Source organism: Elaeis guineensis, chromosome 7 (genome assembly GCF_000442705.2).
Source record: "Elaeis guineensis isolate ETL-2024a chromosome 7, EG11, whole genome shotgun sequence".
NCBI classification, from domain to species: Eukaryota; Viridiplantae; Streptophyta; class Magnoliopsida; order Arecales; family Arecaceae; genus Elaeis; species Elaeis guineensis.
The window spans coordinates 59,190,804-59,334,982 of record NC_025999.2 but is presented as its reverse complement, the minus strand read 5'-3'; the positions used below and the strand labels follow the sequence as shown (position 1 = coordinate 59,334,982).

The 144,179-nt window shown below is 38.2% G+C and overlaps 2 protein-coding genes and 1 non-coding gene across 8 annotated transcripts in view; 1 reads left to right on the top strand and 2 right to left on the bottom strand.

The window, feature by feature from the left end:
* Positions 1–46,304: 46,304 nt before the first annotated feature.
* On the bottom strand, positions 46,305–96,773 carry LOC105034895 (transcription factor ICE1). The gene is made up of 4 exons (XM_010910213.3): positions 95,472–96,773; positions 48,780–48,983; positions 46,715–46,885; positions 46,305–46,579 (listed from the first exon to the last, which is right to left on the bottom strand). Exons 1-4 carry the CDS (start codon positions 96,600–96,602, stop codon positions 46,496–46,498), a joined length of 1,590 nt encoding a protein of 529 aa, XP_010908515.3. The 5' UTR covers positions 96,603–96,773; the 3' UTR covers positions 46,305–46,495.
* A 20,417-nt stretch (positions 96,774–117,190) lies between these two features.
* Positions 117,191–117,297, top strand: LOC140859568 (small nucleolar RNA R71). The gene has a single exon (XR_012143105.1). It is a non-coding gene; the product is annotated as a small nucleolar RNA R71 (small nucleolar RNA).
* A 10,926-nt stretch (positions 117,298–128,223) lies between these two features.
* Positions 128,224–144,179, bottom strand: part of LOC105034894 (histone-lysine N-methyltransferase, H3 lysine-9 specific SUVH4) — a 59,044-nt gene continuing 43,088 nt past the window's right edge. For all 6 annotated transcript variants that reach the window (XM_073260904.1, XM_073260903.1, XM_073260902.1 and 3 more), the window contains 5 exons: positions 142,932–143,091; positions 136,811–136,916; positions 136,517–136,699; positions 133,857–134,075; positions 128,224–128,799 (listed from right to left, as the gene is read on the bottom strand). In XM_073260904.1, coding sequence (XP_073117005.1) covers positions 128,686–128,799; positions 133,857–134,075; positions 136,517–136,699; positions 136,811–136,916; positions 142,932–143,091 — 782 coding nt within the window. In that variant the 3' untranslated portion in view covers positions 128,224–128,685. The remainder of the gene's footprint in view (positions 128,800–133,856; positions 134,076–136,516; positions 136,700–136,810; positions 136,917–142,931; positions 143,092–144,179) is intronic.

Below are 144,179 nucleotides of genomic sequence, written 5' to 3'. Positions count from 1 at the left end.
TCCCTATCCACTTGGGCATGAGAAGAGAAGGGGCATGAGTTGATTTGTGCATGGAGAGTTTACACGAGAAACACTTTCTCGTGTAAAATATGGGGTGCACAAGATAAGAGCATGGCGCATGGATTAGTTGGTTGCTCATTCAAATTCAAACTTTCTTTTGAATTTGAATGGCCAACCAACTTATTTTTATCCAGATAATTGGCCACAAGGGTGGGATGGGATGCTTCTGCATGGAGAAAATTCATGAGAAGTTTTCTCGTGAATTCAAATATGCGCAGAAGAAGTGAGGTGGCGCAGGGAGAAAGGTCAAGGTGGTTTGAACCTAATTGAGCCAACCTAATCAAAATAGGTTAAGCACAATTAGACTAAATTAAATCCAACTTAATTAGGCTTAATTAGGCTCAATAAAATCTAATCAAATCAGAATTGATAAGCCCAACCCCTGATCAAATCAGGGACCAAACCATCTCGACGATTAGGTCAACTCTTAACCTAATCGGGTCAAACCCAACTGAATCCAATTCAATTGGACTTGATCCAAAAATAATTACTCAATCAAATTGAGTTAATTAGTGATCAAATCACTAATTAAACTCTCATAAATATTGAGTCCAAATCGATGGGCAATCGGGTATCAAAGTCCATCGATATGAAACCTTGATCGAAGAGTCCCAAACCAGTGGGACTCTTGACCCCGGTACCCAAAATGTGTGGACTCATGATCAGAGAATCCTGATTCTCGATCATAGAGTCCAGACATGTAGGACTCATAGTCCACAATATTAGACTCTTCATCAGCCATCAGATCAGATAGGAACCTCTAATGTGTGTGACCCCGCAGGTTCGAACCTAAGCCGGTAGCACAGGAACCAATTCCTGTACTAATCGAAGTGACCATCTAGCAATGGTACCCGACATCGGATAGGTCGAATAGTCACAATCGCAACACTCAGAACCTACGTGAATATGGTTACTGTATAATTCATCCTTTTGACCCCTGTGTATAGGACGACTCAGGGTTAAACTGTCAACCCTGATCAGATCATCCGAGTCGTGCTCAACTCAATCAGTCTTGTGACTCCTCACTAGGACTACCCTGGCCAAGATTTTGCTAAATTAAAATACTACTGTACATAGCTCTGAACTGGAGTGGTCAATCCCATCTTGACACATGCACCGACAAGTCAAGTACTTGACTACACCCAGCAGCCTTCCATCACTGAATTAGAAATTCAGGTAGTCCAGTGTCTAAGTGCAGTGAGTTGCTTGCAAGTCACCGTGACGGTCTCAGATCAGAGGGATAGTTATACCCATATCCCATCGGAGCAAATCTTGACAGAAGAAAAAGCTCCAGAGTCAGTCACATTCAGTGCAGATGTACCCTTACATCTCACCTGTATGCCATACCAGTGTCTTCACACTCCTTGGTTAAGAGGACAACCAACCTATATGGCACACAATGACCTATGCTCGATAAACATTGTGTCCTTGTAACAACGTATCATTTGGTCACGATCAGATTTAAGGACTAAACGATAAATCCTCCTTTGTCGAGTCTAAATAGTCCTAAAGACTTCACCACAACACAGGAGTTCATTAGAAGATGATAATTTGTGATGAAAAATATTAAAATAATTTTTATTTATTTATAATTTATGTACTAATACAATAAAAAGTACAACCATCAACAGACTGACGATTGGCTTTGGGACACTATTCCCACAATCTCCCACTTGACCTAAAGCCAATCGGTGCAATATCTAATACCCATCTTCGACTTGAAGTTGTCGAACTCCTTCACCGCAACGGCTTTAGTGAATGGGTCGGCCAGGTTCTCCTTTTCGTCGATCTTCTGAAGGTCGATCTCTCCTCGATCTACGATTTTTTGGATGAGATGGTAGCAGCACAAAATATGCTTCGTCCGCAGGTGTGCCTTTGGTTCCTTCGCTTGAGCAATGGCTCCCGAGCTGTCACAGTAGAGCAGAACTGGACCAACAATAGAGGGTGCTACTCCGAGCTCGATGATGAATTTTCTCAAGCACACCGCTTCTTTGGCAGCATCTGATACAACGACATACTCCGCCTTGCAAACTGAATCAGCCACTATGTGCTGCTTGAAATTTTTGCAGCAGACAGCCCCACCATTAAAGGTAAAAATAAATCCCGACACGCTCTTACTGTCATCATGATCAGACTGAAAACTAGAGTCTATAAACCCTATAAGTCTCAAGTCCAATTCACCATAAACAAGCCACTGATCTTTAGTATTTCTTAAATACTTCAAGATAGTTTTAACAACCTTCCAGTGATTTTTCCCTGGATCAGATTGGTATCTACTCACTACCCCTAGTGAGTATGCAACATCTGATCGTGTACATGTCATGGCGTACATGATAGATCCACTACCAAAGCATATGGAATTCTATCCATACGCTCTCTCTCTCTTGAGGTGTTGTTGGACAATCCCTCTTCGAGAGAGAAATTTTATGACCTATCGGTAGATAGTCTTTCTTGAAATTCTCCATGCTGAACCTTTTCAGCATAGTATCAATGTACGTGGACTGGGATAAGTCAAGCAGTCTTTTAGATCTATCCCTATAGATCCTCATCCATAGGATGTAGGAAGCTTCTCTCAGATCCTTCATGGAGAACTGTGATAACAGCCAAATCTTTATTCCCTGTAATGCAGGGACATCATTCTCGATTAAGAGAATGTCATCCACATACAATACAAGAAATACCACTACTGGACCATTAGCCCACTTATAAATGCAGGGCTCTTCTCCATTCTTAATGAAACCATACGTCTTGATCGTCCTATCAAAACGTATGCTCCAACTCCGGGATGCCTGTTAAGTCCATAAATGGACCTCTATAGCCTGCACATCTTAGACTCATCTGTGGATATGAATCTTTCAGGTTGTATCATATACACCTCTTCATCCAGCTCTCCATTTAGGAAAGCTGTTTCACATCCATTGTCAGATTTCATAGTCCAGATGGGCAGCTATCGCAAGCATAATCTGAATGAATTTGAGCATTGCCACAGGAGAAAATATCTCGTCATAATCAATACCATAATGTTGACGATATCCCTTGGCAACCAGATGGGCTTTATAGGTTTTCACCTTTTCGTCTGCGCCCCTCTTCCTCTTGAAGACCCATTTACACCCTATGGGTTTTACTCCTTCGGGTGGGTCAACCAATGTCCACACATCGTTGACCTTCATGGACTCCATTTTGAATTTCATGGCCGCTAGCCATTTCTCAGAGTCAGGTCTCTGCATTGCATCCATGTAGGTGATCGGATCCTCATCATTTTCATCAAGTTTGATAGGATCTCCATCCCGGACCAAGAAATCATAGTATCTGTCTGGTTGACGTGGTACTCTACCAGATCGCCTTAAGGATGTAGGAACAATGGGCTCCGAATCTGATCTAACCAAATTCGGTTCAGGTTCAACTACTTGTGTGGGTTTTTTCACCTGTCGAACTTCCTCAAGTTATACCTTAGAGGCAACAGTCCCTTCACCAAGGAACTCTTTTTCTAAAAAGATTACCTTAAGGCTGACAAACACCTTTTGCTCATTAGCTAGGTAGAAATAATACCCTTTGGTCTCTTTTGGGTACCCTATGAAATTACACTTGTCAGACCTAGGTCCAAGCTTGTCCGTAATTAAATGTTTAACATAAGTCGGACACCCCCAAACCCTAAGGTGCGAGAGTACTGGCTTATGTCCTATCCATAACTCATATGGCGTTTTGGTTACAGACTTACTCGGAACCCTATTTAGAAGGTAACAAGCCGATTCGAGTGCATATCCCCAGAGGGAGACCGACAGACCAACAAATCCCATCATGGATCGGATCATGTCTAACAAGGTCCGATTCCTCCTTTCAGACACACCACTATGCTGTGGTGTTTCAGGAGAGTCCACTGAGAGAGAATCTCATTCTCTCATAAATATGTCAAAAACTCATTGGAAAGGTATTCACCTCCTCGATCAGATCGAAGAGTTTTAATATACTTCCCAGTTTATGTTTCTACCTCATTTTGAATAGTTTGAATATTTCAAACGACTCTGACTTATGCTTCATTAAATAGACATACCCATACCTCGATAGGTCGTCTGTGAAGGTTATGAAGTAGAAATATCCACCTCTTGCACTTGAGCTCATGGGTCCACAAACATCAGAATGTACCAGACCCAAGAGTTCACTGGCTCGCTCACCTTTTCCAGTAAAAGGTGACTTGGTCATCTTTCCATGAAGACAGGACTCACAGGTTAGAAGTGATTCACAATCATCAACTTCAAGAATTCCTTCTTGAGCCAACCTATTTATCATGTTCTTATTGATATGACCTAGCCTACAGTGCCAAAGGTAGACTTCTGACATATTATCTATTCTAGGGTATTTACTGGAGGTTTGAACCACATTAACAGGCTATGACAGTAAGTAAATTTTATTATCTAGTTATCCAACATACATTGTAACATCATTCAAAATGATATTGCAAATATTTTTTTTTATTAAAATTGATAACCGTACATGGCCAAAAGGCCTACAGAAATAATATTTAATAAAAAGCTTGGATAATAGTGACATTCACTTAGAATTACATTACGAGAATTGATTACAAGGTTCATGATTCCTAAAGCTAGAACTGGAACTTTGCTTCCATCTCCAACGTTCAGGAACCTCTCACCGTCATCAAATCTCCTACTGACCTGCAGATCCTGCATCGAATTGCAAATATGATAAGGACTTCCGGTATCCAATACCCAGGCAGTAGTATCACAAATGGAAAAATTGCAAGGTGTTATCATATAATTACCTTGCTTCTTCTTCGATCTGTTTGGGTCCAGGGAGGCAATGTATAGAGGACAGTTCCTCTTCCAGTGCCCCTACTTCTTGCAAAAGAAGCACTCCACCTGGCTCTAGTCGGGCTTGCACTTTTTGGTCTAATCCTGTACAGACGTCCCAGCATGCGATTATACCTTCTTATTCTTCTTCTTCTTGTTCTTCTTCCCTTTCTTAAAGGTCAACGACAAGAAGAAGACCCTCCCACAACATTCACTGACTCCTTATGGAGCTGGTGGTCCATCTCAAAGTTCTGCAGCAACCCCAATAAGCCGTGGTAGTTTACTATAGGCTTTGTCATTCAAAAATGAGTAAGGAAGGGGAGGAAGGACTTGGGCAATGAATTAAGGATCGCATACTTACCGAGCTGCTCATGCAGGAAAAAGCCCAGTTTACTTAGGCGCTCAATCATTTCGATCATGTACAGTACATGATCAGTGACTGAGGCCCCATCCCTCATCCGAGCATTGAAAATGGCATAACTAGTTTTGTGCCTTTCAACATTGTCAGGCATGCCAAAGGAGTCATTCAACATTTGAAGCATCTCCTGCGGCTGGGCATTCTCAAACCTGTGGCTGAACTCATCATTCATTGCCGCCAGCATTATGCATCGAATGGTGGTCTGATCATTGAGCCACTTCTGGTAAGTATCTCGGACTGTCTCTCTAGCATTTGGGGCTGGCTCCCCGGGTGCCGGATCCGTTACCACATAAAGGATCCGCTCATGCTCAAGGATGATTTTTAATTTTCGATACTAACTATCGAAATTAGGTCCCATGAGCTTGTCATTATCTAATAATGACCGGAGCGACAGGATAGTGGCCATAGCTGCATAAAGAAAAACCAGACCTCTATTAGTACGTAAATTATTAATACTAAAGATTTGGACTTTAGTCTAAAGTTTCTCCCAATATTTTTACGAACTGGTAGCCTCAACCTCCAATTCGAGGAATTACTTTAATTCCTTAGTGGGTACTAGAATCCACACAGACTACACACGAGCCCAACTTTGGTTGGTCAACCCATGTGCATCTATGGGTAGGTTCATAACCAGTTGTTTCTCTAAACAACTTCTAGTAATTTATTTTGTCCCAGAACCTAATCAGTAGGCTTTGACCTCCACTGAAAAGATCTGGTTAGGTCCAACCATTAACATGACTTGATTTGGAGAATCGGACCAATAAATGATCAAGCCCGACTTTGGCCAGCCAACCTGACCACTATCGAAAGACTCAAACCAAATTATCATACTATGAATGATAATTCTATTAGTCAATAAGCACCAGGCCTTTGGACCTCCAATGATTATTAAACTAATGGACTCATTATCACTCACTTAATGGGAGGCTATGACTTAGTTATCACTATAACTTAATCATTTTTAGGATCTAATAATTTTTGAGGATTTTATTAGAGGATAGAAGAGAATAAATTTTCAGCCAATTTCAATCCTCCCACTACTTCACTAAATCAGATTAAAAAAGGATTTAATTAAAGCTGGCATTAGGAGCACCTAAATCAGTCAAACTGATTTACCTAATGACATGGGTGAGCCCTAATCACCAAGTAATCTAATCAAAACCTAACTCACCAGGTTGGCTAGGTAAGTGAGATCAGTGGTGGGGATATGCTATTAACTCATCAGAGATCGAATCAATGTGAGTAGCTCCCACTTAAGAACCACTGATCAAACTGCCAAACTTACCTTAGACACCAACCGGTTCATTAGTTTTAATTTGATCAACTTAGTAAATAGGGTTCCACCGCGTAGCCATGAATTAAGTCTATCTTGGTCTAGTTAAAGACATGGACCCATTCAACCACAACTATTGGAGTTGAGTCTAGAGTGTCCTTGACCTAATCTAATTCAACTTTTGATTAGATTTGATCAATTACTCTAATTTAGTCTATTTCTTTAAGCTAACCTTAGGTCTAACCCAATTATGGACCTAATCCATTTAACCCATTGACCCACAAGTTTATGCAATTATCTTAGGTCTTAATTCATAATTCTAAACCAACTTGACAATACTTAATTCTTTTAATTAAGTCATTTTGGGCTGATGGGTCAAGGTTTGGTTTTTCAAAAATAATTTTTAAATTTGAAAGATTTTATTTTTCTGTTCATCAAATATGTTGACTCATTTCACAAATAGATCAGCATATTTCATAAATAGCAATCCTATTGCTAATTACATAACAGAAAATAACTCAATCAAAATAAATCATGAATATTCTTTTAGATCTAATCTAATACATTCATGATAAATTTTACAATTGAACCTTTACAATTAAGTCCTTTCGCTGCTTCATCTGTATGGGATATAATTGCAGCGGCACCCCTACCACCATAGGAGACCCCATCGAATGGGAGGAGAGGGCCTTTAAACCCTACTTTTCTCCTATGATCGGACGGCCATGGCAACCAACCCAATTCGATTACTTGCTACTTGGATTAAGTATATCTAAATATATCAATTTTAAAATTTAAATTTCAAATTTTAAATTTTAAATTTTGAATTTCAAATTTCAAACAAATTTCAAATTTCAAATTTTAAATTTTTGAATTTCAAATTTTGAATTTCAAATTTGAAATTTCAACCAAATTTCAAATTTTAAATTTCAAATTTTGAATTTCAAATTTTTAAATTTTAAATTTTGAATTTCAAATTTCAAATTTTGAATTTCAAATTTTTGAATTTTGAATTTCGAACAACTTTCAAAATTCAAATTTCAAATTTTTAATTTTAAATTTTAAATTTAAACTTTTAGATTACAACTTAATCTACGCATACAAATTCATATATCATATCTTAGAACCTGCTCTGATACTATTTGAAGCAAAATTTGAGTGCAGGGGTAAAATGATAATTTTAAAATATTTTCAAAATTACTATTTTATAGTGAAAATAATTAATTAATCTAATTAATTAACATATATTTATCCTACACTAGGATCTAAATATGATATACAGCATGCATGGATTTAAATTTGAAATTCAAATTAGAACAGTAAATAATTTATTGTTTTGTGTTCAGAACATAATACCATTGTGTGGGTAGTCGATCACCACAATTTGATCACCGTCGAGAGAGTTTGATCATCGCGATGCAGCCACACAGCATGTCTGGCCTCTGCAGATCATCCACATGAGGCTTTCGATCTGATCGGCTCTTCACGAGTGCTAGCTCGTTGTAGAGCCCTTTCAATGGCCGATGCTGATCGAACTCCTTCGATCGATGTTTGTCGATTCTTTGGATGCTCTGAATCATCAACAGATGTGCTTGAGAGGATGTTGAAGATCTCTCTAAAATTTGGTGGGCTCACGACACTCGTAGCTCACCTTCTCACTTCCCAAACCCCTGGCTAAAACCCTAGGGAACTCACTGGAAACCCTGCGCCAAGTTGTTTTTTCTTTTCTTTCTTTTTCTCTCAGAAGGATATGGACTTCCTACTTATGCACAAGGCTTCCTCACGCCCCACTCTTTTTCTCCAAAAAATTCTATGCACACCCCACCTTTCTCCTCCTTTTAAAACAACATCGAACGTGTCTTATCCGTGTAAGAGGATAAAGATAAGTGGGTGCACATTTGAATTCAAATCAAATTTGAATTCAAATGCAAAACCAACTCATCCCTATCCACTTGGGCATGAGAAGAGAAGGGGTGTGAGTTGATTTTTGCATGGAGAGTTTACATGAGAAACATTTTCTCGTGTAAAACATGGGGCGCACAAGATAAGAGCATGGCGCATGGATTAGTTGGTTGCTCATTCAAATTCAAACTTTCTTTTGAATTTGAATGGCCAACCAACTTATTTTTATCTAGATAATTGGCACACAAGGGTGGGCATGGGATGCCTTCTGCGTGGAGAAAATTCATGAGAAGTTGCTTCTCGTGAATTCAAATATGCATAGAAGAAGTGAGGTGGCGCAGGGAGAAAGGTCAAGGTGGTTTGAACCTAATTGAGCCAACCTAATCTAAATAGGTTAAGCACAATTAGACTAAATTAAATTCAATTTAATTAAGCTTAATTAGGCTAAATAAAATCTTAATCAAAACAAAAATTGATTAAGCCCAACCCCTGATCAAATCAGGGATCAAACCATCTCGACGATTAGGTCAACTCTTAACCTAATCGGGTCAAACCCAACTGAATCTAATTCAATTGGACTTGATCCAAAAATAATTACTCAATCAAATTGAGTTAATTAGTGATCAAATCACTAATTAAACTTCTCATAAATATTGAGTCCAAATCTGATAGGCAATCGGGTATCAAAGTCCATCAATATGAAACCTTGATCGTAGAGTCCCAAACCAGTGGGACTCTTGACCCCGATACCCAAAATGTATGGGACTTGTGATCAGAGAATCCTGATTCTCGATCATAAAGTTCCAGATATATAGGACTCATAGTCCACAAACATTAAGACTCTTCATCAGCCATCAGATCAGATAGAAACCTCTAATGTGTGTGACCCCGCAGGTTCGAACCTAAGTCGGTAGCACAGGAACCAATTTCTGTACTAATCGAAGTGACCATCTAGCAATGGTACCCGACATCCGGATAGGTCGAATAGTCACAATCGCAACACTCAGAACCTACATGAATATGGTTACTGTATAATTCATTCCTTTTGACCCCTGTGTATAGGATGACTCAGGGTTAAACTGTCAACCCTGATCAGATCATCCGAGTCATGCTCAACTCAATCAGTCCTGTGACTCCTCACTAGGACTATCCTAGCTAAGGTTTTGCTAAATTAAAATATGACTGTACACAGCTCCTGAACTAGAGTGATCAATCCCATCTTGACACACGCATCGACAAGTCAAGTACTTGACTACACCCAGCAGCCTTCCGTCACTGAATTAGAAATTTAGGTAGTCCAGTGCCTAAGTACAGTGAGTTGCTTGCAAGTCACCGTGGCGGTCTCAGGTCGGAGGGATAGTTATACCCATATCCCATCGGAGCAAATCTTGACAGTAGAAAAAGCTCCGGAGTCGGTCACGTTCAGTGCAGATGTACCCTTACATCTCATCTGTATGCCATACCAGTGTCTCCACACTCTTTGGTTAAGAGAACAACCAACCTATATGGCATACAATGACCTATGCTCGATAAACATTATTGTCCTTGGTAACAATGTATCATTTGGTCACAAACAGATTTAAGGACTAAACGACAAATCTTCCTTTGTCGAGTCTAAATAGTCCTAAGGACTTCACTACACAGGAGTTCATTAGAAGATGATAATTTGTGATGAAAAATATCAAAATAATTTTTATTTATTTATAATTTATGTACTAATACAACAAAGAGCACAATCGTCAACAGGCTGATGATTGGCTTTGGGACACTATTCCCAACAGTCGCTACATCAGATGCTGCCAAAGAAGCAGTGTGGCTGAGGAAATTCCTCACCGATCTCTGAGTAGCACCCTCTCTTGTTGGTCCAGTTCTGCTTTACTATGACAGCTCTAGAGCCATTGCTCAGGCGATGGAACCAAAGGCACACCAGCGGACGAAACATATTCTGTGCCGCTACCATCTTATCCGAAAAATCATGGATAGAGGTGATGTCGTCCTTCAAAAGATCGACGGGAAGGAGAACCTGGCCGACCCATTCACTAAAGCCATTGCAGTGAAGGAGTTCGACGACTTCAAGTCGAAGATGGATATTAGATACTGCACCGATTAACTTTAGGCCAAGTGAAAGATTGTTGGGAATAGTGTCCCAAAGCCAATCATCAGTCTGTCGATGGTTATGCTCTTTTTTGTATTAGCATATGAATTATAAATTAATAAAAGTTATTTTGATATTTTTCATCATAAATTGTTTCATCTTCTAATGAACTCCTGTGTTGTGGTGAAGTCCTTAGGACTATTTAGACTCGACAAAGGAAGATTTGTCGTTTAGTCCTTAAACCTGTTCGTGACCAAATGATACGTTGCTACCAAGGACAACAATGTTTATCAAGCATAGGTCGTTGTGTGCCATATGGGTTGGTTGTCCTCTTAACCAAAGAGTATGGAGACACTGGTATGGCATACAGGTGAGATATAAGGGTATATCTGTACTGAACGTGACCGACTCCGGAGCTTTTTCTGCTGTCAAAATTTGCTCCGATGGGATATGCGTATAACTGTCTCTCTGACCTGAGACTGCCACAGTGACTTGCAAGCAACTCACTGCACTTAGGCACTGGACTACCTGAATTTCTAATTCAGTGATGGAAGGCTGCTGGGTGTAGTCAAGTACTTGACTTGTCGGTGCGTGTGTCAAGATGGGATTGACCACTCCAGTTTAAGGAGCTGTGTACAGTCGTATTTTAATTTAGCAAAACCTTGGCTAGGGTAGTCCTAGTGAAGAGTCACAAAACTATTTGAGTTAAGCACGATTCGGATGATCTGATCAGGATTGACAGTTTAACCCTGTGTCGTCCTATACACAGGGGTCAAAAGGGATGAATTATATAGTAACCATATTCGCATAGGTTCTGAATGTTGCGATTGCGACTATTCGACCTATCCGGATATCGGGTATCGTTGCTAGATGGTCACTTCGATTAGTATAGAAATTGATATCTATGCTACCGACTTAGGTTCGAACCTGCGGGGTCACACACATTAGAGGTTCCTATCTGATCTGATGGCTGGTGAAGAGTCCCACTGGACTGGGACTCTTCGACCAAGAGTCCTAATGCTCGGAGACTCTGAGTCCTACATGTCTGGGACTCTGTGATTGAGAATCAGGATTCTCTGATCATGATTTCCACACATTTTGGGTACCGGGGTCAAGAGTCCCACTGGTTTGGGACTCTTCGATCAGGGTTTCATATCGATGGACTTTGATGCCCGATTACCCATCGGATTTGGACTCGATATTTATGAAAATTTTAATTAGTAATTTGATCGCTAATTAACTCAATTTGATTGAGTAATTATTTTTGGATCAAGTCCAATTGAATTGGATTCAGTTGGGTTTGACCCGATTAGGTTAAGAGTTGACCTAATCGTCGAGGTGGTTTGGTCCCTGATCTGATGAAGGATTGGGCTTAGTCAATTCCTGATTTGATTAAAATTTTATTGAGCCTAATTAAGCCTAATTGTGTTAGGTTTAACTTAGTCTAATTGTGCCTAACCTATTATGATAAAGTTGGTTCATTTAGATTGGTTTAAAATTTCAAACCACCTTTGACTTATCTCCCTGCGCCACCTCACCCACCTGCACCTATTTGAATTCATGAGAAATAAGTTCTCATGAATTTTCTCCCATGCAGAAGCCTTCCCACGCTCCTCCCTTGTGCGCCATTTGAGTGGATAAAGATTGATTAGTTGGCCATTCAAATTCAAATGATGTTTGAATTTGAATGAGCAACTAATCCCATGCGCCACCTTATCCACTTGTGCGCCACTTGCTCTACACGAGAAAAAATTTCTCATGTAAATTCTCCATGCACAAAGAACCCACACCCCTTCTCTTCTCATGCCTTGAGTGGATAAAGATTGGTTGGTTGGCATTTGAATTCAAATTCGATTTGAATTCAAGTGAGCAACCACCTAGCTTTATCCTCTCATACGATGAAAATGCTGTAAAGACGCAGTCTTGCACCATTTTAAAAAGGAAGAGAAGGTGGGGCATGCATATATCTGATCTGAGAGAAAAAGAGTGGTGTGAAAAAGGCCTTCTGCATGAGAAAAGAAAAGAAAAAAAAAAAGAAAAGAAGAGAGAAAGGGCGTAGGGTCTTTTGTGAGTACCCTACGATTTCTGCCTAGGGTTCAGGAAGTGAGAAGGTGAGCTACGAGTATCGTGAGCCTACCAAACTTCAGAGAGAGCTTCATCAATCTCTTAAGTTCCTTTGCTGACGATCCAGAGCATCCATGGAGTCGGCAGACACCGATCGAAGGAGTTCGATCAACATCGGCCATCGAAAGGGTTCTGCAACGAACTAGCATTCGTGAGGAGCCGATCAGACCGAAAGCTTCGTGTGGATGATCCGCAGAGGTCAGACATACTATGTAGTTATATTGCGATGATCAGATCTTTTCGACGGTGATAAGACTACAGCGATCGACTACTTGCATGAAGATAATGTGTTCTGAACACATAACAGTAAAACGTTTACTGTAGAATTTAAAATTTTAAATTTAAATACATACTATATATATCATATTTAGATCCTTATGTAGGGTTAATACATATTAATTAATTAGATTAATTAATAATTTTTACTATAAAATTATAATTTTGAAAAAAAATTAAAATTATCGTTTTACCCCTGCACTGAAATTCACTTCAAGACCCGGTATGACACTTATTTTCTTTGTATCTTTCTACTTCTATTCTCTTCTTTCTCTCTCTTCAAGAGTGTCTCTCCTGTATATCCTTTTAAATCTTTAATAAATAGGGTGGCTTTTAAATGCCTTTCATCAGAAAAAAGAAGAGTCTCCTGTTCTAATGGGTCCAACTAGGTCAACTAATAACTGCTGCCAATGTGAACCAAGCCAGTCTCTAGTCTTTCTCAATATAAATCATGGACATTGCAAGTGCACAGTAGATGGCCATTGCGAGATTCTTGATTCTAGTTAAAAGACATCCCAAATAGGTCTCAAGTAACTATAATTGACAAACAAATGGTTTATGATTTCATTGTTAGATTGAAAAAAGCACAAGAACTTGGCATCAGCCCGTGACATTTCCTATGATTCTCAGCCATTGATAATTTTCTTTTTCAAAGTAGTATTCATAGAAAACCACTTGATCTTACCAATTTTGCACACATCTTTCTACTTGTGTACCCAGTCATGACCAGCCACCCTTCCATTCCATAGGAATGTATGTCTAATAACATCAATTTTCCTCAGCACCTAAAATGATAACTTAAAAACTAAAAGCTAGCTTGTAGGGATCCCTGATAGAATAATTAACTAGATTTAATAAAAAACCTATATGAAGAAGTCTCCCTTTCCATCCACTTATCTTCTTGGTTATTTTATCAATCAAGAACTTCTAGTTTCAGAATGATGCAAATAGAATCCAAAATAGGTGATAGGAAGACTAGCTTCATTACAACCCAAAAGCTTATGTATCTGTTCTCCTTCAAAACTTGTTGCACCCAAGTAAACAAAATGGCTTTTATCAAAATTAGTTTTCAAACCAGAGATGAATTCCCAACTATATAAGATATATTTGAGAGATCTTGTAACCTATTCCTTAACTTCATAAAATAGTAGAGAGTCATTAACATAAACTATAGACACAAAGTTAACTATACATCCCTTATAGTTCACCCACTGATCAGACCTTTAAGATTGTGCTAAGTGAAAGGGATATAGTGTGATGACTAAAATCCTACTTTATTGATTGCGATATTTTTTAGTATATATTGAATATATAAAGCATATATAGGAGAAAAATAAGAAAAATATTTCAGCAACAATTTAGATTCAAAATTTGAATTTGAATTTGAATGGAAAAAAGTAGGACAAAAGTAATTATTGCAACAATAATTTGTATACAAAATTCAAAAGATGAATTTTGAATAAAGAGAATTTATAGCATGTTATTATTCCCCCTTAAGTTGAGTATTCAGTTGAGTGTGAAACTTGGACTATAGAAACCAAATACCATTGAAGTGATTTGGTGAAGATGTCAGCAACAATCTATAAAAGATATGAATTTAACATCTAAAAGCTTATGACCTATCAATTCTTGGATATAGTGATAGTCAATCTTGATATGTTTAGTTCTTGCATGAAAAACTGACTTGAAAATGAGAGAGATAGATAAAAATATTATCTTACAAGATTAAAAAAATTGAAAAGAGAGGAATGTGTAGTTTACACAATAGAGGGTATAACTATGGTAGTTCAACCATAGTTTAAGCAAGACATCAATACTCCACTTTAGTAGATGATCGAGCAATTATTGTTTTCTTCTTTGCACTTTAAGAAATAGGGTTAGGTCTAAGAAAAATGCAAGAAACCACTTGTAGAGTATCTATCAATGCAGTTGCTAGCCCCAATTTGCATCCAACACAATAAGCTCTAATGGGTTTGGTCATAGCTAAAGCCCAAAAGTGATGATACATGCCTTTGAGAAATCGAACTATGCATTTGACTCCTATCATATGGACCTCCATTGGATATTATGAAAATTGATAAATCTAATTGATTGAGAGAGCTATATTTGGCCATGTTAAGGATATATATTGAAGGGCTCCAACAATACTCAGATAAAATGAAAGAAGGGCTATCCATGTGGTCCAACTTTTGAATATAGTTTGCATCTAAGCATGTTGGTGCATCATAACAAATCTAGAATATATTTGGATTGATATAGAAAAATTTTGTTACTCGATCGATTCACTTAGCTAAGAAAGTATGATAATAAACCCATGTCCTTCATTTTAAATGAATTGACAAGTTCAATAATAAGCTAGCGAAGGATAATATTATTATTGCTAGTAAGAATAATATTATCCACATAAATAAGAAGATCTAATGCAATGCTGCCATGATGATATATGAGTGATATTTATTAGACACTATATATAAAGTCATCACATCAGATTTTATAATAAAATTTAGTTTATTTTATGTTATACTGATCACTATTTATCATGTGATATAAAGATGATCAAGAAATAGATATAAAGTTTTATCTATTCATAAAGTAAAATTTTATATAAAGAACTTGATTATGAGATATCATTAGTATTGTGATGAATGGAAGATCATGTATTGATTGATAATATATTTACTATCATGATTTGCACTAATAATTATTTTATAATCAAGTATGCAGTGTATATCCTATGGAGTTATTAAGTTTTTAAATATGCATCCACATCGATTTTATAATTATCAGATCAAAAAAGAAAATATTAAAGATTTTAAAATATTTTAAATAATTAAAATAAAAATACTTGTGTTAGGTTGGGCTAAATGGGAGAACGTTAAAATTTATCCTATTAAGCTCCATCTGGACATCGCTACACTAACATGTATCGGGATATATTTTTGTTGGTCAAATTTTATTTAAACTTTAATTAAAGATAAGCCTCCAATAAAATGATAAAGATATACTTGATGTTTATTGTGATAAAGTTAACCTCTATATAACTATCATAGATAACATCCATCTTCTAATCTTTATGACTGATTCATATACTACCTCTGATAGATGAGGCATGTTATAAAAGGACACCCCTCAATAGATTTGATCTCCAACTCATTCAAGAGCTTGTGAGATCCTCCACATCAGAAATTATTGGAGTTGGGATTGAAAAACCAAAGTACTCGATGACAGCAAGGAGTACGTCCAGCTTGGTTCTCTTCTAATTGTAGGTCATAGGTGGATATAGACTTTTTCTTCTGGTTGCAAACTGATTCGACAAATTGATTCAAAAGATCCTGGATGGCATCGATGGCTTTGTCTTCATGTAAGTTCTATTACCCCATAAAGTTTTAATAAAATAAACCATTAAAATAAGTATAAGACAAAGGATGCTTGTGGATGGAATGTTATCATGTTGAAGAATCAAGATATAAGGGATTCATAGAAGGTTAAGTACATGGAATCACTCTATAGAAAAAGCCAAGCGGTTCTTAGAAATGTTAGAGATACTCATTGATAGTGGCTCTACTTCCTTTTAACCTTAACAACTGTTGGAAATTGATCTCAAACAAATGTCTTAAAATTGTTGAAGCTCATACTATTTCCTATACCACAATCAATTTTTGAATTGCTCCACCATCCATGTACTATTCTTCAATCACCGATTTGCTCTAGGCATCAGTGGATCAGAAAATTAAGTGCCAAACAAGATGGTTAGTTAATCTAAATTAAGCCAAACCACTTATCCTTGATTTTGTCATAAAACTTTGGCCACTACCTAGCATGTGGCTAAAGCTTTATTATAATAAATGTAGAACATCTACCAAAAATGTGATACCCCAATCTAGATTAAACCCACCACATGAATCTTAAAGCACACGAAAAGAGAACCAAAAAAAAGGGGGCATGTGTGCTGCACATGCTAGGGGAAGAGATAGACTCCTAAAAGGAGTCATCTTCTTTTGTGGTTATCCAGAGAATTTGAGGGTGGGAGGGACTCTAATGCCTCCCTTTTGGTTCTATGTAAGAGCTTTTCCACCCTTCGTTCCAACCCATATCAGAGACTTAAGTTTTGAAAGAAAATCAAGTCAGATTTCATGAGGTTTTATCATTAGAGTTTGTGACGATTGAGTTCATCCTTGTATATGAATTATTGATTATTAAATAAAAATTATTTTGATATTTTTTATCATAAAGGTACATTTTTTTTGAATTTTTATGCTATGATGAAGTTCTTAGAATTATGCTAGTGTATGATAAAGAGAGGATTTATCGTATAGTTCTTAAACATATTCGTGACTAAATAATACATCATTATAGGATAATGATGTTTATCGAGTGAAGGTTGTTGTGTGCTATATGGATTGGTTGGCCTCTTAATCAAAGAGTGTGGTGACACTAGTATGGCATACAGGTGAGATGTAGGAGTACATTATCACTAAACAAATGACTCACCTTCTAAGCATTCTGCTATCAAGAGCTACTCACAAAATACATGGGTATAAATGTCCTTCAGACCTGAGATCATCATAGTGATTTGCAAGCAACTCATTGTGCTTTGGTGCTGGACTATCTAAATTTTTAATGCAGTGACGAAAGGCTACTGGGTACAGTCAAGTATTCGTGAAGTTTGTGTGTGGATCAAGATGGGATTGATCCCTTCAGATTATTAAAAGATATATCATTATATTTTAATTTAGCAATATCTTAGCCAGGATAATCCATGAGATAGATTTGAAAGGTTGAAATACAACAAAGATGAAGCAATCTCGATTGATAGTTAACCTGAGACCATCCTAGAGCATCCAGGATCAAAAAGATAAATTATGCGGTAACCATGTGTATGGGTTCTGAAATAATTCTTTACGATAATTTAATCAATCTAGATATTGAAAACCATTGCTAGATGGTATCTCAATTAGTACAGAAATTGATTTCTATGCTACCGGCTTAGTGTTTGAACCTATGGAGCCACGCACACAAGTCAGACAAAATAGAAAAGAATTAGTCTATATTTATATGTCCAATTTGGAAGTACCTGACTTGATTGAACATATAAATTAACTTAATTGAGAATTAAGTTATGGGTCAAATGAGATTGAAGAGTTGTCTATATCTAGCTAGCACTACACATGAGGTTCAAGTTCGATCTTGGGGATGAACAGTTTCTGATCTATGATCTATGAAGCATAAGAAAGATTGAATTTAAGTACTAATTAATTTTAGATTAGATCTAAATTAATTGAACTTAATTAGATCCAAAATTCAAGTTAGATTTGGTACAAAAATCCTAAAGAGTTTGAGATTGACAGCCTTTCAAAATTATTTCGAATCAGCTTCGAATTGGATTCGAATCGGATCCATTTTGATGAGATATGAGAATTCTCACTTACACTGAGATTCTCCTCTCATGTTGGCTGATCAACACCTAGAATGGTGCTGGTTTGGGGCATCCCATGTGGGTGAGGGAGTGGGTGCAAATTGGTTATCATATGTGATGGTAATTCTATCTCATGTAGGAATCCTTCTTTCATGAGTATTGGACTAATTCAAATCAGATTTGAGTTAGAACTCCTATACTTATTGGGTTATGAGAATCATCTATAAATAGAGAGGATCTCTACCTATGGATGTATAGCAAACAAATCAAATTAAGAGAAGAGAGAAAAAGAGAGAGAGGCATGAGAAGAGAGAGAGGTCCCTTCTTCTCCTTGACCCTCTACTCTTGTGGCTGCCCCTCTTCGCTTGGGTGTGGATCCATCTTGGGCATCCCACCTACTGGTGTGAGGTGTCACACCAGTACATCTCTTCCCTCATTTGATTAGATTGTGAAGGCAATTGGATTGAAGTTCATCTTGCTTTCCTGCGGTATCTGACATGCATGAGAAGTAGAGAGTCTGTACATCCAGACCTCCATGAAGGTTTATATCAGATTATTTAAGATTTGATCTTTGATTCTACTGTTAATCAGATAAAAATTTAATTCTTAATCATGTAGATAAATAAAAAAAATTTCAGATGTAACCTAGGCCTTCTGAAGAGAAACAATTTCTCTTTCCTTCAATTGGTATCAGAGCCAGGTTTGAAATACATGCATGCATAACTAAATTTTTTGAAATTAATTACATAATATATAATTGAGATTTTTTTTTAAGATATTAAATCTAATTTAGATCTATTTATATAAAATTTTTGATCTAATTTTGATTGAATTAGAGGTACCTAATCTATGATTGATTGAGGTTGTTATAAGTTTGTTATAACAAAATTCTGCTGTTGCTAAATTTTTGATGGAATAATAATATGAATTAAAATTTATTTTAAATTTATTTTAATAGAATTTTAATATTATTATGTTCCTTATGAAGTGGAGTTTATTTTAGATCTAAATTAGATCCATTTTGATGGATATTTAGATCTGAATCCTATCGAAATTCAGCATTGTGCGATAACAGATTTTACCAGAATTTTATTCCTTATGTATTCATATTTACATCTAATTAATTTTTTATATGAAATCAAATCTAAAATTAATATTTTATAATCAGTATAAAATTTATTTCAGATCTGATATGATGTATATGATGCATCAAATCTAATTGGATTAGATGAAGAATATAATTGATAAGATCAATGATATGTTCATGATAAAAAATAGTTTTGTCAATAACTGCATGTTGATGTAATTATGTATGAAATTAAATTTCAGATCTTAGTAGCTTAGTACTCAGATTGATGAGATCACCAGACCATCCGGTTATAGGAGATTGAAGAGATTAATCTCTCTTTTGCCTATTCGATGGATTCTCTTATGACGTGTAAGGGTGTCATTATGATTCGATTTTATGAAGAAAAAAAATGAATAAATTTTTATGTATTATTTTGATCATAAATATATTTAGATTAGATCTAAAATGATTTATGATTCATTACAATAGGATAAAATTTAGATATAAAATTATTTTAGATCTGAATTGCATGTTACATAAGATATAAACAGTATAGATTTAAAAGTTATCATGATGCATGAGATGTATATATGAAGTTTAGATCATATCTATATATATTTAATTATTAAATATATTATAAAAATTTATTTTCATGCATTGAAATATATGGTATGCTTCACCTGAAATTCTTATAGAATAGTTCTACAAATTGAAATACACATTTTACATACTTAATTATGAATTAAGTTTAAAATGATCTAGATTTGAGAATTGAAGATCATCAAGATACCACATAAAATGATGGGCAAAGGGTTAGCATGAATCAGGTCCTTCTAATGGGTTAGACCTAGGGTTAGAAACACATATAGATCAAGTAGTAAAATTAATTAAATCTAATCAAGTATTAAATTAGATTAAGTTAGTATTTCTCTAAGTCAATCTCAATAGTTGAAGTTTGATCAAGTCCATATGTTTGATCCTAATAAATGAACCATGATTATGGCTCCATAGTTGAGTCCGAATCTTCTAGTGGATCAAATCGAAACTAATTAACCAGTTGGTGTCTAAGGTAAGTTTGACAGATTCGATCAAGTAATTTTTAATTGAGAGCTATTCACCTAGATACATCTACGGTGAGTGAAGGATATATCCCACCCACTGATCTCACTTACCTAGCCAACATAGTAGATTATGTTTTGAATAAATCACTAGTCGATTCGTACAGATCCATTCCATTAAGGTGAATCAGTGTGGCTAATTTATGTGTCTTCAGACCAGCTCATGTCTAATCCTTTACATGACTTGGTGAAGTCAGTAGAAGGATTTGCAGCTTGCAGGTCAACTTCTTTTCTTATTCTCAAATCAATGAAATCAAATCTTTTAAATTATTAGATTTATAAAGTGATAAAGTTATGAGATAACTTGATTATTGCCTTCCATTAAGGTACGTGATAATGAGTCCAATATTTCAAATAGGCATTAGAGGTGCCACACGTCTGATGTCTATTACGTATTGAAATTGTCAGTTATCATTTGACTATCATGATGTACCTTCAGATCAATGCTCAGGTTGGTCGAGCCACATTTGGCTTGAACATCTATTTGTTGGATGTACTTGGTGTCTTATGTTAATGGTTGGATCTAACCAAAATTTTCAATGGAAGTGCCACACGCCTGCTGAATAGATGCCTGGGGCAAAACTTATTGCTAAAAGTTGTTTGAAGAAATAATTGGTTATGAACCTGCTCATGAATGCACTAAAGCTGGCTGAGCCACACTCGGACCCGAATGTAGTCTATGTGAATTCTAGTACCCGCTAAGAAATTAGTGTAATTCCTCAAGTTAGAGGTAGAGGCTATCAATTTGTAAAAATAGTGGAAAGACCTTTAGACTAAAATCCATATCTTCAAGATTAAAAATAATTTATATACTAATAGGCTTTTTTTTTTCAGTTATGGCCAACACACTATCTCTCCGTACGTTGTTGGATAGCGACAAGCTCATCAGATCCAACTTTGATAGCTGGTATCGAAAGTTGAAGATTGTCTTGGAGCACGAGAGGATTTTATATATCCTTATGGATGAGGCACTTGAAGAACCTATAACTAATGCTCCTCGTACCGTGAGAGACACTTACATGAAGTGGCTTAATGACCGCACAACTATGCGTTGCGTGATGAGGGTAGCAATGAACGACGAACTTAGTCATAAGTTCGAGGATGCACAGTCATAGGAGATCATTCAAATGTTAAATGAGTCCTTCGGCACCTTTGAGGATGCAGAGAGATACAAAACCTCCTGCGCAATATTCAATGTCCATATGCGAGAGGGAGCTTCAGTCATCGATCATGTATTGTACATAATTGAGCAGATTGAACATCTTAGCAAACTTGACTTTCTGTTACATGAACAGTTTGGCAAGGATGCTATCCTCAAATCGCTATCAAAATCCTACCTACTCTTTCTCAGTCATTATAGAATAACGAAGCCTACGGTGAACTACCATAGTTTGCTAGAATTACTACAAACTTTTGAGAAGGATCACTAGCTCCAGAAGGAGCCAATAAATTTAGTGGGAGGTTCATCTGTAGAGCATCGATCCTTTAGGAGAGAAAAAAAGAAAAAGGTATAGAAATCCTGTGTCGTCGATCTCAAATAGAGCAAACCATCAAAAGTTGACAAGAGCCAGGCAGAGTGCTTCTCTGTAAGAGGCTGGATCATTGAAAAAAAAATTGTCCTACTTAGAGAGCCATCTTTGATCCAAACAGGCCTAAGAACAAGAGAAAGAAGCAAGCGGTTACTTCACAAGGTACTTATATGATAACTCTTTATAATTTTTCTATTTGTGATACTACTACTTGGATATTGGATACCAAAAGTCCTATTAATATATGTAATTCATTGCAAGGACTACAGGTAAGTAGAAAGTTTCGAGAGGATGAGCGGTTCCTTAATGTTAGAGATGGAAGTGAAAACTTTACAGCTTATCTTCGAGTCCAACAGTGTCATGTTAGATGATTGTCATTTTTATCCTTTCTTTTTTATGAATGTCATCTCTGTAGGTCTTTTAGCCAAACTTGATTACAAGTTTATAATAAAGGATGATTTTTGTGATATCATTATGAATGATACTACAATTATGCATGGATAATTGAAATATGGTATATACATAATATCACGACCAGTTAGCGTAATGTACACACCCAGTAAATATCCTAAACTAAATAATGTCAGTGAATCTTATCTTTGGCATTGTAGGCTTGATCATGTGAACAAGAATAGGATTGACAGGTTGATCAAGGAACGTGTCCTTCAGATAGATGATTGTGAATCATTGCCTATCTGCGAGTCCTATCTGCTTGGTAAGATGACTAAGTCACCTTTTAAAGGAAAAGGTGAAAGAGCCAGCGATATCCTAGGTCTAATACATACTGATGTATGCGGACCTATAAATACAAGTATCAGAGGAGAATACTACTACTTCATTACGTTCACAGACGACCTATCGAGGTATGGGTATATCTCTCTTATGAAGCATAAGTCAGAATCATTTAAAATATTCAAATGATTTCGTGCTGAAGTAGAGAAACAAACTAGGAAGAGTATTAAGAACTTTCGATCAGATCGAGGAGGTGAATCCTCACCAATGAGTTTCTGATATATTTAGAAGAGAATGGGATTCTCTCACAATGGACCCCTCCTGGAACACCACAACATAACGGGATGTCGAAGAGGAGGAATCGAACCTTGTTAGACATGATCTGATCGATGATGGGCTTTGTGAGTCTGTCAATCTCCTTCTAGGGATATGCTCGAGAAACTGCCGCTACATTTTGAATAAGGTGCTCAGCAAGTCTGTCGATAAAACTCTATATGAGATATGGACTGGACGTAAGTCGGTGCTCTCACATCTTAGGGTCTAGGGGTGTCCAGCTTATGTCAAGTGTTTAAAGATAGATAAGCTTAAACCGAAGTCTGACAAATGCTTGTTCGTAGGGTACCCAAAGAAAACTAAAAGGTACTCCATCTACCTCACTGTAAAATAAAAGGTGTTTGTCAGTAGTCGGATAGTCTTTTTAGAAAAAAAGTTTCTTAGAGAAGGAGCTAATGCCTGTAAAATTAAACTTGATCAAATTTATGAGGTGAAAGGATCGATACACATAGAATTAGATTTTATTGATGCATCAAATCTAGAGCCAGTAGAGACGTCGTTGAGGAGATCTGATAGAGTATCACGTCAGTTGGATAGATACTATGATTTTTTTATTCGAGACGGTGATCCCATCGAACTTGATGAGAACAATGAGGATCTGATTACCTATATGGAGGCCATGCAAAGGTCCAACTCTCAGAAATGGCTTGAGGTCATGAAATCCGAGATGGAGTCCATGGAGATCAATAGTGTATGGACACTAGTTGATCTACCCGAAGGGATAAAATCTATAGGGTGTAAATAGATTTTTAAGAGAAAAAGAGAAGCGAACGGGAAAGTGGAGACTTATAAAGCCCGTTTAGTTGCCAAGGGATACCGTCAGTATAATGATATTGACTATGATGAGACATTCTCTCCTGTAGCAATACTCAAGTCCATCTAAATTATGCTTACTATTGCTGTACACTTAGATTATAAAATCTGACATATGGATGTCAAAACCACTTTCCTTAATGAAGAGCTGGAAGAAGAGATGTATATGATACAACTTGAAGGGCTCACATCCACAGATGAGTCGAAAGTGTGCAAGCTGAAAAGATCTATTTATGGATTTTAGAAGACATCTAGGAGTTGGAACATACATTTTAATAAGGTGATCAAAATATATGGCTTCGTTATGAACGGAGAAGAGCCTTGCGTCTATAAATGAACTTTTGATTCTGTAGTCATATTCCTTGTGCTGTATGTGGATGACATACTGTTACTAAAAAATGACATTCTGACTTTGTAGAGTGTGAAGCTATGGTTATCATCATAATTCTCTATGAATGACTTGGGAGAAGCATCCTACAACTTTGAAATGAAGATCTATAGGGATAGATCTAGAAGATTGCTTGGATTGTTCCAAACCACGTACATCGATACCTTGTTGAAGCAGTTAATATGGATAATTTCAAAAAAGACTATCTTTTGATAGGCCATGGGATTACACTCTTCAAGAAGGATCATCTGACAACTCCAGAGGAGAGAGAGTGCATGAGTAGAATACCATATGCCTCGACAGTGAGATCTATCATGTACACTATGACATGTACGAGATCGGATGTGGCCTATTTACTAGGGATAATAAGTAGGTACTAGTCTGATCCGGATAAGAAGTATTGGAAGATTGCAAAAGTAATTCTTAAGTATTTGAGAAATACTAAAAATTAATGACTTATATATGGAGACACTGATCTAAAATTTATGAGATATACTGATTTTAATTTTTAGTCAGATTGTGATGATAACAGAAGTCTGTCGAGTCACGTATTTACTCTGAATGAAGGAGCTATTTGCTAGAAGAGTTTCAAATAACATACTGTAGCCGATTCTATATGCGAAGTGGAATACATTGCTGCATTGGATGCTGCAAAGGAGGCGGTGTGATTGTTAAAGTTTATCAGTGAGCTAAAAGTTATACCTTCCATTGATGGTCCTGTCCTATTGTACTATGATAGCTCCAGTACCATAGCTCAAAATCGTACCATCGCACCAAGCATGTTCTGTACTATTTTCATCTAGTGCAAGAGATCTTGAACCAAGGTGACGTCAACCTTCAGAAGATCGACGGAAAGAAGAACTTAGCCGACCCCTTCACCAAAGCTCTCGGATTAAAGAGTTCGATGACTTCAAATAGAAGGTGGGTATAAGATACTACCTCGATTGGGTTTAGTCCAAACAAAAGTTGTTAAAAATTATGTCCTAAAATCAATCATGTGGTGATTGAGTTCATCCTTGTATATTAATTATTGATTATTGAATAAAAATTTTTCTGATATTTTTCATTACAAAGTTACATCTTTCTTGAACTTTTGTGCTGTGATTAAGTCCTTAGAACTATGCTAGTATACGATAAAGAGAAGATTTATCATATAGTTCTTAAATATGTTTGCGACTAAATGATACGTCATTATAGGATGATGACGTTTATCGAGTGGAGGTCATTGTATACCATATAGGTTGGTTGTCCTCTTAACCAAAGAGTATGGTGATACTAGTATGGCATACAGGTGAGATGTAGGAGTACATCATCACTAAATAAGTGACTCACCTACTGAGCATTCTGCTATCAAGAGCTGCTCATGAAACACATGGGTATAAGTATCCTTCAAACCTGAGATCACCATAGTAACTTGCAAGCAACTTACTGTGCTTTGATGTCGGACTATTTGAATTTTCAATGCAGTGATGAAAGACTACTGGGTACAATCAAATACTTGCAAAGTCTATGTATAGATCAAGATAGGATTGACCCTTCTGGATTATTGGAGTTGATGTATCACTGTATTTTAATTTAGTAAAACCTTAGTCAAGGTAACCCATAAGATATATTTGAAAGGTTGAAATACAATACGGATGAAGCAATCTTGGTTGACAGTTAACCTGAGACCATCCTAGAGCATCCAAGATCAAAAAGATGAATTATATGGTAACCATGTGTATGAATTCTAGAATATTTTTTTACGATAATTTGATCTATCTGGATATCAAAAATCATTACTAGATGGTATCTCGATTAGTACAAAAATTAGTTCCTGTACTACCGACTTAGTGTTTGAACCTATGGAGTCATGCACACAAGTTAGACAAAATAGGAAGGAATTGATCTATGTTTATATGTCCAATTTGAAAGTACTTGACTTGATTGAATATATAAGCTAACTTAATTGAGAATTAAGTTATGGGTCAAACGGGATTGAAGAGTTGACTATGTCTAGCTAGCACTACACATGAAATTCAGGTTCGATCCTGAAGATGAACAGTTTCTAATCTATGATCCATGGAGCATATGAAAGATTGAATTTAAGTGCTAATTAATTTTAGATTAGATCTGAATTAATTTGACTTAGTTGGATCCAAAATTTAAGTTAGACTTGGTACAAAAATCTTAAAGAGGATTGACAGTCTTTTGAAATTGTTTCGAACCAGCTTCAAATTGAATCGAATTAGACCCATTTTGATGAGATATGAGAATTCTTACTTGCACTAGGATTCTCCTCTCATGTGGGCTGACCAACACCTGAAATGGTGCTGGTTTGGGGCATCCCATGTGGGTGAGGGAGTGGGTGCAAATTAGTTATCATATGTGATGGCAATTCTATCTCATGTAAGAATCTTTCTTTCATGAGTATTGGATTAATTCAAATCAGATTTGAGTTAGGACTCCTATACTTATTGGGTCATAAAAATTATTTATAAATAGAGAGAGTCTCTATCAATGGATGCATATCAAATAAATCAAATTGACAGAAGAGAGAAAGAGAGAGAGAGAGGTCCCTTCTTCTCCTTGACCCTCTCCTCTTGTGGCTGCCCCTCTTCCCTTAGGCATGGATCCATCTTGGGCATTTCACCTGCTGGTGTGAGGTGTTACACCAGCACATCTCCTTCCTCATTTGCTTAGATTGCAAAGGCAATTAGATTGGAGTTCATCCTACTTTTCTACAGCGTCTGACGTACATGCAAAGTAGAGGATCTGCATATCTAGGCCTCTATGATGATTTATATCAGATTATTTGATATTTGATCTCTGGTTTCACTACTAATTAGGTAAGGATTTGATCCTTAATCATGTAGATGAATAAAAAAAATTTTAGATGCAACCTGAGCCTTCTGAAGAGAAACAGTTTTCCTTTTCTTTAAGAGTTTGCTGAAAATTTACAGTCGTGCATTATCGAAAAAGCCAGGTAATGGCCGACAATCATCAATTGACCCTCCTCTCCTTATTCCTTAGTCTTTGGAGTGTAGATTCTGATCAACAAATTGCTGGATTTAGTAGGAATGTGAGTGCCTTGTATTTTTTGAATTCCTCCCAATTTTCTTCTTCTTTTTCCTACATTATTTGTTGCCACTGATCATTAGGATAGGAAGCGTTAACTGTGCCATCGAGGCCTCGACCGTCGGCGGCCATGGCCACCAACAGTGGAACTTTTTTTGCTCTGGGAAAGAAGGGATTGGCCAAATCCCCTATTCCATTACAAAGAATGAAGAAGAAGATAGAAAAAGCAAAAAAAAAGAAAAAAAAAGAAAAAGAAAAAGAAAAAAGAAGAAAAGAAGATGTTGAAAGAGTTTTCCTCTCTTCCCTCTTCCTCTCTCCCTTCTCTCTTAGCTTACATCCTCACTTTCTCTCTTTAGAAAGTTTTAATTTCTCTCTCGAATTTCTATCCCTATGATATTTTCTCTCTCTCGATTGTTTCTCTCTCTCTTTATGTAATTCTCTCTCCATAATTGATTCAATAAAAGATTATTTTTCAATGATTCTAATCTGACCTTAGCAAAGAGAGCCTGATCCACAATCACTGAGCAGCTTGTCATCACCCATCTTGACTAGATCAAGTACTCCTAGATTTGATCATCCATAATTTATATTAAACCATCTGTATGCTTCTTCAATTATAACTTGATTAAATCATCTTGATCAGATCGATCAAGATATCGGATAGTGTTGTCTGTCGATCATATTCTATCTTGTCAATTTCTCTCTCTCCTCTGATATTCTCTCTCTACATGATTTATGAACCCAACGAATCCATCCTATTGCTTTGAATTTGAGTTGATTCTAGTAGGAGAGTTTTGAACTGATCTATTAATCGGATAACATGTCCACACCATCTGAGCCTATATCAAGCATTCGATCCTAATTTGATGAAGCTACTTAGTCAAATTGATCCCTGATTGTCAATCAGTGTAGCGACCTCCAATTTGACTCTTGTTAAGCACTAATAGATTTGATCACCTTTGATCTCTATTGAACCATTTTGTTTTCTATTCTAATCATGATTAGATAAAATTATCTTGATTTGATGGATCAAGATGTTGGATGATGTTGCTTTTGTTAGCCTTGTGAGGGTGTCGAAACTTAGAATTTTTATTAGTTATGGCCTAAGACTGATAAAAGAATATATTATGAAGGTTTTAAAGGATGCTCTCTGGATTGATTGGATCTATCTATTTAGTATTCTGTAGAGATAAGTAATAAACCATCCTTTTGAGATGTTTTATAATTTTTTTGAAGCAAACAATTAGTCTCTGAAATTATACATGATTTAAAAAATTGTATTTTGAACGTAAAGTGATTTTCAAGTTGAGATTTTGGAACACTATGGTTTATGGATTTATTATGGAATAAGCATGGAACTATGATTTACATATTATTTTGCAAAAATGCTTTGATATAGAAAAGATTTTGTGCTCTCCGTCTAACTATGTTTTTAGTCCTGCCAATAAGGTTTATACATTGGTACTTTGGACCCTGTTAATGAAAATTATGAATTGGACTCTAGATCCTGCCAATGAAAATTATGCATTGAATTCTAGATCCTACCAATAGGGATTGTGCATTGGATTCTATATCCTACCAATCGGGGTTATATATTAGTACTATATTTGAGCTCACTATTTCTATTTTAGCCCTACCACAGAGTATAAGTGTGGTTATGATTAAGACTGTTGAGTTATATATGATTTATTTTAAATTAAATTTATAATTATGTATATATATAGAATATTTAAAAGAATTTGATTTGCATTGGATTAGCATGTGATATGTTCTTATATTTATTCATGGTATTATTTTTGAGCATCGTATCTTATGATAATATTTGAGATATCTAGTTGATATATTTATTACTTACAAGGCTATCAAGCTTATTACCTCTCCTTTTTTTTTAGATTCAGATTCTTAATTATGGACATGGATACTACTTTGAAAGTGAATTTAGAAGTAAGAGTTAACAGTATCAACTGAGTTTAAACAGACTTACCATTATATTTTATAGGATTATTATCTGAGATTTAATTGATGCAATATCTTTTCAATATTATTTAAATTTTATGAGAGATTAAAGTTAATTTTAGTTAATTAAATTTTAAAATTAATTTATAATAAATTTTACTATAATGCATTGCTATTGTGTTTGAAATACTTTGCATGTTTGTGGAGAGAGTTCTCCATGAGTATGCAATGGTTGCCATGACCCCTAGCTTGTGATCTCAGATTGAGGGCATGACAAGTTTATATGATATTAGAGCATAAGTGGATAAATTATGATACATAGGATCAAACATACAAGTACATATGGATAGACACTAAGGACATCGGGATATAGATCTATGATGATTGTAGTATAAGTTATCTTTATTATTTTTTATTTACCTTATGAATATGTATGAAAGATTTCAAAGGAATTATGATTCATAAGGTTTGATGTATGATGAAACAATTTGTGGATTAGAATATGAGTAGTTGAATTTTGATCTAAAATAATGCAAAAGGATTGATCTTGAAATTTTATCATACATTATGATTATTAATTTGATCATTAATTGTTTAAATGAATTGCAAGCTTAAATTTGACATGAGAGTAATACTATGAAAATTGCTCCTGACTTTGAAGTTAATTACTTAGTGGCAAGATAAATATTCATCCTTGGAAAGTTGTTTATGGTTTGGACAAAGAAGAATCTTTTATGATTCAAAGTTGAACCTAGTAAGTGGATTATGTATAAATTTATATGTTAGGAGGAATGTATATTTGGGAATATTGCAAATAAATCTGTTTTGATAGAAGAAATTAATTTTATTTTCGGATCATAGAGTATTCATCTTAATGAAATCATTAACAATTTTACTTGTCATATTTGGATCTAAATGATAATTTTATTTATGTCTATCAAAGACTATATGATATATATGGAACTTCAATGCAAAGATTTCATATATAACTTGATTGAGGGATTCTATTGCCACATGGTTAAGGTTATATATATATATATATATATATATATATCACCATCATGGTTAAGGTTGTTAATAAAATCCTTAATTGCAATCTTTGAATCAATATAAAAGATCTTATTTATATCTATTTGAGATTTTAGGATATATGAAATTGCAATACAAAATTTTAAGTTTAGAAACTAATTTGTTCTTTTGCTCTTGTTACCGAGGTCCTTGATAAAATCTAGTATTGTATAAAGATTTGATTTTAAGAGACTTGCATGATTGTTATGGAAGAATTTTGATAGATGTCAGAGATCTCGATAGAAGAAACTTTAGAAGAGATGATTGAGTTAGTTTTACTTATATGTTTTAATTTAAGTCCTAACTTGGATAGCATCAAGAGATTTTTCTTCTTGATTTTACTTATAGAATTTTGATTTGAAATTTGTCTAATTGAATTGATAAAAGAATTAAAATTTAATTCATATGGGATTATGGTAAATCTATATGATTGTTTTGAATATGATATTAGGCTAAAGGGTTAATCAAGATGGTTTTGCTTTAGACAAAAGTAGAGATGAGAATCGGAAGTTAATCTCTAGCTCTAACTAGAATTTGAAATTTTAGATTATTTCTAACATTGTATAGAGTAATATTTTGGTCAAAATTATTTTGTGAATCTAAAAAATTTTGATGGTTTAAATCAAAGTGCGTAACAAAAGCTTGGTGATCTGAATTATTTTTAGCTAATCAGTAATATTGATTCTTTGAGTCAATATTATGATATGATTTGATATTCTTTATAAAAAAATTTATTAATAATAAAAAAAATAATTTTTTTTAATTTTATGTTATTTTGGATGTCGTTATATAATTTTCATAAGTAGATCTCCTATCTATCACGCTAAAAAAAATTTAGCATCTTGAGTCTAGGATAAGTGGACCATTAATTTTTTATCTTGGATTTAGAATATTTGAAGCTTATGCTTCTTTATCTGTAAGAAAGAATGTGAAGTTGTTTATCGATATTAGATTTTATACTCGGATATTCATCTATAGAGAGTATAGTAAAATTTATTTATGATCTTATGATAGATCAATTAAATCAAGAGTAAATAATAATTTTGATGAGAAATTTGATATCCTTATCTAGAATTGAGATATTAATTTTAATTATAAGAAGTGAATGGTTATAATTTAGACCAATTCTTATGGTATTGAATTTTTTCGTATGAGATCATTTAATGATGAAATTACATCAAGAATTAGAATATCAAAAGGTTCAAGGATGAGATTACGATGATGAATCCCAAGTAAAAAATTTTAAGGACTTGAGCAAGAAAAATTTCAAGGATGAAATTTTTTTTAGGGGGAAAGAATATGATACACCAACTCAGATTAAATCCACCACATCAGCCTTAAAGTGGTGGAAAAGATAATCAAAAAAGGGACACATGTGCTACATGTGCTAGGGGAAAAGACAGACTCCTGAATGGAGTTGTCTTCTTCCACAGTTATCTGATGAATCCAAGAGTGGGAGGGACTCCAATGCCTCCCTTTTGATTCTATGTAAGAGCTCTTCCACCCTACGTTCTAATCCATAACAGAGATCTAAGTTTTGGATGAAAATCATGCTAGATTTTGTGAGGTTTTGCCAATAGAATTCACCAGAAATTTATAGTTGTACGGCATCAAAAAAGCTAGATAATGATCAGCAATCTTCGATTAACCCTCCTCTACTTCTTCCTTAGTCTTTGGAGCATAGATTCCGACCGACAAATCACTGGATTTAGTTGGAAAGTGAGTACCCTTTTTTTTTGAATTTCTTCCAATTGTTTTCTTCTTTTTCCTATGCTATTCGTTGCTGCCAATCACTAGGATAGGGAGCGTTGATTGTGCCACCAAGGCCTCGACTATCAGCGACCATGGCCACCCATAGTAGGACTTCCTTTGTGTGGTGAAATTTAATACAGAGGTAAAATGATAATTTTAAAATTTTTTTAAAATCATGATTTTACAGTGAAAAAATATTAATTAATCTAATTAATTCACATAAATTTATCCTACACTAGGATCTAAATATGATATATAGCATGCATGCATTTAAATTTGAAATTCGAATTTGAACAATAAACACTTTATTGTAATATGTTCAGAACACAATACCTTTGTGCGGGTAGTAGATCACCGCAATCTGATCACCATCGGGAGAGTCTGATCGTTGCGACGTAGCCACACAGCGTGTCTGGCCTCCGCAGATAGTCCACACGAAGCTCCCGATCCGATCGACTCCTCACGAGTGCTAGCTCGTTGTAGAGCCCTTTTGACAGTCGATGCTGATCGAACTCCTTTGATCGATGTCTGTCGATTCTTCAGATGCTCCGGATCATCAACAGATGTATTTGAGAGGATGTTGAAGATCTCTCTAAGATTTTGTGGGCTCATGACACTCGTAGCTCACTTTCTCACTTCCCGAACCCCAGGCTAAAACTCTAGGGAACTCATCGAAAACCTTGCACCCACTTTTCCTTCTTTTCTTTCTTTTTCTCTTGAAAGGATATGGACTTCCTTCTCACGCACAAGACTTCTCATGCCCCAGAATTTTTCTCCAAAAATCTTCATCTTTCATGCCCCACTCTTCTCCTCCTTTTATAACAATGTCAAATGTCTTATCCAAAAGAAAAGATAAAGATGAGTAATTGCACATTTGAATTCAAATTAAATTTTGAATTCAAATGGACACCAACTCATCCCTTATCCACTAAAGGCGTGAGGCATGGCTTAAATTGTGCATGGAGTGATTTCATGAGAAACCTTTTCTCATGTAATAAATGGGGCGTAAAAAAAGGGATAAGATGCAAAGATTGATTGCCCATTCAAATTCAAACTTTATTTTGAATTTGAATGGCCAACCAATCATCCTTATCCATTCATTTGGCACATTAAAGTGGGGCGTGGAGAGGGCTTGGCGTGAGGAAAAAATTTATGAGAAGTTCCTTCTCATGAATTCAAATGGGTGCAATAGAAGTGAGGTGGCACATGGAGATTGGGTCAAGGTGGTTTAATTATTTAAACCAACATAATTGAACCAAATAAGTTAGGTCCAATTAGACTAATTTAAACCCAACTAAATTAGGGTTAATTAGGCTCAATAAAATCTTAATCAAATCAAAAATTGATTAAGCCCAACCCCTGATCAAATCAGGGACCAAACCATCTCGACGATTAGGTCAACTCTTAACCTAATCGGGTCAAACCCAACTAAATCCAATTCAATTGAACTTGATCCAAAAATAATTACTCAATCAAATTGAGTTAATTAGCAATCAAATCACTAATTAAATCTCTCATTAATACTGAGTCCAAATCTAATGGACAATCAGGCATCAGAATTCATCGATATGTAACCTTGATCAAAAAGTCCCAACCAGTGGGACTCTTGACCCCGGTACCCATAATGTGTGGAACTCGTGATCAGAGAATCCTGATTCTCGATCACTGAGTCTCAAACATGTAGGATTCTACATCAGCCATCAGATCAGATAGGAACCTCTAATGTGTGTGACCCCGCAGGTTCGAACCTAAGCCGGTAGCACAGGAACCAATTTCTGTACTAATCGAAGTGACCATCTAGCAATGGTACCCGATGTCTGGATAGGTCGAAGAGTCACAATCGCAACACTCAGAACCTACAAGAATATGGTTACTGTATAATTCATCCTTTTGACCCCTGTGTTTAGGATGACTCAGGGTTAAACTGTCAACCCTGATCAGATCATCCGAATCATGCTCAACTCAAACAGTCCTGTGACTCCTCACAAGGACTACTCTGGTCAAGATTTTGCTAAATTGAAACATGACTGTACACAGCTCCTAAACTGGAGTGGTCAATCCTATCTTGACACACGCACCGACAAGTCAAGTACTTGACTACACCCAGCAGCCTTCCGTCACTGAATTAAAAATTCAGATAGTCCAGTGCCTAAGTGCAGTGAGTTGCTTGCAAGTCACCGTGGCAGTCTCAGGTTAGAAGGATATTTATACCCATATTCTATCGGAGCAAATCTTGACAGCAGAAATAGCTCCAGAGTCGGTCACGTTCAATGTAGATGTACCCTTACATCTCACCTGTATGCCATACCAGTGTCTCCACACTCATTGGTTAAGAGGACAACCAACCTATATGGCACACAACGACCTATGCTTGATAAACGTTGTCGTCCTTGGTAACAACGTATCATTTGTTCGCGAATAGATTTAAGGACTAAACGACAAATCCTCCTTTGTCGAGTCTAAATAGTCCTAAGAACTTCACCACAACATAGGAGTTCATTAGAATATGAAATATTTTGTGATAAAAAATATCAAAATAATTTTTATTAATTCATAATTCATGTACATATACAAAAATGAGCACAACCGTCAACAGACTGACAATTGACTTTGAGACACTATTCCCAACAATCACCCACTTGGCCTAAAGCCAATCGGGGTAGTATCTAATACCCATCTTCGACTTGTAGTTGTCGAACTTCTTCACCGCAATGGCTTTAGTGAATGGGTCAGTCAGGTTCTCCTTTCCGTCGATCTTCTGAAGAACGATGTCACCTCGATCCATAATTTCCCGAATGAGATGGTAGCGATGCAGAATATACTTCGTCTGCTGGTGTGCCTTTGGTTCCTTTGCCTGAGCAATGGCTCCAGAGCTGTCACAGTAGAGCAGAACTGGACTAACAAGGGAGGGTGCTACTCCGAGCTCGGTGATGAATTTTCTCAGCCACACTGCCTCTTTGGCAGCATCTGATACGGCGACATACTCCGTCTCGCAAACTGAATCAGCCACTGTGTGCTGCTTGAAACTTTTCCAGTAGATAGCCCCACCATTAAGGGTAAAAATAAATCCCGACACACTTTTACTGTCATCGTGATCAGACTGAAAACTAGAGTCTGTAAACCCTATAAGTCTCAGGTCTGATTCACCATAAACAAGCCACTAGTCCTTAGTATTTCTTAAATACTTCAGGATGGTTTTAACAACCTTCCAGTGATTCTCCCCTGGATCAGATTGGTATCTACTCACTACCCTTAGTGAGTATGCCACATCTGGTCGTGCACATGTCATGGCGTACATGATAGATCCCACTGTCGAAGCATATGGAATCCTACCCATACACTCTCTTTCTTGAGATGTTGTCGGACAATCCCTCTTCGAGAGAGAAATTTCATAGCCTATCGGAAGATAGCCTTTCTTGAAATTCTCCATGCTGAACCTCTTCAGCATAGTATCAATGTACGTGGACTGAGATAAACCAAGCAACCTTTTAGATCTATCCCTATAGATCCTCATCCCTAGGATGTAGGAAGCTTCTCCCAGATCCTTCATGGAGAACTGTGACGACAGTCAAATCTTTATTTCCTGTAATACAGGGACATCATTCCCGATTAAGAGAATGTCATCCACATACAATACAAGAAATACTACTACTGGATCATTAGCCCACTTATAAATGCATGGCTCTTCTTCGTTCTTTATGAAGCCATACGTCTTGATCATCCTATCAAAACGTATGTTCCAACTCCGGGATGCCTGCTTAAGTCGATAAATGGACCTCTGTAGTCTGCACCCTTAGACTCATCAGTGGATGTGAATCCTTCAGGTTATATTATATACACCTCTTCATCCAGCTCTCCGTTTAGGAAAGCTGTCTTCACATCCATCTGCCAGATTTCATAGTCCATATGGGCAGCTATCGCAAGCATAATCCGAATGAATTTGAGCATTGTCATAGGAGAAAATATCTCGTCATAGTCTATACCATAACGTTGACGATATCCCTTGACAACCAGACAGACTTTATAGGTTTCCACCTTTCCGTCTGCACCCCTCTTCCTCTTGAAGACCCACTTACACCCTATGGGTTTTACTCCTTCGGGTGGGTCAACCAATGTCCACACATCGTTGACCTTCATGGACTCCATTTTGGAATTCATGACTTCTAGCCATTTCTCAGAGTCGGGTCTCTGCATTGCATCCATGTAGGTGATCGGATCCTCATCGTTTTCATCAAGTTCGATAGGATCATCGTCCCGGACCAAGAAACCATAGTATCTGTCCGGTTGATGTGGTACTCTACCAGATCGCCTTAAGGGTGCTTGAACAATGGGCTCCTGATCTGATCTAATCAAATCCGGTTCAGGTTCAGCAATTTGTGTCAATTTTTCTACCTGTCAAACTTCGTCAAGTTCGACCTTAGAGGCAACAGTCCCTTCACCAAGGAACTTCTTTTTCAAAAAGATTGCCTTAAGGCTGACAAACACTTTTTGCTCATCAGAAGTAATACCCTTTGGTCTCTTTTGGGTACCCTATAAAATTACACTTGTCAGACCTAGGTCCAAGCTTGTCCATAATTAAACGTTTAACATAAGCCGGACACCCCCAAACCCTAAGGTGCGAGAGTACTGGCTTACGTCCTATCCATATCTCATATGGCATTTTGGTTACAGACTTATTTGAAACTCTATTTAGAAGGTAACAAGCCGATTCGAGCGCATATCTCTAGAGGAAGATCGACAGACCAACAAACCCCATCATGGATCGAACCATCTCCAACAAGGTCCAATTCCTCCTTTTCGATACACCATTATGTTGTGGTGTTCCAGGAGGAGTCCATTGAGAGAGAATCCCATTCTCTCCAAGATATGTCAGAAAATCATTGGAAAGGTATTCACCTCCTCGATCAGATCGAAGAGTTTTAATACACTTTTTAGTTTATTTTTTTACCTCATTTCGGAATAGTTTGAACATTTCAAATGACTCTGATTTATGCTTCATTAAATAGACATACCCATACCTTGATAGGTCGTCTGTGAAGGTTATGAAGTAGAAATATTCACCTCTTGCACTTGAGCTCATGGGTCCACATACATCAGAATGTACCAAACCCAAGAGTTCACTGGCTCGCTCACCTTTTTCAGTAAAAGGTGATTTGGTCATTTTACCAAGAAGACAGGACTCACAGGTTGGAAGTGATTCACAATCACCTACTTCAAGAATTTCTTCTTGAGCCAACCTGTTTATCCTGTTCTTATTGATATGACCTAGCCTACAGTGCCAAAGGTAGACTTCTGACACATTATCTATTCTAGGGTATTTACCGGAAGTTTGAACCACATTAACAGGTTGTGATAGAAAGTAAATTCCATTATTAAGTTATCCAACAAACATTGTAACACCATTCAAAATGATATTGCAAATGTTTCCTTTTATTAAAAATTGATAACCGTTCATGGCCAAAAGGTCTACAGAAATAATATTTAATAAAAAGCTTGGACAATAGTGACATTCACTCATAATTATGTTTCGAGAATTGATTACAAGGTTCATGATTCCTAATGCTAGAACTGAAACTTTGCTTCCATCTCTAACGTTCAGGAACCTCTCGCCTTCATCAAATCTCCTACTGACCTGCAGACCCTGCATCGAATTGCAAATATGATAAGGGCTTCCGGTATCCAATACCCGGGCAGTAGTATCACAAATGAAGAAGTTGCAAGGTGTTATCATATAAGTACCTTGCTTCTTCTTCGACCTGTTCGGGTCCAGGGAGGCAATGTATAGAGGACAGTTCCTCTTCCAGTGCCCCTGCTTCTTGCAAAAGAAGCACTCCGCCTAGCTTTGGTCGGGCTTGCACTTCTTAGTCTGATCCTGTGCAGATGTCCCAGCATGCAGCTGCACCTTCTTATTCTTCTTCTTCTTGTTCTTCTTCTTCCCATTCTTAAAGGGTCGACGACCAGAAGAAGACCCTCCCACAACATTCACCAACTTCTTATGGAGCTGGTGATCCTTCTTAAAGTTCTGCAGCAACCCCAACAAGCCGTGGTAGTTCACTGCAGGCTTTGTCATCCGAAAATGAGTAAGGAAGGGGAGGAAGGACTTGGGTAATGAATTAAGGATCGCATCCTTACCGAGCTGCTCGTGCAAGGGAAAGCCCAGTTTACTTAGACGCTCAATCATTTCGATCATGTACAGTACATGATCAGTGACTGAGGCTCCATCCCTCATCCGAGCATTGAAAATGGCACAACTAGTTTTGTGCCTTTCAACGTCGTCAGGCATGCCAAAGGAGTCATTCAACATTTGAAGCATCTCCTGTGGCTGGACGTTCTCGAACCTGCGGTTGAACTCATCATTCATTGCCACCAGCATAATGCACCGAATGGTGGTGCGGTCGATGAGCCACTTCTGATAAGTATCTCAGACCGTCCCTCTAACATTCGGGGCTAGCTCCTCAGGTGCCGGATCCGTTACTACATAAAGGATCTGCTCATGCTCAAGGATGATTTTTAATTTTTGATACCAGCTATCAAAATTAGGTCTCATGAGCTTGTCATTATCTAATAATGATCGGAGCGACAGGGTAGTGGCCATAGCTGCATAAAGAAAAACCAGACCTCAATTAGTACATAAATTATAAATACTAAAGACTTGGACTTTAATCTAAAGATTCTCCCAGTATTTTTACAAACTGGTAGCCTCAATCTCCAATTCAAGAAATTACTTTAATTCCTTAGTGGATACTAGAATCCACACAGACTACACATGAGCCCAACTTTGGTTGGTCAACCCATGTGCATCTATGGGTAGGTTCATAACCAGTTGTTTCTCTAAACAACTTCTAGTAATTGATTTTATCCCAGAACCTAATCAGTAGGCTTTGGCCTCCACTGAAAAGATCTGGTTAGGTCCAACCATTAACATGATTTGATTTGGTGAATCGGACCAATAAATGATCAGGACTGACTTTGGTCGGCCAACCTGACCACCATCAGAAAGACTCAAACCAAATTATCATATTATGAATGATAATTTCATTAGTCAATAAGCACCAGGCCTTTGGGCCTCCAATGATTATTAAACTAATGGACTCATTATCACTCACTTAATGGGAGGCTATGACTTAGTTATCAATATAACTTAATCATTTTTAGGACCTAATAATTTTTGAAGATTTTATTAAAGAATAGATGAGAAGATAAATTACTAGCCAATTTCAATCCTCCCACTGACTTCACCAAGTCAGATTAAAAAAGATTTAATTAAGCCAGCATTAGGAGCACCTAAATCAGTCAAACTGATTTACCTAATGACATGGGTGAGCCCTAATCATAAAGTGATCTAATCAAAACCTAATTCACCAGGTTGGCCAGGTAAGTGAGATCAGTGGTGGGGATATGCCATTAACTCGTCAGAGATCGAATCACTGCGAATAGCTCCCGCTTAAAAACCACTGGTCAAACTGCCAAACTTACCTTAGACACCAACTGGTTCATTAGTTTTAATTTGATCAACTTATTAAATAGGGTTCCACCGCGTAGCCATGAATTAAGTCCATCTTGGTCTAGTTAAAGACATGGACCCATTCAACTACAACTATTGGAGTTGAGTCTAGAGTATCCTTGACCTAATCTAATTCAACTTTTGATTAGATTTGATCAATTACTCTAATTTAGTCCATTTCTTTAAGCTAACCTTAGGTCTAACCCAATTATGGACCTAATCCATCTAACCCATTGACCCACAAGTTTATGCAATTGTCTTAGGTCTTAATTCACAATTCTAGACCTACTAGACAACACTTAATTCTTAAGTATTTGGGCTGATGGGTCAGGGTTTGGCATTTCAAAAATAATTTTCTAATTTGAAAGGTTTTATTTTCTGTTCACCAAATATGTTGACTCATTTCACAAATAGATCAGCACATTTCATAAATAGCAATCCTATTGCTAATTACATAACAGAAAATAACTCAATCAAAATAAATCATGAATATTCCTTTAGATCTAATATAACACATTCATGATAAATTTTACAATTAAACCTTTACAATTAATTTCTTTCGCTGCTTCATCTGCATGAGATATAATTACAGCGGCACCCCTACCGCCATAGGAGACCCCATCGAATGAGAGGAGAGAGCCTTTAAACCCTGCTTTTCTCCTATGACCGGACGGCCATGGCAACCAACCGAGTTTGATTACTTGCTACTTGGATCAAGTATATCTAAATATACCAATTTCAAAATTTAAATTTCAAATTTTAAATTTTAAATTTTAAATTTTGAATTTCAAATTTCAAACAAATTTTAAATTTTAAATTTCAAATTTTTGAATTTTAAATTTTGAATTTCAAATTTTGAATTTCAAATTTAAAATTTCAACCAAATTTCAAATTTCAAATTTTGAATTTTAAATTTTTGAATTTGAATTTCAATTTTCAAATTTTAAAATTCAAATTTCAAATTTTGAATTTCAAATTTTGAATTTCAAATTTTTGAATTTTGAATTTCGAACAACTTTCAAAAATTCAAATTTTAAATTTTAAATTTTAAATTTTAAATTTTAAATTTAAACTTTTAGATTACAACTTAATCTACGCATGCAAATATATATATCATATCTAAGAACCTACTCTGATACCATTTGTGGTCAAATTCAGTGCAGGGGTAAAATGATAATTTTAAAACTTTTTCAAAATCATGATTTTACAGTGGAAAAATATTAATTAATTTAATTAATTAACATAAATTTATCCTACACTAGGATCTAAATATGATATATAGCATGCATGCATTTAAATTTGAAATTCAAATTTGAACAATAAATACTTTATTGTAATGTGTTCAGAACACAATACCTTTATGCGGGTAGTAGATCACCGTAATTTGATCACCGTCGGAAGAGTCTGATCATTGCAACGTAGCCACATAGCGTGTTTGACCTCTGCGGATAGTCCACACGAAGCTCCTGATCCAATCGACTCCTCACGAGTGCTAACTTGTTATAGAGTCCTTTTGACGGTCGATGCTGATCGAACTCCTTCGATCGATGTCTGTCGATTCTTTGGATGCTCTGGATCGTCAACAGACATGCTTGAGAAGATGTTGAAGATCTCTCTGAGATTTTGTGGGCTCACGACACTCGTAGCTCACTTTCTCACTTCCCGAACCCCAGGCTAAAACTCTAGGGAACTCACCGGAAACCTTGCACCCACTTTTCTTTCTTTTCTTTCTTTTTCTCTTGAAAGGATATGGACTTCCTTCTCATGCACAAGACTTCTCACGCCCCAGAATTTTTCTTCAAAAATCTTCATCTTTCACGCCCCACTCTTTTCCTCCTTTTATAACAACGTCAAACGTCTTATCTAAAAGAAAAGATAAAGATGAGTAATTGCACATTTGAATTCAAATCAAATTTTGAATTCAAATGGATACTAACTCATCCCTTATCCACTAAAGGCATGAGGCGTGGCTTAAATTGTGCATGGAGTGATTTCATGAGAAATATTTTCTTATGTAATAAATGGGGTGTAAAAAAAGGGATAAGGTGCAAAGATTGATTGCCCATTCAAATTCAAACTTTATTTTGAATTTGAATGGCCAACCAATCATCTTTATCCATTCATTTGGCACATTAAAGTGGGGCGTGGAGAGGGCTTGGCGTGAGGAAAAAATTTATGAGAAGTTTCTTCTCATGAATTCAAATGGGTGCAATGGAAGTGAGATGGCGCATGGAGATTGGGTCAAGGTGGTTTAATTATTTAAACCAACCTAATTGAACCAAATAAGTTAGGTCCAATTAGACTAATTTAAACCCAACTAAATTAGACTTAATTAGGCTCAATAAAATTTTAATCAAATCAGGAATTGATTAAGCCCAACCCCTAATCAAATCAGGGACCAAACCATCTCGATGATTAGATCAACTCTTAACTTAATCGGGTCAAACCCAACTGAATCCAATTCAATTGGACTTGATCCAAAAATAATTACTCAATCAAATTTTAATTAGTGATCAAATCACTAGTTAAACCTCTCATTAATACTGAGTCCAAATCTGATGGGCAATCAGGCATCAGAATTCATCGATATGTAACCCTGATCAAAAAGTCCCAACCAGTGAGACTCTTGACCCCGGTACCCATAATGTGTGGAACTCGTGATCAGAGAATCCTGATTCTCGATCACTGAGTCTCAAACATATAGGATTCTACATCAGCCATCAGATCAGATAGGAACCTCTAATGTGTGTGACCCTGTAGGTTCGAACCTAAGCCGGTAGCACAGGAACCAATTCCTGTACTAATCGAAGTGACCATCTAGCAATGGTACCCGACATCCGGATAGGTCGAAGAGTCACAATCGCAACCCTCAGAACCTACATGAATATGGCTACTGTATAATTTATCCTTTTGACCCCTGTGTTTAGGATGACTCAGGGTTAAACTGTCAACCCTGATCAGATCATCCGAATCGTGCTCAACTCAAACAGTCCTGTGACTTCTCACAAGGACTACCTTGGCCAAAGTTTTGCTAAATTAAAATACAACTGTACACAGCTCCTAAACTGGAGTGGTCAATCCCATCTTGACACACGCACCGACAAGTCAAGTACTTGACTACACCCAGCAGCCTTCCGTCACTGAATTAAAAATTCAGGTAGTCCAGTGCCTAAGTGCAGTGAGTTGCTTGCAAGTCACCATGGCGGTCTCAAGTCGGAGGGATATTTATACCCATATCCCATCGGAGTAAATCTTGACAGCAGAGATAGCTCCGGAGTCGGTCACGTTCAGTGCAGATGTACCCTTACATCTCACCTGTATGCCGTATCAGTGTCTCCACACTCATTGGTTAAGAGGACAACCAACCTATATAGCACACAATGACCTATGCTTGATAAACGTTGTTGTCCTTGGTAACAACGTATCATTTGATCGTGAACAGATTTAAGGACTAAACGACAAATCCTCCTTTGTCGAGTCTAAATAGTCCTAAGGACTTCACCACAATATAGGAGTTCATTAGAAGATGAAATATTTTGTGATGAAAAATGTTAAAATAATTTTTATTAATTCATAATTCATGTACATATACAAAAATGAGTACAACCGTCAACAGACTGACAATTAGCTTTGGGATACTATTCCCAACACTTTGCTCCAAGAAAGAAGGGATTAGCCAAATCCCTTGTTCCAATAGAAAGAACCAAGAAGAAGAAGAGAGGAAAGAAAAGAAAAGAAAATGAAAGAAAATGAAAAAAAAAAGGAGAAAAGAAGAGGTTGAAAGAGTTTCTCTCTCTTCTCTTTTCTCTCTCTCCATTCTCTCTTAGCTTGCATTCTCACTTTCTCTTTCTAAAAAATTTTAATTTCTCTCTGTATGATCTTTTCTCTCTCTAGATCATTTCTCTCTCTCTATGTAATTCTCTATTTATGATTGATTTAGTAAAAAAAAAATTTTCAATAATTTTGATCTGACCTTAGCAAAGAGAGTCCTGATCCACAGTCATCGGATAGTATGCCAGCATCCATCTTGACCAAATCGAGTATCTCTAGATTTGATCATCCATGATTTATATTGAACCATTTATATGCTAGTTCAATTATGAATGATTAAATTGCCTTGATCAAATTGATCGAGATATCGGATAGTATTGTCTGATCGATCATATTCTATCTTATCGATTTCTCTCTCTTCTGATATTCTCTCTGCATAATTTATGAATCCAATGAATCTGATCTGTCACTTTGAATCTGAGTTGATTCTAGTAGGAGGATTTTGAATCAATTTGTTAGTCGAACAACATGCCTATACTATCTGAGCTTATATCAAGCTAGCATATAACCCTGATTTGATGTAGCTACCTCATTAAATTTATCCCTGACTGCTAATCAGTGTATCGACCTCCATTTTGAATCTTGTTGGGCATTAATAGATTTGATTATCTTTGATCTCTGTTGAACTATCTATTTTCTATTCTAATTATGATCATATAAAATTATCTTGATTTGACCGATTAGGATGTTAGAGATATCGCTTTTGTCAGTCTTTTGAGGGTGTCAAACTTAGAATTTTTATTAGTTGTGCCTTAATTCTGATGGAAGAATATATTTTGAAAGTTCTGAAGGATGCTCTCTGAATTGATTGAATCTATCCGTTCAATGTTTTGCAGAGATAAGTAATGAACTGTCGTTTTAAGATATTTCATAATTTATTTTGAAAGCAAACAATTAGTCTCTAAAATTATGTATGATTTAAAAAAATATATTTTGAATGGAAAGTGATTTTCAAGTTGAATTCTGGAACACTATAGTTTATGGATTTATTATGAAATATACATAAAATTATAATATATATATATATATTATTTTACAAAAATACTTTGATACGGATTGGATTTGGTGCTCTCAATCTAACCATATTCTAGATCCTACCAATAGGGGTTATGTACTGGTACTTTGGATGTTGTCGATAGGAATTGTGCATTGGACTCTAAATCCTGCCAATAGGGATTGTGCATTGGATTCTAAATCCTGCCAATAGGGATTGTGCATTGGTACTATATTTGAGCTCACTATTTCTATTCTAGCGCTGCCACTACATGTAAGCGTGGTCATAGTTAAGGCTATTGAGTTATATGTAATTTATTTCGAATTAAATTTATGATTATGTATATATATGAATATTTGAAAAGATTTGATTTGTATTGAATTAGCATGGGATATGTTCTTATGTTTATTCATAGCATTGTTTTTGAACATCGTATCTTGTGATAATATCTGAGATATCTAGTTAAGATATTCATTATATATTATGATATCAAGCTCATTACCTCTGCTTTCTTTTCATATTCAAATTCTTAATTATGAATATGAGTACTATTTTGAGAGTGAGTTTAGAAGCAAGAGTTGATAGTATCAATCAAGTTTAGATATAGACTTATCATTATATTTTACAAGATTATTATTTGAGGTTTAATTGATGTAATATCTTTTGAATATTATTGAAATTTTGTAAAAGATTAAAGTTGATTTTAATTAATTAAAATTTAAAATTAATTTATTATAAGTTTCACTATGATGCATTAATATTATATTTAGAATACTTTGTATGCTTATGGAGAGAGTTCTCCATGAATATACAGTGATTGCCATGACTCTTGGCTCACAATCTCGGATCGAGGGCGTGACAAAAAATTAAATAAAATAGTATAAAAATTAAATAAAAAATATATCTATTTATAGACATGTTAAAAAAGGAAAACAAACTACATTAATTTGCCGTTCAAATGGAAAATTGAAATATAATTTGATGACCTTGAATAGGTGTAGCTGACCTACTTAGTTGAAATGGAAGTAATAAGTAACACAACACTTCATAATGTTTTCTATTCATCATTTGTTAGAATAAATGATCTTAAAAATTATAATTAGTTTATTAAATACATTTTATGATCTCTACTTTCTGTTTTGATTGATGGGTCAAGCATGTTATCTTTTCTATTCCAGTTATTTTACTTTTGGAAATAAGATAAGAATACTGTAAGTTCTTTGAAATGCTTGAAAATAAAATTTTTTTTGAAATATGATCGATTTTGACAAATAAATTTAAAATTTTGATTGAATAATTGTGAAACTACTTGTTATATATATATATATATATATATTCTCAATATGAGTATGATCTGACTCTACTAATAGAGATTGTACGTTGATCATGTCGATTTGTAATCTAAAAAACTAATTTTAATACTAAGCCACCAATAATTAGAATAGTAGTATTTATCACACGGTATTTGGCACCTAATGCATCCTACATCTATTATATTTATTATCTAACCGAATACATGGCCATAGTCTATAATGTCAAATTTAGTATTAGTTTATGAAAAATAATTTTTAAAAATTATATTAATTATCGAAGATTGCAGAAATCTTACTATTATTTGGAAATTATTATAACTTGATTTAATTGGTTAATAAAGTAGCCATGTTTGCTTGTATGGTCCACCTTGCAGATATATAACATCTGTTATGCTCTTGGTTTGGGATGTGATATATAATGATCAGCTTTAATTTAGATATTGAATAATTAACTAAGATCAGGATTCAACATGCAACATTTATTTCAGGATTGAAGCAAGAGATTGGCAAATGTCTCTCCTTGCCAAGCTAGGTCAAGGGAAGATATTTGGAACCATCACCAACTATGTGGCTGGGTGACATCGAAAACTATGAAATGAAAGCTTGCTAGATCTAAGTAATATTCATTACAGTTGGTCACCTCGCAAATCCTTCTATGATTCTGTTCAGCTACGTTCCACTTTGATAGCCGGTACATTGCAAAAGCACGGCTTTGATTTCTTCAGGTGGAACTCCAGGTCCATCCCTGCATTGCTAAGAACAAGCGGAACATATTTAGCTGATTAGTCCAAGGAACTAAATGGAATTAGCTCAATGTAAGAGGAGAGAGTAAGATGCTAGAAAAGCAAGCGACGACCTTTAGAATTATGGTGATGGAAAGTAGCTAACCTCAGCACGGAAAACATCGAGTGCAAGCCCATCGAAACAGCTGATGACTGCCTGTTGGACATCGAGACCGAGGCTTTCAAGTGCCCTCAAGGTGGAGAGCAATAGACCGGATCTCCGGCCACAAAACATGTGAATGTTCACTGCTTGACCCTCTCTTGCCCTAACTTCAACCTACACATACAACACATGCTAGCAAAATTTGCTTCAACATTTATCATCATTATTGCATCCACCACAGTTTATAGTTCTAAAATTACGCGGACAGCACAAAGGGTATTCAAAGATCTATCCATCTGGCAGGTTTATTTTCAAATTTGTTGTCAGATTAGGCCTATGTTTCAACTAGTTCAAATGTGGACAAGCAATCAAAATCAAAATCAAAACAAAAAATTGTTTCACCCACTCAAATATCACCAAAATTAATGATGTTTAAAAAATAACATTATAGAGAAATATGCAATGTACATATGGATTCATATTATAGTTAACAAATGACAACCTCACGGAGGTATTATTTCTATTTCTGAGCCTAATATAAGTACCAAGGACTTCCCAGCATATAATTGATGTGGGATAAACACACACCAATATGATTATCATATGACATGAATATACTCTTGATAGAGCCCACATGGACTCTCATGTGCTCTCCTTATCTAAGCATTGTCATCCAAGCCAAGTTAAGAGTTTAAATCCAATCAAATCCAAATCCAATCATAGATACAATGATGGATTCATGGTTGGTCTCAAAAGAGATCGTGCTATAGTGTTCCCTCATCTATACAGACAATAGGTTAGTTTATTCTGATATTATTTGTAACGATCTAAGATTCCATTTGAAAAGGCTAGTTAGAATATACCATGTGCGTTTCTCAGTATTTTATAAATACCCAAGATTTTTTCAACATATAAAAAGTATAGGACTAAGCACACCTGTATAGATCCTCAATACTATTTTATATACCACTCGTAGGACGAATCGTATTAGCAAACCCTTAGTTAATAGCTAATATGTGAGAGCATATGTTGGTGACATGTGAGAACCCATGTTAGTATATATTTAGTCATATATTACTTATATATTGAGAACATCTTGAATAATTATATAGAACCAAAAGAATCCAAATAATATCTTCCAACTAGTCATTTCAGATATGGCTCTAAATTATTATAAATAACATCAAAGTGAACCTGGTCTATATCCATGCGTGCCTAGGGGATATTACAGCATGGGCATTTTTAGGCCGACCACTGGCAGATCATGATATTTGTGATTAGATATTATCGAATTTAAGCTCTTAGCTTAACGATGAAAATTCAAGATCTAGATGAGTGGTATGTTGTGGGATGGGCTTTCCACTTGGACACCTGAAAGTTTATGGGCTGACTTCAAGGTTTAGCAGCATCTTCTTCACCAGCAATAGCACCTTGGCCAGTGAGACTAAGGTAGTCGTGGTCTGTGATTAACCAATTTCTACAATCAAAAGAGGGGGAAAAAGGCAGAAACGTCGTGGACTATGATTATCGAAAGAGGGGAAGAAAAAGGAAGAAAGAAAGCAAAGAAAAGAATGAAAAATAGAAGCTCGGATCTTAGGATAAGGATGCATGCGAGGCCATGTAGACCCAACATGATAAAAGATGGACTGAACCGAAGTCCCAGCACTCTGGAGCCACACTCCCAATCAGCATTTCTGAATCCAGATTCAGTTTTGTGAAGAGCCCTCATGTCTGAACCTAGTAAACATAGTCCTGACCAGCCTCATAACCAAAATATATTTGTTCCATACATACCTTAACCCGACCTCACACAGGTCAAGCTCTAGAATGCCCGAATCGAATTATAGCTGAGCTGGGTCTTGGTGAGAAGTAACCTTAAACCTGACCTGACCAATTTTTATCAAGCAGCCCTTCCAATAACCCGATTTATATAATAAAAGGGAAAAATAAGTTGGTAGGTAACTTCTCGATAGCAAGAACATACTAAATCTGACAATAGAGATTTTAGCAATCAAGAACCAAAAGGAGTAAGACATTTGCGTGGATGACCGAATGGAAATGAACTTACCCTTGGTGGTTGACTGGTGGGGCTTGTTAGACGAGAAGGCAGGGTGGGTGGTGTGGGTGCCAATGGGTGAAAGCTTGTCGTAGGTGGAGCGGATATTGAAGTACCGCAAGGTGTTGACTTGATTTCATTGTTAAGATCATTCATCCTCTGCAGAAGCTCCTTCAAATACGCGATTGCATCTCCAAGAATAGAAGCTCTATCCATCTGTCAAGGCAAGGAGGAAACATTAAACCTATATACCTTCCACACGAAATTATCAAGGGCAACAGCACGGCTACATATAGTGTTACAGAACAACATTATAATCGGTAGTAAAAAAGTTGCCATCACCATCTAAGTGGATGTCTTGTATACTGATGACAGAATATGATCACAAAAATCTACAGGGGATTTCCTAACACAGTGGTAGTAGTATGTGCGTATTCTAGCTTACTGAGCCTTGAGACTGGTTTCAACCCAAAGAAAAAAGGAAAAAAGAAGATATAAAGGACAGAGATGTACCAGAGGGAAGGAGAAGAAGGAGAGAGGAGTGGGAGATCTGGATGCCAAGTATTATAATTCAAAGGAAAAAAAAGGCCATCATATTCAGTAATGATTAACTGAAGCAAAAAATCTAACAACTAATAACCAACACCAACAATCCAAACACATCAAATAGTGTGAAAGCAGCAGGAGTGCTAGATCTGTAAAATATAGGTCAATGCCCACATTATCTGCTCCCATCTGTTGCACAGGCTCCACTGACCCTAAGAGCGGTTCCCACATAAACAAAACAAGGGACATGTGGAGCTGACGGAAGTGCACAAATAAGTGCATGTAAACATAAAACTGCTCAAAAACATGTCCTCTCAGATGGATCCAATCTTTTAGCTTGCTTAATATTTCAAATATAGAATAGGTGTCGTGGATAGAAACACTAACGACCAGATGGAAACTGCATAAAAGTCTTCTAAACAAAAAGAAACTGACTATTTCTTTATTTCACCACATATCGGGAGAAAAAAAGAGAGGACATTTTACAAAGAAATATTTATCAAGTCAGCTACAACTTCACCCTCAATTCATAAAACAATCAGGTATACAAACAATACAAAGCAACTGACTGCTGCCATGAACAAATCATACCACATGGTAAATTTTAGCGGCAAGATAAACTGTTCCAATGTAATATAAGAACCTAGAGTCAGATTCACCAGAAATTGACTAAAGGGTAAACAGTCAAGATGAGCAGCCAGCTGCTATGGCCAGCATCATCAAGTGCTGCATAAGAGTGAGCCTGTGAGTAATTCAGTGATAATCAAAGTAGAAGCTATATGTTGTTCACTGTTAAGAATTGGCTCATCACATCTAAGAGGTGTTCAAGGTAATGCTTGGCCATGGTATATGTTACAGCGGTTACCGTGAGTATCTCGGATCAGCGTGCCAATCATGGGATATCTCAGGTCTTCAAGCTATCACGAAACCGCTGACTTAAGGCAGAATCATATACAGTGCAGAGCAGCTTATGTCTGATCTATCGTATGATCTGCCTGGTGCACTCCGTTGCCTTAGCAGATCGATGCCTTAGTATGTGGGCTGTCCCTGTTATCACAACCGACTCACTTCATAATGTACGCGACAGCTATCCACCCCGAGTGGATAGACTCAGACGTAACAAACTTTTCTAATCTCGCGGGAGTGATTGAGGGCTGAAATATCTCGCCCATTATAGCATATTGAACAGCTCTACAATCTGAAATCTCACAATCTTTATACAGCTGTGTGACCAGCTGTTCGACAGCCTTCTATATAAGCAACCAAAGTCCCGATGATCAGAGTAAGCCAATCAATCCCTCTCAGAGAACTCGTTGCTGCTCCTATTATTCTCTAAATCTGACTTGAGCATCAGAGGATCCTCGTCAGAGCGAAAACCTCCAGTTTGGACTTTTTTTGCAGGTCACTCCAATGCCAACATTCCAGCATGAGGCTCAACCGCCTTTTCTCCGATCTCGATCGAATCAAGCAGCAATAGATAGAAGAAGAAAGTAATCTTCATTATGCCTCCAAAACGAGCATCATCTCAGCTCTTCAATGCCACCGCCTCTTGCCGAGCAGAGAGCAAAGCCAACAGTCAAGTGCAGCAACTAGTGATTGGGACTCCCTCGGCAGCCCAACCAGTACTAGTCACGATGGATCAATTCAACTTGCTCTTCCAACAGGTCTAAAACTTGACGACCGCCATTCAGGTGGTCCAGACTATTGTGGCACCTCCCCCAACGACGCTGCAGCCTGCTCAGACTGTCTCTGCACCTCCTTCAGTGGTGCAATCGGTGGCCTTCTTGGTGGCACCATCGATGCCTCCCATGATGGTGCCCCCACCGAATCTGATTCCACACTCGACACCTCAACTACCACCACGGCCAGAGTTGCGTATGCCTCCTCAAAGCCTGGAGAGGAGACACACTCATCAGAGCCTTTCCAGGGCCCAACAGCCGACCAAACGGGGAACTCCTAGCCCATGATCGGGGTATGATTTAACCCTTGATCGCCATTCTCCACAGCATTCTGAGGCCTGCACTGCTCGAGATCTTGATATCGAAAGGTGGTTCCAGGAGCTCAACAAATAAATGAAAAAGAGGATTGAGAATGCATTCAACAATAACCACTCCTCGGTGCAACCCTACAAGGAATTTAATAGTAAGCCACCAATCATCCTAAGGATAGTGTAGGAGCCACTCCCTCGGCACTTCAAGCTATCTCAACTAGAGGTCTACGATGAGACCGCCGACCCTGTCGACCACTTGAAAATCTTCAAGGTGGCAATGCTCCTCCAGGGAGCATCTGATGCGATCCTCTGTCGAGCGTTTCCTTCGACTCTCAAAAGAATGGCTCGACAGTGGTACTCAAGTTTGAAGCCGGCTTCCATCCACTCCTTCAAAGATCCATGCTGATCCTTCGTTAGCCACTTTGTCAGCAGCCGACGGCAATAGAAGTGGTCCGACTACCTCCACACCATCAAACAGGAGGGCGAGTCAATCCATGCTTATGTCAACTATTTCAACGCGGTGACTCTGGAGGTCTGTGATCTGGATCAGTCGACCGCGATGGCCGTAATGATGGACAACCTACTGAGGAACAACTTGAAGAAGTCATTGACCAAGGCTTATCCCCAGGATTTTTCGAACATGTTTGCCCGTGCGGAGAAGTATACCCGCATGGAAGAGGCCTTTGTAGAAGAGATCCTGCCAGTTCTATTATAGTAGGATAGAATAAAGAGCGCTCTCCAAGATGGGAGGGGAGAAACCACCAATGCTTCCGGTCTCCATTCCAGAGGTGGAGGAACGGAGACCAAAATCGTCAATCTCAAAGTCCTCAAAGAAGAGATCAGCGATCCTCACCCCTCGGGCATTATAATAATTATACGTCCTTAACTATTTTCAGGGAGGAGGTATTGATGGAGGTTCAGATCGAGCTGCTCCTGCCTCCACAGATGCAGACGAAACCAGAGCACCATCGTGACCCAAATAAGTATTGTCTCTATCATTGTGACCACGGTCACAATACTGAAGATTATCTGCAGCTCCAACATGAGATAAAGAAGCTTGTCAGGTAGGAAAGACTGAACCATTTCATCTGGAGGGTGGCACCTCAACGTCAACTGTTGCTCCTTAGATTGATTTTGATGATTACAAAGCAGTTGAAGGGGTACCAATGTTTTCTCACTTGAAAAAGCATTATTGCTCTTCAGGGGCAAAATTGTATTTTTATCAAAACCCTGATTTGATAGTATCAAATGATAGAACAAAATATTTGTGATCCAATGGTGAAAATTTTATTGATTTTGGACTTGTATGTTGAAAGATATGCATAATTAAAATTCATGAGTCGACCCATGAGTCGACTCATAGCACATGAGATGACTGGCACGCTGAAAATCCTGACCGGCACTGTCTTGGCACTCCCTGTGAGTCGACTCAATGAGTCGACCCCCAAGGCATAAGTCGACTCATGAGTCGACCTCTGCGGATCTTTTTACCAGTTTTACAGAACCTCGGATCCTGCTCGATTCTGTGATGTTTTCCACAGAGGTCGACCCCAAGGCATGAGTCGACTCATGAGTCGACCCCTGTGACGAAATTTTTCCGCAACGGCTAGTTTTTAACCCATTTTAAATGCTTTTAATGCTCATTTAATGCAGTCTAACGGCTCTTTTTCAGTCTAGAATGATTTCCTCTATTTCTTAAAGCTATAAAAGAAACAAAAATGTGGGAATCAAGGAGAGTATCCAAGTAGAGAGATTTTGAAAAAGAGATTTCAAGCCAACGTTTCAGCCCTAAGCAAGAGCTCATTCAAATCTTTCAAGAAGCCTTTACTCCAAGCTCACCAACTCCTCAAATGCACTTTGAAGTCTCCATCCACCTTGAGAAAATCCAAAAAGGGTCTTCTTCTTTTAAGTAAAGTGTATTTAAAGTTATATTCGCTCATTGAAGGAGCTTTTCTTTGTGCTTAATTGTGCTATAAATTGTTATACTCAGTTTGAGTGATTGGTTTTGTTTTGGAAGAGTTACAAAACAAGGAAAGGTTGATCCGAACCTTGAATCGGAGTGTATAGGATTGGCTTGTACCCGAAAAATAAGTGAACTAGCTTGGGATAGCTAGAGTCAGAGTTTTCGATGTTTGTATTCGGGTTGAATACAAGATTAGTGGATTGAAATTTCCAAGTAGGAGCTTGGAGAGTGGATGTAGGTGCAAGGTTGGCATCGAACCACTATAAATCCTTTTGTTTGGTGTGTGTCTAATTGCTCTTCTTTATCTCTTCATTATTTTCTTGCATTCTTGCTCTTGCTCTTGCTATTAGCCTTGAATTAATTCTACTCACTCTATCTATTTAGCTTTATCAAACATTTCTCATAAGTCATTAGTAAAGCTTAAAATTTTTAGAAACCCAATTCACCCCCCCCTCTTGGGTTGCATAGCTGGGCAACAAGTGGTATCAGAGCCCGGTGCTCTAGCCCTTCTTTGATCTAAACAATCAAAGAGCCAAAGATCTATGGCAACCCATGTCGGCACTTCTCTAGCCGAGGGGCAAACCACCAACCGACCTCCACTTTTCAATGGGTCTAATTACACCTATTGGAAAGCTCGGATGAAAATATTCATTCAAGCACTCGACTATGATATGTGAAGTATCATAGTGAACGGTCCTCACACACCTACTAAAATTATAGATGGTGAGGAATCAACCAAACCCGAGAAAGAATGGGATGAGGTTGATAAGAAGATGGCCCAATTAAATGCTAAAGCAATGAATGTTCTTTATTGTGCTCTTGATGCTAACGAATTTAATCGCATTTCTACTTGCTCATCTGCTAAAGAAATATGGGATAGGTTAGAAATAACCCATGAGGGAACCAATCAAGTAAAGGAGTCTAAAATCAACATGCTTGTGCATAAATATGAATTGTTTAAAATGGAGCATGATGAGTCCATAACTGGAATGTTTACTCGCTTTACTGATATTATTAATGGTTTAAAGAGTCTTGGCAAGTCCTATACTAACAGTGAGCTTGTAAGAAAGATTCTCAGGTCCTTACCAAGAACTTGGGAAGCCAAAGTGACTGCCATTCAAGAAGCTAAGGACTTGAACATTCTACCCTTGGAAGAGCTTCTAGGATCATTGATGACTCATGAGCTGAGCATGAAGCAGCATCAAGAGGAAGAAGTCAAAAAGAAAAGAACCATTGCCCTCAAATCCACAGCTCCACCAGATGAAGAAACTGATGACACTGAAGACGAAGAACAGGATGAAGAAATGGCACTCATTACCCGAAGATTCAAGAAATTTTTGAGAAAAAGAAAACAGGGGATAAGGAAGAGGCCATTCACAAAAGGAGAACAGAGCAAAGAAAAAGAGAAAGACCAACCCCTTATCTGTTACGAATGCAAGAAGCTGGGACACTTCAAATCTGAATGCCCACAATTGAAGAAAGGTCCCAAGAAGTACAAGAAGAAGGCCATGATGGCCACTTGGAGTACGAGTGATGACTCAAACTCCGATGAAGAAAACTCAACCGAACAAGCCAACCTGTGCCTTATGGCACACGAAAATGAGGTAATTTCTGAAACTCCTAGTGACTTTACATTTGAAGAATTACATGAAGCTTTCTATGATTTAATTGATGAATTAAAGAAATTAGGAATGAAGAACAAAGAGCTAAAATTGAAAAATCAATCTTTATTGAAACAAACTGAAAACATTTCAATTGAGAAATCCACCCTGCTTCAAGAAAATCAAAGCTTAAAGAATGAAATTGCCAAGCTAAAATCAATAGTAGATGTTGGTGCAAAAATCCGCTTGCGCCGGAGAAGCTGGAGTCGAGGAAGTCGCGGTCACCGTCGGGACCTGCAAAGGAAGTCTAAATCGGAGGTGGGGTTGCTCCGGCAAGATCCTCCGATGCTCAAGTCAGTTCTCTGCCTCAACAAGAATGGAGTGCTCGAACGAAAATTTAGCAGAGTTTTTAGATGAAAGATGAGAGCTTATCGAATAACGTAACTGGGTTTTCCTTTTATAGACGGAGAGGGCAACAGATTGATAGCGATGCCTGTAACCATCTGGTAGTGGGCCGCCCAGAGTCAGGAGGAATTTATTGCAGAGAGTAGTGGAGCGGGGTCGTGGCTATTATCGTGGCTTGCCACGCGGGATCAGTTACGGAGAGTGGAGCGGCGTCCGCTGTCGTGACTCATCTGGGGGTGGTGGAATCGCACAGGATCCGCCGCAGGGAGTGGAGCAGAATCATGGCCGTTAATACAGCCTGTCAGGGAGTAATGGGGTCGCGTAGGGTCCGCCGCAGGGAGTGGAGCAGTGTTGTCCGTTATTGTGGCCCGCCAGGGGGTCCAGACTTGTCGGTCGGAGCTTGGTTGGAGTCGGTAGCGAGGTCCGACACCCGTAGAAGCCCGGACGAAGTCTACTTGCAGTTGGAGTCGTGGGCAGGGTCCGACTCCCGTAGGAGTCCGGTCGGAGTCCTCCTGGAGTTGAAGTCGCGGGCGGAGCCCGGCTCCCGTAGGAGTCCGGGCGGAGTCCCCTGCAATCAAAATCAGGTGCGAAGTCTGGCTCCCGTAGGAGTCCGGACGGAGTCTACTTGCGGTTGAAGTTGTCGGCGGAGTCCGGCTCCCGTAGGAGTCCGGACGATGTCTGTCTGCAGTCGTTGGAGTCGAGGACGAAGTCCGGCTCCCGTAAAAGTCTGGGCGGAGTCTTCCTGCAATTAAAGTCAAAGGCGAAGTCCGGCTCCCGTAGGAGTCCGGGCGGAGTCCTTCTACAGTTGAAGTTGTGATGGAGCCCGCTCCCGTAGGAGTCCGGTCGGAGTCCTCTGGAGTTGAAGTCGCGGGCGGAGCCCGGCTCCCGTAGGAGTCCGGGCGGAGTCTCCTGCAATCAAAATCAGGTGCGAAGTCCAGCTCCCGTAGGAGTCCGGACGGAGTCTACTTGCGGTTGAAGTTGTCGGTGGAGTCCGGCTCCCGTAGGAGTCCGGACGAAGTCTGTCTGCAGCCGTTGGAGTCGAGGACGAAGTCCGGCTCCCGTAGGAGTCCGGGCGGAGTCTTCCTGCAATTAAAGTCAAAGGCGAAGTCTGGCTCCCGTAGGAGTCCGGGCGGAGTCCTTCTGCAGTTGAAGTTGGCGATGGAGCCCGGCTCCCGTAGGAGTCCGGGCGGAGTCCTCCTGCAATTGAAATTAGGTGCGAAGTCCGGCTCCCGTGGGAGTCCGAACGGATCTTACCGGCAGTTGAAGTTGGCGATGGAGCTCGACTCCTGTAGGAGTCCGGACGAAGTCTGTCTGCAGCCGTTGGAGTCGAGGACGAAGTCCGACTCCCGTAGGAGTCCGGGCGGAGTCTTCCTACAATTAAAGTCAAAGGCGAAGTCCGGCTCCCGTAGGAGTCCGGGCGGAGTCCTTCTGCAGTTGAAGTTGGCGATGGAGCCCGACTCCCGTAGGAGTCCGGGCGGAGTCCTCCTGCAATTGAAGTTAGGTGCGAAGTCTGGCTCTCGTGGGAGTCCGGACGGATCTTACCGACGGTTGAAGTTGGCGATGGAGCTCGGCTCCCGTAGGAGTCCGGACGAAGTCTGTCTGCAGCCGTTGGAGTCGAGGACGAAGTCCGGCTCCCGTAGGAGTCCGGGCGGAGTCTTCCTGCAATTAAAGTCAAAGGCGAAGTCCGGCTCCCGTAGGAGTCCGGGCAGAGTCCATCTGCAGTTGAAGTTGGCGATGGAGCCCGGCTCCCGTAGGAGTCCGGTCGGAGTCCTCCTGGAGTTGAAGTCGCGGGCGGAGCCCGGCTCCCGTAGGAGTCCGGGCGGAGTCCTCCTGGAGCCGATTCTGCGAGGACTTCAGCTGTGGATATTTTATACCCAACACCAGTCCCCCTACTTCCGAGTTTGAATTTTGAACGAAGGAAGTACAGAGAGGTGGGCACAGCCGAAACCGTCCCCTCGAATCCTGCGCACTGCCCCCCCAAATATTTTGGCATTAAATGTGCGCACATCAGAGCCCTTTTTTCGGTTAAGGCGACCTGAAGAGTCTTTTCGAAACTCCCGCCGAAACGTGATCCCAAGCATCGCGCTACAGAAATTTGCGAACAGTCAATCCTCGATAGCGGCGAGTGGGACACGGCGTGGCATGCACCAGTTGGCCTAGGGACACCCGCTGTCATAACCGCGCTAAGATCCGTTGGCTATTTAAACCCCTACTTTTCCTTCGGGGCTTCATCCTGCCGAGAGAACGGCAACTTTCTTTCGTCTGAGAGCCTAGCTACTCAGCCACTTCCTCCGCACCGGTCCTTGCCGTCTTCGGCCCCTCGATTCTTCTCTAAGGGGTTCCGACGTCATGTCCTCCACCCCGGAGGCCATCCTCGAAGGGATGTCTAGGGCTTGGAGAAGGCGAGGAGGAGAACAGCGGCCGGTGAGTTCTCCGGTCATCAAGTGGCCGCTGAGGATCCCCGTCGTTTCAAAGGGGGCTCAAGGAAGAATTTCTTCAACAACAGGGGTTTAATAACGGGGGCTGCCGGTAAAGGTGTTCTGCCCGAGAATTTCGGAGTAGCAAGGCGGGGTGATACCGGTCAAGAGGGCAGAGCTGTCGTCACAAGCTGTGGCGGGATCCTTGACACCGTCGGAGCCGAGGGACCAGAAGCGGTCGACATCGACGGTGGGGCAGTAAAACTTGTTGCGGGGGCAGTGAAAGTAGCGCATGCCGACCTTGCCGGAGCGTTTTGGACGGTGGCTACCACGGAGTATTCGGTGATGACGCATATCTCTGGCACCACCGTTGCCCCCAGGGTGACTCCGGTTCTTCTTGAAACAGGTCTTCATCGCCGCTGCCGTTGCCCTTACCGCCCCCGGAAATCTATCCCATCCTTTTCCCCCTGAGGTTGGGACTTCGGAGGTGGGGCGAAGCAAGGCAGGGCGAAAGCCGATAGGCCCGCCACACGCACTGGACACGAAATGGGAAGAGAAGTTTGCAGCTTGAAGCGGCTTCCGGTGTATCCTTTCCAAACCGTGTTCTCGATATCGTCGATGATGTATTTATTTTTTTTTCTGGCCCACCGGGTCTTGTAACATACACCTTGTTGGTTGAAAAATGAAAAGGAGATTTTGTTACCTCGTCTGCATCTTGCATCGAATAGTCGTCTGTCGAACTTCTTTATTCTTCTTTCTTCTCTCTTCCTCCTTTTCTTCTTTTCTTTTTCACGTCATCTTAAGGTCATCTACGACCTCTTTTATTCGTGTAGGATTGTTATTTGCCGAGCTCCTTTTCGACTTTTACGCCGTTCGAAGATACCCGGTTGTCATTTTTCCGTCAATGGCTGCAGGCTCGCTTGGGGCCATTCGGGCCTGGGGTCCCTCCTAGGGCTTGAATTCGGGGATCCGAGCTTCTGTCACCCTAAGTAAGTCATCCTATTTTGTGTCGAAAACTTCCTCAAGAGCTGGGACTCCCGATGGCAGCCCCAGTCCTTGCGGTGATAGAGTTTTCTATACCTCGACCGCTGTCCGCTTTCCAATCGTAGCTGTCATGGTCCGTTGCCTTCCTTTTTCCTTTTTGCCCGAAATTTTTTTCCGCTGAAGTCAAGGCGAAGTTCGGCTCCTGTGGGAGTCTGGACGGAACCCTCTTGTGATTGGAGTCGTGGGCGGAGCCCGGCTCCCGTAGGAGTCCGGGTGGAGTCTTCCTTGGCGTCGTGGATGGAGCCCGGCTCCCGTAGGAGTCCGGGTGGAGTCTTCCTTGGTATCGTGGATGGAGCCCGGCTCCCGTAGGAGTCCGGGTGGAGTCTTCCTTGGCGTCGTGGACGGAGCCCGGCTCCCGTAGGAGTCAGGGCAATGTCTTCCTGCAATCAAAGTCATAGGCGAAGTCCGGCTCCCGTAGGAGTCCGAACAAAGCTTACCGGCAGTTGCTGTTGTCGGCGGAGTCCGGCTCCCGTAGGAGTCCGGACAAAGCTTACCGGCAGTCGAGGTTGGCGACGGAGCCCAGCTCCCGTAGGAGTCCGGGCGGAGTTGTCTTGTAGTCGATGTCGGCGATGGAGCCCGGCTCCCGTAGGAGTCCGGGCGGAGTTGGCTTCTTGCTGAGAACTTCGGCTGAGGGTATTTTATACCCAACACCCCTCCATCCGATCTAAATGGAATCGGGCCTTCGACTTTGCTCAAGTTAGGGCGAGGTTCTCCTCCTGTCCCTAATAGGGCTGTGGGGACACATATGGGCATTGTAGGGCCTCTCCCCCCATCCGGTCTAAATGGAATCGGGCCTTCGACTTTGCTCAAGTTAGGGCGAGGTTCTCCTCCTATCCCTAACAGGACTGTGGGGGCACATATGGGCATTTAGGACCTCTCCCCCATCCGGTCTAAATAGAACCGGGCCTTCGACTTTGCTCAAGTTAGGACGAGGTTCTCCTCCTGTCCCTAACAGGGCTGTGGGGGCACATATGGGCGTTGTAGGGCCTCTCCCCCCATCCGGTCTAAATGGAACCGGGCCTTCGACTTTGCTCAAGTTAGGGCGAGGTTCTCCTCCTGTCCCTAACAGGGCTGTGGGGGCACATATGGGTGTTGTAGGGCCTCTCCCCCCATCCGGTCTAAATGGAACCGGGCCTTCGACTTTGCCGGGACGACGTTCTCCTTTCGCTTCTGACACAGTTTGTGCGAATTATTCAAAGACATACAGGTATGCAACTTTCAATTAGAATGAAGTTATTGGTAGTACACCCATAAGTTTTCCGAGTTCCACGGTCGCGGGAGGTCGGCTCCTCCGAGTTCCTTAAGATAATAAGTTTCTAGTCGGACTACTTCTTTGACTTCATACGGTCCTTCCCAGTTTGGGGTGAGTTTCCCCCGGTCCTGAGGTTGCGAGACAGCAGCTCGTCGAAGCACTAGGTCTCCTGCTTTAAAGGCTTTGTTCTTGACAAGGGCGTTGTAATATCGAGCAACTTTTTGTCTGTAGGCTGCCATTCGAACCTGAGCGATCTCCCATCTTTCTTCCAGCAGGTCGAGGTTGGCTCTAAGACTTTGTGAATTTTGATGTTCGTCGAATGCCACGACTCGTGCCGACGGGAGTTTAAGCTCGATTGGGATGACGGCTTCCGTACCGAAGGCTAAAGCAAAGGGGGTCTCCCCCGTAGGTAACCTCTGGGTAGTTCGATACGCCCATAGCACATGATAAAGCTCGTCCGCCCAAGTTCTTGTCTTAATCCCCTGCAAAAGGGTTCTGTTAGTCACCTCAGCTTCGCCGTTCGCCTGGGGATGGGCTACTGATGTGAAGTTATGGGAGATGTTTAGATCTTCACAGAATTCGATGAATTTTGCTCCCGCGAATTGCCGTCCATTATCAGTGATTAGGGTTCTAGGCAAACCGAACCTGCACACGATCGATTTCCAGACGAAATCTTGCACTTTCGCTTCTGTGATTTTCGCTAGTGGTTCGGCTTCAACCCATTTGGTGAAGTAGTCGATCGCTACAAGGAGGAACTTCCTTTGTCCAGATGCCATGGAAAACGGGCCAAAGATATCCATCCCCCATTGTGCAAAAGGCTATGGGGCGCTCAAGGGTGTGAGCTCGGTGGTGGGCTGTCTCTGGACGTTGGCGTATCTCTGGCATCGATCATACTTTTTGACATATTCAATCGAATCATGATGCATCGTTGGCCAGTAATATCCTTGGCGGAGCAACTTGTGGGATAAAGATCTAGCTCCCAAATGGTTTCCGCAAATTCCTTCATGTACTTCCCACAAGGCGTAGTCAGCTTCCGAGGGCCGGAGACATTTTAAGAGGGGTAAAGAGTATGATCTTTTGTACAATTTGCCCTCATAAAGGATGTACCGGGAGGCTTGATTTTGGAGCTTTCGAGCCTCCTTCACGTCCTGGGGGAGAACTCCATCTCTGAGATAGGTTATCAGTGGGTCGATCCAGCTGGACTCGTGGTCGATCTCCATTACGGACCGCGATTCTTCTGTACTCGGGTGCTTCAGAACTTCAAAGAGAACGCCTTTGGGCAACTCGGATGGAGCCAACGTTGCCAGCTTGGAGAGAAGGTCGGCTCTAGTATTCTCCAACCTTGGAATCTGCCTAATGTCGAATCTGCTAAAGGTGGGGGTAAGCTCCTTTACTTTCTCAAGATATTTGGCCATACTGTCCTCCCGCGCTTCATAACTCCTGCTGACTTGCCCCACCACTAGTTGAGAGTCACTGTGTACCCGGAGTTGACCTATTCTCAGATCTTTGGCGATCCTTAGTCCTGCGATCAGAGCTTCATATTCCGCTCCATTATTTGTTGCGGGAAACTCGAAACGCAGGGCGTACTCCGCGATGACCCCCTCTGGACTGACCAAAATCAGGCCTGCGCCTGCTCTTGACATGTTGGAAGATCCATCCACATAGAGGGTCCAAAAGCGATCGGAGGGATTAGCCTCTTTGTTGGGGGAGTTCGGTTGGGACTTCAGGTCGTCACCTTTGCTTTGTTCAAGTTCAGCCTCCTCTGGGATGGTACACTCTACTATGAAATCTGCCAGTATTTGGGCCTTCACTGCTGGCCTGGGTCGATAATTGATGTCGAATTCTGTGAGCTCGATCACCCATTTCGCCATCCTCCCAGAGGTATCTGCCCGGTGCAGGACCGCCTTGATTGGTTGGTCGGTAAGTAGTGTCACGGTGTGCCCTTGAAAGTAGGGTCGGAGCCTCCGAGCTGCAATCAACAAGGCGTAAGTCAGTTTTTCTAATTTTGTGTACCTGGTCTCGGCGTCCCTCAGCGCACGACTAATGTAGTAGACTGGTCGCTGGACTTTCATTTCTTCTTTGACAAGGACGGCCGCGAGGGCCATGGGAGAGACCGCTAGGTATAAAAATAGTTCCTCCCCAGGTTCAGGCTTTGCCAACAGTGGGGGTGAGCTAAGGTAGCTTTTTAACTCTTCGAACGCCTGTTGGCACTCAGAGGTCCAACAGAAGTTCTTCGGCTGCTTGAGGGTTTGAAAGAAGGGCAAGCACCGTTCGGCCGACCTCGCGACGAAGCGATTAAGAGCCGCTATCCTCCCTGTGAGGCGCTGAACCTCTTTGATCGACTTTGGGGCGGTCATTTCCTGGATGGCGCAAATTTTCTCTGGATTGGCCTCAATCCCGCGCCCTGATACCATGAAGCCCAGGAACTTTCCTGAGGTTACTCCGAAAGCGCATTTAGTTGGGTTCAGCTTCATTCTATACTTTCAGAGAGCGTCAAAGGTCTCCTCGAGGTCGGCGACATGATTTCTGGAAGACTTGCTTTTTACGAGCATATCGTCCACGTAGACCTCCATGTTTTGGCCGATCTGCTCTTTGAAGATTTTGTTCACCAACCGTTGGTAGGTTGCGCCCGCATTCTTGAGGCCGAAAGGCATGACCCTGTAACAGTAAAGGCCGCGATTAGTGATGAAAGCTGTCTTTTCTTCATCTTCCGATGCCATTCTAATTTGATTATAGCCGGAGAACGCGTCCATAAAGGTGAGGAGCTCATGGCCTGAGGTCGCGTCCACCAGTTGGTCGATTCTGGGAAGGGGGTAGCTGTCCTTTGGACAAGCCTTATTCAGCTTTTTGAAGTCTATGCACATCCTCCACTTGCCGTTTGCTTTTTTGACCAGAACAACATTGGAAATCCAATCAGGATAATTGACTTCCTTAATGAATCCGGCCTTGAGGAGCTTGTCCACTTCCTCGGCTATCGCCTTCTGCCTCTTCGGGGCATGACTCTGGATTTTTTCTTTCGTCGATCGATGCTTTGGATTGACGGTCAGATGATGCTCCATGACTTCCATGTCAATCCCCGGTATGTCTGCTGGAACCCAAGCGAAAACGTCCGCATTTCTTCGTAGAAAATCAATAAGACGCGTCCGCACCTCCTCCCCCAGGTTGGAGCCAATTAGCGCCACATGCTCCGCGTTCCCATCATTCAAAGGGATTGGTACCAGATCTTCGATTGGGCCACCCCTTTCTTCGGTGAGGTCATCGCGAGCATCTAGTCCATCGACGGGACAGGGGTCAGCCTGATCGCTTCTTTGCAAGGCGATGTTGTAGCAGTGTCTGGCCAGGACTTGGTCTCCCCGGACCTCTCCGATCCCCTGGTTGGTGGGGAACTTCAACTTCAAATGGTAGGTCGAAACGACAGCTCGGAGAGCATTGAGGCCGGGTCGGCCAAGGATTGCATTGTAGGCAGATGGCGCCTTCACCACCAAGAAATTCACCAGAGCCCTGGATTGCTTTGGATATTGACCCGCGGCCACAGTCAAAGCTATCTTTCCTTCCGTCGGAACGGCGTCACCGGTAAACCCTACCAGGGGGGAGCAAATCGGCCTCAGATGACCGCCAAGAGTGGACATTCTTGAAAAGGCGTCGTAGAACAAGATGTCGGCCGAACTTTCATTGTCGACAAGAATGCGACGGACGTCGTAATTTGCTATATTCAAGGAAACTACGACTGCGTCGTTATGAGGGAATTGGACTCCCTGGGTGTCTTCTTCGGTAAAGGTTATGGGCTCTTCAACCTTTTGCCGCTTGGGGGATACAGCCGGTATGTTGGTTGCCTCCCATCGGGATCCCCCCGAAATAGTGTTGACGGAATCCGATAGAGGCCGATCGTCCGGCCACTCCTTGTCGGCGACCATAGCCGGAGGTAGTTGTGCGAATGCCTCGCGAGAAGGCATCAGATGAGGAAAGGAGGAGTGGGTGCCGGATAAGATGACCGGAGGTGGATCCGTTGAGCGCTCTTTTAAGAACAAGGGTATTGCGAAGACACAGCCCCTTCCTCTAGCGCCAATCCTGTTGGTGCAAAAATCCGCTTGCGCCGGAGAAGCTGGAGTCGAGGAAGTCACGATCGCCGCCGGGACCTGCAAAGGAAGTCTAAACCGGAGGTGGGGTTGCTCCGACAAGACCCTCCAACGCTCAAGTCAATTCTCTGCCTCAACAAGAATGGAGTGCTCGAACGGAGAATTTAGCAGAGTTTTTAGATGAAAGATGAGAGCTTATCGAATAACATATCTGGGATTTCCCTTTTATAGACGGAGAGGGCAACAGATTGATAGCGACGCCTGTAACCGTCTGGTAGTGGGCCGCCCAGAGTCAGGAGGAATTTATAGCGAAGAGTAGTGGAGCGGGGTCGTGGCTATTATCGTGGCTTGCCACGCGGGATCAGTTACGGGGAGTGGAGCGGCGTCCGCTGTCGTGACTCATCTGGGGGTGGTGGAATCGCACAGGATCTGCCGCAGGGAGTGGAGCAGAATCATGGCCGTTAATACAGCCTGTCAGGGAGTAATGGGGTCGCGTAGGGTCCGCCGCAGGGAGTGGAGCAGTGTTGTCCGTTATTGTGGCCCGCCAGGGGTCCAGACTTGTCGGTCGGAGCTTGGTTGGAGTCGGTAGCGAGGTCCGGCACCCGTAGAAGCCCGGACGAAGTCTACTTGCAGTTGGGGTCGTGGGCAGGGTCTGGCTCCCGTAGGAGTCCGGTCGGAGTCCTCCTGGAGTTGAAGTCGCGGGCGGAGCCCGGCTCCCGTAGGAGTCCGGGCAGAGTCCCCTGCAATCAAAATCAGGTACGAAGTCCGGCTCCCGTAGGAGTCCGGACGGAGTCTACTTGCGGTTGAAGTTGTCGGCGGAGTCCGGCTCCCGTAGGAGTCCGGACGAAGTCTGTCTGCAGCCGTTGGAGTCGAGGACGAAGTCCGGCTCCCGTAAAAGTCCGGGCGGAGTCTTCCTGCAATTAAAGTCAAAGGCGAAGTCTGGCTCCCATAGGAGTCCGGGCGGAGTCCTTCTGCAGTTGAAGTTGGCGATGGAGCCCGGCTCCCGTAGGAGTCCGGTCGGAGTCCTCCTGGAGTTGAAGTCGTGGGCGGAGCCCGGCTCCCGTAGGAGTTCGGGCGGAGTCCCCTGCAATCAAAATCAGGTGCAAAGTCCGGCTCCCGTAGGAGTCCGGACGGAGTCTACTTGCGGTTGAAGTTGTCGGTGGAGTCCGGCTCCCGTAGGAGTCCGGACGAAGTCTGTCTGCAGCCGTTGGAGTCGAGGACGAAGTCCGGCTCCCGTAGGAGTCCGGGCGGAGTCTTCCTGCAATTAAAGTCAAAGGCGAAGTCCGGCTCCCGTAGGAGTCCGGGCGGAGTCCTTCTGCAGTTGAAGTTGGCGATGGAGCCCGACTCCCATAGGAGTCTGGGCGGAGTCCTCCTGCAATTAAAGTTAGGTGCGAAGTCCGGCTCCCATGGGAGTCCGGACGGATCTTACCGGCGGTTGAAGTTGGCGATGGAGCTCGGCTCCCGTAGGAGTCCGGACGAAGTCTGTCTGCAGCCGTTGGAGTCGAGGACGAAGTCCGGCTCCCGTAGGAGTTCGGGCGGAGTCTTCCTGTAATTAAAGTCAAAGGCAAAGTCTGGCTCCCGTAGGAGTCCGGGCGGAGTCCTTCTGCAGTTGAAGTTGGTGATAGAGCCCGGCTCCCGTAGGAGTCCGGGCGGAGTCCTCCTGCAATTGAAGTTAGGTGCGAAGTCCGGCTCCCGTGGGAGTCCGAACGGATCTTACCGGCAGTTGAAGTTGGCGATGGAGCTCGGCTCCCGTAGGAGTCCGGACGAAGTCTGTCTGCAGCCGTTGGAGTCGAGAATGAAGTCTGGCTCCCGTAGGAGTCCGGGCGGAGTCTTCCTGCAATTAAAGTCAAAGGTGAAGTCCGGCTCCCGTAGGAGTCCGGGCGGAGTCCTTCTGCAGTTGAAGTTGGCGATGGAGCCCGGCTCCCGTAGGAGTCCGGTCGGAGTCCTCCTGGAGTTGAAGTCGCGGGCGGAGCCCGACTCCCGTAGGAGTCCGAGCGAAGTCCTTCTGGAGCCGATTCTGCTGAGGACTTCGGCTGTGGGTATTTTATACCCAACAGTAGAAAAGTTCACCTTGAGTTCAAATAAACTCAATATGATTCTTGATAATCAAAAGGCCGTGTATGATAAGGCTAGACTTGGGTATAACCCCTTGAAGAAATAAAAATATCTGAAAAATATTTATGTAAACTCTTTAAGTAACAAGTCTTCCAATATTACTTGCTTCAAATGTGGTAGAGTAGGACATAAGTCATATACTTGCTTCTCTAACAAGTCTGCAAACTCAACTATAAAGAAAATATGGGTTCCAAAAGGAACCATTATGACTAACCAAAAAGGATCCAAGAAAGCTTGGGTACCTAAAACAAAAACTTGACTTTTGCTTGCAGGTGTGTCTAGCATCCCAAGGAGGAAACAGAAAATGATATCTTGACAGTGGATGCTCGAGACACATGACTGGTGATGAATCCCAATTCATCACTCTTGATGCTAAGGATGGAGGGATGGTCACCTTTGGAGATAATGGCAAAGAAAAGATCATCGGTATAGGTAACATTGGTATCACTCCCTCCAAATACATTGAAAATTTTTGTTAGTAGATGGTTTAAAGCATAACTTACTAAGCATTAGTCAATTTTGTGATAAAGGATATAAGGTTGTTTTTAAATCATCTGTTTGCATTGTAACTAGTCCAATTAATGATGGCATTAAATTTATTGGACATAGACATGGTAATGTTTATATGGTAGATTTAAATGATTTAGCCAAAATAAATATGCAATGCCTAGTATCCTTGAATGCTAAAGTTAATGAGACTAGTTGGCTTTGGCATCGCAGACTTGCACACATTAGCATGCATTCTCTTTCAAAATTAATTAAGAAAGAATTAGTTCTTGGTTTGCCAAAACTGAATTTTGAAAAGGATAGAATTTGTGATGCATGCCAACTAGGTAAACAAACAAGAGTTTCATTTAAATCCAAAAATATTGTTTCTACCTCTAGACCTTTAGAGCTTTTGCATATGGACTTATTTGGACCTACTAGAACCACTAGTCTAGGAGGAAAACGATACAGTTTTGTCATTATAGATGATTACTCTCGTTTTACTTGGATTTTTTTTTTAGCACACAAAGATGAAACTTTTCATGTTTTCACTAAATTTTACCGAAAAGTCACTAATGAGAAAGGATTTTCAATTCAAAATATTCGAAGCGATTATGGAACTGAATTTGAAAATCAAGACTTTGAAATTCATGTTCATTGATTCATATAAATGCTTTTGTTCAAATATTTTGTCATCATCAAAAAGGAGGAGATTGTTGCTCCTTAGATTGATTTTGATGATTACAAAGCAGTTGAAGGGGTACCAATATTTTCTCACTTGAAAAAGCATTATTGCTCTTCAGGGGCAAAATTATATTTTTACCAAAACCCTGATTTGATAGTATCAAATGATAGAACAAAATATTTGTGATCCAATGGTGAAAATTTTATTGATTTTGGACTTGTATGTTGAAAGATATGCATGATTGAAATTCATGAGTCGACCCATGAGTCGACTCATAGCACATGAGATGACTGGCACGCTGAAAATCCTGACCGGCACTGTCTTGGCACACCCTGTGAGTCGACTCAATGAGTCGACCCCCAAGGCATGAGTCGACTCATGAGTCGACCTCTGCGGGTCTTTTTGCCAGTTTTACAGAACCTCGGATCCTGCTCGATTCTGTGATGTTTTCCACAGAGGTCGACCCATGAGTCGACCCCCAGGCATGAGTCGACTCATGAGTCGACCCCTGTGACGAGATTTTTTCGCAACGACTAGTTTTTAACCCATTTTAAATACTTTTAATGCTCATTTAATGCAGTCTAACGGCTCTTTTTCAGTCTAGAATGATTTCTTCTGTTTCTTAAAGCTATAAAAGGAACAAAAAGATGGGAATCAAGGAGAGTATCCAAGTAGAGAGATTTTGAAAAAGAGATTTCAAGCCAACGTTTCAGCCCTAAGTAAGAGCTCATTCAAATCTTTCAAGAAGCCTTTAATCCAAGCTCACCAACTCCTCAAGTGCACTTTGAAGTCTCCATCCACCTTGAGAAAATCCAAAAAGGGTCTTCTTCTTTTAAGTAAAGTATATTTAAAGTTATATTCGCTCATTGAAGGAGCTTTTCTTTGTGCTTAATTGTGCTATAAATTGTTATACTCAGTTTGAGTGATTGGTTTTATTTTGGAAGGGTTTCAAAACAAGAGAAGGTTGATCCAAACTTGAATCGGAGTGTATAGGGTTGGCTTGTACCCAAAAAATAAGTGAACTAGCTTGGGATAGCTAGAGTCGGAGTTTCCGACGTTTGTATTCGGGTTGAATACAAGATTAGTGGATTGGAATTCCCAAGTAGGAGCTTGGGGAGTGGATGTAGGTGCAAGATTGGCACCGAACCACTATAAATCTTTTTGTTTGGTGTGTGTCTAATTGCTCTTCTTTATCTCTTCATTATTTTCTTGCATTCTTGCTCTTGCTATTAGCCTTGAATTAATTCTACTCACTCTATCTATTTAGCTTTATCAAATATTTCTCATAAGTCATTAGTTAAGCTTAAAATTTTTAGAAACCCAATTCACCCCCCCTCTTGGGTTGCATAGTTGGGCAACATCAACCTCCAAGAGTTCAGCAACCGTCTTCTTTGCCTCAGCAACCATTCCCTCTGCCTCAGTCATGGCCGGACTAGTACAGTAAGAGGATAGGAAGCAGGAAGACAGACGATAGTTAAAGACCGACCCATCCAAGAAAAAATCCATATGATAATTGGAGGATCATCTGGGTTGGCAGAGCCTTTAGAGGCGAAGAGGCCAAGGCTTGAAGATGAGGGTAAGGATGTCATTGTCTTCATCGAGCGGGAAGCTGAAGGTATACTTGCCCCGCACAATAATGTAGTGGTTGTAACAGCAAATATTACCTATTTTAATGTACACCATATCTTTATTGATAATGAAAGCTCAGTCGATATTTTATATTTTTCTATTTTTACCCAAATAGGTTTCACCCCAAACGAGCTAATTAGATTCGACACCTCGATGGGTTTTTCCAAAGTTCAGTGATTCCGGAAGGGATGATTAGGCTCCCCCTTATCATAGTTACTCCGTCATAGCGAATGACAATTCAAGTCAACTTTTTGATAGTCAAACTTTTCTCGATCTATAATGCAATCCTTGGCCGTCCGAGCTTATAGACCTTAAAAGCCATGGTGTCGAGCTACCATCTGATGGTGAAGTTTCCCACCAAGGAAGGAGTGGGACAGATCCAAGGTAACTAAGCCATGACCCGTCAATGCTTTGCTGCCAAGCTTTAAGCGGAGGTCTAGACTGAGCTTCTGATAGGGTTGGATGCTCACGATGATTTGATCGAGGAACGTATCTAGCCCATTAAAGACCTTCTAGATGTCCCTTTGATGAGAGAGGATCCCGACGAACGGTAAGGATTGGCTCACACAAGGATAAGGTAACCAAGAGTCGACTGATTGCTCTTTTGCAGAAGAATGTGGATCTATTCATCTGATCAACCGCAAACATGCCCGATATCGATCTGACGGTAATATCCCATCACCTCAAGGTGGACCCAACTCGTCGTCCGATGAAGCAAAAGAAGTAGAGTTTCGCCTTGGAGTGCCAAAGAGCTATAGCCGAGGAGGTGGACAAGCTTCTTGAAGTCGGCTTCATCAAAGAAGTCATGCACCTGGATTGGCTGGAAAATATCGTGCTAGTCAAGAAGGCAAATGGAAAGTGACGCATATGCATCGACTTCATCGATTTGAATAAGTCTGTCCCAAAGATAGCTACCCACTTCTTCGGATCAACCAATCGGTGGACGCCACTTCTAGGCATAAGCTCTTTAACTTTATGGATGCCTTCGTCAATTATAATCAAATTCGGATGGCACCTGAAGATGAGGAGAAAATAGCCTTTGTTACTGACCATGGGCTTTTTTATTACAGGATGATATTCTTTGGCTTAAAAAATGTAGGGGCTACCTATCAGTGGTTGGTGGATAAAATTTTCAAAAATCAGCTCGACCGCAACATGGAGGCGTACGTAGATGACATGCTTGTCAAGAGCTAAGTTGCCCTAAACCATGCTGCTGACCTTCAGGAGATCTTTGACACTCTCCATCGGTACAGGATGAAGCTGAATCCAACGAAATATACCTTTGGAGTCACTGTCGGTAAATTTTTTGGGTTATGATCTCACGAAGAGACATTGAAACAAATCTCAAGAAGATCAAAGTAGTTCTTGAAATGATGCCGTCAAGAACCATCAAGGAAGTGCAGTATCTTACCGGTAAGGTCGTCTCACTCAACCACTTTGTTTCTAAGTTGGCCGAGAGGTGCATTCCTTTCTTTCAGACCCTCAGATAGCTGAAAAACTTTCAATGGACTGTCATATACCAAAAAGTGTTTGAGAAGTAGAAAAGTACCTCATCTCTCCATCATTGCTCTCGAAACCTCAATCCGGCGAGGAATTGTTGTTGTATATCACCATTTCTCTAGTAGCAATCAGCTCAATGCTTGTCTAGAAAGAAGGATGGGTCCAGACGCTCATATACTACACCAGCAAAGTCCTTCTCATGATGCAAAGACCAAATACTCTAAGCTCGAGAAGCTAATTTTTATACTGATTGTCACAGCGAGGAAGCTACGGCCTTATTTCCAAGCTCACACAGTGGTGCTGCTCATGGATCAGCCGATCAAGACCGTTCTCTACCACCTGGATACCTCAGGGCAGATTACAAAGTGAGCATTGGAACTTATCGAGCTGGACGTGCAGTACCGTCCAAGGCCTGCTATCAAAGCTCAGGTGCTAGCGGACTTTATTCTTGAATGTACCATCTCGAATGGGGAAAGCTCAAAGGCTACAGAGATCTCGAGAGAAGGCAAAAGCTCAAAAATCGAGGAAAGCTCGATAGTGGAAGAGGCAGATATTGGGTCCGCTCCGGATGAGTTGCGGACCCTGCAAGCTAATGGTTCGTCAAATATAATAAGAGCAAAGGCTGGGCTCATTTTGACCTATCTTGAAGGAGATATCATGGGGTACGTGCTGTACTTTGAGTTTTCGGCTACCAACATAAAGCAGAATATGAAGCTCTGATCATCGATCTCAAAGTGGCAGGAGAAGTAGGGGCCCAACATTTGAAGGTCTTCAGTGACTCCCAGTGGACAGTTAGGCAAATTAAGGATGAGTATGAGATCCGAGAAAAAAATATAAAGAAATATCTTCAAAAGATAAAGGACTTAATCTTGACTTTCTTAAACTTTGACATTCAACAGATCCTCAGAGCAGACAATGCCAGGGCAGATGTACTATCAAAGCTAACAGCCTTGTTGCCCATTGATTTAGAGAATGGGACCTACTTCGATATGCTCAAAGCCTCGGCCCTTAAGAAGCCTCTCATTGTCCAGCAAGTTGATGAAGAATCCTACTGATTGATCCCCCACTCAAGTATCTTAGGTTAGATGAGCTACCCACTGACCGCAAGGAGACTCGAAAGATAAGAAAATAGACCATCTGCTATGTCCTATACGATAACAAGCTATACAAACGGTCATTCTCTCTGTCTCTCCTTAAATGTCTGCATCCATCCGAGGTAGATTTTGCGCTACAAAAGGTCCACAAAAGAATCTACAGAAGCCACTTGGGGATAGATCCCTCTCTTATAAAATATTTCGGCAAGGCTACTACTGGCCCAGTATACAGCAGGATGCAGGTGCCTTCATCAGAAAATACGATCGATGCCAGAGGATTTTCAATATTCAGCATCAACTGACAGTACTCATAACTCCCATCAGCACGTCGTGGCTATTCACTCAATGGGGGATGGATATCTTTGGTTCTTCCCCCTCGTATCCGGTCAGCACAAGTTTCTGCTAGTGGCCATCGACTATTTCATGAAGTGGGTCAAAGCTGAGCCCCTGGCTTGTATATCTAAAGCAAGAGTAAAGAACTTTGTTTGAAAATCAATCATCTACTGTTATAGTCTTCTTCGAGTACTGATCACAAATAACGACAAACAGTTTAGTGATGCCTAGCTTCATGAATTCTATAGAGAATATAGAATAGAGCATCGCTTTACCTTGGTTGGCCATCTGCAAGTGAATGGAGAGGTGGAGGTGACCAATAGAACTCTCCTACAAGGCTTGAAGACTAGAATAGATAAAACTGGGGGGTCTTGGGCAGACGAGCTTTATAATATGCTGTAGGCCTATTGAACCACTCAGAGGCTCCCAATGGGTGAGACTCCTTTCAACCTCACATTCGGGACTGAAGCAGTCATCCCTGTGAAATTTGAACTCCCCTCCCTCAGAGTCGAGGAATATAATGAAGGTACCAACTTTGTATGACTGAGCCAATCTTGACTTGATTGAAGAAAGCAGGGAGCATGCCGCTATCAGAATGGCTGCCTATCGTCAAAGGGTGGCCAAGTACTATAATGCTCGGGTCAAAATCAAAAGATTTTGAGTTGGTGATCTGGTATTGCGGTGAGCCGATGTTTCACAACCTACTGAGCAGAGAAAGCTATCATCCAACTGGAAAGATCCTTATCAAGTGGACGAGGTAGTACGTCCGGAGACCTATCAGCTCAAGCAACTCGATGAGACTCCACTCTTTAGACCATGAAACTCGACCAACCTACATATATATCATCAGTGATGTTGTAATATTATGTCATTATATATCAATATAAATACTCAAATTTACTAATCTCTGCTTGCTTAAGCATCATGAATGGCCCAAACTTCTTTTGCTGCAAAGAATTCCTCTAACCGAAATCATGTCTAGCAGATGAGGGCTAACCATAAGGATCCTTGGTGATCGACGACCAATCCTTGGTGACTTGGAGGCAGAGCTAACTTACAAGATCCCATCAGAGCCCAAGTCATGTGAGAAGCGAAGGGCGATCCCATGGGACCTCCGGTGGGCTAACTTATAAGACCCTCAGTCTGCGATCGTGAGAAGCACACATGCTGCCTACGAGCACACACTACCTCTCGCATAAAAATGAGAAGTGAACATGCTGCCTCCCACATAAAAATAAGAAGTGCACACACTGCCTATGGGCATATGCTACCTCTCGTGTGAAGATGAGAAATGCACATGCTGCCTATAGGCATACATTGCCTCTCGCATAAAAATGAGAAGTGCACATATCGCCTACAGGCACATGCTGCCTCTCATATGAAGACTAAAAGTATACAAGCTGCCTCTCACATAAAAATAAGAAGTGCGCACGTTGCCTACGGGCATATGCTATCTCTCCCATAAAAATGAGAGGTGCACATGCTATCTACAAGCACATGCTATCTCTCGCGTGAAGAAGAGAAGTGCACACGCTGCCTACGGGTGCACACAGCCTCTCACATAAACATGAGAAGTAGATACACTGCTCCGCTCACAAGATGAGACGAGCACATGCTGCCTCTTCCCCGCAAGGCAGAGCCAGGTTGCCGCCCGCAAGGCAAAGCCAAACTACTACCTGCAGGGCAGAGCCAAGTTGCTGTTTATAGAGCAAGGCCAGCTTACCAAGCAGAACCAGCAACCCTTTGGCTGGAACCACCTTCAACAAAGTTCATTCGGGGTAATTTTATCTCGAATCAGAATGAGTTCATTTAAATTCTTAAAGTCTAGATTGATCCAAATCGAAATAATTCTAAATGCCTTAGGTTGCGGTTAGCCTCTGCATGTTAGGTTAAAATACACAAGCTTATAAAAGATAATTTTTATTCATTTTGATATTTACAAGAAGAAGGATGGCGTCCTCAGTGCCACCTTACAAAAAAAAAAGAGAGAAAGGAAAAGTAGGAGAAAGTGTAGCAAAATAGAAGAAAGGAGAAGGCCATGAAGGTCAAGTTGGTCTAGAAGTAGATCTTTGCCAGTTAGCGAACTCAGTTTGAAGCTCTTGTCATTATGGACGATGGCAACGATCTGATAGTGGATGCTCTCCTCGATCCCCAGCTCAAGGATGAGGAAGCTCAATCCTTATCTGACAAGGAAGCTTCCTCGTCGCTGTTTTTGGACTGAAAGGATTGGAGCTCCAAATATGGCATCATTTACAGTAGGTAGGCCTTGCAGTTCTCAAAATCATCGATAAATCCACCGACGACATTATTGATGGCCTCCCTCTTAGACTCTGTAGAGTCTCGGTACTCTTGAATATAGCGAACCTAGATATCAGAAAGAATATGCTCAAATTAGAGGGTGTGATGACCCCTAAGCCTTGGCGGAGACCATGAGGTGGAAGGCACCCAGTGAGAGGAAGATGGACCAGCACCCCTGGCTCTTGCTCTTCTCTCGGCTTCTCTTATAAAGGCCCACCTCTCCTTCACTCTGGCCTTCACCGCTGACAAAGGAGTATGCAAAGAGAGATGCAAGGGTGATGCCATCACGATAGAGGGGAGGAGTTTCTATAAAGGAGAAAGATAAGAGATTGGGTTTCTCCGTCCGTTGGCCTCTATTTATAAGCATCAGAGCCCACACCAACCATCAACCAATGGCTTGAGGGGATACAACTATCCATCAGTTAATAAATGGTGTATCTTTCCACCGTCAAAAATAAATTCCAACAATGCATTGAGAGTTAGAACACAGCTACATGGCATATGCTTACAAGCCCCACGTCCTTCCCTAAGCATCATCCTAGTGGAAGAGTCAACAGCTGTCATTCCCATGCCCGCTAGCATTGAAAGGGGTAGAACAAAGATGCCACCTGGATGACTGTCATGGATCGACGTAAGTTAACCATTGCTTCAGATCGACATGCGCTAGCTATTGCCTTGGATTAGTGTACGCTAGTGGTTACCTTTGATTGACAAATGAGAGCAATCGCCTCTGGCCAGCCATGGCTCGAAATCACTGTTGAAGTCCCTCTGTTCAGAATATTCCCACTTCCTACGGTCAGAACTTAGTTCGCTACAAAACTTGGTGTCCTAAGTCAGTCATGTACTGCATAATAGTGTACAACCAAAAAAAAAGCAAGAAGTAAGAAGAAGAACGAATTTTATTCATTCATCCTCTGTAAAACATTTACAATAGGAGTTTTTACAACGACCTTGAAGGTCCAAGTACAGAAAGAAGAAGAAAAAATAAAAAGTCTAAGAGGTAGCATCCGGAGCTGAGGCACCCGTTGCAGGTTCGTCGACTGCAGTAGGGTCTCAGACTTCATCTAAAAAGTTTATATTTAATTTCAGATATTTATTGGCGACCTATCCCAAACTGACTGCCTTCAAAGGTCGTAAGCATCAGTAGCAAATTCAATCTTCTCATCTTGATACTTCGCTGACGCTTGAAAGTCTGCAATGGCCTTAAAGGTGGCTTCTACTGCCTTCTTTTCAGCTATTTCTTGCTGAGGTTCAAGTTTCTTTATTAGTCCTTACAGTCGAGAGTTCTCTTTGACTGTGGTTGCACTTCTCTTAAGTTGAGTCTCAAGCCCATTTATTTTCCCTAACAACTGGGACCATCTCCACACCGTCTTAGCATCTTCGGCTCCTCTCTTGATGGCATCGGCTCTCAGAAAAGCCTCTTCAGCCTCCCTGACCACCTTGCCCTTGGCATCCTTGAGCATCTCGACCTCGAGCTAGTACTTTTTTGCCTCAGTCGAGAGGTCGCGGTAGCTCTCAATATACCCATTTAAATAATAAAAAAGTTGGTAAGAGGTAATTCTTATCAATAAGTACCATAAGCATATATGCAAAATGAATAAAATTATAGGAGCCCTAACTTATACAGATGATGCACTCCACAGTTGCTTTCCTGACCTTCTTCCGTGGTACATCCAGTAGTTCGCTTGCATCGATCGGAAGGAGCATCCTAGAGAAAAGCTCGTACGCCAGCTTGTAGTCCCTCAAGGCCGAGGCCTCAAGACTCAAACCGGTCAGTGCAGTTCCAGAGACCCCGAGCATGGCCCCAGAAGTCCCAACCTCCTTGGCTGGCTCATCTTCTGGGGAGAATGTAATTGCAGGAGGAGCCGGCAAGCTCAGGATTGTTTCCTTCGAGGCTAGCAAGCTTAGAACTATGTCTTCAGGGGCCTGACTCATTTAGCTCCATCGATCTCCATCGAAGGCTGAAAAAGTCGAGCCAACCCTTACCATTCTGAGGTCGCTGGTGTGGGGAGGTTCAAGACCTCCTGATCTAGAAGCTGGCAGTGCTGGGGGACTTTCGATCCTGATGCAGGTGCTCCGACCGTCCACAGGCTCAGCTATCCTTTTTCGATGGGCCTTCTTATCTAGTTTCTCTGCTGAGCCCACATCCTTCTCCGCAACCACTTTTGCAACTAGGGTAAGTAAGTTGTCGGTAATAGCATGGTAGAAATCAAAGAATATAAGATCCTGGAGGCAGACGACATGCATCTCGAGGGGCAACCTAACTGATGACGACATTGAACAGCATTTGGGCCGATAGCGGCTTCCTCAGCTCAAGGATCTTGAAGCCACACATGATTGCCAACTCCTATCCTAGGTATTCATTTATTGAAGGCTCTTTTAGTATGGCCTCTTGAAGTTCACCCCAAGTGATGAACCCCCAATTCTCATTGGATGTTTGAAAGATGAAGAGGAATCATGGTTTCCAACCATGAACGATGGTGGGGATCCCTGGAAAAGATAGTAGATGGATATCCTTTTTCCTCTATGGCATCATGTACCACCAGCCATGGGACTCTGGATGCCTTTTGAGGCTAAGAGGGAACAAAAGAGTGCGACACTGGGATCAATCCCTGTCAACATGCATACTGCAGTGAAGCCACAGATATACTGCCACGAGTTTGGGACCATCGAGCATGACGACATCTCGAAGTATTAAAAGAGAGCTATAAAGAAGGGATGAAGAGGAAACTGCAATCCGACCCGAAAGCACTCCTCATAGAGACTCATCCGACTTGGAGGTGGTTGGCAGACCCGATTGTTCAACCCCAAAACCTCCAACTGGAATGATGAGGGAACCTGAAACTGCTCATGTAGTAGTGTTATATCCCTCTCGATTAGCTCTGATCGGAACCCCAACGGCGCAAAGTTGGGGTCTCTGAAAGCCATTCCCGTCATGAAAGAAAATTCTCAGAAGCAAAGAGGGGAGAAGAAGAAAATTTACAGCAACAAGAAATGGATAGTCAAAAACCCTAAAGGCCTGTACCGCCTGAACCTTAAATAGACCCGAGATCAAGGTAATCTCTAAATGATATTTCTTTTCAAAGCATTAATTACTTGAGACATGAATTGGCAAAATTTGAACGGACACCTGACACGTGGCTACTGCAGCTCCTACCGTCGATTTAGTAGTTAATGCCAGCGACAGGTAAATTATGCTCTGCACCACTATCGAAGAGATGTGGGAGATGTGCGGTGGTATTTGCTACGTGTGGGTGATTAAAATTTTAATCTTTTTAGAAACCCTCACAATGGGTGATGAAGATTTTTTGGAATGCCATTTACCTCGGGTGGTAACCCGAATTGTGGCTCGGATCATATTTGGCTTAGCTTGCGATTCAATCAACACTGCTCACATCAAGTCAAGCACATGGTAAACTTTAACAGTAAAGGATGAATTTCATTCATTTTTATGCAAAATTTGATTATATCACTTGGATCCAAAAAAAACCATTACATTGAAGCACCGTCAGGACAGTTTGCTTCGGAACAGTCTTGCTTGGCACCGGTAGCTTCTTCAGTCTGAACGGTAGCATAGACCTTATTTGATTCAGTGGAGTAGCATGCTACCCTTGCAAATTTCTTCGCGCTATCCACCGCTATGGCTAACAACCTCTCGTCCATACAATCGGCCTAAAGGAGCTCGATAACATCTGCAGGAAGATACGTTCGGGCCATTGCTTTACATCTCTCAAAACCCATAAAAAATGTCATCTTGCAACCCTAGTTTATAATTTCAACCCCTTTTTTTGCTAGATGCCTTCCCCTCTCTCGGTGTTCTTGGTTAGGCGCTCCTGATTTGTAAGCTCGCACCAGAGGTGGCAGTTATTCTTTTCCTCCTCGTTCAGCCTCTCCTTCAAGTGCTTCACTGTTGATAAAACCTCTTGAAGGTTAGCTTGAGGCGCAATCGACTTTGGAGTCACTTGGATTCTCTTAGAGGCAGAACCCTCACTCCTCCGAGGTGTCTTCTCTCTGTGGCTTGCATCGCTTGAAATCCTAATCCTCTTAGATGAACTCCTGCTGGGACTTTTAGGGAAATCATGGGCCTCGAAGAGAGTATAATCCCAGCTTCTGTTCCCTCCAAATGTCCTCCTCAAGCTCTCCAAGTCATCACAGGCACGGTGTCAATCTCTTTCAGCCCTTGACCTTTGCCTCTCGAGGTCTTCAATTCTCCTTTCAACCCTCCTCAACTCATCATCCCGATGGTTGATCATCTCCTGAGCTTCTTGGAGGGCCTCTTCAGAAGAGCTAAGCTCCTTCACCAGCTCACCATTTTTGCTCTCCGTCTGCTCCAACTGATACCTCAGCAAGTCCATTTCCACCCTCGTAGCTGTAAACTCCAATGCCAAAGCACCAGGGGTGGAACCGATGAAGCTAGCTAGGTAATGCCCCACCTATGCAAAATTTTGTAAATAAATATCAAGATATCGTAGGTTATAGGGGGTTAAAAGAAGATGCCCCAGGACTTCCTATCTGGATGAGAGATCTGAGGGCATCCAACATCTACTATTGCGCTCCTTGTCCATCTAAAAGTTGCCCCTTGAATAAAGGAAGAAAGTCCTTCAAAAGTCTAGCCATGGCTTGGGGGTCTTCAACCGTGAAACGGGCAGGAGGCATCAGTTGTAAGGGACCCACTTGTGTAATGGTGGAGGGAGGGTGCTCGACTGGAGGTGCCGGCTCTGGAGACTCCTTGATTTCTATCACCATTTTTGGAGCCCCCTCAGGATGACTAATCGCATCCTCCACCTGTGTTGCCGTAGCCAAAACTTCTGTGGGGCTATTAGTTGTTCCCGCCGTTTTCGCCCTCTCGGTCGACATCTCTTTTTTGGCCGAAACCCCTTACAGTGGAGTTTTCACCACATCCTCTAATGGAGCAACTGTTGATTCAACAACTGAGGGGATTTTTATCTCTCATTGCTGTAGGAGTCGATCTAATGGCTGGAGCTTGGGCATAGCCATCCACTAGAGCTGAAGGACTGACGGTCGCCCTTGGCTTGTTTCTTTCAGGCCAATGCCAATTCAAGCTTCCTCACGAGTTCTGAGCTCATCTTGCCTCTGAGGATCACGTAAAAGTTTGAAATAGGAAAGTCTTGCGATTACTTTTCTCTGACTAAATACCCAGGAGTCTGATTTAAAAAGAGATTGAAAATGAAGACAAAAAGCCATCGCCTAAGAAATTAAAGTTTTAAGAAAATCAATAGTTGTGGGTACAGTCATCAAAATAGACTGGCCTGGCTTGTGAAGGGCCAGCCTTCACGAGCCAGGGCCATTAGGGTCGGACCAAAAATATCCTTTTGATAAAAGGACCATCAAATAGGTAGCCAAGTCCTAGTCCTTATAAGTGAAGGGTCTAAATGGGCCAGCCCTTATAACTAACCAAAAAATTAAAATAATTAAAAAATTATAATAAATTTAAAAATTCTCAAATATAATACTTCATCAAATAAATAAATAAAACCAATCCTTACATCAAATTTTAAAACATCAAAATTAAATATGAAATAACTCTAAAAAATTTGTAATAATATCATAATCTCTATTCTTCACAAGAAAAAAACAACGCAAACTAATTAAACTCTACAAAATCAAATAAACTAATAAGTAATAAATATTGTTTAAATGGCATTGAGTCCAACTATTGAAATTCAGTCCCTATTCTCAAGATTTTTGCTACAAGATGTTTGTCATCAATATTTTATTAATCAATAATCATCCTCATCTTCCTTAATTATAATATTAGAATCTTGATAATTTTATTTTGGCAAATTTGCATCAACTTTTGTGCTTGAAACATCATCTTCATCTATAATCCATAAGTAATAAATAACAAAGATTAATAAAGAGTTAGAAAAAAAACTATTTTGCATCCAACTAAATTCAAATTCTTATCTTAAATTATAAAAAAAGATATTACCATCATGAACAAAGTCATGTAACCAATTATGGGTGTAAATGAGAGCGAGCATGAAGAACCAATCCTAATATGATGGGAGCTGGGAAGGGCATGTGGACTTTCTTTTTCTAGAGAGATAATTAGACCTGGGGCTTAATTACTTCTATTCAATAAATTAGAGGAAGATGGTTAGCATTAGTATATGAGAAAGAGGGACAAGAAGAAGAACAAAATATATCAAGAACAAATAAAACTAGAGCTACACCAAAATTATGCCTCTTTTTAAAAAAAAAAAATAAATGGATCGGCCTGCAGGCTAGATGGACCAGTCCTTCATGGGTCGGGCCATAAACGGATTGAGCTAAAAAGCCCTTTTGTTAAATGGGCTACCAAAATACTAGCCCGATCCTACTATTTTGAGGGCCTAAACGGGCCGGTCCGCAGGTCACGACTCATTTTGATGGCTCTACTTGTGGCATCCCATCTGTTAAAAATTATGTCTCAAAACCAATTATTAGCCTGTTAACGGTTAAGCTAATTATTATAATTATATATAAATTATTAAAATAATAAATATTATTTAATTTCTCATCACTCTATGTACATCTTATTTGAACTCCTATTTTATGATGAAATCCTTAGAACTATTTCAATCAATATAGGAGGACATATCGTTTAATCCTTAAACTTTATTTATGACCAAATGATACGTTATTATTAGGACGATAGCTATATCAAGTATAGATCGTTGTGTGTCATATGCGTTGGTTGTTCTCTTACCAAGAAGTATGGAGATACTAGCATGACATGCAAGTAAGACATAAGGGTACATCTCACTGAACATGATCAACTACTGAGCACTCTGCTATCAAGAGTAACTCATGAAGGATATGGGTATAAGTGTCCTACTGACCTAAGATCATCATGATAACTTACAAACAACTCACTGTACTTTGGTGTCAGACTATCTAAATTTTTAATTCAATAATGAAAGATTTTTTAGCACAGTCAAGTACTTGCAAAGTCGGTGTGTGAGTCAAGATGGAATTGACTCCTCCGAATAAGTAGGAGTTAATGCATCAGTGTGCTTCAATTCAGTAAAATCTCAATCAGAATAATCCATGTGATGGATTGAAAAAGTTGAAATATAATATAGATGATCTTTTCAAAGTTGATAGTTAAACTCTAGGTTATCTTGAGCATTTGGATCAAAGAGATGAATTATACGATAACCATATGCCATAAGTTCTTGAATGTTGCTTTGTAATCTTTCAACCTATCCAGACATCGGGTACCATTGTTAAATGATCACTTTGATTGGTATAAGAAGATTGCTCCTGTGCTATCGACTTAGATTCAAACTAATGAGATTACACTCAAAAAAAATCTCTGACTGATCATGTAGCTGATTGACGATTGAGAATCATTCTAGGATATAATCATCAATTCGATTAATGATTAATCTTGTGCAAAAATTGTAATAAATTAATTTGCTAATTGTTGATGAATTATATAAAAATTGATTAGCGATTATATTGCTAATTAACTCAATTTGATTAAGCATTGAGATTTAGATCAAATCTAATTGAATTAGATTCAATTTAATTTGATCCAATTAGCCTATAAGATGACCTAATCGCTAAGAGTGTTCAATTTTTGATTTGATCGAGACTTGATCTCGATTAATTTTTGATTTGATTAAAATTTAATTGAGGTAATTTATTATCTAATTAGATTAGTTTCAATGGTCTAATTAGATCCAACCTAATTTAGTTTGGTTAAGAACCTAATTGGATAAAATTTGAATTTGAATTAGTTTGAACCAAGCTCATGTGCCACCTCATCATTGCACCCTTCTTTTCTCCATGCAAGAAATATTCTTATGTGAATTTTTTCTCATGCCCAAAAGTGAATGTCACCCACTTTCTGATCTCCTTTGAATTAGGATTTGGTTGGTTTAAAATCTAAGTTCAAATGGTTTGAATTTGGATTTGAACTTGGAGTCCAAATCAAGTTGGACTCTTCCCTAAATGCCGACCACTCTTCTCATGCATGAAATTGGTTCTTGCATGAATTTTTTCATGCCATTCAGATATTTGTCACCCATTTTCTGAGCTCCATGGATAAGGATAAATTTTGGTTGAAGGTTGATTCAAATTTGATTTGAATAGGTAATAAGCATAAATCATCCTTTAAACTTAAACCAAACCACCTTATCTTACCTTTATCTTTCATGAAACACCACCTTAAGAAGGGATGAAATTTTGTGTGACAAAAAAGATTGAATTTTTTGTGAGAAACATCTAAGTTGGAGCGTGAAAAATCAGAGAGGGGCTTATTGCTCCATGAATTGATTTTGATGATTATAAAATATTTGAGGGGTTACTAATGATTTTGGCTTGAAAAAAGATTTATTGTATTTCAAGGATAAAATCATAATTTTATCAAGTTTTGATTCAAAAGCCTCAAGAGCAAGAACAGAATATTTGTGATCTATTGGAGGTAATTTCATATTTTTTGGATGTATATTTTGAGAAAAAATCAAGTTTAAAGAAAAGGGTCGACCCCTAAGGTCGATTCCTATCAAAAGGGCTAGACGGCACGCTATTTTTGGCTGACACACCCAAAAGGTACGACCCTATGAGTCGATCCCTGTGCAGGGGATGACCCTATGAGTCGACCCCTACGATGAAAAATCTCTGTAACAGCTAATTTTTCAGCTCATTTTAGCCATATTTAATGCTCATTTAATGCTCTCCAACGGCTTTAATCCTGTCCAAATTTCTCCCTAGCATCCATTGAAGATAAAAAGGCACTTAAAAGAGAGAAAAAGAGAAGAGATTCAAGCATTCATTTCAATCCTAAGCAAAAAGCCCTCTTCAAGCAAAAGAAGTTTTCATTTCAAATTCACCAACCCCTCAAGAGCTCATTCAAGTCTTCAATAATCTTGAAAAAAATCAGAAAAGCTTCTCCCTTGTTGTGTAAAGTGTACTAAAAGTTTTATTTGCTCATCAAAGGAGCTAAACTTATATGTCTTTGTTATTAACTCTTATACTCTATTTTTGTCTTGATCTTTAGTTTTGGGAGGATTTCAAAACTTGGATAGGTTCATCCGAACCTTGAATCGGATTGTATTGGGTTGACTTGTATCCAAAAAATAAGTATTCTAGCTTGGGATAGCTAGAGTCGAAGGTACTGATGTTGTATTCTTGTTGAATATATTTTAGTAGATTTAAATTCTCAAGTAGGAGCTTAGGGAGTGATGTAGGTGCAAAGTTAGGATCGAACCACTATAAATCTTGATTGTTTGTGGTGTGCTTACCTGCTTTCTATCTAAATTTTTTTATTTTCTTGCATTCTTGTATTTCATTTCTACACTTAGCTTAAATCACTTACTACATATAACTTGTTTATTATTACTTAATTCTTGTGGTTCTAAATTAATTTTAAAATTTTAAAAATCCAATTCACCCCTTCTTGGATTGCATAACTGGGCAACAAGTGGTATCAGAGCCCGTGCTCTAGCCCTACTCTGATTTAACCATCAAAGAGCTAAAGATCTATGGCAACTCAAGTTAGTGCTTCAATACCGAGGGGTAGTCCGCAGACCGACCTTCACTTTTCAATGGGTCAAACTACATCTATTGGAAAGCTTAGATGAAAATTTTTATTCAAACACTTGACTATGATATATGGAGTACCATAGTTAATGGATCACACACATCTACTAAGATAATTGATGGTGTAGAATCAACCAAACTCGAAAGAGAATGGTATGAAGTTGACAAGAAAATAGCTCAACTCAATGCTAAAATCATAAATATTTTATATTATGCTTTAGATGCTAATGAATTTAATCGCATTTCAATATGCATGTCGGTTAAAAAAATATGGGATAGGTTAGAAATAACACATGAAGATACTAATCAAGTTAAGGAATCAAAAATTAACATGCTTGTGCACAAATATGAACTCTTTAAAATGGAGCATGATGAATCAATAACTAAAATATTTACTCATTTTACGGATATTATTAATGATCTAAAAAGTCTTGGTAAGTCTTATTCTAACAGCGATCTTGTGAGAAAGATTCTTAGGTCTTTACCAAAGACTTGGGAGGCCAAAGTGACCGTAATTCAAGAAGCCAAAGATCTGACTATTTTATCCTTGAAGGAGATTCTAGGATCGCTAGTGACACACGAGCTAAGCATGAAACAACATCAAGAAGAAGATGTCAAGAAGAAGAGGACAATCACCCTCAAATCTACTGCTCAACTCGATGAGGAATCCGATGAAACAGAAAATGAAGAGCAAGATGAAGAAATAGCCCTCATCACTAGAAAGTTTAAAAAATTTTTGAAGAAAAAAAAATAAAGAATGAGGAAGAGGCCACCTACAAAAGAAGAGCATAGCAAGGAGAAGGATAAAGAGCAGCCCTTTATTTGTTATGAATGTAAGAATCTGGAGCACTTTAGGTCTGAATGTCCACAACTTAAGAAGAGCTCCAAGAAGTACAAGAAAAAGGCTATGGTGGCTACATGGAGTGATAGTGATGAGTCAAGCTCCAAAGAAGAAGATTCACATGAACAAGCCAACTTGTGCCTTATGGCACATGAAAATGAGATAAACGTTGAAACTCATAATGACTTTACTTTTGAAGAACTTCAAGAAATATTTTATGATTTAGTTAATGATCTAAAGAAGTTAGGAGTAAAGAACAAAGAATTGAAATCAAAGAATCAGTCTTTACTAAAAGAAAATGAGATTTTTTCAAATAAAAATTAATCTTGACACAAGAAAATTTGAACTTGAAAAATAAAATTGCTAAATTAAAATCTATGGTAGAAAAATTCACTCTAAGTTCAAATAAACTTCAAATGATACTTGATAATCAAAAGGCCGTTTATGATAAAGCCGGTCTTGGCTACAACCCTTTAAAAAAATAAAAATTTTTGAAAATATCTTTGTGAACTCATCAAGCAACAAGTTTTTCAATATTACTTGCTTTAAATGTGATAAACTAGGACACAAATCCTATACATATTTCTCTAGCAAATCTGAAAATTTTAATATGAAAAAAATATGGGTTCCAAAAGGAACTATTGTGACTAACCAAAGAAGACCCAAGAAAACTTGAGTACCTAAAGTTAAAACTTGATTTTTGTATGTAGGTGTATCTTGCATCCCAAGGAACAAATCAAAAATGATATCTTGATAGTGGGTGCTCAAGACACATGACCAGTAATGAATCTCAATTCATCATACTTGATGCAAAAGATGGAGGGATGGTTACCTTTAGAGACCATAGCAAAAAAAAGATCATCGGTATAGGTAACATTGGTATCACTCCCTTCAAGTATATTGAAAATATTTTATTAGTAGATGATTTGAAATATAATCTATTAAGCATTAATCAATTCTGTGATAAAGGGTACAAAGTTATTTTTGAATCTTCATTATGCATAATAACTAGTCCCAATGATGAAGGTATTAAATTTGTTGGGCATAGACATGGTAATGTTTATATGGTAGATTTGAATAATCTTTTCAAGATAAACATGCAATGCCTAGTAGTCTTGAATGCCAAAATTAATGAGACTAGTTGGCTTTGGCACCGTAGGCTTGCACATATTAGCATGCATTCACTTTCAAAATTTATTAAAAAGGAATTGGTTATCGGTTTACCTAAATTAAATTTTGAAAAAGATAAAATTTGTGATACATGCCAATTAGGTAAACAAATAAAAGTCTCATTCAAATTCAAAAATATTGTTTCAACTTTCAGGCCATTAGAATTATTGCACATGGATTTATTTGGACCCACTAGAACTACTAGTTTAGGTAGAAAATGATATGGCTTTGTAATTATTGATGATTTCTCTCGTTTTACATGGATTTTCTTTTGGGCACATAAGGATAAAATTTTTCATGTGTTCTTAAAATTTTATCGAAAAGTTACTAATGAAAAAGATTTTTCAATTCAAAATATTCAAAGTAGTCATGGAACCGAATTTAAAAATCAAGATTTTGAAAAATTTTGTGATGAAAAGGACATTGACCATAACATTTTAGCACTTAGGATACCCCAACAAAATAGGATAGTAGAAAAAAAAATAAAATCCTTGAAGAAATGGCCCGTACCATACTATGTGAAAGCAACCTACCAAAATACTTTTGGACTGAAGCAATTAACACGACATGTTATATTTTAAACCATGCTTTAATTAGATCAATTCTAAAGAAAATACCCTATGAGCTTTGGAAAAGAAGAAAACCAAACGTTGTATTTTTTAATATTTTTGATTGCTGATGTTTTATTTTGAACAATGGTAAAGAGAGATTAGAAAAATTTGATGTAAAATCCAATGAAACTATTTTTCTTGGTTATTACTCCTCTTCTAACAAAACTTTTAGAGTTTTCAATAAAAGAACTTTAGTAGTAGAGGAGTCAATACATGTTATTTTTTATGAGACTAATGATCTTCCTTCAAGGAAGAATGAAGATATTGATAATGCAGATCCTCTTATAGAAGGGATGAAGGAGCTCACTCTAAAAGACTCAACAATTCAAAATGAAGAAGAACATGAAAACAAACAAGAGGATGAAGATGAAGAACAACAAGAACAACCTTAAGGTACAAATGATCTATCCAAAGAATAGAGGTATGATCACAATCACCCCAAAAAATTAATCATTGATGATCCTACACAATGAGTAAGAACTCGTTCTTCACTTAGAGATGCATACAATTATTTTACATTTGTTTCTCATTTTAAACCTAAAACCATAGATGAAGCTGCAAAATATTATAATTGGATAAATGCAATGCAAGAGGAACATAATCAATTTGAAAGAAATAATGTATGGATTTTAGTATCAAGACCTAAAAATTATCCAGTAATTGGCACAAAATGGGTATATAGGAATAAATTGGATGAACATAGAAATATAATTAGGAATAAAGTAAGATTGATTGTAAAGGATTATAATCAAGAAGAGAAAATTGATTTTGATGAGACCTTTGCACCTGTTGCTAGATTAGAAGTAATTAGGCTTTTACTTGCATATGCATGCTTTATGAATTTTAAGTTATTCCAAATGGATGTCAAAAGTACTTTTCTCAATGGTTATATTACTAAAAAAGTATATGTAGAATAATCCTTCGATTTTGAAAATTATGCTTTTTCTAATCATGTTTTCAAATTAAACAAAGCATTATATGATTTAAAACAAGCACCTAGGGCTTGGTATGAAAGATTAAGTAAATTTTTGCTTAATAATAGTTTTTCAAGAAAAAATGTAGATACAACTCTTTTCATTAAAAAAAATCAAGATGATATCTTAGTTATACAAATATATGTTGATGACATTATATTTGGGTCTACTAATAAAACTCTTTGTCAAGATTTTGCTAAACTCATGCAGGGAGAGTTCGAGATGAGCACGATGGAAGAACTTACATTCTTTCTCAGACTCCAAATCAAACAAACAAAGAAAGAGATTTCCATCACCCAAAGTAAGTACACAAAAAAACTACTCAAAAGATTTGGAATGGAAGATTCCAAAGCAATTAGTACCCCCATGAGCCCATCATGTAAGCTTGATAAGGATGAAGGAGATAAAAATGTAGACTTAAAATTTTATAGAGGCATGATTGGTTCTTTATTGTATTTAACTACTAGTAGATCAGATATTATGTTTAGTATTTATCTATATGCTCGTTTTCAATCAAATCCAAAAGAATCATATTTAAATGCAGTTAAAAAAATTTTTAAATATTTAAAAGGTCTACAAACTCTAAGATTATGGTATTCTAAGGACTCATCAATTGACTTAATAAGATATTCAGATCCCGATTTTGCTGGATGTAGATTAGATAAAAAAAGTACTAGTGGAACTTATCAATTTCTAGGAGTTAACTTAATCTCTTAGTTTAGCAAAAAGCAAAATTCGATGGTACTATCTATGGACGAGGCCGAATACATTACAGTCGGAAGTTGCTGTGCTCAAATCTTATAGATTAAGCAACAACTTGAGGACTTTGACATCAAACTCAATGAAACTCCCATAAGATGTGATAACACTAGTGCTATTAATCTAACTAAAAATTTAATTCAGCACTCTAGATCAAAGCATATTGAAATTAGATATCATTTCATAAGAGAACATGTCCAAACCAATGATATAATTCTTGATTATATTTGTACTGAAAAATAATTGGCGACATCTTTACCAAGGCCTTAAGTGAAGATAGATTTTGTGAAATTAGGAGAGAACTAGGAATCCTTGATCCATCAACTTAAGTATCCTTCTGATTTCAAGTTCTTTTTACCAAAAATTTATTGAACCAAATTTTTGAGCTCAATCTTCTTCTCTCCTTTCTTAAAAGCTCAAAACTATCCTTCATATGATCAATCTCTTAAATAGATACCCTTCTCTCAAGTTTCAAATTTGTTCGAAATTTTTTCATCATTTTTTTTGAATTTTCCTAGACATGAGTCGACCCTCAGGATCGATCCTAGGGTAAACTTATAATTTTCATTAAAATCCATCGGGTGCTCTGTTTTATTGAGAAATCTCTATTAGTTAAGAGGCCGACCCTTTGCCTTTCATTTTCCTCTTCCCACCAAACAAAAATCCTCCCTCTTCTCTATCTCAACCGCAAAAATTTTCTTAAAATCCCTCTTCCCACCAGATTTTTCCCTTCAAATCCCCCTTTTAGGAACTAAATCTCTTTTTTTTTTCTTCTTCGTTTGGGCGGATCAAGCTTACCCTAGCTTCAAACCCTCTTCTCCAAACCAGCGGTCTATCTCTCCAAAATCTTATTTTTTCTCTAAAATCCTTTCCACTCTACCTCTCATTAGGTCTCCTAAGATGTTTGCAAGTCTCTCTTGTTCGAAATAGTTTCCAAATTGAAGCTACCGCAGAGAAAAAAGTCTGCTCATGGATTAGAGGAGGAAGTGTGCAGAAAAAGAATGGCAGCTGAGTCCTCTCCTACTCCAACCTCAATTTCAAGTCCTACTCCAGCATCTTCACATCCCTACTTATTCTAAGCAAGGTACCACTCTCTAATCGAAAAGTAGAACTCGGGAAGAACATAGATTTTAAGTTTTTTGGAAAAGAGGGATTCTCAATTGGATCAAAAATTAAAAATCAAGGATGGAAGTTTTACTGTCTATTGAAGGAAAAAACTTATATTGATTTGGTCAGAGAGTTCTATTTAAATTTAAGTTACTACAATGGAACAGTAAAGTCTTCAGTAAAAGGTGTTAATATTATTCTTGATCCATTACTTTTGGGATAAATCTTGCACTTACCTTGTGAAGGTTATACTCATATGGAGCTCCCAATCAAAGAAGAGGGACTAAGTATTATTTTAAGGAGAGTATTTACTGAAAATTTAAATAAATTAGAAGCAAGGATACTTTTAGTAGAGATGAGACTTTTGCAACACATGATAACCAAATATTTTATCCCTAGGAGTGATAGGCATGACCTCTTATCTGGTAAGGATATATGCATCATGTACCATGTGATCACCGAGACCCCCTTGAACCTTCCTACTCTGATGATTGAGGCTATGAGAGAGATCCTAAATAGGTCTAAAGCTCACCTGCCTTATGGTATGGCACTCACCCTAGTCTTTAGGAGGTTCAAAGTCTATTTTGAGGAGGACGCAGTCACCAAATTATCACATTCTGACACCATCAACTGCCACATACTGCACCACATGGATTTTACAAAAATTGATGGTGGTTGGTCGAAGGGTGTTGAGGAGAGAGCAGAGGAGGAGGGACCATCTTCACCTCTTTGTGATCACAGAGCATCTCCTGATATTCAGTTCAGGTCTGATCACGAGGCTGGTCCCTCAGAGTCGGTAAGGAGGGATGCTTCTGTACCACAGTCAGGGAGCAGAGTAGATCCTTCAGTGGTCAGACTCATAGACGATCAGATTCAGTTGATTTTTCAGTGGATTGCCTCTATCTTATCTCAGCAGTTTGCCACCTCAGATTTTACTCAGAGGACGACATCTCAGGCTGTTTCAGATCAGACTATGATCCCTCATATCTCTACTGTCTTTCAGATGCTTACAGCTCAGTCCGCATGACTTGAGGAGCTTGAGGGATGTATTCTAAGACTGACGGGCAGAGTTTTAGATTTGCAGAGATAGATATTAGCCTTAGCCCATCCCCAGCCACATGAGGACATCACGGAGGTCTCCAACCTGTCTGCAAAGGCGGCTAGGCTTCGAGGTATTTTGGAGAGTGGCTTTGATTTTTTGAGGAGAGAGATCAAGGACTCCAGTGGGGCTGTCTCTACTCAGATTGGTACCTTGATGCAATCCATATCGAGAGCTTTGGAATAATTAGACACCATCAGATTTGTTCTCCTAGTAGAGTCCATATCTTCTCAGGCTCTAGGACCTTCTCGCCCTTCTGCTCGTGCCGATACTATCCGTGGCCGAGGCAGACGTGGTCGAGGATGTGCCCGTAGCTTTGATCCTGTGACTCCTCATCATATCTCTAACTCTTCTGATTCTGATGCCTCTAGTCATGATATTTATTAGATCTAGCATAGTTAGTCTTTTATGTCTAGGATCTAACTTATGGCCTTTGTATTTGTTGGCTGATTGACTCATGGATAGTTATATTTTTTGTTACCCATGACTTTTGTATGGTCTATGTATTTTGGCTTGACTCTTATGTATAGTGACATTTATGTATCTAATAACTCTTCAGTCATATTTTAGATATATATATATATATATATATATATATATATATATATATATATATATACTTTTAACTTCTATGAATGTCATTTGGATTGATTTTTATGAATGGCATCAATTGAAATATCTTAATTATGTGATATAAAAAATATCTCATATATGTGCTATGAAATATTATGAATGGCAATATCTTCTATATGAGCAAATTGAAATGTCCTTTATGATTGCTATAGTAAGGAGGAGTCTTTTTTATTTTTCTTTAAAAATCCCTTAAGATCTTAATTGATGTTGTCAAAAAGGAGAGTAGAGAAATAAAATCGGACAATAAGTAAATTTATCAAAGAAAAAATTTTATAATCAATTTTTAAACTAATCTTCAAACTACTCATGATACATTTTATTCAAATAATTGGCTGCAATGTTCAAGTGACGCATCTTCATAAATTTAAAAATTCTTAATCAATGCTTTATATATGTTATATTCTACTTTTGCTCAAGTATTTTGTCATCATCAAAAAGAGGAAGATTATTGCTCCATGAATTGATTTTGATGATTACAAAATATTTGAGAGGGTTACTAATAATTTTGGCTTGAAAAAGATTTATTGTATTTCAGGGGCAAAATCATAATTTTATCAAGTTCTGATTCGAAAGCCTCAAGAGCAAGAACAGAAGATTTGTGATCTATTGAAGGTAATTTTATATTTTTTGGATATATATTTTAAGAGAAAATCAAGTTTAAAGAAAAGAATCGACCCCTAAAGTCGATCCCTGTCAAAAAAGGCTGAACGGCATGCTATTTTTAGCTGGCACACCCAAAGGGGAAGACTCTATGAGTCGACCTCTGTTGTCTGTGCAAGCCAAAGATATAGAACAGTCATTTTCTATTCTGCACCATAGAGGTTGACCCTTGGGGTCGATCCCTGTGCAGGGGACGACCCTATGAGTCGATCCCTGTGATAGAAAATCTCTGTAACGACTAATTTTTCCGCTCATTTTGGTCATATTTAATGCTCATTTAATGCTCTCCAATGGTTCTAATCCTATCCAGATTTCTCTCTAGCATCCGTTGAAGATATAAAGACACTTAAAGGAGAAAAAAAAAAGAAGAGATTCAAGCATTCATTTCAACCCTAAGCAAAAAGCCCTCTTCAAGCAAAAGAAGCTTTCATTTCAAGTTCACCAACTCCTCAAGAGCTCATCAAGTCTTCAACAACCTTGAGAAAAATCAGAAAAGCTTCTCTCTTATTGTGTAAAGTGTACTTAAAATTTTATTTACTCATTAAAGGAGCTAAACTTGTATTTCTTTATCATTAACTCTTATACTCTATTTTTATCTTAATCTTTAGTTTTGGGAGGGTTTCAAAACTTAGATAGGTTGATTCGAATCTTGAATCAGATTGTATTGGATTGGCTTGTACCCAAAAAATAAGTGTTCTAGCTTGGGATAGCTAGAGTCGGAGGTGCCACGTTGTATTCTTGTTGAATACATTTTAGTGGATTTAAATTTTAAATAGGAGCTTGGAGAGTGGATGTAGGTGCAAGGTTGGCATCGAACCACTATAAACCTTGATTGTTTGTGGTGTGCTTAATTGCTCTCTATCTAAATTTCTTTATTTTCTTGCATTTTTGCATCTCAATTCTACACTTAACTTAAATCACTTACTACATATAACTTACTTATTATTACTTAATCTTTGTAGTTCTAAATTAACTTTAAAATTTTAAAAACCCAATTCACCCCCCCCCTCCCCTCTTGGGTTGCATAGCTGGGCAACAGGGGTGGGTTTCTGTGCGTGAGAAACAGAGAAAAAGATCTTTCTCTTTAGGCATGAGGTCTAGGGTGGGTTCTAGGATTTCGGCTCTAGATTTTTGTGTGAGAAGAAATATAAGAGGATCTTATTTCAATCTCCCACACCACCACCTCCTCATGTAGCTTGATCTTCTAATCTGAAAGAGTCCGAGTGATCCAAAGGAAGGAGCTTAAATCAGCCATCCAGAGCTTTCAGTGCGAGCTTGCACTCCCAGGAAGGACGATTTGATCAAGGCTTCGAGTGGACAACCTGTAGAGGCCGGATGAGCTGTGTGGCTATTCGACATTAGAAAAAATCTCGTATCATGCCTATCAGCAGCAGTGATCATCAATCCATACAAAGATAATGAGTTATGAACTCATCCGATTAGATCTAAGAATTAGATCTGATCTAGGGCATCGATATGACCAATGCAATTTTTTCTTTATATCAAATTTTTGTATATAAATTTCATATCATAGATCCTTAAAAGACAGTTTAAATTTGATTTAAAGCATGTATAGAAGATTAAAATATTTAATCTACTATCTTTTACTGTGCAAAATTTTAAAATTACATGCTTTGAATTATCGATTTTCCATCACCATCAATTGCGATCATTTGCAATGATTGTGCCAAGATGATGCAATAATTTTAAATGCCAGACATTCGCGAAGACATGAAAGTGCACATCCCCAGTTCTGAGGTACAACTTTCGGAATACTCCTTTCGTTTGATTTTCAAACTCAAGATAGGGGATAGTATTATAGCGGTTACCGGTAATACCTCAGATCAGCATGCCAACCATGGGATATTTCAGATCTTTAAGCTATCACTGGAACTACTGACTTAAGAGCAAAGCCATATATAGTACAGAGCAGCTTGCGTCTGGTCTATCATATGGTCTGTCCGACGCACCCCGTTACCTCGGTAGGTCGATGCCTTAGTGCATAGGCTATCCCTATTATCAAAATCGACTCACTTCATGATGTGCACGATAGCTGTCCACCCCGAGTGGATAGACTCAGGCGTAACCAACTCTCCTAATCTTGCGAGAGTGATTGAGAGCTAAAATATCTCGTCTGTTATAGCATGTTGAATAGCTCTGCAATCTCGAAATCTCACAATCTTTATACAGCTGTATGACCAGCTATTCGATAGCCTTCTATATAAGCAACCAAAACTTCGATGATCAAGATAAGTTAATCAACCCCTCTTAGAGAACTCGTTGCTGCTCCTATTGTTCTCTGAATCTAACTTGAGCGTTGGAGGGTGGGTCCTCGCCGAAGCAAAAATCTCTGATTTGAACTTGTTTTACAGGTTACTCCAGCGCCAACATCCCTGCATGAGGCTCAGCCGCTTTCTCTCCGACCTTAACCGAATCAAACAGTAACAGTATACATATTAACACATGGGTTCTCCTTTGATTATAGAAGCCTATTATTAAGTTGAGCCCAAGTTTCCACTTGTTTTTGTGAGCCAAGGGCTGTTCAGGTTTGGTTGGTATGAAATTGAACCTTAGCATGGGATGTGAGCTTGGCTCGCTGAGTCTTTAATCAAAATGGACCCAAGTTGCTCATGAGCAGCTCAATTCATATGACATCTTACTTTGTGGAGAAGCTCACACAACAAAACTACATGATGCTTAAAGCAATGTATACCAGGCTGATAAGCCAAACAACAAAAGCCAACAACATAAAAATATTTTACTAACGTGATGAAAGGACCACATGCTATTTGTAGATGACATAGTTTTAGACTTTTAGTGGATGTAACAAAGATTTAAGTTAATTATAAATTGTAATTATGAAGGAGTGCACTAAACTCTAAACTTTTAAATTAAGTGGGAGCAAGATGGAATACATGGAATATAGTTTTAATAAAATTTAAATAGAAATAAAGGTGACTAAAAATTGAGGATCGTAAAGTTTCTAAGAATAATCATTTTCATTATTTAGGATTTGATTATTTATAAGGAATGAAAGATTGAGGAAAATAATGTCTGTATGCCTAAAGTAGGTCGGATAAAATGAATAAGTGCAACTAGAATATTATATGATTATATGATACTTGCCATATTGTTGGAAAAATGTTATAGATAGCCATATGGCCAGCCTAACTTTATAATATAGAATGTTGTGTATTTAGGAAACAAGTTGTGCATAACATAAGTATATAATATAGCCGAAATAAGAATGCTAAAATAGATGCATAGTAATTTTTAAAAAAAAAAGATACAATAAAAAAGAAAATCATTCATGCAAATGTAAAGAAAACACCAATTGAGGATAAATTGAGAGGACTTAGATAGTCTAGACATATACAATATAGGATGTGCTAGTAGAACATAGTGATTTAATACAATAGAAGGAAGAAGTGTAAAAATAAATCAAAAATTATATGGGATGTAGTAGTAAGGAAAGATTTAATATTATTATGTCTTTCAGAAAGTATGGTCTTAAATAGAATGGAACCAAAGAAAAGGATTTATGCAGCTGACCCTAACTAGTTTGTGGTCTAAGGCTTGGTTGAGTTTAGTTGTTGATGGTTCATGAATGTTGGCTCACATGCATCAATAATTTCGGAATGTAGTAGTTTAGCAACATGAAATAGAACCCAGCACTACTCTTTGGATAGCAATCGTCAAGAAATTCATGCAATTGTCAATGTTATTCAAATATTATATTGTTCATATAGAAGCCATCAAGCTATATTAGATTCACTAAGAACTAAAAGACGGTTTAATTTCGAAGCAAAATGATTAACTAAACAACAAGAGATCTACCAAGAATGGAGTTGACAAAGTTCTCACCTTGCTGATTCTTGGAACAACGGATCTGAGCATGTAAAGCCGGTCATTCAGCTTCTTCCTCCTCCTCCTCTCAGCCATCAGATTTTTCGCACCGGGGCCCTTCTTCTTCCCTTCCTTTTCTCCACCATCGGAAAACGTATTATTGGCATTCGAAGTATTTCCACCATCATTCTTCTTCCCATCGCCTAAATCTCTCGCGTTCTCGGCTGCAGCCTCCTCCGAGTCATTAGCAAGGCCCAAGCCATTAATGCGTTGCTCGTCTATCTCATCCTCCTTACTCCCCGGGCCCCTCCTTGTCTTCTCCTTCTCTCCTTCAATTGCACTCCTGACTTGGCTTCCCTGCCCTGTACCTGGGCCAGGTCGTTTCTGAAACAAAGTTTGCTGGTCTCCCACCTCGGAGAAGATCTCCACAGGTCTCAACACCTTAGACCTGTTTAAGAATGGCGAATTCTTAGAAGAATCAAAGCCCATGAGGTGGAAGCTGGTGCTGAAGCCAGAACTAGAGTCATTTTCGGCAAGCACCGGCACTCGAGTGCTTGAGAATTGGGCAGCCGAGCCAAAACCAGGCCCCACTCCAGGACGGCGCAAAGCCCCTCCACCACCTCCCCTGCCCATTAAAATAGGGAAAGTCGTCGACGCCTTGGTGAGCGGCGGGAACTTGGTGGCATCGCTGCTCAGGTGGGACGGGTTGGAGCATGCAGTGCCGAGGAACGATGAAATGGTGGCCTTGGAAGGGATGAAGGGGGCGGAGGTGTTGAGGTGGAAGGTGGCCGCGGAGGAGTCCACCGGCGAGAGGAGGGGCAAGATAGGTGGACGACGGTCGAACGGAAAGGCTAAATCTTTCATCTCTTGCGACGGTTGGAGGGCACTGAAGGAGCGGTGGGAGGAGGTGTTGGGGTTGGCGGCACTGCCGGCGACGGCGGCGCTCAGGTACCGATTATTCTTGAGGAGGGAATTAGAGGAGGGGAGATCCAGCTTGTCCTCATGACCCTTGCCAGAGACGGCAGAGGAGGCGGCAAAGGTGGACGAGGGGTTGGCGCCGTCGTTGCTTCCGCCGCCTCCACCTCCACGTCCACGTCCACATCCACGAGAGTTTTCCATCCAAGTCGCACAGTTGAATCTCCAGAGCATCGCCTGCTCTACTTTGCTCCGTTTCCTTTCGCTCTTAAAAGCCCGAGAAGAAAAAAAAGTTAAATAATAAAGAAGATTTCGGTAGTTTCCTTTAATCTCTTAAAAGCTCTGGATGAAAGGAAGGCAAGTGATAAGAGAGAAGATGGAGGGGGTTTAAAACTTTAAAGCTTGCCTTTTCAGGGGCGGGGAGGAGGCTTACCGTTTTGGGGAAGGGGTAAATGTTTTCCTTTTATACGGGTTGAGGCACGGGACGAGAGACCAACTCCTACCCAAAAAAAAAAAAAAAAAAAAGGGGGAGGGGAGGCCAGCTAGGAAGGAAAGGGAGCGGGAACAGGGTGCGTTGGGTTTTTGCTTTGGTAAGTCGTGCGTCCGGTTTTGAAGGTTCCGTCAAAAAGCAGATATGTGCAATCCACCCCCGCAGTCTACACATAAGTTATTACGACATGCACGTGTCCCAAAACATGCAATTTCATCTAATTATTTAAATTATTTTTAAAAAATAATTTTGTTTTATTACACATTTTTGATCGCTAGGAGTGCATACGAGAGGACATATGCTGTTCAAATGATCCACTCCCACCTCAATAGAGTTTCATTCTTTACCTTAAGGTTTGTTCTTTTACGAATAAATATCATAAAAAAATTGATCAATTTTTTTATTAATTAATTTATTTATATTCTCATATTTTTTAAGATAGATAAATTATTTTTTCATGGATAGTATTTATTTATGAAATAGAGAAAAATCTTATCCACCTAAGAGGTGTCTAAATTATTTTTTTATTATTATCACTGAAATCCGAGACTCGATCGGTAAAGCTAGAGCGATGGCACGTCCTTCTGGAGAAACGACCTACAAGCAAGTCCTGATCGAATTGGCTCTGACGAAGACCCTCCAACACTCAAGTTCAATCTCAGAAAAACAGAGAAAATGGGTGTTTGAGAGATTGTGTGCGCGTGCCTTAGGGATCCCCTGAGGTCCTTTTGTAGGTGAAGGCTGAAAAGTCATTTCAGATAGATTACGGAGCTGATTCAAGTGTGATATAGCGAGATTTTTGATCGAAATTCTCAAGATCGGACGATTACACCTACCTTGTCTATTTCGAAGCTAGCTGTGGTGTCATGGGCACTTTTGAATTTAAAATAAGGACACAGATTGGGTTGGACCGACTTCATTTATGGAGGCTTCAATGTGGTCCGATGGACACAAGTGCCTAAGGAAGGAAGTTGCTAGAGCCAGCTATGTTATGAGATGAGAAGTCAGATATCAACTTGTCCAGATGTTGGCTATTGCATAGATTGGAGCCAGTTGGAACTGGAGTCTGAGACCGAAGTCAGGATTAGCCGGACTTCGGTGTTCTGCTTAAAATGATCGCCAGGAATCAAGGATCGTCAGGGACCGAAGCTAGGATCGAGAGATCCCAGGTTATGTACTAGATGACTTCATACGACCCTGCCAAAGATCAGAGAGACGTATGTACCTCCAAGGTTGCACATTCATCTAATAATGTTGCGACATTGGCCCTATAAGTTTCATCATACACCTGATTTATATTTTCAGTCTAGATGATAAATTACCCTCCAACACATGCCTTCCTACTCTCGAGTTCGGTGCGGACGAAAGAAGTACATGGGTAATCGAAGACATACTGAAACTACGTCTACAGCCTTTGGGCGGAACGAAAAGTCACTTCAACGGGTAATCATGACCGTAGGAAGTGGAGCAGTTGGCAGAATTTGAAGGGTGGCGTGCTTTGTTTCTGAGGCAAACATTAATAAGTCGACTGTTATTTCTGGCTGACCAGTGGATACATGTGAAATGTTAATCATCGGATGGCTAAGCAAGATTCGATATCTGAGCCCTTCTGTCCTTCTGTGCCTATAAAAAGGGGACTGTATCCCTTACCTTCTCTTCCTTATGCTTTCAGATTTTTTCAAACATTTTTCTTCCCTTCTTCTCCAGTCAGCCTTCTTGTTCCAGAAGCATTTCTGGCTGCCTCACTACTTTGAAGGTCTTTTCAGATCATCGACGGCTCTCTTTTGATCCATCATCTTCACCTCTTGTTGTCATAGGTTCGTTTTCTTCTTCCTTAACCTCTTTTTCACCTTTTTAGTGCAACTGTCCCTTCTATGTCTATTTTTCTTTCTGTTCTCTTTCTTATATCTTTCAATGGTGGGTTTTGAGAGTTTTGGTGAGAGCTAGTCTTTCGAGTCATCTTTCTCTTCGAGAGAAGCTCTTACTGATGTGGGCAGAGGGTGTGGTATTGTGCCCCCCTTCATTTCTGATATAATTAAATCCAAATTGGGCTCGAAGGACTTACATCTCATCCATGCCCAATATGAGAACCCAACTTCTTTTGAATTAGAGTCTCCTGGGTCTACTGATAGGATCGGTAGTCCTTCTCTTAGTAGGATCGACCTATATGAAGAGACTTTCAAGGTCAGACTTAGACTACCCATCCATCTCTTTGTTATTGAGCTCTTTCATTTCTTTGATATCTCTCTTTATTCTGTCATTCCTAACTTGTTTCCTTTCATCATCGGCTTCCTAGCTCATTGTTCCAAGGTCGAGGTTTCTCCTTCTCTTTCTCTTTTTCGATCCTTCTATTCTATAAAGAGGTGTACTGGTGATTGGTGGTATGTCTCTCCTTTGAGAGAGGTCTTTGCTTGGATAAAAAGGGTTTCTTCTTTAGTGTATGGTTTGGAAAGATTGATTCTTTTTTGTTTCAGGCCCTTCTGTTGAAGAGTAAAGATTTTCACATTGGGGTCGATCGAGGGATTCTGCCTTTCAGCTATTGAAGCTAAAGGATGAAGATTTAAAGTGCTCCATAACCTTGAAGAGGTATAAAATTCTCCCACTAAGGGAGTTGTTATTGAAGCAGACTCTCTTCAATGCTGGCATTAGTCTGGTCGACTCCAAAGGTGAAGATTTTTTCAATTTTTCTGATGTTTGTTCTTCTTATTTTTACAGATATTGATTTCTCATTTATTGCAGAAATGAAGCCTGAAGAGCTAAAGAGACTGAAGAAGGGTTAGTTGAAGAGAAAGGTGCCCTCTTCATCCACCAATGCCTAGAAGAAGTCAAAGACTTCGGACGAAAGCCACAAGGAAGCATCTTTCCCAACCCTTGCTCAAGTGGGGGTGATTTCGGTTTCTCCACTCCAATCTCATCCCTTGAAGCCCGCTGCACTGTCTACCCCTCAAACTGATTCAACCCCGATGGAACCGAACCTTGCAGGGGTGTCCAAGGAATGAAGACAGGATCTACCAGGGATGTCTTCGATGATTGAAAGACCACCAATAACATCTTCTGAAGAATGCTTTTTGATGATGGTCTGGAAAAGGTTGAAGGAGAGAGCTCTGCGAAGCAACAGAAGCGGATGGTATCCTCCATAATTCGGATAAGTTCTTTCTTCTTCCTCTCTTTTCTCTTTTTCCTTTTTTTTTTGGACTTCTCACTCTCTGAATGTAGATAGGCCACTATGCCACTGCCCTTATTAATAGAGTGAGGGATACTAAGATGAAATTGGCCGAGGCTCAGAAAAAATGCAAGGCTACTAAAGCTTCTGAAGCCAAGGCCAATACCGATGCTGCTGAAGCCAAGTCCAAGGCGGAAGTAGCTAAGGCCAAAATCACCTACCTAAAGAAGGCACTAAGGGAGATCAAAGCCAACTTGGCTTCAAAGAAGAAAAGATGGCTGGAGGTGTAGGCTAAAGTCACTGATATTGAGAAGAAGGCTAAGGATCGGGTTGCTGAAGTCGAGAACACAGCTGTGGAAGCCTTTCGCACGTCCAAGGAGTTCTCTTAGAAGAAATGCAACTTCGACCAGGAGGCCTTCAACATTGGACTAGACATCTACCATCGGAGGATCATTGCGTGCTTTCCAAAGATAGACCAAAGCATCCTGGATGAAGAAGAAGAAGGAGGAGGAGGGGCCAAAGGAGAAGCCACAGGAGATGAGACTCCACCATCTGTCGAGGCAGTCGAAAAGCGCTTCGAAGCTACTCCACCTCTGAAGGTTGTACCTGCATCCATTCCTAACGAAGCTGAGCCAGTTTCTTCACCACAAATGGAGTCAAAACAGCCAGTTGTGGTTGTCCCGAGTGCCTCTGCTGATCCTCATACCGAGGTCAGAGATATGTAAACTTGTATTTTTTTTTCTATTTTCTATCAATATAACAAGAAATTTTAATATCAATGAAGCAATAATTTTTGTTGAAAATTATATCTCAAAGTCAATCGTCAGTCTGCCGATGGTTGAGCTAATTATTATAATATTATATAAATTATTAAAATAATAAATATTATTTAATTTTTTCATCACTCTGTATATATCTTATTTGACCTCCTATTTTATGATAAAATTTTTAAGACTATTTGAATCGATATAGGAGGATATATCATCTAGTCCTTAAACCTTGTTCATGATCAAATGATATGCTATTATAAAGATAATAGATATATCAAGTATAGGTCATTGTGTGCCATGTGCATTGGTTGTCCTCTTAATCAGAGAGTTCAGAGACACTGACATGGCATGTGAATAAGACGTAAGGGTATATCTCACTAAACGTGATCAACTGCTGAGTACTCTACTGTCAAGAGTAGCTCGCAAAGGATATGGACATAAGTGTCCCTCCGATCTGAGATCACCACGGTGACTTGCAAGCAACTCACTGTGCTTTGGTGTCAGATTATCTGAATTTTTAATTTAGTGATGAAAGATTTTTGGATACAGTCAAGTATTTGTAAAGTCAGTATATGAGTCAAGATGAAATTGATCCCTCCGAATAAGTAAGAGCTAATGCATCAGTATGTTTCAATTCAGTAAAATCTCGATCGGAATAATCCATATGATGGATTTGAAAAATTGAAATACAATATGGATGACCTTTTTAGGATTAACAGTTAAACTCTAGATCATCTTGAGCATTTGGATCAAATGGATGAATTATACGGTAACCATGTGCCAACAAGTTCTTCAATATTGCTTTGCAATCTTTCGACCTATCGGGATGTCAGGTACCATTGCTAGATGATCATTTTGATTGGTATAGAAAGATTATTTTTGTGCTATTGACTTAGTTTGAAACCTATGGGGTCACATTCAAAAGAAGTCTCTGACTAATCATGTGGCTGATCGACGATTGAAAATCGTTCTAGGAATAATCGTCAATTCGATTGATGATAACCTTGTACAAAAGTTACAATAAATTAGTTCACTAATTATTGATAAATTATAGGATGATTAATTAGTGTTTAAATTATTAACTAGCTCAATTTGATTGAGCATTGAGGTTTGAATTAAATATAATTGAATTAGATTCAATTTGATTTGACCTAATAGATTATAAGATGATTTAATAGCTAAGGGTATTCGATTTCTGATTTGATTAGAACTTGAGCTTGATTAATTTTTGATTTGATTAAGATTTAATCAAGACTATTTATTATCTAATTGGATTAAGTTTAGTAGTCTAATTGGATCTAACCTAATTTGGTTATGTTAAGAATCTAATTGGATAAGAATTCAGATTCGAATTCGAATTGAACCAACCCATGCGCCATCTTTTCTCTGCACCCATTTTTTCTTCACGTGAGAAATGACCTTATGTAAATTTTTTCTATGCCCAGAAGTGCTTTGTCGCCCCTTCTCTGGTTCCATTTGGATGAGAATAAGTTGGTTCATCATTCGAATTCAAAAAGGTTTGAATTTGACTTGAAACAAACCAAATCTTATCCTTATCCTTATCTTGTTGCCTACACTCTTTAGAAGGCTGAGTTTTGTGCAATAATTGGAGAAGAGAATGGTGTGAGAAATGTCTCATGCCTCAACCCTTCTAATGCTCCAATTGGATAAGGATGAAGTGGTTTTGGTTCGAATTCGAACTAATTCGAACCACCTCATCCTTATCCTATCCCATCTCCACGCCATCTTAAATTCTTTCTCATTTTGTGCTACAAATGTTGTTGAATTTTATCATGAAAAATCTCTTCTGAGTGAGAGGGGGCATGAAACAGAGAGGAGACGGGCTTCTGTGTGTGAGAAACAGAGGAAGAGATCTTTCTCTTTGGGTGTGAGGTCTAGGGTGGGTTCTAGGATTTCAACTCCAGATTTTGTGTGAGAAGAAATACAAGAGTGTCTTGTTCCAATCTTCCACACCACCACCTCCTTGTGTAGCTCCATCTTCTAATCTAAAAGATTCTAGATGATCTAAAGGAAGGAGCTTCAATCAGCCATCCAAAGCCTTCAGTGTGAGCTAGCACTCTCAGGAAGGACGATCTGATCAGGACTTCGAGTGGACGATCTGTAAAGGTCGGACGAGCTATGTGACTGCTCGATATCAGAAAGAATCTTGTACCATGCCTATTAGTAGTGATGATCATTGACCTATGCAAAGGTAATGAGTTTTGAACTCATCCGATTAGATCTAACGATTAGATCTGATCTAGGGCATCGATGTGATTGATGCAGTTTTTTTTTATATCAAAATTTTTATATACAAATTTTATATCATAGATCTTTGAAAGGTAGTTTAGATCTTATCTAAAGTATGTATAGAAGATTAAAATATTTAATCTATTATCTTTCACTATGCAGAATTTTAAAAAAATACATGCTTTGAACTGTCGGTTTTCTTTCAGTGGTATCAGAGCTTCATTGCTTTTGACATGAATATTTTATATATAATCTAATTTTAATTTAATTTTAATTATTTAGATTAGATCTAAATAATCAATTTAGAATCTAAGTAGTATAGTAATCGAATTGGATAGATCTCCATAGCCATCCGAACATAGAAAAATGTAGGATTTTATAGCCCTCTACTCCCATTCGATGGAATTCTCCTATGGCATGTAAGGGTACTGTGCAGTCTTTTTCATAAAAATAAATAATGAAAAGTATTAAATTTTTTTATTTTAAATCTGATATATTGTATGTTAGATCTGAAATTAAGGTTTATTTGATTATATGACAGTTTGTAAAAATATTTTACAAAACTTGAAACTATTTTCAAATACCAAATCCCAACCCATGTTAGCCCAAAATTTAATTAAGAATTAAGTGATCTAGATTTGAGAATCAAAGATCTAAGGCATAAATTTAATAATTCATGAGTTTATGAGTTAGCTTGAGTCAAGTCTATTTAACTGGATTACACCTAGGGTTAGAAATCATTGATAATGGACTATGTTAGTAATTGAATAAATCTAATTAATAGTTAATTCTGATTGGATCAATTCTTCTCTTGATCAATTCTCAAAAGTTATAGTTGGTTAGAGCCCATATCTTTGATTAGACTAAGATGGACCTTGAATCGTAGCTCCATGGTCGAATCCAAGTCTATAAGTTGATCGAATTGAAACTGACTAACCAGTTGGTGTCTAAGATACGTATGGCAGTCTTGATTGGTGGTCATTAATTGAAAGCTACTCACATAAATTGAGTCTATGATAAGTTAATAGTATATCTCTCCCATCGATCTCACTTATCTGACTAACGTGGTGAATCATAATTTGATCAGATCACTTAATGATTGGGGTTGACCTATGCTAACTAGAAAATCAGTATGTCTGATTTAGGTGTCCCTAGTTTAACTTGTCTAAAGTCTTCTTTATGATTTAGTGAAGTCAATGAAAAGATTTATGACTGATTGGCTGGACCAGTTTATACCTAGTCTTCTTTGATCTAACTTGGTGAAGTCAGTGAGAGGATTAAGATTAACTGGTCAAATTTTTTCTCATCTTTCATTTCATCTAATTAAATTTTCTAAAATTATTAGGTTCCTAAAAATGAAATAGGTATGGTGATAAATAGATCATAGCCTCCCATTAAGTTGGATGATAATGGATCCAACAGTTTAAATGATCATTGGAGACGCCACACATTTGGTGCTCATCTGATTGTCGAAATTATCATTTATAATATATTAATTTAGTTGTGTCTTTTTAACGATGGTCAGATTGGCTGAGCCATACTCGAGCCTAATCATTCGTTTGTCAGATGCATTAAATTTTGATATGTTAATGGTTGGACCTAATAAAGACTTTCAATGGAGGCACCACACGCCTGCTGAAGAGGTGCCTAGGGTAAAATTAACTGCTAAAAATTATTTAATAAAATATTTAAAAAGAACCTATCCATGGGTGCATAGGGGTTGGCTGAGCCACACTCGGATCCATGTGCAGTCTGTGAGGATTCTGGTACCCACTAAGAAATTAGTATAATTCCTCGAATTGGAGGTAGAGGCTACTAATTCAAATAAAATAGTAGAAAAATTTTTAGACTAAAGTTCATGTCTTTAGATTTAATCAATTTATATACTAATTAGATTTTATTTTTCTTTTTTGCAGTTATGACCACCACATTGTCGCTCCTATCATTGTTGAATAGTGATAAATTAATGGAATCAAATTTTAATAGTTGGTATCGAAAACTAAAAATAGTCCTTGAGTATGAATGACTTTTGTACGTACTGACAGATCTGACATCCGAGGAGCTAGCTCCAAATGCTCGCAGTACAGTCTGAGATACTTATCAGAAATAGCTCAACGACCAAACTACGGTTCATTGCATTATGCTGACGGTAATGAATGATGAGTTCAGCTATAAATTCAAAAATGTTCAGCCACAGAATATGTTGTAAATATTGAATGAATCCTTAGGCACACCCGACGATGTTGAGAGGCACAAGACAAGTTGTGCCATCTTCAATACTCAAATGATAGAAGGGACATCAGTCACTAATCATGTACAATACATGATCGAGATGATTGAGTACCTGAACAAGCTCAGCTTTCTCCTACATGAGCAGCTGGAGAAGGATGACTAGCTCAATAAAGAGTCGATAAATATGGTGGGAGGGTCTTCTTCTAGATGTCGACCCTTTAAGAAAAAAAGTAGAACAAGAAGAATAACAAGAAGATGCAAAGTGCTGGGGCACCCAAGCCCTATCAGACCAAGAAATTCAAGTCCAATCAGAGTCAGGCGATATGCTTCTACTGCAAGAAGTAAGGACACTAGAAGAGGAACTATCCTTAGTACATTATGTCTCTGGATCCGAACAGATCGAGAAAAAAATAAGCTGTTGCTGGACAAGGTAATTATATGATAATATCTTATAATTTTTTAATTTATAATTCTACTATCTAGATATTAGATATTGAAAGTCTTTTTAATATTTGTAATTCGTTGCAGAATCTACAGGTCAGTAGGAGATTTGAAGAAGGTGAAGATTCTTTAATGTTGGAGATGGAATATCAATTTTAGTTCTAGCGTTAGAGATTATTAAGTTTGTATTTAAGTTCAATATAATTATTCTTAGTGAATGTCACTTTTATCCATCATTTTTTTTTAATATTATTTCTGTAGGACTTTTGGCCATGTACGATTATGAGATTTCAATAAAAAAAATATTTTTAATATCATTATGAATGATGTTAATATGATGAATGGATAACTGAACAATAGAATTTATATATTATCGCAATCTGTTAGTATAATATACACATCCAAAAAATATCCTAGAATTGATGATGTCACCGATATCTACCTTTGGCACTGTAGGTTAGATCATATTAACAAGAATAAAAAAATAGATTGACTCAAGCGAGAATCTTTGAAGTTAGTGATTATGAATCACTTCCTACCTGTGAGTTCTGTCTTCTTGAAAAAATGATCAAATTATTTTTTACTAAAAAAATGAGCGAGCCAGTGAAATTCTAGGTCTGATACATACTGATGTATATAGATCCATGAACACGAGTGCCAGAGATAGATATTATTATTTAATTATATTTACAGATGATCTATCAAGATATGGGCACGTCTATTTAATGATACATAAGTCTGAATCATTTGAAATATTCAAATGATTCCATAATAAAGTAGAAAAATAAATTGAGAAGAGCATTAAAACTCTTCGATCTAACCGAGGAGATGAATACTTCTCCAGTGAGTTTCTAATATACTTAAAAGAGAATAAAATTCTCTTGCAGTGGACTCTTTCTGACCACAGTATAATGGTGTATCGAAAAGGAAGAATCGAATCCTGTTAGATATGGTATGGTCCATGATGGGCTTTGCAAGTCTATCGATCTCTTTTTGGAGATATGCACTCGAGTTGGCTTGTTATATTCTAAATAAAATTCAAGTAAGTCCATAAGTAAAACACCATATAAGATGTGGATAGGACGTAAGCCAGTACTCTCTCATCTTAAGATTTGGAGGTGTCCGGCTTATGTCAAATATTTAAAAACTAACAAGTTTGGATCAAAATCTGATAAATATCTATTTATAGGGTATCGAAAAGAGACTAGTTAACCCATAGAGTATCATCAGCAATAGGATAGTCTTTTTGAAAAAAAAGCTCTTTGGAAAGAAACTAATATCTATAAGATTGAACTTGATGAAGTTCGATCGATAGAAAAACCGACACAATCTAGTAAATCCATAGAGTCGGATTTGATTATATCAAACCTAAAACTTGTTGTAGAGATATTTTTAAGGAGATCCGATAGAGTACTGCATCAGTCAGACAGATACTATAATTTTTTGATCTGAGATGGTGATCCTATTGAACTCGATGAGAACAACAAAGATCCAATCACCTACATAGATGCAATGCAAAGATCTGACTCTGATAAGTGGCTAAAAATTATGAAATCTGAAATGGAGTCCATGAAAGTCAACGATATATAGACATTGGTTGACCCACTAGAAGAGGTAAAATCATAGGGTGCAAATGGATCTTCAAAAGAAAGAGGGATGTAGACGAAAAGATGGAGACCTATAAAGTCCATCTGGTTACCAAGGATTATAGTCAGCATTATGGTATTGACTATGATGAGATATTTTCTCCTATGATAATGCTCAAATCTATTCGAATCATGCTTGTGATAACAGTACATCTGGATTATGAAATCTGACAAATGAATGTAAAAATAGTCTTCTTAAATGGAGAGCTTGAAGAAGAGGTGTATATAATACAACTTGAAGGTTTCATATCTACAGATGAGTCTAAGGTGTGCAACCTTCAGAGGTCCATTTATGGATTTAAGCAGATATCTCAGAGTTGGAATATACATTTTGATAAAGTGATCAGAATATATAGCTTCATTAAAAATAAAAAAAAAAATTGCATATACAAGTGAGTTAATAATTCTGTGATAGTATTTTTTATTTTGTATGTAGATGACATTCTCTTAATCAAAAATGACATCCCTGTATTACAGAGAATAAAAGTTTGATTGTCATCATAATTCTCCATGAAGGACTTGAGAAAGCATCCTACATCCTTGGGATGAAGATCTATAGAGATAGATCTAAGAGGTTGCTTGGATTATCTCAATCCACGTACATTGATACTGTGTTGAAATGATTCAGCATGGAGCATTTCAAGAAAGGCTATTTTTCAATAGGTCAAAAAAATTTTCTCGAAGAGTGATTGTCCAATAACTCCTTAAGAAAGAGAGCGTATGAGAAGAATTCTATATGCTTGATAGTGAGATCTATTATGTATACCATGACATGTACTAGACTGGACGTGACATACTTACTAGAGGTACTAAGCAGATACCAGTCCAATCGAGATGAGAATCACTGGAAGATCGTCAAGACCATCCTTAAGTATTTGAAAAATATTAAGGACCAGTGACTTATTTATGAAGAATCCAACTTAAAACTTGTGAAATTTATAGACTCTAATTTTCAATCAAATCATGATGACAACAAGAGCATGTCGGGATATATTTATATCCTGAATAGTGGAGCAATCTGCTGGAAGAGTTTTAAGCAGCACACCGTGACTGACTCTACTTGCGAGACAGAATATATCACGGTATCTGATGTTGCAAAGAAAGCTGTGTGGTTACGAAAGTTCATCGATGAGCTCGGAGTGAAATCCTCCCTCGATGGCCCTGTCTTGTTGTACTGCGATAGCACTGGCATCATTGCTCAAGTGAAAGAATTGAAGTCACATCAGTGCACCAAGCACATTATGTATCGCTACCACCTGATCTGAGAGATCATAGATCGAGATGACGTTGACCTTCAAAAGATCGATGGAAAAGAGAATCTGGCCAATCCATTTACTAAAGTCCTCAATGTTAAGGAGTTTGAAAATTATAAATCAAAGATGGATATACGATACTAATACCGATTGGCTTTAGTCTAGGTAGGAGTTGTTGAGAATTATATCCCAAAATCAATCATCAGTCTATTGACGATTAAGCTAATTATTATAATTATATATAAATTATTAAAATAATAAATATTATTTAATTTTTTTATTGCTCTGTGTATATCTTATTTGAACTTCTATTTTGTGATGAAGTCCTTAAGACTGAATCGATATGGGAGGATATATCATCTAGTCTTTAAACTTTGTTCATGGCCAAATGATATGCTATTATTAGGATGATAGCTATATCAAGTATAGGTCGTTGTGTGCCATATGCATTGATTGTCCTCTTAATCAAAGAGTGTGAAGATACTGGCATAGCATGCAAGTGAGACGTAGGGGTACATCTCACTGAACGTAATCAACTACTGAGCACTTTACTATCAAGAGTAGCTCACGAAGGATATAGGTATAAGTGTCCCTTCGACCTAAGATCATCACGATGACTTACAAGCAACTCGTTGTGCTTTGGTACTGAACTATCTAAATTTTTAATTCAGTGATGCAAGATTTTTGGATACAGTCAAGTACTTGCAAAGTCAGCATGTGAGTCAAGATAGAATTGACTCCTCCGAAGGAGTTAATGCATTAGTGTGCTTCAATTCAGTAAAATCTCGATCGAGATAATCTATGTGATAGATTTGAAAAGTTAAAATATAATGTAGATGATCTTTTTAAGGTTGACAGTTAAATCCTAGACCACCATGAGCATTTGGATCAAAGGGATGAATTATACGATAACCATATGCCATAAGTTCTTGAATGTTGCTTTGCAATCTTTCGACCTATACGGACGTTGAGTACCATTGCTAAATGGTCACTTTGATTGGTATAGGAAGATTGCTCCTGTGCTATCGGCTTAGGTTCGAACCGATGGGGTCATACTCAAAAAAAATTTCTGACTGATCATATGGCTGATCGACGATTAAGAATCATTCTAGGGTATAATCATCAATTCGATTAATGATTAACCTTATGCAAAAGTTGTAATAAATTAATTCATTAATTATTAATGAATTATAAGAAGATTGATTAGCAATTAAATTACTAATTAGCTCAATTTGATTGAGCATCGAGGTTTGGATCAGATCTAATTGAATTAGATTCAATTTGGTTTGATCCGATTAGGTTATAAGATGATCTAATCGTTAAGGGTATTCGATTCTTGATTTGATCGAAACTTGAGCTCGATTAATTTTTTATTTGATTAAGATTTAATATGGTTATTTTTTATCTAATTAGATTAGGTTCAGTGGTCTAATTGGGTCTAACCTAATTTGGTTGGATTAAGAATCTAATTCGATAAGAATTCAGATTCAAATTTAAATTGAGCCAACCCATGCGCCACCTCTTCTCTGTGCCCATTTTTTTCCATGCGAGAAATGATCTTACGTGAATTTTTTTCATGCCCAGAAGTGCTTTGTCACCCCTTCTCTGGTTCCATTTGGATGAGGATAAATTGGTTCATCAATCAAATTCAAAAAGGTTTGTATTTGACTTAAAACAAACCAAATCTTATCCTTATCCTTATCTCATCGCCTACACCCTTTGGAAGGCTAAGTTTTTGAGAAGGGAATGGCATGAGAAATGTCTCACACCTCAGCCCTTCTAACACCTTAATTGGATAAGGATGAAGAGGTTTTGGCTTGAATTCAAAATGGTTTGAATTCAAACTAATTCGAACCACCTCATCCTTATCTTATCCCATCTCCACGCCACCTTAAATTCTTTCTCATTTTGTGCGACAAATGTTGTTGAATTTTACCTAGAAAAATCTCTTCTAAGTGAGAGGGGGCATGAAATAGAGAGGGGGCAGGCTTCTGTGCATGAGAAATAGAGGAAGAGATCTTTCTCTTTGGGTGTGATGCATGAGAAATAGAGGAAGAGATCTTTCTCTTTGGGTGTGAGGTCTAGGGTGGGTTCTAAGGTTTCGACTCTAGGTTTTGTATGAGAAGAAATACAAGAGTGTCTTGTTTCAATCTTTCACACCACCACCTTCTTATATAGCTCCATTTTTTGATCTGAAAGAGTCTGGGTGATCCAAAGAAAGGAGCTTAAATCAGCCATCCAAAGCCTTCGATGCAAGCTAGCACTCCCAGAAAGGATGATCTGATCAGGACTTCGAGTAGATGACCTATATAGGTCAGATGAGCTGTGTGACTGCTCGACATCAGGAAGAACCTCATAATATGCTATCAACAGTGGCGATCATCGACCTATGCAAAGGTAATGAGTTCTGAACTCATCCGATTAGATCTAAAGGTTAGATCTCATCTAGAGCATCGATGTGATCGATGTAATTTTTTCTTTATATCATATTTTTTTATATGTAAATTTTATATCATAGATTCTTAAAAGGTAGTTCAGATCTGATCTAAAGCATGTGTAGGAGATTAAAATATTTAATATACTATCTTTCATTGTACAAAATTTTAAAAAATGCATGCTTCGAACTATCAGTTTTCTTTTAGTTTTTACCTCTATCCTTTGGTTTATGTTTGTTTGTGATATCTATCAGTTGGTTCGGTATGGTTGTTGTGATCGTACGTTCGTATAGTACCATGCTAAGCATCTGCCAATAGCCTTGCCTTTGAAGGTTTAGATAGAGAACCTTGAGGAAGATCTGTATCGGGCCCAATGAGATGCTACCGAAGCAAAGAAAAAACTTCAAAAAATGAAGAAAAATAATGATGAAGCTTCGATAGAAGTTGAACAGCTGAGAAAATGCCTAAAGCAGGTGAATAAAGAATATTCTATTGAAAAATCCAAGTTGATCAAGGAGCACAATAAATTCATGAAATCTGCTGGAAATAATAATTGGAGGATGAAGGCAGCAAAAGTTCTTTACAATGAATGATTGCTTAAGGTCCAGAATGAGATAATAAGGCTGAAGTATACCATAGCATCAAACAAAGCCGTTGATGAAGCCAAACCAGATTCAATTGTCCAGATCGATCAATTTCAAAGCAATCTTCATTTGGTGGAAGATCTTATCAAAGAACTCAATCGAGTGGTAGAGGCTGAGAGATCGATGATTGATGTCCTTCGACATGAACTCATTTCAGCCTGATTGACCTCCATTAACCTTTCAGTAGCTTTGAGCAAGGACAGGACTACGGTGATTGAACTCTGTATCAAGCTTGTAGAGAGCACGGCAGCAAACAAACATGCCGAAGCTATTATTAGGTTGTTGGAGGATTAGCTCCCCACGACTCTATGTGATGCAACTCTTGAAGTCACAGAAGTATCGGCTAGAACTATGGATGTTGGCTTCGAAGAGTGTAGGAGTTTAGTTAGGTGGCTTTTTTCTGAAGTTGACTCCCATCTTGCTGCTTTTATGGGTTCAGTAGCTAGAGAAATGCCAAGCACTGCGATTAGAGGAGTATCAGATGTCGAAGCTTCACCAGCCGAAGGCGGGCCTTCCAAATAGTTGATGTACTTTTTATTTTTTCTTGTAGGCATTTGTCTTGTGACTTCTATAATAAACTTGTCAATAAAATAAACTTGAAACTTTTGTTTCACCTACATTTTTGTGCTTTGTTGGCTTTATATTTGCATCGTTTGAGTTTAGTTGCGTACGATCCTTGTGTCGAGGAAGTTCACGAAGATATTTGTAGGTTGGGTATTGCTTTCATCTTGAGAGTCCTCAGAGGTTAGCTCTTTGAAGGTTCTTCTAGATTAGGCTTTGTATGTTGCTGAAGTTGGTAGGTCGAGGGTTCTTGTAGGTTAGCCCCCATTTGTTATCGAAGCTGACGGGCTAAGGGTTCTTATGGGTTAGCCCTCCAAAGATCTTTTTAGATTAGCCTCTCTTCTCGCATGACTAAAGTTTTCATGGACGTTGATTTGTTGAAAAGTAAGTGGCCTTCGGGGGTCCTTATAGGTTATCCCCTACTTCTTAGTCACTAAGGTCTTCTACCTATGTAGATTAAATCGGTGAGTTTTGGGGATCTTTATAGGTTAGCCCCTATTTCTCATATGCCAAGGTCTTCATGGGCCGTTGGCTCGCTGAAAAATGAGTGGCCTTCAGAGGTCCTTATAGATTAGCCCCCACTTCTTAGACACCGAGATTTTCATAGTTGATGACTTATATCGGTAGCCTTCAAGGGTCTTTTTAGGTTAGACCTTGCTTCTGGCACGACAAGGGATTCCTACTCTACTTGTCTTGAGACAAGTAGCATTCATCGCTCAAGATCGTGCGAGGTCTTCGGCCCGCTAGTTGCAAGAGACGATAATATTTCTAAAAAAATTATTTAATTAGTAATTATCGAATTACATTACTAATAATACTGATACGATCGTGATGCTGTCGTTAGGATACCGTGATTATCAATCAAATTCCGACTTCAATAAAAATTAAAAACATGTAGAAAGTAGTGAGTCGGGTCGAATTCACAGAGAAGACAGGATTTTGATTTAAAATCTTTGATTTTATAAAAAAATAAAATTTTGAAGAAAGTAATTTAAGTCAAAAAATAAAAATTAAAAATATAAAAAATAAATCAGATACTAAGATCTACTAACTAGATCCTAGCATCTACTTGCAATAAAAATAAATAATAAAAATTTAAAAAATATAAAAATAAATTGATACTAAGATCTACTAATTAGATCCTAGCATCTACATCCAAAAAATAAAAGATAAAAATTTAAATACAGAAAAATAAATTTTACATTAATTAAAATTAAAATTCAAGTACAAAAAATTTAAAAAAATAATAAAATAAAATAAAAATAAAACTATAATAAGGATCTGAAGTTGATTAGCCAAGCCTCATTGGAAAGATGGTTGATGACCTCTCCGTATCCATCATACTCTGTAGAACAAACTGACTTCTCTCCTTCTTTTTCTTGGGTCCCTAAAGCTATCTAATTTTTTCTCTATTTTTTTTATACTTTTTACTCAATTTTTTTGCTCACAAAGCTTATTCTCGGACCCCCTATTTATAGATAAATTTTTCATAATTTTTTGATAGAAAAAGGAGTCCTAAAATCTTTAAAAATTATATTAATCTCCTTAAAAATATTCCTGACCATCGGATGGAGCTTGAATCGCCCAGATCTGTCCAAAATCCATTGTTTTAATCCTTATCAAAGTCGGATCGAACCACAGCCGTCCGATCGCACCTGGGATTGGTTTTGGATCGTCGGATCATGTTGATAATCTCTTATTCTCAGTTGGGAGCATCCTCAGTCGTCAAATCTTATGATGAATTCATTTTCAGCCGTCCGATCGTGCAAAAATCCCTCTTTATAAACCGATAATGGATGCTGACCGTCAGATCTGGGTCGGAATGAATTTCAGCCATTGGATCATGCAAAATAGCTTTCGCGGCCCGTAGACCATGCCTGTGGACCGCATAGTATTTTCGGTGGACCACGCCCTGGCTCTATGGACCAAGCAACCGGTCCACCGTACATCGAAGGCTATTTTCTTTATTTTTTAGGATACTTTAGCTCCATTTTCGCTCTGATTTTTACTTAAAAAAATAAAAAAAAAATATGCATTAAATTTTTTAAAAATTTTTCTTCATTTTGATGCTTAAATTGCTCAATTAAATTAACATCTATTTTTTTATAAATATATCTAATTTCATATATTTTTTCAAAATCACTTATTTTTTAAGAAAATTCAATAAATTCATGAAATTAAGATTTTTAAGAAGATGTTAGCACCATAAATTATCAAAAATATCTTTAATAAATATAAAAATATACCACTTATCACACTCTCCAACTTGAATTTTGCTCGTCCTCAAGTAAAAAAAGAATTTAGAATCAAGTATCGTTTAACTTAAAATCTCAAATTTTACCAAATAATTTTTAAAAAGATCACTGATGTTCAGTAGAGTATAAATGAGGTATATCATTGGGATATTAATACTAATCAATATGAGAGTTAAACTAAGAACACTAAACTTTTTCTGAACTTTTTCAAATTATTGCTTCCTTTATCTCCAAATCATTCACTTTCACATTGACAAGTATATTGTTACTTCCGTTCTTCATTTATTGATTGATTCTTTTTTTTTAATATTGTACTGCTATTGAGTGTCCTAACCCCTTAAGCTTTCTGTTTGACCCATATAGCGAGTTTTCAGTCAATAACTCCCAAACCAGATGGCTTTAAGGTACTAGATATAAAATACCCCTTGAATCTACTTGCTCGAATCAAATAGACTACGAGTTAAAACTAGCTTTATAACAAAGCTTCTTTGTCCTTCATACCTTTTGATGCAAAACTCAATGCTTGCTTAGGCAAAGAGGCCTGATTACTCAGCATGAAGTACTTGGAAACTTTTTTTTTTAAATATATAAAAAAATATATAGTTAATTTACACAAACCCATAAGAAGTTAACTCTTCTTTGATGCTGGCAGAAAAATTTAGAAATGCTCAAAAAAAACTATTTAAGTTCGAAACTTAACTCTTTATTGAGTTTTCTTAATACTTGATCCCTCAATATCTCACAAAATCTCTGATCTGTGCATTAATTTTCTTTTAAAAATACTTGGTTTAACTTGATTTTTAAGTATAATCAGATGCTTAAATACTAAATACTAATTTACTTGAGGACTTAAAAAAAAAATTATTCTCCCCCCCAACTTAATCAACATTGTCCTCAATGGAGTAGGAAATATGAACGGTGCATGTAAAGAGAAAGAAAAGGATAGATATCACCTGATCCATAAGTCTTTTCAAAACTGATTCTCCCCCCAACTTAGTCAAGATTATTTTCAGATCCCTACAAAAGATATTAAGTAAGACTTGATTAACCTAAATAAAATATAAAAGATAGCAAAAAGCATAAAATAAAAAATTAAAAACTGGGTTGCCTCCCAGAAAATGCTAAGTTTACCGTCTTCAGCCAGACCATGCTGATTCTCTCACCTATCCCATGTCAAATATTGGATTGATAAATTCTAATAGTTTTAGATTGCCAATCTCAAGAAAATAGTCTATAATAAATTTTAACATTTTATTATCAATTTTTAGAAAGTAGTTCACATCTCTGTTCTTAATTTTAGAAAGATAGTTCACAAACCCATTCACAGACCCTTGTTTATCAAGAATTTCTTCTATTTATTCTTCTAAAATGCTCATGAATTGAGTTTTTAGGTTAGGAGTTGAGTTTGAAGTAATGGGTGCTGAAAGAGTGTCAGTTGATTTTAAACATGTGTACTCTGATGTGACCAAAGATAATTTCAATTCTGAAAGAGGTGATTCTAAAGTGGAAGAACCGACTTCTAGGACTGAAAGGAACAAAACTTTTGGTGAATATATCTCAGATAACTCATCCGCTCTCTTCTCAGTATCAGTTTCGAGCTCAGATTCTTCTATTGGGTTAGCCTCAATACTCACCTCCTCTTCTAAATTTACACTTTGACTGACATCAGTACTAGCTTCTCTTACCTGATCTTGGTATAGATCTTTAATAATCCTATCACTTTTAAGCTCAAAAATTATATTGTCACTTTCAAATTGGGGATTCTTAGGTGGAACATTGGATTGATGACTAAGTCCAAGTGATTGATGGATGGGTGGGTCGTTTTCAAAATTCAGTATTAGTTCGTTTGGCAATTGATCTAGTTCTCTCCTCATAGAAGATTCAGCTAATTGACTTATTTATACTTTTAGCCTGGTGAGGGATTGCTATTGGGTCATAATCATTTGTTGGAGTTGGCTAAATCTATCGTCAGCTAGATTGATCTGTTGAGGAGGTGGATATAATGGTTGATTGTAATAGGATGGCTGGATAGGCTGACTAGGCTGACCACTATTATAGGCATAATTTTGGTATTGGGGTCCATTCTGAAAGTTCTGCACAGAAAAAATTTGGATCTTAGCCTGAGTCTGTTGGGGTCTCCAAAAAAAATTAGGATAGTTCCTCCAACCTGAATTATATGTGTTAGAGAATGAATCATTGACAGGTTTGGAGTAACCTTGGACAGCTTGAACTTGTTCTTGAATGAAAGGTGGAAACTGTGCAACCATTGGATATTCGCTCACATGATGGGCTGGGCTAGCACAGATAGAACAAATCTCCTAATAATTAGGTGGTGGTGTGTATTATGTAGGAGATTGTTGACCTAATGCTAGGAACTGATCAAATTTTTGGGCAAGAAGGTTGACTTTATCTAATCTTTGGGCTATTAGGTTCAGATCGGCCTTAGGACTAGAGTCTGTTTGCTTGATCTCAAAAATTTCTACCCACTTTTGGTGAGGGATTGATCTTTCGTAGGAGGATAATGAAGCATGATTAATTGAATTTTCACTCAAAGTTTCAAATAAAGTGTAGGCTTCATCCTCACTTTTACTCATGAATGTACCCCCACAAGATGCATCTACCATCTGTCTGTATTGGTCACCTAAACTCTCATAAAAAGCTTGAACAATTTGCCACTTAGATAGACCATGGTGTGGGCATTTTCTAAGAAGTTCTTTAAGTCTCTCCCATGATTCATGAATTTGTTCTCCTGGAAGCTGAGCAAATCCAGTGATGGCTCGCCTCATGGTGTTGGTTCGACCTATGGGATAAAATTTTTTAAGAAACTCGTACTACATTTTAGCCCAAGTTTGGATTGGTCTCCCTATTGTGCCAAGCCAATACTTAGCTTTGTCTTTAAGTGAGAAGGGGAATAAGGTCAATCTAAGTGCATCATCAGTAAAATTTTGAATTTTCATCGTGGAATAAATTTTTAAGAACTCATCCAGATGCTTGTAAAGATCTTCATTAGTATTTTCATAGAAAGACGGGAGTATCTGAATTGTAGTCGACTTGATCTCATAGTGGCTTGCAGGGATATCAAGTAAGTGGATACAAGTCGATGGGTTATAGGTGAAAGAAATAAAATATTCCTTCATCTGTCTAGGTGGTTCTCTAGGATCTCTAGTCATCTGATTTTTAGATTTAATATGAATCAACCGTTCAATCTCAGGATTGGGTTCAACTAGGTCAGGATAGAGAGATCTTCTACCTTGCATATACCAGTGCAAATCCTAATGTATGATTCAAGTTTTGTTTTTGTTTCATTTTTTTAAGAGAAAAAGGAGATAGAAGAAAGAAAGAGCCCTAGACCTAGATATGTAACGTGGGAAGAATTAGTTGTGGTTTAGTGTTAATTACAATCAAGTTAGCAAATAATTAAACCTAGACACCTATGGATTTCTTAGACCTAACAGTTCGATGTAGAGTGGCTTAGTCTAGATACAAATTGGGTTTGTTCTCACTTCTTTCAACTAGCCAGGTAAGAGGTAGGATCGTGGGGGTCCCCCCATTGCTTGCCTTAGACACCAATTAGATTGGTCAGGTAAGCTAACGGAACCAATTAAATAACCACAAATTCACTTAGGCTGAGCCTTTATAACCTCTAGCCTTAGACACCAATTTCAGGAGTGAGTTCGGACTTACTTTGTACTTGACTTGACCACAATACTCAAAACTGAACTCGAGTAATACTAGGGGCCAATGTCTACTTAATTTTAGTTAGACTAGGGTTAATGTGGGATGCTGGTTGATTTTTTTTGAGCCAACAGAGGGTGATAAAATCTTCACCTTATCTTGTTATAGGTGTTGCTCTTAAATTGATTTGAGATGAATATGCACAATCAATTTCAAACAAGGGGTTCTATGCAACTAAATTATATGCATGAAACTAATAAAACTTGAAAGCTTACCTTGTCTCCAACGATCATCAAAAATAAATCTACAATAATGAATGCTCCTAAAAATTAAGTTTCTACTCTTGTCATGTAATTTTTATTAGATTTATGTGGATGAATTTTAGGTTAATTTTAAAAAAATAATAATTAATATAAAAAAATAGTTAGGATTAGAATTAGGATTGATCTCACCAAGCAAAATTTGAAGCTTTCTATCTTTCTTTTTTAAATTTTTGAATTTTTTTTTTACACATAAAAAAATAGAAAAGTTAGTAAGTTAAATTTACAAGAAAATCAAAGAAATTAAATATTAAAATTGGTGCCTTCTCCAACAACGGTGCCAAAAATTGATACGATCGCGATGCTGTCGTTAGGACACCGTGATTATCAATCAAATTCTGACTTCAATAAAAATTAAAAATATGTAGAACGTAATGAGTCGGGTTGAATCCATAGAGAAGACAGAATTTTGATTTGAAATCTTTGATTTTATAAAAAAAATAAAATTTTGAAGAAAGCAATTTAAGTCGAAAAATAAAAATTAAAAATATAAAAAATAAATTGGATACTAAGATCTACTAACTAGATCCTAGCATCTACTTGCAATAAAAATAAATAATAAAAATTTAAAAAGTATAAAAATAAATTGATACTAAGATCTACTAATTAGATCCTAGCATCTACGTACAAAAAATAAAAGATAGAAATTTAAAGTGCAGAAAAATAAATTTTGCATTAATTAAAATTGAAATTCAAGTACAAAAAATTTAAAATGAGCAATAAAATAAAAATAAAATTATAACAAGGATCTGAAGTTGATCAGCTAAACCTCATCGGAAAGATGGTTGATGACCTCTCCATCTTCTGTCGTACTCCGTAGAGCAAACCGGCTTCTCTCCTTCTTTTTCTTGGGTCCCTAAAGCTATCTAATTTTTTTTTATTTTTTTCTATACTTTTTACTCAATTTTTTTGCTCACAAAGCTTATTCCCGGACCTCCTATTTATAGATAAATTTTTCATAATTTTTTGGTAGGAAAAAGAGTCCTAAAATTTTTAGAAATCATATTAATTCCCTTAGAAATATTCTTGACCATCGGATGGAGCTTGAACCATCCAGATCTGTCCAAAATCCATAGTTTTAATCCTTATCAAAGTCGGATTGAACCACAGCCGTTCGATCACATTTGGGATTGGTTTTGGATCGTTGGATCGTACTGATAATCTCTTATTCTCAGTCAGGAGTATCCTCAGCCGTCGGATCTCATGATGGATTCATTTTCGGCCGTCAAATCGTGCAAAAATTCTTCTTTATGAACCGACAATGGATGCTGACCGTCGGATCTGGGTCAGGATGAATTTCAGCCATTGGATCATGCAAAATAGCTTTCGCTGCCCGTAGACCGTGCCTGTGGATTGTGTAGCATTTTTGGTGGACCGTGCCCTGGCTCTATGAACAGAGCGACCGGTCCATCGTACATCGAAGGCTATTTTCTTTATTTTTTAGGATATTTTAGCTCCATTTTTGCTCTAATTTTTATCTGAAAAATTAAAAAAAATATGCATTAAATTTTTCAAAAATTTTTATTCATTTTGATGCTTAAATTGTTCAATTAAATTAATATCTATTTTTTTATAAATATATCTAATTTCATATTTTTTTAAAAAATTATTTATTTTTTAAGAAAATTTAATAAATTCATGAAATTAAGATTTTTAAGAAGATGTTAGCACCATAAATTGCCAAAAATATCTTCAATAAATATAAAAATATATCACTTATCAAATACATTCCAAGATTCTTCAAGTTCCATGGCTGAGGTAAGAGTACTCCATCCAGTTGCTTGAGGTGGTAAGTTCTTGATCTGATGACCTCATCCACTTGGTAGGGGTTTTCCCACTTTGGAGATAATTTTTTGCATTATGTAAGTTGGGAGACTTCGACTCATTGTAAGATCAAATCGTCATTTTGAATTCTTTATTTTGGATGCAAAAATCATAGTATCGCACCACCCTTCATTGATATGCTGCCATCCACACCTGAGCCTTCTCGTGAACTCCTTCAAGAAGGTCCAAATTTGCATGAAGTTGCTCTGCATTACTTCGATCATCGTAGCTTTCTACCCGATGTGAAGGGAGTCTGATTTCTTTTAGAATGATTACTTTTGTTCTGAAAGAGAGACTGAAGGGTGCCTCCCTTGTGGGTGCCCTTTGAGCAGTTCGGTAAGCCCAAAGTACACTATGTAATTCATCCACCCAAGCTCCTTTAGCTCGATCGATCTTTGCCTTCAATTCCTACAAAAGGATACAATTAGTTACCTCAACCTCACGTTGGCTTGCGGGTGTTCTACTGAAGTAAAGTATTGGACAATGCCATATAGCTTTGACAAAACTCGATGAATTTGGAGTTTGAGAACTAACGTCCATTGTCGATGATCAGCATCCATGGGAGATCGAATCGACAAATGATGAATTTCCACACAAAGTTAGTTACTTTTGCTTCAATGATTTTGGCAAGGAGCTCGACTTCCATCCACTTGGTGAGTAGTCGATGGCCATAAGTAAGAACTTTCTCTGGCCCGATGCTAGCGAAAAGAGCCCTAAAATATCTATTCCCTACTGTACGAATGGCCAAAGAGCAACTATTGGGACTAGTGGAACAGCTGGTTGATGCTGAATGTTAGCATTTCATTGACATCAATCACAGCAGCACTTGGTGAAGTTAGCTGCATCATCCTGCATTGTGGGCCAGTAGCACTCCTACCAAAGTATCTTGTAGGCTAGAGATTTGCCACCTAGATGATTTTTACATACCCCTTCGTACACTTTCCAAAGGGGGTACTCAGCTTCAGAGGGACAAAGACATCTGAGAAGTGGCAGGGAGAAGGATCTTTTATAGAGTTTGTCTTCATAAAAAACATAGTGGGGAGCTTGATGCTTGATCTTTCGAGCCTCTTTAGAATCTACAGATAGTATTCCATCTCATAGAAAATGGGTGAAAAGATCCATCCAATAAAGTTCATTGTCGATCTGCAAGATTGGAACCAATTCTTCAGTGCTAGGCTTTTTCAAAACCTCAAAAAATGACTTCTAGGGGAGATCCCTGGGAGCTAGTGTTGCCAATTTGGACAGCAGAATAGCTCTCGAATTCTCAGACTAGAGTACCTATTGAATATCGAAGTCAGCAAATACCAAAGTTAGGTCCTTCACCTTCTAGAGGTACTTCTTTATGTTTTTCTCTGGAGCTTTGAAGTCTCCCTTCACTTGTCCTGCACCAGTTGTGAATCAGTGTAGATCTTAAGTTTCTACACTCTAAGCTTCTTTTAATTCTTTGTCAGACAGAGAGGGTTTCATACTCAGCTTCATTATTAGTAACTAGAAAATCAAACCTCAAGGCATATTTCGTAATAAATTCTTCCGGTCCAAGGACTAAGAGACTAGTTCTCAATCCTGTAGAGTTCAATGATCCATCTACATGCACTACCAAAAAGTCATCCGACACTCCTGATGAGCTTGATCTCACCAATGTATTCTTTTCCTAAATTGGCTCTGACATTTCAAGATCATCCGAGATGGTGCACTCCACAATGAAGTCTGTCAATATCTAAGCTTTGATGGAGGGTCGAGGTTGAAATTTTACCTCAAACTCTACAAGCTCAATCGCCCATTTTGCCAATTACCCAAAAGTATCAAGCTGATGCAAGACCATCTTAAGTGGTTGATTAGTCAGTACCGTAGTGGGATGTGCTTGGAAGTAAGACTGGAGTCTTTGGGCTGCAATGATGAGGGTGAAGATCAACTTCTCCAACTTGGTATATCTAATCTCCACATCATGTAAGACTCAATTGATATAGTAGATCGGCCTTTGGACTTTATCCTATTCATGGACCAACACCATGCTTAAGGTAACCGAAGAGATAGCCAGGTACAAGCAGAGTTCTTCATCAGGCTTTGGCTTGCTGAGGAATGGTGTGGAACTGAGATATTTTTTTAACTCCTTGAAGGCACGTTGGTATTTTTTGGTCCATTGAAAATTCTTCGGCTGCTTCAGAGTTTGAAAGAATAGGAGGCAGCATTCGATCGATCTAAAGATAAATCAGTTTAGTGCTACCACTCTGCCTATGAGATGTTGAACTTTCTTAATATTCTTAGGCAAGCTCATCACCTGTATGGCTTGGATCTTCTCAAGATTAGCTTCTACCCCTGGCTGGACACCATGAAGCCTAAGAACTTGCCCGAAGTAATCCTGAAAGCACACTTAGCCAGTTTCAGCTTCATCTGGTATTTCTTCAAGGCAGTAAAGGTCTCTTCAAAGTCATCTATGTGGGTTCAGGAGGTCCTGCTCTTGATAAGCATGTTATTCACGTAGACATCCATATTCCATCCGATCTGATCCTTAAAGATATTGTTCACTAGGCGTTGATAAGTTGCACCTATATTTTTCAGACCAAAAGACATAACCATGTAACAGAAGAGACCTCAGTCAGTAATAAAAGCTATTTTCTCTTCATCTTCAGATGCCACCTGGATTTGATTATATCCCAAAAAGACATCCATAAAAGTGAGGAGTTCATGCTCCGAAGTTGCATCCATCAGCTGGTCGATGGAGGGTAGGAGATAGCTGTCCTTCAGACATGTCTTGTTAAGATCAGTGAAATCGATGCATATCCACCACTTGCCATTTGCCTTTTGCACCAGGATCATATTCATGATCTAACTTGGATAGGTTACCTTTTGGACAAAGCCAGCATTGAGTAGTTTGTCCACCTCTTTAGCTATTGTCTTCTGTCATTCAGCCATAAAGCTTCTTTTCTTCTATTTGATGGGCCGATAGTTCAAGTTGATTCTTAGCTGATGCATCATCACCTCCAAATCGATACCTGACATATCAGCTGGGGTCTAGAAAAACACGTCCATATTTTCCTACAAAAAGAAGATGAGACGTTTCTTGATTACCTGATCGAGGTTTAACCCGATTGGATAGTGTGCTCCTTGTTGCCAGCATTTAGTGGGATCATCTCTAGGTCTTTCACTGGCCTTCCATATTCTTCAGATAGTTCATTTCGAGTGTCCAACCCATCTACTGGATAAGCTTCAGAAGATTTTGCATCATGAAGTACAATGGAGTAGCACTATCGTGCTAGGATTTGATCTCTACGAATTTCGCAAACTCTGAACTCGATTGGAAACTTCATCTTCAAACAATAAGTGGACACTACTGCTTGAAGGGCATTGAGTCCTGGACATCCGAGGATGGCATTATAGGTCGATGGAGTCCGAACTACAAAAAAATCAACTTGGACTTTGGATCATAAAGGAGATTGTCCAGTTATTACAGAAAAGGTTATGACTTCTTCCATAGACACCGCATCTCCCATAAATCCCACGAGGGGTGAGTCCAATTGCCCCAAGCATTCAGGGGGAATACCTATTTGGTAGAAAGCATCGTAAAATAATATATCTATCGAGCTTTCATTATTAATTAGAATGCAACGTACATCATAATTCATGATATTTAAAGATACAACTACTACATCATTATGCGGAAACTGGATTCCTTGAGCATATTCTTCAATAAAGGTGATGGATTCTTCAGTTCTCCACTTCTTGGCTGGTTCGATAGATTCCTCCACTCGGCTTCAGTGTCCTCTAGTTATTATATTTATTATTCCAGTGGTAGGTCGATCTCTGAAAGGCTCTCCCTACCACTACTCTGGCGAGTGGGGCGACCTCTGTTATTTTTTCGGCTACTCTTGACAATGCTCGATGGACTGATCCAAGCATCCACATTGAATGAGCTCCTCAATTTCATCCCAAAGCTAGAGATAGTCTTTGGTGTCGTGACTATGGTCATAGTGGTAAGACAGCACTTGTTAAGATTTCAATGATCAAGATGGAACCGCAACCTCCCACTCGAGGAATCCGATCCCTAATTTCCATCAACACTTGGGCTCAGACGGCATTTAGCGGTGTGTAGTTTGTGAATCTCCTAGGTGGAGACACATGTTGCTCTCTAAAGGAATTTTTTTGTTGGGGGTTCTGTGAGGGAGTTTGAGACTCCAATGCCTGAGTAGAGAGCAAGAGGGCCGTCGACCCTCGATGGAGACTTCATCTCCTCTTCTATCTTCTTTTCTTCGACAGTCACCTCTGTCGGGGGCACAACTTCAAATGCTTCATCGGCCTACACGTACTTCTTCACATGAGCCAATATATCAGTGAAGTCACTAGGGTAGGTCTTCTCTAAGAGTATTGAAGACCATTCCTCAAAAGCCCACCCTTTAGGGCTACCATAGCAATCGATTGATCAAGATCGCAAATTTTCAGTATAGCCGCATTAAAGCGATTAAGGTAGGATCGGATGGACTCTCCCTTCTATTTGATGTTGACCAGAAAGTCCGATCCTCTCTACTACCTCCTACTGCTGACAAAATGGCCCACGAATAAATGACTCATTTGGTCAAATGAGTGGATCATCCATGGCTTCAGACTTGAGTACCAGTATCGAGCCATGCCCTTTATAGTTGATGGGAAGGCTCAGCAAAGTGCAACATCAGTAGCATCATAGAAAAGCATCAGAGCTTTGCAACTTTTTAGGTGATCCACGAGATCAGTAATCCTATGATAGCTCTCTAACTGTGATATTTTGAAGTTGTCGGGAAGTAGCTCTTGCATAATTCGGATGTTGAAGTGGATCGGTACGGAATCCATCATCCTGCATCAGAGCTTGGTTGCGAAGCACCGTGATCTGCTCATTCATTTTTCAAAGTTTGTAATTGATATCCGCATCTTGGGCAAGACCGTCCTCCAAATGCCATGGAGGAGATCGCCAACTAGGAGTCAAGTTTTACTTGAAAAAGGGACTCAAAGATCGCCGCCTTTTTCGCTCTAGGCTTTAAGACTGGCTGTGGCGAGTCTGTCTCCTTCACTCAGGGCTTTATGGGGTGAGGGTTGCTATACTGGGTTGGCCGGTTGCAGTTCTGCCACCGGTGCAACGTTAGTCGGCAATGCTGCTGCTGTCGTCGATGCAACATTGGTTGGCTACATTGGGGCCGCCGCCACCAATGCAGGTTGAAATTATTGCATTGCTTGGATGGCAATGGTCAGGGTTTACACCTGTTGAAATAGCAGGTTGAATTGCTCCACATTAACAGCCACCATCGGTGTTGGAGGTGATGGAAGAACCTCCTGAGGTTGTGTTTGGGCTGGTGATTGGCTGTGTTCTCCACCTACTGGGAGGTGGCAGTGGCAATTGATCTTTGGGAGGATGTTTTGCATGGGGCCATGATCTTGATCTCTTTCTCCTTCTCGAAATTAGGTCAACCCCTTCCTCTAGCGCCAATCTATTACCGCTGAAATTCGAGACTTGATCAAAAAAGTTAGAGCAATAGCATATCCTCCCAGAAAAACATCCTGCAAGCAAGTCTTGATCAGAGTTGGCTCCGACCGGGATCCTCCAACATTCAAGTTAGATCTCAAAAAAATAGAAAAAATGAGCGTTTGAGAGATTGTGCACACGTACCTTAGGGGTCTCCTGAAGGTCTTTTTGTAGGTGAAGACTGAAAAACTATTTCGGACAGGTTATGTGATCGATTTAGATATGATATGACAAATTTTTTATCGAAATTTTTAAGATCGGACTATTACACTTGTCTTATCTGTTCCGGAGCCAACTACGGTGTCGCAAGCACTTTTGAATTTGAAATGAGGGTATAGATTGGGTTGGACCGGCTTCATTTGTAGAGGCTTCAGTGTGGTCCGATGGAGATAGATGTCGAAAGAAGAAAGTGACCGGAGCCAGTTATGTTATGGGACGAGAATCAACATGGGCCAAAATATACCTATAGCCAAAGTCAGAGATTGGCCTATTCAGATGTTGGCTGCTACGTAGATTGGAGCTAGTTGAAACTGGGGTCTAAGACCGAAGTCAAGATCAGTCAGACTTTGGTGTTCCGCTTAAGAAGATCGCGAGGAATCAAAGATCATCGAAGTTCGAAGCTAGGATCGAAAGGTTTCAAGTTATGTACTGGATGATTTCATGCGGCCCTCCAAAAGATCGGAGAGATGTATCTACCTCTAGGATCGGACAGTCATCTCCAATACCACTACAACATTGGCCCTATAAGCTTCATCATATGTCTGATTCATGTTTTCGACCTGAATGACAAATTACCCTCCAACACCTATCAACCAAAAAAATAACCTTTCGAATTCATTCCTAATATATCCTTAACCTAATAATATAATATAATATTTATATAATATATTATAATATACTATAATATATTATTAAAATAATGTATAATAATATAATATATTATTATATATTAATATATCATAATATAATAGTATAATATCTTTATATATAATAATATATACTAATATATTATGTTATATTATACTATATTTTTATATATAATATTATATTATATTATATTAATATAAAATATTAACATAATATAGTATAATATATTATAACATACTATAATATATTATTAAAATTATATATAAGAACATAATAATATAATATATTATTATATATTAATATATTATAATATAATAATATATTAATATATTATATAATAATATTTATATAATATTATAATAATATAATATGTTCATATATAATAATATATACTATTATATTATATTATATTATACTATATTATTATACATAATAATATTATATTATATAATGTATAATAATATAATATATTATTATATATTAACATATCATAATATAATAATATAATATGTTTATATATAATAATATATACTAAAATATTATGTTATATTATACTATATTATTATATATAATAATATATTATATTATATTATAATAATATATACTATATTAATAAAATACAATATAATATATTATTATATACAATAATAATAATATATAAGGATTCATGCAATACTTTTGTATTTTTGAAAGAAAAAATATATAAGGATTTAGATATTTTGACATCTATTCTTTTTTTGACTACACCTGCTATGAAGTTTTAAGCAGGAAAAATGATGAAAGAGATGCATCATAGAGAGGTTCCCTTTTTTGACCAAAAAGAGACATTGCATTCATAATTGAAATATTTATGGATGTTTTTTTAGACGGAGATACAGGTTGACTAGAATATATGACAAAGAGATACGAAGTGATACCAGTCTCTCTAGTCTCTCTAACCAAAATACATGACTTATTTGAACCAATTAAGGACAAGTTTGGCTGGGGAGAACTTGGGCCTCTAGAATGAGAATAGAAATGACTTATTTGAACCAATTAAGAATAAATTTGGTTGGAGAAAAGTTAAACCTCTAAAATGAGAATAGAAATGACTTTAATTTCAACCATTTAAGTGAGAGAAATCTCATTTCTAATCCGAGACAATGAGAGAATAGAAATGCCCAACCACCAAAATCCAGTTCCTATTCTCTTAGCATTCAAATCCTCTTCTAATTCCAACCATAAACCAAATGTATCGAAAGTTTTGGCCATTTCAATTCACATTTTAACTCACTTCCAATTCTATTAATTTCCGATTGTGAACCAAATGCATCCTAAATATTTTAAGAGTAAAAAACTTATAGGAAGCCAAGGTTGAAAATAAGTCCCACATTTTATCAAAAAAAGAGCAATACTTATCATGCATTCTTCAAAGCATTTATTGAGATTAATTATTAATTCAATTAATTAATTCAAGAGGACATGTTGATTATTTATATAAGAATAATCAAAAACTCTAGGATGACCAGAAACTCCAAATATTTGTTTTTAGAAATACTATATCAATATATATGTACATATGTATATATCAGTACATATGTACATGTGTTCATATATAATTGGGTAAATGAAGTATACAAGATAATCTGCACCGAAAAAGATTTAATCTGTCATTCAGCAATCCGTCTGAAGAGCCTAAATAGTAAAATCAAGCATCAATTTGAGACATCACTCAATTATTGAGAGCAACTTATATTCATACAACAATGTCATCAAATTTACACTTTTGAATAAGCACATTTAACATATCTTCCATGTTTAAATAATATTTTTTCCAAGTACAATTTATCGATCCCCATTTGTCAAAAAAGAAAAAAAAACACAAAGCACTTTGGCTCCGACAAGTCAAAAATCCTTGCAGAAGACATGCAAATTGCCTTTGATAACAAAAATGAATACGAAGATTGCGTTCAATATTCAACTGAATGAGACCTTTAATTATATAGAATATTATCTATAATCTCTCAGTACAGTCGTTTCCTGCAGTCAGCAGCTCCACAATAACATGGCATCTTAATAATTTTTCCGTCTGATCCAACTACACTATCCAAAGCATAGCCATAGTCATATGTGAGCTCCTGCACATGACATGAAACTTTTTTAAAAAAAGAAAGGACAGCTTTCTATTTGAAGCTTTAAACAATTCAGCAAGATGGTCAAAAATAAAGGAAGCATCAAATTTCTATATAAGTCTATTAAGAGCATATTTGACAGTAGTATGAACATAAAACCAACATTACAAACACCTTCCTTCGTAATTTTGAAGCAAACTCGACATTCAACTTTGATGATCCAAAAGTTCTGCTTGAAATATGTCATTCCATGTGGGCATTAAAATGCTTGTCATTGATACCATTGTAAATATAATTCAAAAGCCATAGTTTGGTTTAAAAACTTAATGATATATGTCACGGTGATAATGAAGGCCCATACAAATACAGGGGCATAGGCAAAGTTACACATGAACAAATCATGCTACATATGCTATAGTTAGACATGTCAAGGGGTTCAGGTTATTATCTTTCATGTGAAAGAATTATTTATATTCTTTTGCAATGTCTACCACTTGATCATGCCTTGCATAGATCTCAAAGCACTTCAAAATTTTTTCATCCACCTGCACAGCTCTTAAAGTGACCATTGCATAATCCACCAATTAACGTCACAAAAGGTGAATCGTTCTTTCCCATGAAAAATACAACCTGAACATCATGCCAAGATCTGCCTATTCATGCAATACTTGGTAGGAATAAATAATAAACATAGGTTGGTAGCCTCAGTTATGGTAAGAGATTAGGTCCTTAATTGGAAAACTCATATTTTTGGTTCTACAGCACAAATGATAAGAAATATCAGCTTAAATTTCTCCACAATATTTTTGTCATCGCATCTCTATATCTCCACTTTTGTTAATTTTCCAAGTTTCATACTCATCATTTCACTTCCTCAACATCCCCTTAGGATAATTGAGGAATCGGGTGGGCTGACTGACAGTAACAACATTGAAAGTATCATTTGAAATTAGAGTATCTCCCTTCTAACAAATAAACAAAGAAAAAAAGTAGCTAAAGAAGAACAACGAAGGAGTTGGTCTATCCTTCTCAAGGTGTATGTATGAAGAGCACGGCACATGCCTTAAAAGTAAGATGCAATATATAAGTGTGGCGCACACATATTTACCTAAACAGCTATGTGAATGTATGCATATGCATATACACACACAAAAGCACATGCAAATACACGTTGGCAATTATATTTAATGAACTATTAACATTGGACATATTTGACAACAGAACAAAAAAAAAACATACATTTTAACACAGACACGTAGAAAGACTTGGATGGTCTCAAATACCATCACTTACAGTCCCGCACATGAATCACAACACAACACACTAGAACCCACCTATGAAGCATCGATATGGATGACATGATATAGATACACAGATTTGACAAATCTTGAAAACTTAAGATTTGAGACGTTAGCATACAACAATAAATAAATATCTCTTGTTTACATATATAACCAAAAAACCATCCAACAAGCATGATTAGTTTATAATACGACACCATATAACTACATAAAAAAATCAAAAGTTATAACATACTTCATAGTAGCATGACTCAGAGTCTACATAACAACAATTATAATTTAATGCAGCAAAATATGTATAAATTATGTTTCAACTAATTTAGATGTTTCCGAGATCAAACTACAATATGATATCACACCCTTGAAATATCAATTTTATTTTTGTTTGATGCATGACCAAAAGACATCAAAACTTCACGAATTTTTGGCTATTTTATACACCGTAGATCATGATTAATGGTTTTGATTTTCATTTTGAGAGGCCCTTCATTGATTTTTAATAGGAAGCATTTGGAGCCAAATTCTCATTTATCTCCCCATGCTTCCAAATGGAAATCAATAAGGATATCTTAAAATGAAAATCAACATCATTTGTTATAATCTAAAATGTATAAAATACCAACTGAAAATATCTATTACAGAGCTCTCTTGCCTATGCTTATAGCCAACAAAAATTGAATGGTTGCAATATAACCAGCAAGTAAAAACATAGCATAAATTATTAATTTAAAACTCCAAACTGTTGACATTGATCTAAATATTTTAAACATATGCAAATTAAATTTCAACGTAATTAGATATTTCTTATATATAGATCAAACTACAACATGATATCACACCATTGAGATTATTGATTTTATTTTCAATCAATGCATGATAAAATGACCTCAAAAATTCATGATTTTTAGTTTCTAACCATTTCATATATCTTAGATCACAATTGACGTTTTTTTTATTTTCAGTTTGACAAACCCTTCATTGATTTGCACTAAGAAATGTACAGAGCTAAATGCTCTTAGAAGCATTCTAGTCTAACTCTCTCACAAAGCAATATATAAATTAGTAGGCAAGCTAGCAACATAATTTAAAAAATATACAAAAATGTAATAAGAGAATATGCAGAAAATACCTAAATTAATAAGAACAGGGGAAGCAAAATTCAAGATTCCATGAAAAAAAAGTGATAAAATTTAAAAATTAAAAAAAAATCAGCAAGCTGGTAAAATCATAAAATTCTGGTATTCAAAAAATTAAATGCAGCAATGTGAAACAAACCATCAAAGCTCTTTTGACGGCATCCTACTGCTAGTGTTTAGTCACTAGTGTCTAATTACAACCTCTACCTCCTCTCATCCACTCCCTCGCTTCCCTCTTCTCGCAAAATTAAGGCATAGGAGAGAATGGGAGACCAACTCATAAGTTTCTTACAAGTTACTGGACCCAGGCACAAATCCAAAGATCAAAACCCACTTGACTAAGGCCAAATAACCCACTACCAACACTAAAAGTACCTCGAAAGTATCCAAGAAGTATTTGGGCATATCCAATAAATATCCACACCCAAATAAATAATAAAACAATTGAGATACTTATTTTCTTTATCAGACATGTATCAGGACCCCTATAAAAGATACATCCATATATAAGCCTCATGTTCCCACCCCACCCTCCCCACTAACTCACCAGTTCCTTGTTCTCCATACCATGGATGCCAGCACCCTACCATCATTCACAACCAAGACTTTTCATTTCAGAGCAAGGGCTACAGGATAGAACAGGACAAGTCAGTTTTAGGCCTGCCAATTCATCATCTAGCTAGGCTTGGACTGGGAACAAGTAGCCAAAGGCCATGCTCGAGACCAAAGAACTCATCTTGATAGTGATCTAACCCGTCTGATGCAGTGATCCATTATTTAGCCATCTAGACATCGCCTGAATGTTATCTAAACCAGCAATTGTTAAAGCTCGTATCTTGAGCATCCTCTAACACTGTTTGAAAAAGATCTAGAAGCCCTTTGACCCATTGAGCATGGAGCTTTCTCTAAAATTGTGCTTCTCTATAGCTATACCGTCGAATTCTTAGACTTCCCTTTTCCATGAAATTTCAACCCCATGGTTAGGTCTTTTAGCTCATTAAGGTCTCTTTAGATGACCAATGATTTTATCCAATGAGGTGCTGAAGAATTCAATTCAAACAAAAGACGCATACTAAGAAGTATCATGATTGATCCAGAATCCATTATCCCTAAATTTTAGGGATTAAAAAACAAGAACATTCTAACCAAAAGTCTTAGTATGATTACTAGATTCAAAAACATCAAATCCTCCCTAAAACCCTTTAAATCCTCTAGCACCAGACCACCTTTGATGAAGTCTTGAATCACTGGAGATGTTATATCCAAATACAATGAACCAGCATCCAAATAGGCCCTTAAAGTTTTCCTAAACAACATTCAATACTCGGGGTCTAAATACTTTCTTGAATACTTGTCGAGTCACCACTAAGAAGTGAGTTGACAAATATAATTAAATTCTTAAGTCTAAATTAACCAAGGGTTCAAACTCTGTAGTTTAAAAAATTTCAGGTTTTAGACTTGGTAAGGGGAGATGATGTGAAAAATGCAAATACGTATAAAAACATACACATGCATCTACTGGTGTTAGGTATGGGTGCATGTAAAATCTTAGGATACATAAACTCGGCTAAAAAGGATCCAAAAATTGGATGCAGGTGTCGGGACACACAGAAGAATTATCTAACAAGTTGAACCCAGCCATGCTTTCTCTCATAATATGTATTTTATATCTGTAGTGCACATAATTTGTAATTTATTTGTCTTTCTTTATTCCTAGTTGCTTCTTTAGCTACAATTTTATTTTTAGGGACTAATATTTACAATGTATCCAAGAAAAGGACTGGAAATATTTTTTGTGTCAACAAGTACTAGTAGTTAAATGGCAAAATGGTTCAAGGATAGTTCTTAATTTTCCTGTATAATAATTTATTAATTTAATGACAACCACTCATAAGATGTTCAAAAAAATCATGTGCTGCCATTAAAAAGAACAAAGGAAAAAGTAAAAGAGGAAAAGAAGGGAACATGTGCCTCGAATGGAGCTGTAATCTTTATCTCCATTTAACACTGAACCCAGTAAAGTCATGATTTACACTTTGATATCACTAATATTGGCACCTATTTCTTTGGCCAATGTAGGGCCTCACAAGGCAGCAAGGCTCGCAGGTCCAACATGGACAAAGTGGCCACATCAGGCATGTCAAGCACAGAAGTGGCCATAAGACTCACTAAGCATAAACAAGGATAGAATGTCAAGTAAAACTTAAAGTGGACCCAACTAGCTGCATACAACATAAGCTGGGTGTACAAGCAAAACGATGTCCAAATAAGGTTCCTTAGGCCTTCATTAATTAAATATATTCACCATTACATACAATGTTGGACCAAATTGGAGATTTTAAATCAATGCAAAGCATGTGTAAACACATTTATTCATCAATTCGTGCAGTTTCGGGAAGGCCCAATCAACTAGACTCATAGAAACCTTTTATAGATTAAAATGTCCCAAGTATATTATCATGTTCTCTTGCGTGGTAGATGACAGTAATATATCAAAAGCAACCAAGTTAACAACATAACATATAATGTCGTTAAGAAGTAGCATATATACAAAAGAAAGCACATAAAGATATGACCAGCTAAAGATTTAACTATGGATAATTTGAAATTCAGGCAGTACCATTACCTGCAAGGGAGATATAGTATCAGCAGCAAACAACATTATCTTGGCCATTTTGATGTCATGATGCAAGCTCAAAATACATTGTACAAAGAGATTTGGCTGGCAGCTATGATTGATGAACCTTGCAACGTTACCAATTGAGCCTGCATCAATACAATACTCTGGCACTTCTGACTTTTTATCATCGAAGTTGGTAAGAAATGAGATATCCCCAGGCCGCCGCTGTCAAAACATACAGCAAAAACCAATTTAGAACAGTTTCCAACTATAAACAAATACACCAGTCGAAAATGCATAGCAGAAACTTTTTGGAGGCAAAAAGATTTTAGTTATGGAAGTGTATGGCAACGGAGCAATGAACATGAAGAGCCATTATTTCATCCTCTTGACAAGGCACAACATTTATGAATACTCATTGCAGCCTTGTAAGAATCCCAAGAGTTTGTTGGTAATTAAAGTAAATGCACACCATACAAAATCTACATGAAGCATCTAAGCGATAACAGGCCTTACAGAAGTTATTACAATTTAAACTAACATCAAACAACAATTCATATGCAAGACTCTTCATTGGGAAAATCTGATAACCAAGTCACACCATATATGTATTGCTGCTAAATTTTGAAAGTTTGGTTTCATTTTCAAATATGTACAGTGAGTTTCCATTCAACAGTTTCAATAATTCCAATCAAGAAATAATAAGAAAAATCCAATTAAAAATTTGAAAGCAACATAGAAAAGGAAACAAGTAAAAATCAAGAAAAAAGAAACGGGCAACATGTTATTTGGGGCCTTTGAGTATACTGCTTTTGTGGTTTTCTATAAGGGACAAAAATGCATGTACATTTATATGCACTATATGTACATGTAACACAACTGATTTCAAAATCCAACAAGTCTCATACGCCATACAACTTCTTGACAAAACAATAGATGCAAAATATATAAGAGACATAAAAATGTCAGCTATTTAGAACTTTTAAGTGCTTAGCAATTCACAAGGACATAAACTTAACCTGCAACTCCATTTCTAGAAAGTCATGCAACAAAAAACCATATGTCTAAAGTAGATCACAAAAGCTGTTTTTATCTGGAGAGAGAAATTAAAATTTAAAAAAAAAAAAAAAAAACAACAACTCAAAGTGCAACAGATTATTATCTCCTGACTTGAAACTACAAAGTTGCACATTTGAACAAAATAATCACTTTTTGACGCAACAAGATATGGAATGATGGTCCACGGCATGTCAGAAATGAAATATCCCACTCCATCAGAAAGAAGCATAGGCACTTGGCCTAGCTGCTTTTTTTGAGTGTTGTTACGAAGAACAAATAAATACAAATATTCGCTAATTCAAATATAGACTATTTAAAATGCTAAACCTCACCAGGCTAAAAGTTCCAGAGACATCTATTGAAACACCACATTTTTTCCAAGTTTCTATAGCAAGGCACAACTAGAGCAAAAGGTATTAGTGAATAGTTAATAAATGTAAAAAGTGCATTTAATCTATGCATATAAATGTGTGTATATTTATCTATCTATCTATCTATCGTTCTATCTACAGATGCACACGCACACGCACGTGCACACGCACATTATACCCGCCCATGTATACATGAAACATCAGATGCTTTGTGCCCACTCTCTGCAAGTGTCAGGCACTTTGTGACACTTGGACACCACCAATGCTAGAGCTGCAAAAGGATTAGCTCTCCCTGAGATTTGATCTAACCCAACCCATGTGAGGTTATGGATTGAGTTAACTCTTAAGGTTGAAGTTAAAATTTTCCTTTCTTGAGGAAACGTTGATCTTACCGAACCTCAATCCATATGTGGACCAAGATGGTTAGGTAACTGCCAAATCTGAAAAACCCACATATATTAATATTTATATTGCCTGATACTAAAAGCATGTACATATTTTACATGATGCTTTTCCTCAGTGTGTTGTATTGAACTAAGATAGCCATACTCCAAAATGGTCTCATTGATTTCCTTGAATATACATTATTTTATGGTACCTAAAGGAGAATTATATAAAAACTTACTGTTTTTGGTGTCCACAGGATTCTTGACCCCAAAGATATGTCAGATGTCAATCCCAAAAAGCAAACTAGGCCCAATGCAAAAGGAATGGAGTTGGGTCTAGACCAACACAACCCAAAGCATTTTCTACATCGGAGAGCAGAAATAGAACTAAACACAATATATAACAGGTTCGATCTGATGTAGATATTGGACCAAAACTTAATTATCAAGCTGTATTCGCTGCAAAGTAACTGAATATCATAAGAAAAAGATATCGAAAAAAATTATGGAAATAGCTACAGATTGCTGACCGGTATTCATATGAAAAAGATGACAAAACAAAACTAGATAAATAGCTACAGATTGCTGACTGGTATTCATGTACAGATCTTGACTTTATACACCATAAGAGCAAAGTGAACATAGATAAATGAAAGATCAAACAAATTTCCAAGCATCAATCTCTACTTAGATGAGTTATATGTATTATTCTCATAACAAAAACAATTATTCTGGAACAGAAGGGGGGAAGCCATTTCTATGATAAGCACCTCTCTTCCATTATGTATTATTCTCATAAAAAACTACTCTGGAACAAAAGGAGGGGAAAAGCCATTTGTATGATAAATACCGCTCTTCCGTCGAGGCCTTGCATTGTTTGTAGACAATCTATATCAAAAATATAGTTGTTCTCAGAGACATTTTCAACATCATCAGTCTTCCTAAGTATTCCAGTATATTCACAAATTGGAGCACCAGAAGGAATGGTGTCCCATGACCTAACAGCCCAACCTTTATTCGGTGTGCGAAATACCTGTAGTAACATGTAGTAACAGAAAGATAATGAATGACAGACCACTTAGAACAAACACAAGTAGCATAAGGAAGAACAATCATTGGGAACCAATAACCAGGTAATTACAACCTCTAGGCGGTATTTTAAACCCTGCTGGGATGTTCTGTTTACACAGTCAACACCGCATCCACAATTAGGACCGCACTCAAACACAACAGCTTTAGCTTCAACCAATCTAAATAAGCAAGATAGAAAATTTTAGTTCCGATAAAAAGATGTAACACAACTTGCATTCTAATAAAAAACAATGAAATTTTGAGAAAGCATGGAACAGAAGTATCACTTGAGACCAGAGAGAAGGATAAATGCCAAATACGACAATAAACCTGCTAAAACTGATAGAGAAATATTAAGAGAATACTACTTGGATACTATATCACAACTAGTATTAAGCCCAACTACTAATTAGTCCACATGACATGTGATAGATGTTGATTAGAATTTAGAACTCTTATAATTTAATCATTTAAATAATGATATCAGCAATATCAAGAAATTAGAATTTTAGACTTCATGAAATGATGATGGTCACAGTGAATGCATACCGCTGCGAACCACCCAGCTTGATGCATACCGAGCCGTACGAGGGTGGAAACAGGATGGTTTCCGCCCTTTGATTCAACCCAAACCACTCCAAATCGGATGGTTGGCAGCAGAACCAGTGCGAAGCACCCAGTTCGCACTAGTACAGGCTAGTTCAGTCCCCCCTCCCTTTTAATAATTGAGAAAAGCCTGAGAAAGCCTCCAGTGCCTTCTCACCACCTTCCTCTCATTCTTTTTGAAAATCTTGAAAAATCACAAAAAAAGACACAATTTTGAAATTTCAAGCTAGATCTGGCCAAAAAAGTAATGTGCCTCTTTCCCTCTTGATTTCTTCTTTGTTTTCCATTTTGATATTGAAAATTGGTAAGAAAATAGAAAAATAGATCACACTAAATTTTCGATTTTAGCATGACTTCATGATATGTTGTAAATCTAGAGATGATCTAGATGATGGCACCAAAATCTTGAATATTTATTAAATATATATTTTTTAAATTTAAAAAATATATTTATGGATTTAAAAAGAAAATAAGATAATAGTCAAAAATTATTGTATAATCAGAAGCAAGATTTTAAATCCCATGAGATGAGGTTGTCCTGATTTCTCCATGAGATGAGATACCCCACTATCCCACCCTATCCCGAATGAAGCTCAGATCATCCGGCAGATATCCTCCATCTCTCCCCCCTTTTTCTTTCCTTTGTTTCTTTCTTTCTTTCTTTCCTCGCTTCTTTCATTTCTTTTCTTTCTTTTTCATCTACCTTCCTTTCTTTTCTTTCCTTTTTCAATCGTGTATTCCTTTATTTCTTTTATCCTTTTTCCTCCTCTCTCTTTCCTTTCTTTTTCTTCCTTTCTTTCATTTCTTATTCTTCTTCTTTCCTTTCACTTTTTCCTTTTCTCCATCTTTCTTTCTTTCCTTGTTTTTTCCTCTTTCTTCTCCCTACGTGGGTGGATTTCGGATTCTCAACCCCATCCCAATCCCATTTTCTCACAAGAACAGAATAAGATGGCCAGGATGCCCCTCATCCCATCGGGACTTAAAATGTTGATCCGAAGCATGTTTAGGGATATGCATGCTCCTCTCGATCAAAATTTGGTGCCAATTTGTTTAAGTTTGGGCACTATCATGCACACAGTAACATAGGCCCAAATTTAAATAAAATCTAGTAGCCTTCTATGCATACCCATAGATTGAGAAAAATATATATAGCATCCATGGTAGGATGCTACATAAATCTAAGCTCAAATTAATTTTCTAAACTTTTTATATTTAAAAATTACTTTTTAATTTTAAAAACTAGTAAAAATATAATACAAGAAATGATAAATTAGTACTATGTATGAATAAGTTAGAAACATTTACTAAAGAAGAAGACATTTTTTACTTCACAACAAAATTTTCCTATGTTTTAAATAATTAATAAAATGACACCTGAGATAACAATAAATGTAGCATCCCAATTATGGCTTCTCATATTTCTAAATTAAAATAATTTTCTAGATATTTTCTAGTTAAATATTGATTCAATGTGAAAAAATAATTAATATCATTTAATTAAATATAAAAATATTTAAAAATAAATAATTAATTATATATATACCAATTCATGTAAAAATATTTGATATGTGCTCGATAAACTTGCAGTAATAGGTCCATCCAAGAAGGACTCTAAGCATGGCATTGGTTGAAAACATTGGTGGTTGCTCTCAGATCGACACTACCAGAGGTGAAAGTAGTCAGACTTCAAGGGAGGCGGCATAACTAGACTAAAACAGCACCTAATAGGCAGTTACCCCGACTTGCCTATCTATTAGAAATGCCCATAGAGGGCCAACAGCTCATGAAGAAGTACTTCATTGATTTTAAAGCAATGAAGCAAAAGATTGCCCCTAAGATCGACTATGCTAACCCATAAATAAGATGAGTCAAGACAATCCACAACCAAATCCATATACAGCCACCACATGGCTCTTAGCACTAATGAGAAAGTTCACAGAGGGTGAGATTTTGAAACCAGCAGTGAAACAATTTCTTATAAATTACATTGCATTTAATAGCCTCATTAAGAAGAAAGCAAGTCGGTGTCAAATATTTATCAGTATCAAGTGGGAAGAGAGTAGATATACAAAGGCCGACGCTAGAGAAAACCTCATGGTGGGCTTGATGACGAGTCAGTAGTTCTGACAATAGGCTAAGAGCACCGTGAGAGCCATCAAGCCATTATATAAAGTGCTTCGGGTCTTGAATAGTGAGAGATATCCCCAGACGGGCTTTCTATTCCATATGATGATGGTGGTGAAGGATCAAATCAAGCAAGTAGATCCAAAGTATACCCAGAAATATGTTTGATATTATAAAGCAAAGGTGGGACTACAAGATGGGTTGAAAGTCGCACCTAGTAGGTAAGAATGTACATGGAAACACTATTCATTGACTACTCTAGTAGTTGTAAATGTTTAAATTGAAAAATTATAAACTACATTGGCAATTTACTACCTTAGGTTACAAATGGGTCCGGTTGACCTATGAACCAATCTAATCCAACCGACTTAGACCCAATCTGACCCGCTTTAAAGATCCCATGGGGCTCGGTCAGGTTCTAAATTGGACCCATTCCATTTTTCGGGCCAAATCTAGATTTATGGAATTCTAACATGACCCGACCCGACCTAACCTAATCCATTTGATTTCTAGGTCAATTTTGGATCTTCTACTCAACGACCCGAGCTAACCCAAACCAAATATACCATTTAGGATATGAACCTATTTAAGCTTCTAATTTGTGATTTAAGACTCGTATTAGCAAAATCTTTAACATAAAGATAGGTTTGAAATTATTTTTACATCGTAATTTGTTTTGAGAGAAATATTATTTATTATCTTGTGTGTGTGGTTAATAGTAGTTGGCTATGTAGTAATTAAAATATAGTTGTCTACATTTGACTTGAACCAGATCTGGATTCTAATTTTTCAAGTTGAGGCTAGGTTATGCATGGAACCAACCAGACAGAATGACACGTTGGGTTGAGAATTTGACCGTGGATCCGATCCGATGCAGTCCGATCTTCTATTAGGGTGGGTCTGGATCCAAGTCCAACATTAGGACCTGATCAAGGAAACGGATCAGGCCAGGGTCACTCATGACCTAGTCCAATCTGACTCATTCGCACCCCTGTTGCTACCTAAACCCGAAGTTCTAGTACGTCATCCTTGGAATTGATATGGACAAGAAACTTGTGGACCACTTGCGCAATGTAATCTACAAGACAGGTGATCAACTTGTGTCTTCAACCTTTAACATAATATTGTCTCTTTTCTACAGATGAAAATGCTTAAAGAGGACTCTGATAGCTTTGGCTAGGACCGATTGTGGCAAACAAAAAAAAAACCTATGAATCTAGGTATATTTGATATCAACTATAACTATTAGTTGATGTTACTATCTATGGTATAATTTTCCTTAATGCTTTTGCATCTAAGTGGTGGTTCCATTTTGGAGAGTCCATGAGAAGCCTTAAGTGGATAGCAGTCCAGAAAGATGGTCTCCTCCAGTGATTGGAAGCACAAGTGCCCTACCTTCACCCTCATCCACAACATCTCATGCAGAAAGCACCTTAATGACCTTGTATATGTCTACTACGATATGTGGTTGAGGTTGAAGTGCATTGAAAAGAAAGTAGAGCTAAAGTATAATGATCTACTCCAAAATGACTTCATGCAGCATGAAGATCCCATGATTAATCAAACTTGTGGCCAGTAGCAACAGCCAGAGCTTGATAAGCCAAGATCACCTTCACAACCGACGAGTTTTATAGCTAGGGAGGCTAGGGTGGATGCATAGCAATGGGCAGAATGTAATATTCCACGCTCACATCCAATCGATCGACTAATGGATCAATAGGGAGAAGATTGTCACAGAGCTCCATATGTAGGACATCCAAAGATTTGATATTGAGTAGCTCCGATGAGGCACACACTATCCAGTCTGCTCGGTCAGGAAGGCACTGTCCATCCTCCCAGTAGAGTCAGACAAAGAGGGGCATGAAGGAAAAGAAGGCAGCTGCTCTGCTCATCTTGATATGAAAAGACAAGAAGGCAATTACAGCCACATTAGAGAGAGTGGAGTCCGCTCACTTAGACCCAAAGATCAAGCAGAGCGGCAATGATATTTCCAATGTCATGCATCTGATGGCCAAGGAGTGGATATAAGACTACCATTTATGAGACATAGCCCTAAGTTAGTCTTCAATTTACTGGAGAATCCCAGTTCACTCACACCATACTAGATAGGGACCGTAATGCATGATACAGAGCCCATGAGGATACCATTGCATACAACAGATGGGCTGCTTGAGATCGTCTATAATACGATGCTACTACAGATGAGATTGCACACAAAGTAGGATCTCCAGATGTATTAGATTGCAAATCATACTACATCAGATCCCATTACCCAGAGGCAAGCTACGACCTATATGGATATGGTGTGTCTGAGGTGTCATCTAGCAGTGGCAACCATCCTATGCAGCCTGAAGCACTTTGTGGTTGGATTTTATTGCAGGCATATTCAGTTGGGTCGCCCCAAAGCCAGAGTAACAAGACTAAATATGAACTAGAACTATACCCTTATCAAATGAACTTATAGGAGTATAATGCCATGTGATTGGAGAATTGGTGTGATATGCCTTCTAGATATGAAAATGATCCCAACACCTGTGAAAGACATCAATACTCCACCAGATTTTAGACCTCAGCAGTCGGAATGCATATTATACCTAAAATGCATTAAATTGACTGGATGTTTTGTATCACTAATTTTCTTTACAAATATACTTATTAGTCTACTTTAATTGCATTTTATGATAAAATTATAATTAATTTAGGGTCAAAAGGCATCAGCTAAACAAATTACACATCAAAAAACAACAAACTAGGGTCTAAATCAGTCATCAAAACTAAAAAAATTAAGAAATAAAAAATAGGCATGCCAGTTCTCATGTGCACCATGTGTCAGCACGATACCAAAATGCCAACTGACTGGTACAAATCTTGGTACCGGTTCCGCTTATCTTGATGGACAGGCTCCTCAAACTTGATAGTTAAAGGACTAGCATACAACATAGGCCAAATTATGGTATGATCTAATATGCAAAATATAGTTTCAAATAGAAATACAAGTGCAGGCTATACTAATCTACAACACCGTAAAATAAGTCAGCCTAGCACCTATAAATTGGACATTCTTTAATATTTTTTTTTCAAGAAAGGGGTTTCAAAATCCCTTTCTTTTTTATAGCAAGGCATGGCATAGCATATGTATCGATATGATATGTGCCATGTGAGCTACCAGCTAGCATGCTTCTTTCGACAACACTTACAATCTCAGGTTCATATTATATCTAAATTTTCATGACAAATCCTAATTAGTAGAGTAATTGAAAGTAAACCCTAGAACCCAAATGGCTTTATTAACCATGTATACAAATACAAAAGTACACATATATATCCAATATATACATACAATATAATACAAACATATACATAAGATGCTAGATCAATGTCCCAAATTTGTCATGTGAGACCATTGCAAGAAACAGATGCTAGCAGTTCAAGAATTAAAAGAATATGATGATGACAGTACGCACCTGCCACCATCCTTGTGCACGTATGGAAAATCTGAGCCATTTAGTCTAGCACAAGCACAAGTTCTTGGATCTATACAATATCCTTTGCACTTACATCCAACAGTATTCATAGGGATCTTCAAATTATCAGCAACTTGTAATGATTTCTGGTATGTAAAACCTAGATATGATTGAGAAACCAAAGAAGGTGAATGTATTAGCCATTAACATGGTAAAGGGCAGCCTAGTGCATGACACTCTCACCGCTGCGGGGTTCTAGGGAGGATTAGATGTATACAGCCTTTCCCCCGCATGCGAAGAGGTTGTTTCTTTGTTTTGAAACTGCAACACCTAGGTCAAAATGGTGCAATCTTATCATTACACCAAGGCTTACCCTCATTAGCAATTAACATGGTATAATCATAAGAATTATCAGGCAGAACATCATGTGTGCACCAATCTTTGCAGTAATGTGATAACGATAAACACAACCATCACAGGCAACAATCCGCTTAATGAAAAGGCAGGCTTGCACAGGTTGCCCAGTCAACAAACAGGAAAATCACCAATACTTCCGCAAAAATTGTGCTAAAACTATTGACCCAAACCAACCTGTTTGAGGCTCCAGGACTTGGGTCTTTGATTCAACAGCAAGTTGACCACAGTTGAACCAGTTGGCTAACTTTTCTCTCAAATAATATAAGATCTTGTTCATGTGTTTGTGACAAAACTCTCTCTAAGCTGCCAAATCCATGCACAGTGAGATCATCTCTCTCTAGGCCCTCTAACCCTCACTCTTTCTCCCTCATTCTCTCACTCTCTCATTTGCTCCAACTCTAGCATGACAACCGAAACCTCAGCCCTTGCTATTTGCACTGATAAGGACTAAGGCAATACGAAAGGACAAGTAGCAGAGGCATAAGACTCAACTTAAAATATCAACTAAATCCAAAAGAGTGATAAGATAATTCAATCATGCAGTTTTGCAAGTATGAAATTTGTTTCCTTTTGCAGCACTTGCATGTTTTATGTGCAGTTTTATGGAATAGCGATGCCAATAACTCTCATTATATGTCCAGATGCCCAGCATGTAACAGATAAAAGAAATGATTCTTCTGATGCATCATATATTACTGATGCAGTGTTACCTTTGGTATCAGTTGGCCTTAGAAGCATAACTATTAAAACTAATTTCAGCAGTTAGGATATAATCACATGAACTTCAGTTTTACTGATGCAGGTAAATGGTTTCATCTAGACAATGAGTCA

Bases quoted from the DNA above. Each gene is read 5' to 3' on its own strand.
- LOC105034895 (XM_010910213.3), bottom strand. From the start codon at position 96,602: ATGCTCTGGAGATTCAACTGTGCGACTTGGATGGAAAACTCTCGTGGA. The intron at 48,984-95,471 runs GTGAGAACTTTG...TTGCCTTGACAG, and splicing joins TTGTTCCAAGAATCAGCAAG to ATGGATAGAGCTTCTATTCT. The intron at 46,580-46,714 runs GTTAGCTACTTT...GCTTGTTCTTAG, and splicing joins TCGATGTTTTCCGTGCTGAG to CAATGCAGGGATGGACCTGG.